This window comes from Aphelocoma coerulescens, chromosome 8 (genome assembly GCF_041296385.1).
Source record: "Aphelocoma coerulescens isolate FSJ_1873_10779 chromosome 8, UR_Acoe_1.0, whole genome shotgun sequence".
Lineage (NCBI taxonomy): Eukaryota > Metazoa > Chordata > Aves > Passeriformes > Corvidae > Aphelocoma > Aphelocoma coerulescens.
The window spans coordinates 32,960,125-33,102,704 of NC_091022.1; the positions used below are offsets into that span (position 1 = coordinate 32,960,125).

The 142,580-nt window shown below is 44.5% G+C and overlaps 5 protein-coding genes across 18 annotated transcripts; 3 read left to right on the forward strand and 2 right to left on the reverse strand.

Annotated features, from left to right (window-relative positions):
- The first annotated feature begins 20,540 nt into the window (after window positions 1-20,540).
- On the forward strand, window positions 20,541-24,462 carry FPGT (fucose-1-phosphate guanylyltransferase). The gene is made up of 4 exons (XM_069023706.1): window positions 20,541-20,660; window positions 20,758-20,925; window positions 21,794-21,886; window positions 22,637-24,462. Exons 1-4 carry the CDS (start codon window positions 20,591-20,593, stop codon window positions 24,097-24,099), a joined length of 1,794 nt encoding a protein of 597 aa, XP_068879807.1. The 5' UTR covers window positions 20,541-20,590; the 3' UTR covers window positions 24,100-24,462.
- A 5,710-nt stretch (window positions 24,463-30,172) lies between these two features.
- Window positions 30,173-65,437, forward strand: TNNI3K (TNNI3 interacting kinase). Of its 2 annotated transcripts, XM_069023705.1 has the most exons (25): window positions 30,173-30,279; window positions 30,871-30,979; window positions 33,386-33,471; window positions 34,982-35,079; window positions 35,589-35,699; window positions 40,265-40,363; window positions 41,796-41,934; window positions 46,352-46,496; window positions 46,585-46,689; window positions 47,337-47,431; window positions 48,034-48,183; window positions 49,297-49,383; window positions 50,630-50,686; window positions 51,720-51,812; window positions 51,898-51,955; window positions 52,070-52,264; window positions 52,606-52,710; window positions 57,125-57,177; window positions 57,345-57,397; window positions 58,684-58,816; window positions 59,507-59,616; window positions 62,445-62,504; window positions 62,716-62,885; window positions 63,863-63,942; window positions 64,077-65,437. In XM_069023705.1, exons 1-25 carry the CDS (start codon window positions 30,240-30,242, stop codon window positions 64,151-64,153), a joined length of 2,508 nt encoding a protein of 835 aa, XP_068879806.1. In that variant the 5' UTR covers window positions 30,173-30,239; the 3' UTR covers window positions 64,154-65,437. The 2 variants fall into 2 exon arrangements, with proteins under 2 accessions (XP_068879806.1, XP_068879804.1); XM_069023703.1 differs by lacking the exon at window positions 64,077-65,437 and having other exon boundaries at window positions 63,863-64,069.
- A 3,069-nt stretch (window positions 65,438-68,506) lies between these two features.
- Window positions 68,507-91,169, reverse strand: ERICH3 (glutamate rich 3). Of its 7 annotated transcripts, none has more exons than XM_069023699.1 (17): window positions 91,110-91,169; window positions 87,371-87,464; window positions 86,634-86,759; window positions 85,950-86,021; window positions 84,047-84,175; window positions 83,330-83,410; window positions 82,713-82,862; window positions 81,181-81,384; window positions 80,384-80,558; window positions 79,443-79,629; window positions 76,760-77,055; window positions 74,772-74,993; window positions 73,242-73,709; window positions 72,790-72,936; window positions 70,795-72,023; window positions 69,931-70,154; window positions 69,393-69,499 (listed from the first exon to the last, which is right to left on the reverse strand). In XM_069023699.1, exons 1-17 carry the CDS (start codon window positions 91,127-91,129, stop codon window positions 69,478-69,480), a joined length of 3,846 nt encoding a protein of 1,281 aa, XP_068879800.1. In that variant the 5' UTR covers window positions 91,130-91,169; the 3' UTR covers window positions 69,393-69,477. The 7 variants fall into 7 exon arrangements, with proteins under 7 accessions (XP_068879798.1, XP_068879800.1, XP_068879801.1 ...); XM_069023700.1 differs by having other exon boundaries at window positions 70,918-72,023; window positions 83,327-83,410; XM_069023698.1 differs by having other exon boundaries at window positions 83,327-83,410.
- Window positions 91,170-92,590: 1,421 nt separating this feature from the next.
- On the reverse strand, window positions 92,591-100,826 carry CRYZ (crystallin zeta). 3 transcript variants are annotated; one of them, XM_069023707.1, is made up of 9 exons: window positions 100,768-100,826; window positions 100,015-100,139; window positions 99,524-99,676; window positions 98,123-98,286; window positions 97,461-97,512; window positions 96,151-96,300; window positions 95,653-95,754; window positions 95,374-95,469; window positions 92,591-95,112 (listed from the first exon to the last, which is right to left on the reverse strand). In XM_069023707.1, exons 2-9 carry the CDS (start codon window positions 100,123-100,125, stop codon window positions 94,951-94,953), a joined length of 990 nt encoding a protein of 329 aa, XP_068879808.1. In that variant the 5' UTR covers window positions 100,126-100,139; window positions 100,768-100,826; the 3' UTR covers window positions 92,591-94,950. The 3 variants fall into 3 exon arrangements, with proteins under 3 accessions (XP_068879808.1, XP_068879810.1, XP_068879809.1); XM_069023709.1 differs by lacking the exon at window positions 100,768-100,826 and adding an exon at window positions 100,357-100,513; XM_069023708.1 differs by lacking the exon at window positions 100,768-100,826 and adding an exon at window positions 100,244-100,323.
- A 45-nt stretch (window positions 100,827-100,871) lies between these two features.
- On the forward strand, window positions 100,872-109,741 carry TYW3 (tRNA-yW synthesizing protein 3 homolog). Of its 5 annotated transcripts, none has more exons than XM_069023710.1 (6): window positions 100,872-101,116; window positions 101,667-101,747; window positions 104,737-104,904; window positions 105,592-105,663; window positions 105,913-106,046; window positions 106,218-109,741. In XM_069023710.1, exons 1-6 carry the CDS (start codon window positions 100,913-100,915, stop codon window positions 106,420-106,422), a joined length of 864 nt encoding a protein of 287 aa, XP_068879811.1. In that variant the 5' UTR covers window positions 100,872-100,912; the 3' UTR covers window positions 106,423-109,741. The 5 variants fall into 5 exon arrangements, with proteins under 5 accessions (XP_068879811.1, XP_068879812.1, XP_068879813.1 ...); XM_069023711.1 differs by having other exon boundaries at window positions 100,874-101,071; XM_069023712.1 differs by having other exon boundaries at window positions 100,875-101,116; window positions 104,737-104,835.
- The last annotated feature ends 32,839 nt before the right edge of the window (window positions 109,742-142,580 follow it).

The following is a 142,580-nucleotide window of genomic DNA, read 5'->3' on the forward strand; positions in this document are numbered from 1 at the left end:
AAGTCATTAAAGAACTTGCTAATCAGTCTCTTAATTGAGGCTATCTGTTTTGCTTTACACAGAGACAAATTAAGCAGGTTAAAGCAGCTCCCAGCAAACATCTGTTGAAGCAATACAAAATTAATGACAAATAAAACTGAGTTCCCTTTGTGGTTGATTTTTCTCCCAACTGTACCAATAAACATGCTGTCATGACTTGTCAATTCAAAACAACTTTGCAGCACATTCCCATCCCCTCACAACATCTGGGAATCACAAAATTTTTTAGGTTGGAAAAGCCCTACCAGACCACCAAGTCCAATCTTTCTCCAGCACTGCCAAGGCCACCACTAACCCATATCCACAAGTGCCACATCCACGCGGCTTTTAAATCCCTGCAGGAATGCGGACTCCACCACTGCCCTGGGCATCTGTGCCAGGGCTTACCAACACTTTCCAGGAAGAAATTTTCCCAGTATCGAACCTGAAGCTTCCCCACACAGTGTGAAGCCGTTTCCTCTTCTCCTGTCCCCTGTTCCCTGAGAGCAGAGCCCGACCCCCACCTGGCCCCACCCTCCTGTCAGGGGCTTGTGGAGAGAGTGAAGGTCCCCCCATCACAGGTCAGGGCCAGAGAGAGACTTCAGGGTGCAGAGCCTTAAATCACAGTAGGTGGGGAGCTGTGTCCCAGTGCCACCAGTGCCGTGCTCCCTTTCTCCAGAGGATCCTTCCCTCTCCACCCCAGTGCTGCACACGTGTGCCATGCTGCAGATGGCTCAGCAGCCCCAGGCTGCTCCCTGTGTGGGCAGCAGCAGTCAGGCAGGTGCCACAGTTGGCACTTGCCAGCTGGAGAGCAGTAGCCAAAGGTTTTTTTGAAGGAAGGCAGTAAAATCCCAATACCAAATCCAGTAAGAAAGCACAAGGAACCATCGGCACTGCTCAAACGCTAATTGGGACCTTGGAGAGCCGGCTGCAGCACGCCATCTGGGCAGACCTTAGAGGCATTTTCCAGCAAGGTACGTTCAGCACAGCAGGTACCAGCCAAGGCTCTTGCCCGGCCTCAGCGCTCTCTCCGTGCACCATGCAGCTCACTCCGTGCGCTGGCTGCTGCTCAGCCGACAACCACAGGCCTTCTTCCCCTGGAGGCAGCTGTCTCCAGAGCTCAGTACATTAGAGAGTCTCCTTGACACTGATAGACAAGTTGTCACAGAGCTGTTTTGCTCTCGGAGCTGCAGAGAGCTCTGCCCATGTAGCTGGCTCATGACAAATGGCCCGGGGTGCTCATTTGCTTGCTTGCTGATTACTTTGCCAATTAATACCTTTGCTCTCCATACCTGCACTGCCATGGCTGCACAGCACCGAGTCCCACATGCCCCAGGGCAGCAGCTGTTCTGACAGCAAGAAACTCAGATGGGCACCAAGATCAGAGACCTTCTGCAACAGCTTCTCTGTCCAGCAGACAGCGACATGGACAACGTTTCCCAGCCCAGGAGGACCTTCTCCAGCCCCCACCAAGCCCTGGACTCCTGGCAGCGCTCCTTCCCCAGCTGGCAGCACCGCCTTTCTCCCAGCTCCAAATGCAGCGTGCAGAGTCAGCTTGGGCTTGGGGGCACGGCTGAGCCTCCAGCTGGGGATGAACGACTCACCTGAGAACTCACTCCTCTTGTCCATCATGGCTGTATTTAAAAGCCTGGCTTTTGAGGGTGTTTGGGTAAAACCCTTGCCCATAACTGCCCATAACTCCTCAGATGGATTTTCAAACTAGATAGATGCCCAGCTTAAACAGAAGTCGGTGAAAACATTTATATTAGTAAGAATTAAACATTTCCAGAAAAAGTAAGCCTTGGGAAAATCCCGGTGAGCACCTGGCTGCACCTTTAGGAGCCCATCACCTTTTACATTGTGTCTGTCAGTGACAATAACTGTCTGCCTTTCCTCGTCACACCGGTATAAAATCCCAGATAAAATTCCACAGAAGATGGTGAGGGAAAGGATGCATTCAAAGCTGACTGGTTTTAGTGAACACCAGCCAATGGACCTAGAAGGTCGCTGAGACCACCTGGCTGCCAGCCCACAGTGCTGTCTGGAGCAGTGGGGTGTGAGCAGCCCAGGCACTGAGCAGGGGGTGACCCACAGGTGCAGCCAGAGCTCCCCTCTGCCCAGTGAGGTGTCCATACCATGCACAGGCTGGTAAATTGGGAATCTTATGCTTGGTTATTGCTGAAATGAGGTCATTCGAATCTCCTGAATTCGAATTATGGAATTCTGGCATTTACATTTTAACAACAGTTTTCCCCTCCCTTCCATTTTTTACATGTGCAGATGGTTCTGACACATGCTACCAAATGCTTTTTTGTGGATGTAGGTTTTTGGGTTGTTTTTTTTTTTCCCTTTGCAAACCAGAAAGCTGCTGTAGGAATCCTAATGCATGAATTGTCTGTTCTCCAACTTAATGAAGCTGGAGCTAAGTTCCCAAGCGAGAGCCACCAGGAAGCTTTCAACCATATATGCTCAAGACAGAGCTTTTACATATGAAGTGAAACAGCAATCTCAGTGCTGTTCCAGCCCAGCAGGGAAAAGGAAGGCTGTGGCACAGCTGGCAGCACTGGCACAGCATCACCTTGCTGCTCAGCAGGGCTGTGGGCAAGAGCAGGAGTCCGAAGCCTGAGCTGCAGCAGCGCAGCAGAATGGCAGCAAGGAGAGGAGAGCTGTCCTGGGAGCACACTCAGAGCTCCCTCCAACCGCACATCCTTGAGTGAACCAGCTGGCACAGCACCATCCCAGCCTTGTTCTCAGACTGGGGATTTCTCATCAGAGACCTCTCAACAGAAGGAATTGCTTCTAGCACCTTCAAACCAGAAAGTACTGTCTTCAGTTATTGTCTTACCTCAACAAACACAGCAATTCAGAAGAGGAGGGTTCCCCAACCCAGCCTCAGCTCTTACCAACCACATCAGGAGAGTCTCCAGCAGACTCCCACAAGCATGCCCTGGTGCTCAAACAATGAGCTGAGCTCACCCTGATTTTTCCTGGGAGAAGAGAGGGTAAGTGCTGGGAAATAGGGGTTTATCCCAGTTCTATCGCTGCTCTGGGGGTTGGCTCAGAATCCATCACAGATATCTGGGTGATGGTGGGGATGGCAGTGACCAAGGGTACAGGTGATTGAGGTGTGGCTTCCTGCAGACAGGCAGAGCAAACCCCTGAGTTCTGCTGCAAAGTGCTCTGAGCACCCAAACCTCAGGCTGAAAATAGGCCAGGAAGGGTGTTCTGGAGGCACCACACACAGACAGGAGTCCAGGCAGGAAGGAGGGAAACACCTTTTCCTTTTCTTTTGTTCTACCACCAGCAGAGTGCCAGACCGAATGCATGCTGCGATTGTGTCATCTCCTCCTCCTCCTCCTCCCAGGTGCGAGCAGCTGATTCGCTGCCCTCAAACACGTCTCAGCCACATCCCAGCTCGACTGCACAGCTGAGACGCCCTTTCCTACAGCAGGAAGCTGCTTGGGCATATCAAACGGGGCTAAATAGGAAGACTGAAACACTTAGATGGTAGAAATTCCCCAGCTGGACTCTCTGCTGGGTCTTATTACAGCCTCCATGTCTGGAGAGTTTTGTGATATCATATTTTATAGAATATTGGGTAAAGGTGACAACAGGAGAAACAGTGAGGAAAATGAGAATAACCTCAGGAAAAAAATAGCAGATTATTGATCATAAAACTGAGACAGTTACAGATTTTAAATGAAAGTTTGATTTAATTTCTCACGTTTTCCAGTCTCACAGGTCTCAGACAGGGTCTCTGTTAGATTATTTGAAATATTTGATTGTTAGGTTTTCCAGAAAAATATGAAAAGTGTTAGCTCTGAATTTATCCAAGACATATTCTTTTACCTTCACAATGAAAATGCACAAGATGGAAACAGCCTGATTGAGCAGGTCCCAGCACAACACAGCAGTCATCCTGCCTCCCACAGAATGGAAAGAGGGCTTTTGCTCCTTGAGCCATCCCATTGGAAGGATGGGGCAGACATGATGTGTCTGTAACCACTACTTTTGAGGGCTAAAAAAAGTTAATTAGAACTTCTGAAACAATGAGACATCCAATTTTTCAAATATGATTCATCCTGTGTCTGCACAAGTCTCCTGAGGGTCATTTTCAAAGTAAATTAATCTCTCTAATGTCAGACTGAAGTTATCAGCAGTGGCACCATGGCCACAGTGGTGGCAGCAGCCGTGGCCGTGCTGCAGAGGTGTGGGGGTGACACTGATGATATTGAGCCTGACAACACAAAAAATTCGTTCAAAATTAAAATAGCTCAAATGACACCAAATGCAACAGAGGCTCTTTCAGCCCCTGGCCATGTCTCTGGCCACAAGCTCTGTTCCTTCATCCTTCCATCTGGAATGGATGGGGATAACACCACTGGACTGTCCTGCAACACTCCAGAGGTGCTGCTGGAAAGTGCTAGAGACCGGGACAAAATCCCTGATTCCTGCTGCTCCCAGCTGTGGAGACAGGAGCTGCAATGACTGTTCCTAGGGCCTTCTAGGGAGAGGGGGGATGAGGGAGTACCTGACCGGCAGACACGTCCCCGTTGGACGCACAGTGACCACACCGCCCTGCCTTCCCATCACTCAGCCACGGAGGAGACAGGCCCTGATGCTGCTGAATTAAACACGATTTTCTTTAGCTTGCCTTCAAGCACCGAGTATTGCAGCTGGAGGTCCTGAGCTCTGTTCAAAAGGGAGATTTCAGCAGTCACAACATGCACTGGGAGTTGGGTAAATAAAATATAGCGAGTAGCTGTTCCAGCTCCTCAGCAGCCTTTGCCTTGGAGACCACCGTTCTCTTTTATGGAGCTCTAAGCCATTCCCCGAATACATCCTGGAAGTAAATTTGTCTGCTGCCTGCTTGCAAGCAAGTCAGATAATAGTTCATATTTTTCTTGGCAAGATGAACTTAATAACTGGGTTCTAGCAAATATACTCTGGGATTTATACCCTCATTTCATATGCCATCAAAATTCTACAATATTTGACCAAATTCTTCTTTTTTGGCAAGCACTCTTGCCAGGAAGTTCATTAGCCAAGATTTGCAAAACTGGAGGAAAAAATCAACATTAGCACAGGCAGAGCAAATTCATTTGCTGATTAGTGCAGGGATTGCTGGTATTTTCTTTAGCCCCAATTGTCACTGGCAATACACAGGATGTGGCAACTCTTGAATCTCAAAGCCTTTAGCGTCACTCACAAACCAGGCTGAAATGATGGCCAGCCTGGAAATTCATTAAGCACAGGGAGGCACTTTGCTGAAGAATCCAATATTAACTCTCATTAAAAAAATGTAGCAATTAAAAAAAAAAAAACATGTGGCCTTTTTCCTCCTGCATTTTCAGTTTGGCTGGCAGCCTGGCCCCCTTCTTCCCAGTTTCCACCGCTCCCTCAGGCAGCAGCACAGGCTCCCTCCAGCACCCTCATGGTCCATCTTGGCTGGAGAGGTGGGACCTCCCTGGGCAGCTCAGCATGCCCTTGAGCTCCTGTTTCATGGGCTCAGTCACCTGTCCCGCCCCAGGACACAGACCCTGCACGGTGCCCTGGGGTCAGCACCGTGTCCTGGGGCAGTGGGGTGATATCCCTCTCAGTCCACCTGCGTGGCGTTACGAACCCAGCGCGTCGGGCAGCAGATGAGGGTGTTGGGGGGTCCAACCAGTTCCCCTTGCAGGTGTTTGTTCAACAGGCGCCTGCTGGCAAGGTTGGCAACCACATCAGAGGCTCCCTCCTCCATCACCCATCTGATTTGAAAGAGTGATGCCACTAAGGGAGGGAAGCACCAGCACCGTGATCAAACATGCAGAGATATTTCTGGCAGCCACATTCAGTGCTGGGAACCTCCTGGCAGCAAATGCCCTCCCTGTGGACAAAACATGAGCAAACCCAACCCCTCCCTGAACTAATGTGCTCACCCTCATTGTGATGCTCAGCAAAAGCTGGTCTAAATAAACAAGAGTTGTGAATCTACAGGAGATTACTGAGACTTCACAGAATCTGTGTGGGACACTCTTATTCAAAAGTAAAATTCCCATTTGCCTTAAACTTAATTCTCTTAAAAAGTGTATTATAGTAAAGTGGTATCTTTCAGCCTTCTTAGGACTGGGGCGCACTCAGAGCTGTCAGGGTGATGGAGTTGAGTGCGCAGAGCCACACACCACTGTGGGCAACCAACTTCTCTTGGATTCACTTCCAGAGCAAACCTGAAACAGAGTCTTAAAAATGCCTGGCTGAGGCAGAAAAAGCCCACATCAGTGCCAGGAAAGCTTTTGCATTAATAAATCTATGTTAACTACTAATTTGGACATTTTCCCTCTGTGTCCCACCCAGATGGGGGATCAATACCCCAAGGCTGCTTGGCTTTTAGTAGGAAATAAATAGATGTACAGATCAGTATTTTGCAAACTTCATAGAAGTCTAGCAAGTTACTTTTTATTATTTTAAAACCCCTCCCAGCCATGGACTTTCCCACTACATTCACAGAACTTACACATGAGGAGGAGGCACATTTAAATCCTGTGGATGAGAAGTGGATACACAATGTGTAGTGCCAGTACATCACATCACGCTGCCTTGGCAGCACCAGACACTGTGTCAGGAGGAAAATCCTGCCCCATCCACACTGCTGGAATGGTCCCAGCTGCACTGACAACTTAAAAACCAGTTTAAATCCTTGAGGCTGAGTGAATTGTGCACTTGGTGCGCAGGGGCTGCAGATGAGGCAGCACAGAAGGAAGCAGAATGACCAGTCCTCCTTCCGACCAGTGTCCAAGGCCAGGCTTAGAGCAACTCAGTCTGATGGAAGGTGTCCCTGCCCATGGCAAGGGGGTGGAATGAGATGAGATTTAATGTCCCTTCCAATCCAAACCAGTCTGTGATTCTATCATTCCATGAACCAGAGACATCCAAGCAGTTGTGCCAACAGTCCTTCCAGGGTGACTAAGCACTCAGTGCCATGTCAGAAACATTCACCATTCCTGAGACAGACACGCACCCACCAGAGCCCAAGAGCAGCCCTGCCAACCACCACCCTCCTCCTGTAATTACAAAACAAACTATGCAACAAAATAAATGAGGTTGGTAATTTGTTATTGTTCTGCTGCTCCAGCAGCATGCTGAGGGTTGTAAATTAGGTCCTGTATTAAAAATGACAGAATCACTGTGAGTCCTGCACGGAGAGGAGGATTTCACTGAGGTCTTTGTGCATCTCAGCATTTGCACACAGCAACAACAGAGAGGGAAACAGCAACACAGAAACACTGAGAGGCCACAATGTTGCTTAATAATTCAATTCACAGGAACAGAAATCGAAGGCGGAATTACTACATGGGTGGAGTGTGTGTTGGTGCAGGGTCCTGACAGTGGCAGCAAGGCAGGAAGATGAGGTGAGGTAGCACCAGGTCCCCAGGCAGTGGGCAGCAGGTAGTGGGCAGACAGCAGAGGGTAGTGGGCAGTGGGCATCCTGAGAAAGCCACATCCCCACAAGGATCCATCCTGAGCTCCAATGCAGCTCTTGGAGGGGCAAGTTTAAGCCATCCTCAAACAGGTGCGTCACCTCTCTGAAGGTGCTGTGTCACCCTGGACCAAGGGGCACAAGGAGCCCATAAACAGACAGAGACAGAGCCGTCACCTGTGCAGCACCCTGGGGAGCAGAGCACCCAGTGCGTGCCAAGGGCAGCAGAAGCACAGCAAAAGGGAACATAGGGACAAAATCCTGGCAGGTCGGGAGGATGCTGGGACTGCAGAGCAACACAGCCAGAACAATCTGATAAGCCTGGAAAGCAATAACTGAAATGTTGTCTGTCTGAAACACACAGAGCAGCTGCTCAGACACTGCTTGTTTACGAAGCTTTGCACTTCCCAAAGGGCTTTACTCGGGGTGATCCCACACTCTAAGGCAGGATTTCCCTCCCTCCGTTCTGCCAAGCACACAGCCCTGTGTGTATTATTGAACTCCTCATTTGCCATGCACTCTGGGTAATGGCAATCTGTGTGCTGAGAGGACAACCTGCCGATTACTCAATTTCCATGTGCATTATTAACGTGGCCCATCGAGTACACACACATCAACAGCCCACGGAAAACCCTGTTTGCTTTAGACTCACACATTATGCAAAGCAAAGAAATTATTACAAAGAGGCCTTCCCCCCATTTGTTAGCAGGTTCAATTACGGGGCCACTTAACCTGTTTTAATGTTTATCTCCTTCTTGCTCCACGTGAAAGCTTTATTGCCAGTGCTACAATCATATAACTATAAGCTAAAGCTTGAGACTGCTGAAGAGTTTTGGCTTCAGAGCTGAAGTAGAGGAGCACAGCAAGAGTTACTGAATGGGAAGGAAGCCGGTGTGCACCGTGCTGTGGGTGGATACATCTCTGATGCCATTGTAGGGGACAAATTAACTCCTCAGTTTAATTAAAGGAGAAAATTTTGGTTTAGCTCTTCTGATGCCAGCATGACGCCGTGAGGCTTAGCACGGCCCCTGTCCCCTGGCACAGCGCAGACAGCTTGGTAAGAGTCTGTCTTTGTATTTGCCTCTATCAGTCACACATATCCAGGTGTGTACAGGTTGGTAGAAAATATGGCCACATCCAATTTCTTTCCAGGAATCAAACAGAAGCTTTCAGGCACTCTGCGCTATTTCCTCAGCAAGAAGCAAAACTGCACTGAAGGTACCTACTGCCCCAGCCCTGCAGCCATAGTCCACGGCTTACAAACACCTCTGGGTACCAGGCTCACCAGGAACCCCCCCAGCCGCTGCTGGAGGTGCACACGGACAGGTCAGCCCCGGGCTGGTTTCGTTATCGGGTGTAGGTTAGAAGTTAAACTCATCAGACTTCAGCAGCTCTTTGACCACACTATTTTGGAACGGCCACTACAGCTTGGTCATACATAAAATAAATGCATGTGAAAACTTCAGGAAACTCATCAAAGTAGCACCAAAATTTCAGTCTGACTCAGTGCCTTCCATGCTGTTCCTTGACTCTCTTTTAGACTTCATTCTTCCAAAGATTTAAACAGGTGTTTAATAAAGTGCAGTCAAGGGAAGCAGTCAGGATGTGCTACAGGAGCTGCCTCAGCCTAACAAGGTACCATGGACTCAGATGAAACACAGCACACACAAAATACATGAAAACTTTTTCTTAAATTTGAAAGGGACATCCATTTAATGAGACTCAGAGATGCCATCATGATTTAGTAGAACAATTCAGATAAAATTAAAATTTTCAGTAGACTTACTCAATCACACTCTGTCTTTACATATGTAGAAGAGAAAGATCTACTTATTTGTTCAGCACTTCACTTTTCAAAGAGTAACATAAAAAGTGAATTGATAAGTAGTGAAGGCATTAACTGTCATATAAAGATTATTACTCTGGTGCTTGGTCATACAATTAAATTTAATGTTTGTTTCTCTGTCTCTGTACAAAATGATAAGATTCCCCTTGTGAATATCTAAGCAGTGACTGATAACATGAGGACAACTGCTCTGGGTGGCCAATGCAATTCATTACTAACTATGCATGTCATTAAAACTAAATTTTGCAATTACCTTAAGTGACCTCAAATGCTAAGCAAGAAGGTAATATTTAGGTGTGATTACAATAAAGATGCATAAAACCATCCCCAAACCAGGTCACTCATTAAAAAAAAGAAAAACCAACCAAAATCAGAACTCATTTGAATAATACTGAGATGTAAAGCTGCATTCATTTTTTGTTGTGTGTTCTCTCATGGACTGTAATAAAGGTGTGATTACATCCCGAGATATGAATTTATAGTTCTCATTTCTGGATAAAACAGCCAGGAAGTCATTAATAACAACTGAGGATCAACCAAAAGCAGAAATGCTTTCTGAAAAGGGGGTAATTGAGAAACAGAAAACTAGACACCTACAACAAATGGTTCTTGAGAGAGAGATATTATTTCTGAAATATGTTGACTGTTATCTAATTAAATAGAAGAAAACATCCCGGTGGTTGGACTCCCAGAACCCAGCATCACAGTTGTTGTTGAGGAGTGCTCATTAGCCAGAGGAGCCGTGTTGTGTTAGAGCAGCTGTGTGCGCGCTCCGGAGGAGCTCAGTGACTCGGTAACATTCCCCCCTCGGGAGACAGTGAGCGCCTCTCAGAGGAGCCGAGTTGGAAGAGGCCAGGGCTGCACAACCGCCCAAAGCATTTAACACAGATCTTTTCTCTCACTCACGTTGGAATGTCCGCGGAATACATTACTCGCTACTTTCTCCAGTTACTTGACCAGCCTGTGATGTCTCAGATGTCTGGATGAAACCATCAGTCTCCAGTGATGACAGCAATGATCACCCCACCCCCTACTCCCCCGTTTCACCAACTCACACAAAAACTCTGTGATAGCCCTGACCGCAGCTGGGACTAATGAGAAATCAGGGAGACCCAACAAAAGGAAGAAGCTGAACCAATTTAAGTCGGGTCAGCTGTAATTGCACTGTGCTAATGAACAGGCTTGTCCTCCCAGCAAAGTCGGGTTCCGTGGTGCTCCCCCGCATGCCTGGTTCTCAGGGCTGCTGCCACATCCTGCGGGCACCAGGTGCTGGTGTTAACACTATTTCTGTCTGGTTTTCCAGCCCAAGCTCTTCCTTTCCATTCATTTCACCACTGCATCCCTGTATACCCTGGCCTCACAGCAGCAAACTACCACTGCAGAGACAGCTCAGCGCTGCCATGCTTATTGAATCCATTGAATGCTTCCTTGATCACCTGAATTGTTGGTGATCCACACTTATTTAATATCCCCAGGAGATTCAGTTCATCAGGGTGGTACAATATGTGATCTACAGGATGTGACTGGTGCTGTTAAATTGACTACAAGATAATTAGATGCTAATGTCACCATTGTGTCAAGATGACAAGAATGTCACCCTCTACCACATCTGTGTAATTTCTGAGTGACTGCAATGTCACCTTATAGGTTGTGTATGGCACCCTGATGACATGATTGCAGGGTTGCCCCGCGCTGGGTGGGCTGTTGAGGTGTGAGCAGGCACCATGATCACTGCAGGGCTGTAACACTGTCTCACCTACCACATCACAAAGCTTGCAGCCAAGGGTGAGGACATAAATTCTGGCCTTGAACATGTTAATTAATGTCCTCCTGAAGGATGAGGACACAGCCTGGGATATTCTTCTACACCGCCTATTTAAAAGCCAAACACACATAGAATTATAGAATCACAGACTGGTTTGGGTTGAAAGGGGCCCTAAAGTTCATCCAGTTTAGCCCCCTTCCATGGGCAGGGACACCTTCTATTATCCCAGATTGCTCTAAGCCCCGTCCAACCTGGCTTTAAACACTTCCAGCCACAGCTTCTCTTGGCAACTTGTGCTGGTGCCTCACCACCATCACAGAGAAGAACTTTTTCCTGATATCTAATCTACACCTACTCACTATTAACATGAAGCAATTCCCCCTTGTCCTGTCAATCCAGGCCCTTGTCAATAGTCCCTCTCCATCTTTCTTGTCAACTCCCTTCAGGTAGTGGAAGGCCACAACAAGGTCACCCTGAAGCTTCTCTTCTCCAGGTTGAACAATCCCAATTCTCTCAGCCTTTCACAAGACAGCATATCACACCCATGAGGAAAGATCATGATGCTTTATGTTGAAATATTAAGGAAGAAATAAGAAACTGCCCTACTTGATGCAGCCCAGTCTACACATCTCTGGTCCCAGGGTTTGCTTTCTCAGCTCTCTCCTGAGCCAGACACCTGGATTTTTTCCAAGGTGGATTTGGGTGACAGCTCCTTGCATTGGAGCCTCCTCTGGGGAGACCTGTCTCCTCACACCTGCAAGTCCCCTCACCAGCTGCAGCCATGGGACCCCAAACAGCCCCTGCCAGGGCAAATGGGGAAAGCCCAGACAGCAGCAAACACCTGATGTGACAAGGAGAGGCTATTCACAAGGAATTCCATGCTGTCAGCAAGGACTTCACATGGATGATTCCATCTCAGACTCCCCAGTGAAACAGCTGCAATAAAAGGCTGCAATAGAAGATTTCAATGGCCTTTGCAGCATCTGGATCAAGACCAGCTCCCGTCCCATGTGGTCTAATGAGAGGGTAAATGAGAGTTCAGCACCCACCATGCATCCATACCTTCTGCTTTTATGAGATCCAATATGTAGAAACTGTTCTCTTCTCTACCACAAACCTGAAGTCATTTTAATCTCAGCTGGATCTTATCAGCCGTGATGTACCCATCAGCTCTTTGACACAGAAATCAAAGAAAACACTCAAAAAAAGGTAGACAGACATAATATGAGAGAGGAAGGGGTTATCTATAAAATATTATGAACTTTAAATGCACAAATATATTCCAGAATCCCTTTTTTTTTTTTTTTTTTTTTTTTTTTTAATAAAAAGTTGTTGCAGACAGATGTCCGGTTCAGAACAAAGATCATCAGGAGCAACCCCGCGGCCTACAACAAACCCATTCCTACCTCCCCTGGCCTTGAATTTAATTGGGGAGTCAGTATTGGCCTTGGTGTTTTAATTATACTCTGAAAAAGTTTCCTAATTAAGGACATGTAGAAAGGATATGGACACTTAGAAGTGCAGACAATCTCTGTTCTAACAAATCCATTTTCCTGTGGTTTGTGAGATCTGGGCACGTGCATCACCTCCAGCTCCCATCCAACACCTGCAGCTCCCGTCCAACATCTCCAGCTCCCATCCAACTCCAGCTCCTGTCCAACACCTCCAGCTCCCGTCCAACACCTCCAGCTCCCGTCCAACACCTCCAGCTCCCGTCCAACACCTCCAGCTCTCATCCAACACCTCCAGCTCCTGTCCAACACCTCCAGCTCCCGTCCAACACCTCCAGCTCCCGTCCAACACCTCCAGCTCCCGTCCAACATCTCCAGCTCCCATCCAACTCCAGCTCCTGTCCAATACCTCCAGCTCCTGTCCAACACCTCCAGCTCCCATCCAACACCTCCAGCTCTCATCCAACACCTCCAGCTCTTCTCCAACACCTTCAGCTCTTCTCCAACACCTCCAGCTCCCATCCAACACCTCCAGCTCCTGTCCATCAGCTCCAGCTCCTGTCCAACACCACTGGCTCCCATCCAACACCTCCAGCTCCTGTCCAACACCTCCAGCTCCCATCCAACACCTCCAGCTCCTGTCCAACACCTCCAACTCCTGTCCAACACCTCCAGCTCTTCTCCAACACCTCCAGCTCTTCTCCAACACCTCCAGCTCCTGTCCAACACCTCCAGCTCCTGTCCAACACCACCGGCTCCCGTCCAACACCTCTGGCTCCCATCCAACACCTCTGGCTCCCAGGGACGTGGCCTGTGCCCACCAAACACCATTTATCCATGCATGTGACCAGTTAGGTACATAATTACCACTTTATATTCACTCTCAACTGGAGCTTTTGGGTGCTGGGCATGTTCAGAGGCTTGACACTAAAACATGCAGAGCAGTGCATTAAGGCATCAAAAAGGGTAACTTAAAAGTCATTGCCATGGTTACATGACAACTTATTTTGCAGTATAATATGTTCTATGAAATATGTATGATCCTATTCAATATATATCATTTGTTTTTAGCATTTCATTTCTGATAATAGGCTTTTAATGATAATCATGGTCTTGTAATGATTGTAATAATTAGATTCTTATAAATCAACAAGTTTTATGTTAAATATGCTGAAATCCTTTAAAAATATTTATTTTTCTCTGTGCTTTACAAAGTGCTTTGCTCTTTTGCAGTGTCTGGAATCTCTTTACAGCCACATTAAAACATCTTCTGGGAGCCTCACTTCCGTCCCTGGCTGCCAAAGGCTCCTCATGTCTTTTTCTTCTTCCTTTAAGCATGTGATAAAGACAAAAAATCAAGCACCCATTTTTTTGCATCAAAAATGTAACTGAGAACATTCTTCATCTTTTTACTAACCAGAAACCATTACGGGACTAAATCTTGGCGATGAACTTGTAAACAAGGGTCTCAGAACAGCAACACAACACTGAAGTTGTTCCATAACCATCAGCTCCCAGCACTGCTGGTTCCTGAACATACATACAACCAACAATAGCTCTTTGTAGACTTTGCTTTTTTTCTTTCAGAGCCAATATTAGGCAGCTTTGAAATTTATAACTTCCCCATTCTTCAAAAAACCCACATCTTTCAGTCTTTCTTGGTAAAAAATATTGAGAGCTTTCAGTAGGGTCATATATCCAGAAGGGAAACCTCATGGTTTATTCGATCTTGCAGCACCCCAGATTATGCAGGGAGGTTTAATTATACATCTAACAGTTACTCACCCATTTCGACACAGCTTCATTAGACTTTTATTAAAGGCAGGGATCGAAAAAATAGATAATTATTTGTAATTCTTTCTACTTTTTTCTAATTTTAAATGGAAAACTAGATGCTGTGGAAGTGTTCCCACATGTCTGCCCACCAACACAGACCTGACCCATCTCCTCTGTTGGTCACGCAAGAGTCAAGATTAGTTGTTTTTCAAATAAATGGGCAATACAGCAAAAAGTTTGAAATGAACAGCACTATACCTCGTGCCTCCCCTCCTGCCTGCACCCCTGGAGCCTGCTCTGCACACTCTCGACAGCAGGATGACCAGGAGACAGAAGGCACATTTTGGCCTGGCCCAAAGCCAGCACATTTGGTCAATGTATGTTCTAACATTTTCAATTAAGAAAAACTCAGTTTAAGCAATAAGAGATCCCCTCTATATAGTAACAATGGAAGCAGAACATTGTCACAACTGCCCATGGCAACAACTTGAACAAAAATGGGTTAGAGGGGAAAAAACATAATTAGGATGAGACACACATGCCTGACTCTGAAAGAAAGAAAGAAAGATAGTTTGTGCCTAATGCATTAGAGAAATCGCTCCAGAAGAGCTCAGCGAGCCCCGGGCTTATCTGTCACACACAGGACACGGCACATGGGCTCCAGCAGTTGGAGGAGTCCCACGGGCATGAATCGGCTGCAGCAGCCAGTGGGAGCCGTGTCAGCACCGGGCTGACTCCTCCTCACAGGCACGTGAAATACACCTCACCTTTATCCATGAGGGATGCTTGGAAAAATGGAACTGGAGAAGAGCATGAGCATCACCAGGCACCCCAGCTGCCCCGGGGGGATTGCTCCACGCCACTCCCTGAGCAGACAGCAACACAGGGCAGCAGCTGCCTCCCTGGTTGACCAGGAGCACTGACCACTCCCAAAAGCAGAAGAAAACCTCTCTTCTTTCCTTGTTTCCTTCCCTTTCTTTGACGAAAAAATTCCTAAAAGACGTTTGTACAACCAATAGACAATAATATATTTATAGCTAATAAGTGCAACAGAAACAAAAGTGATGTATTAAAGGAAAAAAGTGCAGTATTGAAAAGGGAAAGTGCTGGAAATGAACAGAAAATAAGAATATTGAAACTGCTGCCAGGAGCAGTACAAAATAATCATTCTTGTCTTCCTGCATCAGCATCACTGTTCAGGGAGCACACCTGGAGAATGCAAAGCCAGTTTTTGCTACAAACCCCTCATTTCCATACAAGTACAAAGCTACAAGGTCAGACCTCAATGGGTGCCAGGAGTCAGCCCTGCTCAGGGTCCCCCCAGGCTGGGGCCAAGGTGAGCCCTGAGACTGAGCCACAGCCCAGCTGAACTGCAGCATGAAGCCATCACCCTCGCCATGGCAACCCAAGGGCAGATCTTCAGGTGGCTTAAATAGCAAAGAAAAATCCCAGACATTTAAAAACAAACAATCAAGGGAAAAAAACCATCAAAACAAAAAAACTAAACATTTCTCAGGTGCATTTGCTATCAGGGAACTTGGATTCAATCCTATCAAGCCTACTAAAAGTATCGGCACTTTCAGTGTAAAGCCTGGGTCAGAGGTTTTCACATTCCTGGAGGAACAAACCAGCCCCACACCACTGTCTTGCTCTTTTGCGTCTCAGGCCCAAAAAATACACTACAGTCAGAAACAGAGACTTTCTCCCACTCACTGAACACTCCAGTGGAGTCTTCCTACTGAACTCCTCCACTCTGCTTCTCACCAGACATTTCTCAAAGGCTGTTTTACACTAGGAGTAATAGTTGTCAAATACTTGGTGATTATATAAAAAATAGAAACTTGTACACAACATTTTAAGGATAATGCATTAGACTTCTGCAAGCATTTCCTCCATACTTTTTGAAGATTTTACTGTGGTTGGGGTAGGGTTGGTTTTTTAAAAAAAGACTGAATGTATGGTGCCATCTCCTGGACAGCGTAACCTAATCCACCAACAGTTAAGTGTTTTTCTCAAAAAACTTTGAGAGGTGATCGATTTTACTTCCCTACAGTTCATAGAATCACAGACTAGTTTGGGTTGGGAAGAACCTTAAAGCTCATCCACTCCCCTCCACTGCTTGGCAGGGACACCTTCCACTGTCCCAGGCTGCTCCAAGCCCCAATGTCCAGCCTGGCCTTGGGCACTGCCAGGGATCCAGGGGCAGCCCCAGCTGCTCTGGGCACCTTGTGCCAGGGCCTCATCACCCTCACAGAGAAGAATTTGCCCCTAATCTCCAATCTAAATCTCTTCTCTTTAGTTTAAAACCACCCCCCCTTGTCCTATCACTATCTGCCAATGTAAAAAGTCACTTTCCCTCTTTTTCATAAGTTCCTTTAGAGACTGGAAGGGGCTCTAAGGTCTCCCTGGAGCTTTCTCCTCTCCAGCTGAACACCTCCAGCTTGCCCAGCCTGGCTCCAGAGCAGAGGGACTCCAGGCTTTGGACCATCTCCGTGGCCTCCCCTGGACTTGCTCCAGCAGCTCCATGCCCTTCCTGTGGTGGGGATCCCAAACCTGGGCACAGCACTCCAGCAGTCCTGCAGTGCCAGAAAGGGGCCCAGCTTGCCCACCCCAAAGAAGGGGGAAGGCAACCTGACACCCAACCCATAATATGACAGCACAGCTTAGCTTCAGACTGTTTATATAGGGAGAGAGAGAGAGAGAGACTTCTTTTCTGGGCTTTTAAAATTTATTTCTAACAGGTATCAATGTCGTTTAATTTGAGCATACTGCCCTGTGGGACTCATTAGCAGTTTCACAAACTGTCCAGGTACAAACACACAGCAGATAAAAGACAGAATCTTAAAATATTGTATGTATGCCTACAAAAATAATCCAGGTGAATGATGAAGGTTGTCAGGGAAGTGCTCAACCACATCAAACATTGAAAACATTCCTGAGATGGGCTGTTTAATTATTAAATAAATACCCCGAACTTCTGTAAATGTCAAACAGGAGAAATGATGGAATGCTATTTTTCCTAATCTGTTTCCCACTGTAATTATGGACTCTATACTCCAGCTAAAAAGATCATTTATCTTCTGCTAAGCATTCAAATTGTTTTGTCTCCAATAAATTGCAGATATTACCTCTGACAAGTAACTAAGCCCAGCACAGACACAGCTGATGTGCCTAGAAAATATTTAACATTTTTCTTACATATGACTTTTATAAAATGTTTATAAAATGTTCTATCTCTATTTTTGTGAAAGCTTTTTTACCATATTATGTATTGCTAAAAAAAATAATTTCTTCTACACAGAAAGATTAATTTTAGGGAGGGAAAGGTTATTTACAGGCAAATGTTCTGAACTGTATCCCCTTTTCTTATAATGCCACCAGTACAACATATATATACTAGTATATAGTAGTATACAAATAACAACACATGTAAATTATTTTTCCATGAGCTGACCTGGCCACCGGCATGCAGTGGGGACATTTCCACTGTGACATGGATACACAGATAATTTATGCAAAATAAGCCCAAACCATAAGTAACTGCATGTGTGAGAACTGGGAAACTAATCAAGTAGAGACAGCGCTAATGAGGGTTGGCAGCCAGGAACAGCGGCTGTGCCAGGCGTGGGGATAGAGGGGAGGGGGGAACACATCCGTGGGAACGGAGCGGGGCCGTGCCCTGCAGATCCTGGGCACGGAGTCACAGGATCACTGAGGCTGGAAAACACCTCCAGGATCACCGAGCCCAAGCTGTGCCCGATCCCCGCCTTGTCCCAGAGCCCTGAGTGCCACCTCCAGCCCTTCCTTGGACACCTCCAGGGATGGGCACTCCAAACCTCCCTGGGCAGCCCCTGCCAAGGCCTGACCACCCTTTCAGTGAAGAAATTCTTCCTGCATGGCACAACCCAGCATCATACCTGTTTATATTTTGCCACCTGAACCATGTAGGTATTTCCTCCCATTTTATACAGCATTTAAAATCTAGTTCTAAGAAAAAGGACCAGTAAGAGCACAGATTTGCAGCACTTATCAACGTATTTAATTCACCTTGAAATACCAGATACTTACTGTTCTGGGTGGGATTACAGGAAATCTGAGCTAAATCAGAGACTATACTTTAGTCATTATTTTTCATTGCTATTTAAGCCAGGCAAAGCGGAGCAGCGGGTCTGGTGTTACAGGTCCATCACTGCTGAGAATAAATAGTTTCTCATTGTGCCTCTGCAAGAGCTTAGATTACAAAAATGACATCAAATCTCAGCACTTCCATAAATATTGAGCATATTTCATCTGAGGTGTCAGAGGGACTCAAGCTCTTCCACTGGCAGCACAGGTCACTGCTGCTCACACTGCAGGTATGGGAAACCTCTTCCTCACACAGTTTGATGGAATTTGGTGGAATAACTGAGCTCAGAATCAAATGCCTGTGCTTTTTTTATTGCTGCATTACTCCAGCAGGCGGAGTGGGAGACACCCTGGCAATGCTGGGTCCAGCTCCCCAGTGCAAGAGAGAGAGAGAGATACTGCACAGTCCAGCGAGGGGCCACAAATATGAGGGGCCTGGAGAATCTGGGCTCTGAGCAGAGGCTGGGAAAGCCGGGACTGCTGTGCTGAGGCAGAGAAGGTTCGGGGGGATCTCACCTATGTGTACAGATACCAGCAGGAGAGAGCTGAGGGGACAAAGCCAGGCTCTGCCAGTGGTGCCCAGGGCCAAGACCAGAGGCCATGGCTACACACTGACACAGAGAAGGGTCCCCTTGGACGCCAGAAGACACTTTTTCTCTGTAAGGTGGCCAAGTATAACAGGGAGATGGTGGAGTCTCTGTTGCTGAAGATACTCGGAATTCACCTGGATGTGGCTCTGGGTGGCCCTGCCCGAGCACTTTCCTGTTCCAGCCGACTGCTGCTCCCCCTCGGAGCTGTTCTGGTTTAACGGCGTGGCACAGGAAGTTTTTCCTATTGCAGACCAGAGCTTTGCTTTGACAGTTAATTCCTTCAGCCTCGCCTCTGGCATAACAGCTTTGTGGTGGAAGCTCAGGCAAAGGAGGTCTACTTTAAGAAGCAGCCCTGCGACTGTTACTGTACAGGATAACAGAAGCAGGCAGTGCTCAGAACTGGACTGAAGCACAGTTCATTCTTTCAGTGCAGCTTAAATGAAGTGAACCGACGTTGAGTAAATGTTTGTATAACATTACTGAAATATCTAGTCTGAAGTTTTAGAAGATTTTAAATAATCCATATTTAAGCTCCGCAAAGTTATTCTATACAATATTCTATACAATATATTTAATTATTTAATGTATCTCAGCTGCTGTCAGCAATGAAAGCTCAGTACAAAAGAGCAGAGGTGTAGTTCCAACAGAACAGACCATCGTCCTTACTGGAGCGAGTAGAGAGCACAAGGAAGGATCAAACGGATGTTTGTGGTGTGCATTACTGTGATTAGGACTGTTATCACCTGTATCACAGCAAAGCCTCACACTGAGAAAGCACAGTGAAGCATTTATCTTTTTTTCTTTAATCTTCTCTGTCAGCGGTTTACAATCATGAAAAACTATGGATTTGTCATACCTTTTTTTTAACTTCATAAATTCTTTTTTTTTTTTCTCAGTAGCTCCTATTGTGCTTTTACAGCTACTTTTTATTGTAAGATTTGTGTATAATGAGATCTTATCACGGCAAACCCTTCTTCCATTCCTCTCTGATTGCATTTAGTATCTGTAATCTCAACAGACTCTGAATACAGATGGAATCCGCAGATCAAAACCTACAATGCCCAAGGCAAGGAACCGCAGCGGGAAAAACCTTCAACTGGAAAAAACTTCCGCTATGTGACTCCTGCCAGTCGCTAACAGACAAAACACACGCTAACAGCCTGCAGCGAGAGCGGGTAAGTTCCGCTCACCAGTTCCCAGCCCTGCTCCGCGCTCCCAGCGCGCCCCGCAGGCTGCAGGTGCGGCCGGGAGAAGCACCAGCAGGGCGGGAATGGGCAGGGCAGGCGTAAACGGGCGAGCTCAAGCGCGATTAGGACTCTGTTTCTAACTGGATTAACAAACCGGGCACCCGACGCCAAGACCCCCTGAGCTCACGGAGCCGCCCCCGAGCCGCGCCCGCTCGGAGCGCGCAGAGCCGCCCCCGGCCCCGCCCGGCCGGGCGGTCCCGAGGGCCCCGCTCCGCCCCCGCTCCGCCCCCTCTCCGCCCCCGCTCCGCCGGCGCTTCCGGGCCGCGTTACGGCCTCGGCCTGGGCGCTGGGGCCCGGCCCGGCCGCGCCGGCGATGGGCGAGCGCAGCGCGGCGCGGCGGGAGGACACGGGCCTGCGGCTGGCGCGGTTCGCGGCGCTGCGAGGTGCGGCGGGCGGGGCGGGCGGGGGCGCGGGGCCGGCCCGCGGGGCTTCGGGGCCGGGGCGCGTCCCGGCGGAGCTGAGCGGGGCCGCTCTCCGCAGGCGCGGCCGCCCGGCCCGGCGAGTTCTGGGACGTGGTGGTGCTGACGGCGGCGGACGCGGCGCAGGCGGGCGCGTTCCGGGAGCAGCTGGCGGAGAAGCTGCGGCGGGCGGAGCTGCCCAGGGGCGTCCGGTACCTCGTGTGCGCCGACCCGGCGGGGCCCAGGATCGGTGCGTGGGGCCGGGGGCTGCGGGGGGCTCCCCGCGCCGGCCGGGCCGCTCCTCATCTCCCGCGGCTCCGGCTCGGGGGGCCCGGGCGGGGCTCGGCTCCGGGCGGGGCTCGGTGCGGCTGTAGCGGGCAGGAGGGGCGGCGTGGTGGTGCTGGTGAATGAGCTGTACAGCTCCTCAGTGTGTCCTATGGATACAGAATAGCGCTAACTCGTGTGTTACATATTCGTACTTACCTTAGCCTGGTTATAGTTTGATTATGTTTTAATACACTACCCAATGGTGATGTAAAACTCCCCGTAATACCATCCTGTAATTCTTAATTCCTGTTCACTTGGATGTACAAAGTAAGTAACCTCAATATTATCTGCAGCGTAGAGTAATATGTAGAGGCTAATTCTCAGAAATCTGGCAGTTTTAAGTTGTAGGAGCACATAAAATAACCCAGACCATTTCCTCAAATCCCAAATCTTCCTTATATCCGTACTGTAAATGTCAGAAGTACTTCTGAACACTGCCTTGAATCCATTAGTAGGCTTTTGTGTGACTTGTTTCTTACAGGAGCTGGTTTTTATGGCTGAGTTGTGGCCTATTTAACTGATTAAATGCTTCAAATGGTGGGGCTGTGTGGAGGTGACTGGGAGGGAAAATCACAGAATTTTCCCTGGAGCTGTCTGCTCAGGATGCCATCCCCTCAGAGAGCACAGACTTCCAGAGGGACTGTCCATCAGCTCCTGTGCGTGATCTTATCAACCACGATGCGGTAGAAAGACTACCCCGTCAGTGCTGGCCAGGCACCAGTACACCTCACCTGTCGGAAACAGGCATTATTGGAGCTCTTCTCACAGATACTAAAATACTTTTTCTTTAGGAAATGGTGGATCAACTCTTCATGTTCTTCGGTGCTTGGAGGAGCAGTATGGTGATCAGTGGACTTCCTTCACTGTGCTGCTAATCCATTCTGGTAAATTCAGTTTTCTGTATTTTGCTCTAAAATTATACCTTTTCTTTTTTTTCTTTCTTAAAATATTAAAATGGCAGAGGAGTCGGAGTTCCAAAATACAGTTGCCTTAGAAAAGTAACCAGTGTGTCTGATCATTTGAAATTAGGTTGGTGCTTACAAGATGTTACTGTCACTTTAGCATTTCTTTGCTCAGTCAGTGAGAAAGAGATGTGATTCACAGGTGTGATTTAAGTTTCTGCCTTGAAATATCCATTTAAGGAACACAACCCTTCTCGGGGGACCTTGGGCTCCTCATACCTCTGGGCAGGCTGAATACTTGCCTTCTTATGCACTTAGGCCACTTCCAGATCTGGAAGAACATCAGTTCTCTGCAGAGGAGAAAGAAACCGAGTGATAACAAGTGTTGCAACCAAACCTCTGCTTATTTGACTCATCTCTGGCTTAAAATTCCCATCAAGAATGTGGGGGTTCTCCTCCAAACAAAACGGGTATAATTTGCTTTTGTCACTTCAGCGACAGATAGCTCTGAAACAATTTAAAAAGGTAACAAAATCAACCACAGTTTTAGTATGAGCTGTATAAGGCAGGCTGGGTTTTGGACATGAAGTCAGATCTACTTTGGGACTTGGTATATGACCAAGCTGGGAGGTTTTTAATGCCTTTGTATACCTGTGAAACAGCTGCACATGTTTAGTTTTTTGCTTACTTACATACAGTGTCTCTGTGTAACTAAAATAGTCTTTTTTTCAGGTGGTTACAGCCAACGTTTGCCAAATGCAAGTGCCCTGGGGAAGATCTTCACAGCCCTGCCGTTTGGCGACCCCGTTTTCCAGATGCTGGAGCTGAAACTAGCCATGTACATTGACTTCCCCCGTCACATGAAACCAGGAGTCCTCATCACATGTTCGGATGACATAGAGCTGTACAGCACTGGAGTCACAGAAACCATCACATTTGATAAACCTGGATTTACTGCGTTGGCTCACCCCTCAGATTTGGCAGTCGGGACCACTCACGGCGTGTTCGTGTTAGATCTATCCAGTTTTTCGGGAGAAGGAGGACTGGAATATGTATCATGCTATCGTTTCCTGCACAAACCTGACATGGAGACAATGCAGCAGAGTGGTGCAGTGTGTGTGAGGGGAGATTGCCCTCAGTTCAGCTCCTCTGGGAGCCACGGCGACTCGGGAGTGGCCTCAGAGTGTGTGTACACGGACAGCGTATTCTACATTGATCACAGCACTGCAAAGAAGCTACTGATGTTCTATAAGCAGATGGGCACTCTTTGCTGTGAAATAGATGCATATGGTGACTTTCTGCAGGCCCTGGGGCCTGGAGCCACTCCAGATTACACCAAAAACACAAGTAACGTCTCCAAGGAGGACTCAGGGTTAGTGGAAGTGCGGCAGCAGCTGTACTCCCTCCTGCAAGGCACCGCCCTAAATGTCATAGTCCTCAACAACTCCCAGTTCTACCACATTGGAACTACTCAGGAGTATTTGTTTCATTTTACTGCTGAGAGCAAACTGAGATTCGAGCTTGACTTGCAGCCTGTGGCTTTTAGCATCTTTGCTGACGCAGCCACGACCTCGGATCAGTTAAGCATCATCCAGAGCATCCTTGAGCCTGGATGTGTGATAGGGCCTGGATCTGTCATTGAATACTCCAGAATTGGGCCTGAAGTCTCAGTAGGGAAAGGCAGCATTGTTAGTGGGTCCTACATAAATTTCAATGTAGACATACCCTCAAACTGCTTCCTGAGTTCAGTAAGTGTGAAAATTAATGAGCGAGTGGAGTATGTCACCATGGTGTTCAGTGTAGGCGACGACTTGAAAAAGAGCGTGAAATTGCTGTCGGATATACACTCCCTCCAGTTTTTTGGGGCCTGTTTACCAGAATGCCTTGAGCTCTGGAGCATAGAAGCTTCAGACCAGCTCTTCTCCAGTAAGGATACACACTTGGGGCTGTGGACTGCTAGGATTTTCCCTGTTTGTTCTACTCTAAGTGAATCGGTTAGGATGTCACTGAACATGCTGAATTCTGTGCAGCACACGTCAGCTTTCAAACTGAGTGGCTCTCAGCTTTTGTCTGTTGAAGAAATGCTCATCTACAAAGACGTGGAAGACATGCTGAAGTTTAGGAAGCAAATTTATGATGAAATTTGCCAACAAAGACAAAAAGGGAAGTCTGATTTTAGAATTAACAGTACTTGAACAAATCTCCTGTTTTCATTTGTGGATGATTGATTAATTCTTACTTGTAAGAATCCTGAGGGAAAACGACACAGATCTCTTCTCTGATCTCGTTGAAGTAGAAATAAAGAAATTGCATAACATTAATAAAGCAGCAAATGCAGATAAACTGTTCTGTTGATTAAAGCAGGGAAATATTTCAGATCTGAAAACACTAACTGGTGACTTTTTGTGGGTTGTATCTTATGTCTTGTAGTCTTTGTCAGTAACGATATGGTACAGATTAATTCATTAATTTTCTGTTTGACTGAAAGCTGCTTTAAAAGCTTTTAAAGGGTAGAATATTAGCTCCAGCAATGTGGAATAAAACAACAACTTATGTTTCTCTGTTTTCATGCTGCCATTTTGCAATACAGTTTCAACAGGGTAGAGGTAAATTACTAAAAGTGCTTTTAATTCAAGATGTCTTGGGCATTAATAATTTTTTCTCTTTTGTAATTTTTTTATCCTTTCCTGTTTTTTGTCAGAGGATAAGATTGCCATGAGAGATTATTCTTCCCCTTGTGACTCGTAATACTGAGGTCAACACCTGTCATCAAGACATACTGATTAATTTTTTTTACTGGTAGTTGTTGGAAGCTGGCAGTGCAGTTGAGAAGGTGCCAGCTCTTTGTTACCCATGGATTGACTGATGTGGGCCATGCAAAAACCAGCATTTTGCATTTCTCTAAACTGAACTGTTGTAGTCCTTGGTGTGGTGGTTCACCTTGCAGAGCGGAGCAGACACCAGAGAGGTTTGTTGTGAGCATCATCACAGTGCGTATCTTCAGAGAAAATCTCTTCCGCTTCTCCCCCCTCTGCACATACAGTTAACAATAAAGTCCCCCTGTTTCTAGTTTAGATGCCCAAGATCCAGCTCCAAATAGATAAATCTGCTGGTTTTAGGAGTGTGCTGTGCAGTACATCAGCGTGATTTGTCTGTAAATATGATGCATCTTTTTCTCTTGAATTTCTCTGTGGGTTTTCATGTTTTATTTAATGTTTCACAGTGACAGTGTTTATCTCCCTGCTGACTGAATTCCCAATTGGCACCTTTCTTATACCACCTATGAGGCAGCAGAATAACATCCCCTGAGTATTACCCACCCTTCTTTAACCTGCACTAGGTTTCTTCTTTGTTAATAAAGAAACCTTCCAAGAAGAGATACAAAGAAGCTAAACATGGAGGTTGGGAATTGCTGGAGTTGACTTCAAAGGAATAAGAATTTCTGAGCATATAGAGGGTCTAAATGTCAGTATGAAATATTAGTTAAACAATGGAAGCAGTAGGTTTGGGAATGCTCAAGTCCAAGATAAATGCTTTAAGTCACAAAGTGAAAGTAGTCATAGAGCATGGAGTTGACATTTGTATATCACCCTGTTTGCATGATTTATTCATCTGTTGTTACACAAAACATTTTAGGAGAAACGTGTCTGTTTGACACAGACTTTGCATCTTCAGTTGGAGACCAAACTTTGTTTGGCACAGACTTTCCTGAGGGTTGCTGTGCTGCCAGGTGAGTTCTCCAAGTGTTTGGTAACAGCAAAAGGCATCCTTTTAACATGGTTATCCACTTTAACTGTTACAATTGCATTTGTTCTGAATTCCCTGAGTACCATGTACTGATTTCATTAGTGAAAGCAAACTGGATAAAAATAGGAAGTGGATTTGCTTCTGGCGCATAGGTATTGGGAAAAGAGAATGAGGAAAAGCAGTGACAACAACTTGTGGAAAAGGTTGCAGTAGGTTAGGCCAGCAGCAGCTGCTGTGGTTTAGGGAGCAGTGTGAATTCAAGACAAAAAAAGGGGCAGGAGTGTCATCCTGATGGTAGCCATGGACTAACACAGCTAGCCCCCAGGCTGGATCTTGAGGCAAAGGTTTTAATGAAAAAAAATCTGTTATAATGGAATAAGTATAGATTTACCAGGTAAGAAACATTGCAGTGCCTTAAGTCTGTATGTCACCCAATGCTTTCCTCTTACACTGAATATATTTGTCTCAAAATGAGAAGGTAGATTTTGGTCACTATTAGCCCTGGATAACATCAGCAGGTTTCATGGATTTACTCCACAGGTATTGGAATATCTGGTGGTGTACCATTTTTCATTTATAAACTGCAATCAAGTTTAATGTAAAAAGTTACGAAAAACATTAAAATATGTATTTTATTTATACAGAGCAATATTAATTATTTTCCCATATTTTTTGTCTCACATAGGGCTCTGTGTGTGCAAGTTCATTCTGTAAATTCATTCTTGGATTCCACACTTGGTCATAAACACTTTTTCATACGTAGGCTTCCACTAATTTTCATTGAGCAACAGATAGTATATATTTGCCCATTAAATTTCTAATGCATCCGTCATCCTTGGTGGTCTTACTATCAATAAAGAGATCATTGTGAAGTTGGAGATTAGAAAGTTCATGGAACTATTCAGAGGAAAGGGCCTGTGCTGTAGGGAATGTCAGTGCATGGAGGTTGGTAACAGTACTGGCACTCTTAACGTGCAGCTGTCCAGGGCTGGGGGAATTTAAAAATTAGAATGCACATCCGTTGTACTTTGGTGAATTTTGTTGAAAAGACTCAGCAGACAAGAGACCTGCTTTTGTGCAGCCTCCTCTGTGAGGTTGAAATGTGGCTTTAACCCACCAGCTACAGAGAACAGCTGGTTCTGTTGAATTTCCTGTATCAGCTTCAGACCAAAAACCCAGAGCCTTCATGAATTCCGTGTTTGATGGAACTCTTTGCTGTTTCTCCCCATTCCTGGAGGGGTTTAAAAGCCATGTGGATGTCACACTTGGAGACAGAGGTTAGTGGTGGCCTTGGCAGTGCCAGGGGGAATGGTTGGACTTGATGATCTGGGAGGGCTTTTGCAGTCCAAATGCTTCTTTGATCCTACGATTCTCTCTATTGCAGCTATTTATGAAGTGTGTGCATTTTTAGCTATAACAAATTGCAGTCCTTACAGCAAGGGTTGTGTTACTGTGTGAGCACGTTATTAAAATCAAAAAGCCTGCAGACCAGACCCTTCCTGACGTTAATAATCCAAGTCTGATGTATTCAATCCATGTATGTATTTTACCTGTATTGCATTTACAACTCAAGCTACTCTTTGTATTCCACAGTCTGCTGTTAATGTAGATGACAACAATTTTCTCATGCAGCCATCTAGGATAAGTGTGTCCCAAGGAAACTGAGAGACTTGTGCAAGGCCACCCATTAAAACTTCATAGCAAGATCATAGTAATTTGGGTTTCCAGTACCAGGTTCTTAAAACAATACCATCACAGGATCCTGGCCCGTGATTTTCCTGCAGTCTGAGTGATGAAGGATGCAGTACTGAGAGTGCCAGGCATGCAAAACCTTCTGTGGATGGAAGTCATCTACTGAAACCTAGAGTTTGATTTTGGTTGAGCCTCATAGTTTCCTAGATGGGTGCAGTGTTCGTATGTCCTCTCGATCATTGCTTGGCTCCATCTATCCTGAAATGCAATTTGGGCTGGTACAATCTCAAACAAAGTCAAGATGAGCTTTTAATGATTTTTTTCATGTCAGCTTTCTTTATTTAATTAGTTTTTCTGTGTAGTGCAATAATAGGCCTCATAATGAACCTCATTGCAATGATTTTCCCTGAATGCCTTGAGCATGTGCCGTGATCAGCAGAGGTTTAGCCCTACTGTCTGTGTTATACTGAAACTTGAGAGGGCTTATTTGAGTGGCCTTTGGTGCAGGAAACTGAAATCTGAGAAACTGGGCACTTAACAAAGAGCACAAGGGAAGGCAGCTGAAATAAAAATGAGCAGCTGAGAGGAATCTGTGCCAGAAGGATTTGGGGAGCTGACGAGAGGAAGTAAGCTCCAAGGATCAGTTGGATCTGTAGAGCAATGTTCATGCCTTGTTAGGGTGTTTTTACTGGAGCTCAGAGGTTCCAGCCTCTTCTCATTCCCAAACCTCTGATGCAAGAGCTTCATTTTTTGCTCTCTGCACATGTGGAACTTGAGTTCCCATGCAAAGGCCTCTCTGGTGTTGTGAGAGCAAAAATAGCAGCACTGTTCTGCCATACACTCTGTTCATCTGCGGCCACGGGGGAGCCACTGCAAACACCTGCTCCCTTACAAGGGCCACAGAGTTCCTCTATTTTCTTCTTAAAAATACGTATTTTCTTTTAGCACCCTTTTCATTTCCTGTGACATATCTGAATATCACCAGGATGGCAATGAAATTTATGGGAGCGACTTACAGCGTCTCCAAGTAAATGATAGATGTGGATATATGTTAATTGTGGATATGTTCTAATGAATTTGAAATAAAGATAATTTCAAAAGACTTTTGTAAAGCCTCCCTGGGAAGGACATTTAAAACCAGAAATGGGAAAATAATTTTTCCCACATTTCTGCTGTAAGATTGGCCATGACAGCTGCACGTTCCAAACATAAAACTGCAACAAGACTTAAAAAAAAAAAAAAAGAAAGAAATTTGTACAGCTCAATGTTCTGTAAAATTCACATCTGAAAGAATTTACTCGCTGACAAATATTGCTCATGGTATTCCAGTTCTTCTTGTGGAGATGTTCATTCAAACTGGCCATACAGAGAGTCAACACAGTTTCTTCCCTGTTTGCTAACAGGCTCTACAATTATTATTCTTTTTTGTCTTCCTCCCCAGTTTCAATTATACTGCAGCTGCTTCTCACAACCGAGGGTGTGAATGCTCCAGGAATTCACCTGAGGCTGCTGCCAGGTGAGCAAAGCTGCTGCATTGGCATGGTGGGCTGACGGGGTCAGCCCCTGGAGCTGCCCTTCCCAGGGCTCTGCTCCCACCATCCCTGCGAATGAATCTTCACCCACACAGACGTTGGCAAGGGGTGAACAAAATATGACTCCTTTTTGGTGTATTTTCATAAAGTTGATGGTACTAGAATACAAGTACTGTGCAAAGTATTTACTTCTTGTAAAGCAGAGAATTTCATCTCTGTCTCTTCTTGGAAATCTTGTGCTCTTGATTTATACAGCTGTTGTGTTAAACTGCATTTTCTGTGCAGGATGAATAGGGCATTTCTTCGGTTCTGGGGTCTCTCTTATTCCTGTCACAGCTGGCTTGGTCTGGATGGAAGGAAAGTCCTGTTCTTCAGGAGAGGGGCTCCTGTGGAAGAAGGGGCCCTGTGGGAGAGGACACACGTGGGAAAGGTGTGAGAGAGGGAATCCCGCCTGGGAGCGTATCTCCAGCTCTCCCAGTTGTTTGGCAACTGGATGTAGGAATCAGTTGCCAGGCTGGTGCCTTTCTGCAAGTAATTGGTTGAATATCACAGAATACCTTGTCAGGGCAGTTCAAACTCTTCTGAAATAGATCCTTGGATTCATATGTAAATTTGTGCAAGTAAATTGATGAGCTAGTAGTGCCAGGAGCTGTCAAGCCAGCAAGGTTGTTACAGTGGGATGCAGCATGCAGGAGGTTTTAGAGATGTGTGTTCTATTAACATGTCTGCTTGCCTGAAATCCTTCACTGAGATGAGAACTCACACACAGAACAGCTGGCAAGGTCAATCACCACACTTTAAATACATAAATACATAAATATATAAACACATGAATATAAATATTTATGTGTGTATATTTGCATTTCACTCTGAATTATATCTTGCACTTCCTAAGTGCCATATCCAGATGCTCCCAGGGCCACCCCCTGTGTCAGGGGGTTGTGAGTTGCAATCATCCCCGACCTCTCCGAGCTGGGGACCCCCTGTGCTCCTTGGGGATCCTCACAGAACACCTGGGATTCAGTTGCTTAAATTCCATTTTCTCTACAAAATCGGTAGCAAGCTGCCAAATTACCACTTCCCACTAGTTTTAAGTGTTCAACAGATGAAGGCAAGTGTTTGTGTGAGGAAAAACCAGGAGATTTTTAAGCAAGCTGAGTGGGTGTTTCTGTGACTTTAGCTGTCTGTGGACAGCACAGGCTGTTTCGCTCCATGCTATTGTTGCATGACATTCCTCTTGGCACAGTGTTTATTTTTAGCCAGAGACTATCACAAGTATTTTTCAGCAGGACTGTCACTGCCCCTGAACAGGGAATCATATTACTGCAAGAACTTTGCTGAAACAAAGAAGATATATTGGACAAATGGGAAATTATAAATCTAGACCAACCCAGACTTGCACGGGTAACTAATGTCACTTTTTTACAGGCAATGTGCCATCCATCCATCGGCAAGGAGCAAATGGTATTTCGGGAGATAACTCATTGCTGGTTTACTCTTGAGTTCAAGGCTCAGGTATTGTTCTTGACTTAACCCAGATACAGACTGTGAAAGAAGACAAAAAAGACAAAAAAGCTACTAAACTAAATTTAGCTGGGCAATTATTTAAGATCATATTAACTTATATTACTATGTTGATTTAACTCATACTTCATGAGAAAAGCCTTTAAATCTCCAACCTTTTTCTGCTGTGTGCCTGTTTAGGAAATAAGAGCTAACAAATGCAACCTGAGCTTTAAGTTTTCTCTTAAATATTATTTAATATTAAAATATTTCTGGTAAGGATTCATACATATGCACTGTCTCTGAAATCCTTGTATATATTTCTGTATTGGCTGCAGCAGGAACACTTTAATAGCTATAATATTTTAAACTTTAATAGAAAGATATATGAAATTTTACAATTGGATGCTTAGAAATTGAGAGTTTTGGTTACAGGGACATTATGACTTTTGTGCTTTGAAGTGTTTTATCAATTGGGAGTTTTTGTTGTAGATGAATGGAAGAAGAAAGTCAGTGAATCCTATGCCACAGTCACGGAGCGGTTGGAGGACGACCTGCAAGTCAAGGAAAAGGAGCTGGCAGAGTTGAAGCATGTTTTTAGGTAAAATATTCTGGGAATCTGTTTATTGATTTTTTTCAAATGACTATTTGCTATCAAACAGTATTTTCAGTTTCAGGTGTTTTTTATGGACAGAGTTTCTCGTGTATGGAATGCATGTTCCTTATGTCTATTTTTGGGAATACGTCATCACAGTGCTGGGCAGAGCCCCACAGCAGAGTACCAAAATTAGTGGCTGCTGATTATTAATGCCAATATTTTACATCAAACACCTATATACTTTTGTAAATTAATTAGCATTAGTAGAATGTCTGATTTTGCTGTGCACTTTTCAGTTTTGCTGATGTGTTTCTGCAGCCAGGAATATTGCTGAAGTATCACACTGTAAACAAACACAAAAGTAGTGGATTCAAAATTAGGATTTACTGGTTTTCTCAGGATAGCACATGCTCCCCCGCAGGCTCACCCAACCGAGTAATGCCCTGACGTGTTTATTACCTGCAAAGCTCCAGTGCAGCAAACACCCAGCTCACAGACTGGAAATGAGTTGAGAAAATGACCAGGCAAATAATTTCAGACATCAAAATCCCTTGAAGAAACAGGGCATTCTAATCAGAAATAAATCACAAGATCAAAAAAGCCAGATATACCTGGCTGTATAAATTATTCCTCATGCTCCATTTCAGCTGCCACTGCTACCACTGTTTGAGCCACTGAGCTTTCTCTGCAGGGTGCTGACTACTTCAGTTATGCTTCAGTTAATTACTTTCCTCATTTTAATCCTGTTTAGTAGTAAAAATGATAATTTTTACAAATTGGAACCGGGGTACTCTTTATTTTAGATAATCAAGACAAGGGAGTATATGGTGGAAGTGCTAACTCCCTGCACTAAGCATAAGAAGAAATTAAAACTCCCTTCAAGGTTAGCAGGGCTCTGGCAGCTCAGCTCAGTCTGTCGTACCAGCCCAGGTAAGCTTCAGTGCTAGCGAAACTCTTCTCTTCAGCTACAGAGCCTTGCCCCTCTCTCCACAGCAGTGGGAACTGATCATCCTGAGGACAGTGCAGTGGGAAGGCTTTTCTTTGTTGGTCAGGCTTTAAGAATCAGCCAGTGATTTAGTTTCCAAAAGTTGCCCTCACTCATGGGGGAAAAGAATTCCCTTACCAAAGTGGTTTTAATATAAGACATCAAAAAATGAGCTTCCCTGGCATGTGAAACCCTTCTGAGGAATGCATATGAGAATCTAGACTGATTGTAGAATCATTCTCTCCGAAGCACACAGTTTTGGCAAATAAGTCCATTTTTTGCATAAACCAATAACAGTTATACTCTGGTTTTATCCTTTTCAAATCATGCACTGTTTCTGCACATCATAAAACGCCCAAAATGGAAACACAGGTTTTAGTCCAGCTTCAGAGTGATAACATACAATGAACAAGTAGGTTAGAGCATAGACTTAACTGACAAAACAGAAGTAAAGACAAGTCTCCATCTTTGCCTTTTAAATTCTGTTTAAAGAATAAATTATTGAAATATTTATTGAAAGAAAACCCCAAGTGTCCGCTTTCTTAACGGGTCATCCTGCTAAGGGGAGTTCAGCATAAGTTTGTATTTTAAAATTAGAGAAAAGGACTGAAACATTACTTTTTATTGTAACCTTGTTAAATATATTTAATGGTTGCTCCTCCCTCAGGGTGGGTTTATAGTTACACAAATCCTGCAAAATCAGGGTCATGGGTGTGCTGATACTGAATGGAAAATCCCAAACTTCTATGGGCAGGCCAAAATCAAGATTCTCCAAAGAAATATTAACTATAGGTCTATTTAGTTTTCAATAACTGTAATTACTTAGAGTGTTTGATGGATCAGTAACAAATCAGTCTGTGCTGAAGGAAACCTACAAGGCTTGATGACAAAAGCTAAAATGTCCAAGTACCATCTCATTTAACAACTTGTAAGAGAGCACAGTGATCACTGTCCCTGTGATCCCATTTGGGGAGTATAAACTCATTTTTTATAGGCTTTTCCCTGATTATTCTTTTCACTTAGCAAGATGGTCCCTGCTCCATGCATGCCCTACTCACCATTTTAGAATCAATACACACATTTAAAAAATACTTCTTAATTATTACTGCATTACTAGAGAAGCTGAGTTTGTATGGATTATTTATATTTTTAAAGAGTCTTTCCTCTTGTTTCCCCTAATTTAGATACGTTTTGAATGTATATATTGTGATTGCATAGCAGGATTTCTGAGAAAACGATAAATCTGGACCACTCAACCTGATAGTAGTAAAGTATTTCTAGATTTACAGACTGTAACCTGGGTATAAATTCAGCCTTGTGTCTCAAAAAAATTACATTGAGATTTTTCTTTTAAATGTTTCCCACATGCAAGAAGCTGTGCTGAAAGATGAAAGAAGTAATCATCTGTAAAATCCCCTTTTCAGCTCTGATGAAGCCTTCTGCAAAGTCAATCTGAATTACCGCACGGAGAACGGGCTCTCGCTGCTCCACCTGTGCTGTGTGTGTGGGGGTAGGTGTCTGCAACAGCGTGGTGAAACACTGGGGACAATTACTGATTTGTTCTGGCTGGAAGCTGTCAGGGGGACTGTATTTTCAGGGAACTTCTCAGATGGAGAAGCATCTCTCAGCATCACTCTAAGCTGCATTGCCACAGGGCTGTACTGAGTTACAAAGAGCTCTGTAACAGCTGATTCTTCAGTCTGACAAAAGTTCTGGTTGATGATGCAGTGTGATTTACTACAGGGGTTCAACTCATTCAAAATTGCTTCTATATGCATTCATTAATCTACACTCATTACGGAGCATGGCTCCACATTTCTGGATTCTGTCCATGGCTCAAGCTCCAGGACAGGGACATTGTTGGAGCAGCACTTTGCCATACTTAAACCACCAGTTTTTCTAGTGTAATGAAAATACCTGTATTTTATTTCACATTGATTAAAAGAAGAATAACTGAAATGCTTTAGTGACAAACATCAGCTGATAGGGCTTTGGCAGATAGGAGATCAGAATACACAAGAGAAGAGGGCAAGATGAGTTCTGGGATGCTCATAAAAACGTACTAATGGTGGGATTTTCCACTTGGATCCACACAGCTGCTCTGTTATCCACACCAAGTCATTAGTTCATGCACTTGCTTTGCTCTTGTTATACAATTTTCAGCAGAAATTGGCTGAGAGAGGCAAAGAGACTTTTACCCTGAGGTTTCAGCTCTGTGAAGTACTGACTAATGATATGCGTAAGTGATTTTATCAATCTGTGTTAGATGTTCACCATGTGCAACAACCTGATCCTGCACTGCTGAAAACTGAGTGGATCTTTACTTGCCACTTTTGAATGCGAGAGCCTATCCAAAGATGGCATCAATGCATGGAAACATTAGAGCAGTTGGGGTAGCTGAGAGGAAGAAAGCACACAGGAATTATTAGTTATGTGAACACTTAAGGAGGGAAAAGAGCTACTAGAGCTGACATTGTCCTTGGTTACTGTCACAAGTATTCAGAAAGCAGATGGATTTATTGAATTTATTTATGTATTCACTGTGCATCAAAAAGGTCAGAGCAAAGCTACTTGCCTGTGTGGACCTACATTAGCACTCCCCAAAATGACTGTCCCTGTGAGGTTGTCCTGTGTAGGGAGAGCAGTGCCAGTTGTGAGATGGCAAAGGAGCTCAGAGACTGAGGAACCAGAGGTTCCAGAAGCACCTTCTGGTTCATGGAGCTCTTTGCAGCATGGTCTGGATGTTAAAGGAGGAGTTTGCTTCTCTAGCAGTTCAGCTAAATCCTCACTAAAGTGTGAACAGAGAGCTGGTATGTGGCCAGACCTCCAATTATTCTGGCCAATGAGATATTTCCATCAGCCTCATAATTTCAAGGTTTCAAAAGATGTATTTTATTACTTGTCTCAGGTCAGCAGTCAAGATACCTATTTCTCTGCTTTCAAACTCACACAGGAGCTTCTTACCTCATCTGCATGTTCTTTCCTGTAACTTCCTTTTATTTCCACTTTTCTCTCTAAAGGCAACAAATCACACATCAGAACTCTCATGCTGAAAGGGCTGCGCCCATCCAGACTAACAAGAAATGGATTTACAGCTCTGCACTTGGCAGCTTATAAGGTAAATTATTTTAAATAGAATTGATGACAGGAAATCAGAACTGAGCAACTGATTTGTCTGGACTGTCTAGATGAGCTCTCTAGTCATTATTTCTGGTGAAAATATAAATTTCACAAATGTGGTGCATAGGAAAATGCCTTTTTAGGAGCCCATGCAGAGGAAACAGCATGTGCTTTTGCAATGTCATCCACGGGGTAGGATATTGCTTTGGAATTACTGATGCAGACGTCCAATGCAACTCAAGACAGAGGAGTTGTCCAGTGCCTCCATAAAATCAGGATAGAGACTTTTCTAACACACAGGCTTTAGCATAGCAAAAGAGAGATGTCTGGTGCCTGGGACAAACCTTCCCCCAGCCTCTCCTTGCACCCTGAGCCCCTGGACCACAGCTGGTCCCTCTCCATCAAGGCCAGTGGTGTCACAGCTGGAGAGGCCAAGGTTGGTGCTGCTCCCTTCAGCTGTGAGAGCTGTGTCCCAGGAATGATATGGGTTAAATCCATGGCTTTTAGGACAATGTGGAACTGCTCACAGCGCTGCTGCATGGTGGGGCTGACATCCAGCAGGTTGGGTACGGAGCACTGACGGCCCTGCACGTCGCCACCATCGCCGGCCACCACAAGGTATGTCTCTCTTTTGCTGCACAGGACTGAAACAGGTGAGTGCTAACACTGGCAGGTCATTCTGTTTTACACTGATGTCTTCCAAAACAAAACTCAGAACTGGTTAAGTACAGCTGGATTTTATTTGATTTTTTTCTGTATTTTGGGAAAATTAATCTGTGCATATATTTTTGCATTGAACAAACATGCACAAAGGACACAGATCAAAGGTTGGATATGATAGGTCTTGGAGGTCTTTTCCAACCTTGATGATTCTTTGATCCTAATAGTTCTGTGCAGGGTGATGGTGGAGTTGTTACCCTGAGCCCTGACTCTGCGAGGGTCTCATTCACAGGTATTTAATGTCTCCTCTGTGGACAGTGCGAACTGCTTTTTTCTGAGCACTCTGGGGTTTCAAGTAATTTTTAAAATGTCTGGGCCTTTTGCTGTAAATACCAAAGGCAGACCTGCTATTGCTCCCACGTCCCAAGACCCTGCTGAGGCTATGGGCAAATTAGGGTGCTCACAACCCAACAAGGATGAGTCCATTAACTCAATAAAAAATAAACTGTAAGTCGTTTTGAAAAGTTCCTTATATTTACCTTGGGAATGATCAGCTCTGTATCAGAAGCACCTCCATAAATGAAGTGGGACTCTATATAACTCATTTGGTTCATCTGCTGCTCTTGGAACCAAGGATTTATAGTCCAAGCTCTTGCTTTTCTTCTTTATATAGTGAAATTTTCAGTCAGCTTAGAAGTTCCTCTGCTGGATAAAGTAGCTTGTTTTGTCCACAATTTCATTAATATTCATGAAAATATGGAATAATTTTTTCAACCCCCCTTATAAGTACAATAGGTTTAAAAAAGAGGAAATTGATTTTTGGTTGTCTTCCTGATTCAAATAAGGTAAATAATTTTTTATAGCATTAAATAAATAGCAGAGGTATATATCCCTGTCTATGCAACATAGTTTTTTACTGCAGGAGATTACTGACTATATTTAGAAGAAAGGTAGAACTGAGAAAAAAATGCTTTTTTTCCCACTTCCCCAAAGAGTCAGTCTTTGGCTTTTCTGCATTACCAGACCTGAAACCACTGAACCCACTCTCTGGGATGAGGCCATCGGCATCAATGGGATGTTGCAGCTCATTTGAGCCAGTGGGCATGTTCTCTATGACTTAGGGCTGTATTTTCCTTCACCAAAAATATGCTGTTTGCTGATTTTGACTGTTAATGGAAATTGCGGTTCTCAATAAGAAAAATGAAAAATTAATGAAAAATTTAAAAATAAATTTTAAAAACCTGTAAGGTAAAAAAATTAATGAAAAATTATAAAAATAAAATTACGAACATATTAGAAACATCAGCAAATAAGTTCAAGAAATCTCTCACTAAGACTGTTATTTTGAAAACGTGAAATGTTTCCAGTCTAGGGAAGTCATTGCTGAATAAATAATGCATGGACCTCTTCCACGTTTACGTGCTGTCCAATATTAGCACCTTGGAAAGCCAGTGTCTTTCTGTCTTTTCTATTTCATGTAAATTAAAATTTTCACTCTGAGACTGCAACACCTGCAGATGCATGAGCTGGATGGAGGGTCACAGGCAGGATGAACCAGTGCCAATCAGTTTCTGTACCTGCACACCTGAGGATCTGAGCTCTGAGTGTATGTGTGCCAAGGATCTGTTGGAGAAAAGGGAATAATCTTCTTAGGGATTCTGTAGATATTTCAGTGTAAGGCTGTATGGAGGCTGGCACTGTGCAAAGGCCTTAATTGCTGAAATTGTCTTTTCATTTAAATTTTGCCTGCTAAAAAATCAATAATCACTGATCTAGTTTTCTTAGACAAGTTTTTATCCCTTGCCCTTGTCCAAAACATAAGGTCCTTATGTCTGTCTCATGGGGTTTTTTGTTGGCTCCTTCTAAACTTCAGAGTGACTTAAATAATTGTCTTTGAAGTGAACATCATTTGACTTGAGTGTTCAAAAATTTCTGAATAAAACTTTTTAAAAGAGACTTTTAAGAGAAATTACAAAGTAAGACTATTGTACAAATAATTCAAAGTATTGTTTTGAAATAAAAATTGGTTGTACAAGGAAAAGGGAAGTATTAGTTCCCCTTGCTTTTCAGGAACCTCAGTGGGATGCTGCTGGCTGCCTTTGACCAGCCCATCCAGCTTCTTTCTCTGCAGCTTGGGAATGTCCCCTGGGTTACGAGCTTCACCTTCACTCACAGTCTGTCTCCTGAGGATAATTTTTTTTTTTTTCTCCTTGGTTTCTGAAGTATTTCTATCCTTGCACATCCCTCCAGCATACCCTCCTACTTGTGATGCCTATGACAGCTTTCAGTGCTTTCTAAGACTCCTTTTTTCTTTCCTAGAAAGATGTCTTGTCTGAGAAATTATCAAGCCTGTCTCTGTACCCCTCTCATAATTTACACTTGAGTGGAGTTTGCTTAGTACAGCACACAGAATTCTATTTATCAGGAGATCACAAAGCAGCGAGCACGGCTGCCATTGCTACAGCCTGGAAAATGTGTCAAAACCCATCTAATTTTATGTTCATCATCAGAGATGGATTCACATCACTCAACACAGTTTTTTCATCTTGAATATCCACCTTGAAAGCTTCTAGATTAATCTAAATTTTGAATTTCAGCTCCCAAAGAGATTAAGGAGAATTGGAGTTGTGGTCACATCTCTGAATGTGTTACGGCCTCACAGTTCATGGCTAAATTAAAATCAAGCTGATCCAAAGACATTTCAGTCATATTCATGTAAAGGCTACAGGCCCGAACATCTCTTTTCAGAGAAAACAGCTACAACTTCATAATGGTTTTATCATGGAAGTTTGCTGAAAAATGTCTTAGATTAATCACTTCAAAGCCATTTTAAATCCCTGGCTAGCTGGCTCTATGTTTCCACCTCTGACCCACCAAGATATTGAAAATTGGCCAAACACGGGAAACACAGTGGAGGGAATCAGTTGTTTGTTAACCAGCCAGCTGTGTTAACTAAATAGCTGAGTGTGTTCTTTATTTACTACCTGAACACGTTCCCACCCATCCAGTGAGTGCCTGTTGCTGAGCTGTCCTTTGGTTGATCGAAGAGCCAGCAGCTTCTCCAGAGATCTCAGGGGATCTTTCTTAAGATTTTTATTATGTAGTCAAATGCTTTTTTGAGATCTGCAGCAAAAGGATTCACAGCAAAAGGATGTCAACACATGTGACATTTAGCAAGGGAAATTCTGACTGTATATAAAGGGGATGAGGGGATCACAATGAGAGTGATGCAGCACTGAGAGCATTCCACGGATGATGCAGAACCTCCACCCATGGGAATAGTCAGACCTGGCCCTGCAGTGCTGCCTCCAAGGGAAGTTGCAGCTGATGCCATAGAAAAATTGTTAAAACTAATGGGAAATGGACACATTTACATATGTCAGGCATAAACTTTATGCAGAAAATATCTTCAGGCCATCACATGGAAAAAAATAATTCAAACTGTGTAAAGAAACAATCCCTGTACACTGATGTTGCTTGGGAACAATTTGTGTTCTCAGAGCACTTGGGAGTGACATGGATTGAACTGATTGCCCTTGTTGTTGCACGTGTGACATGATTTGGGGGGTCTCAGCCTAGAGGGCAGGTGACAGACTTCTGCATCGCTACAGCTGACACTGGCTGGCGTCCTCCAGGGGCCGTCACGGGAAGGCACCGGTGTGAACGGTGTAGTACAGGAGCTGGCCACTTCCACACCCTTGTTAGTCCTTCAGTCCCAGTTCTTCACTGTACTGCAGTGATTCATGGTCCAGTGTCTTTCATCATCATGACATGCAAAAATTTGCATCCATCAAAAGGATGTGTAGAACTTCTGAAGTAATCCCCAGCCCAAGCCTTTCATGTGCTCAAAGACTCCCTCATGCTTCAGAAAAACGAGCAGCCCTCAGGCTTCAGTGTAGAACCCAAAGTGGTTTCATTCAGGCTTCTATTTTGACAGCTGTGCAGCAAGACTTTTCTTGAGAGTTCATAGCTTTCCAGAAATACACGGGCCTCCTGAAGGACCAAAAAAAGTAGAAATTTGAAAGAAAACACTTAGGGTTATTTACTGAAGCCAAAGAACTATTATCTTCTAAAATACAAAGAAATGCTTCCATGTTTGAGGATTTACCTTCACACATTTAAATTTAAAAGGATCTTTCATTCTGTGTCCCTTTTTCACTTCTAAAAACTGTGATATGTTTACAGCTCTTTGTTCATAATGGCTAAAAGAAAATTAAAGGTTGTTCTGAGAACATCCACATAGCCATTTCTGTGCCTCTTACTTCGTACATCAGTTTTTTTACCAGCACACTGATTTTCAGGCTTATTTATAAAGCATCAGTGACATTCAGTGTTCAGTTCAAGTACTGTAAGTTAATCAGTTTTACATGCTGTACACAGCTCTGCACCTTTATAACTTGTTTGTTTGGGGCTGACTTTTTTAAACTGGAGGCATGAGGTTTCAAAGTCCTGTTTTATCAGCTGAGCACATATAATATATATATAGTGCTTCTAACTGGAATGTCGTGTTGGTTTCCTTGCAGGCTGTGGATATTCTGCTGCAGCACGGAGCCTATGTGAACGTGCAGGATGCAGTGTTCTTCACCCCGCTGCATATTGCTGCATATTATGGCCATGAGCAGGTAACTGAGGGCAGATTCAGACCCCTGGGCACGGGAACCAAGTCACCTGTAGGTGTAGTGTTAGATGGTTCTGCTTTACATTCCAGAGTGTCCTTCCATGCAAAAACCTCATATACTGAAATTACACTCAGAGATGTGTATAGCTACACATCTCTGCTTGCCCTAAGACTCTGAAAATTAACAGGAAATTTCTACACTTCTATCCTCTGTACTAGACCCCAGCAAAACACGGAGTTTTCCCCTTGAGACCTCTTGAAACAAAGGGTTCTTTAGTGGGCTTTGATAAGCAGGCTTGGGCCTAGAGGCACTTTTCATCTGCTGTTCATTCATCCCATGTCAGAGATTGCCTGGGGAATGTGTATGTGCTTTCCAAACCTCTCAAGGAAGTGAACATCACTTTCCAGTAATAATTTAATGGCAATTCTATTGGCTTTCCTTGGAATCCACAAACTTTTCATTTAGTGGGAAAAAATGATCATTCAGAGAGCAGGATTTTCCCTGAAGTGCTGTGCACATGATCGGTGCAGCTGAGCTTTCTCCATTCGCACAGATCACAGACTGACTGAAACACAGTCTGGAGTTCTGACCAAAGCTGACACTGAGCCCCTCAACTCTCTTTCTATATATTTGGACAGTACAATTGACACATGGCTAATCCACAGCCCAGTACTAGTCCTGAGCAGCCCTTTTATTATGTGAACTGTGATAATGGGCCTGTTTGGTTTATGCAAGTATTCTCTGTGTCTTTCTCTGGGTAAAGCCTTGTGTTCTGGGGTGTTCAAAGTTTCAAAGGATGACTTTGAACAGTGTCTTTTCCACTCCAGTGACGTGTTACTTCTAGTGCATGGAGGAGCTGTCTAGGGAGAGCTTTTGAAAGCAGCAAGTCCAGATGATTGGAGTGCTTTGCCCTGCAGCTGGGTGAGAGCAGGGGTGTGAGTGAGCCAGGGACCTGAGGTGCTGCTTTCATGACTGTGCACCTCATCATCCAGAAGAAACTGCTGCTGTGGGGGCTGAGAGATTAGCTCGCTCATTTGCCACAAGCCACTTCAGAACAAGCAGTCACAGTCCTGTGAGATGATGCTGAAAGCTCCCGTGGGGCTCTGGGAGAAGAGACCTATCAGACAGGAGCCACAGCTCTGGCTTGTGGGGACTCTGAGGGTGTTGCTTTATTATGCTGCTTGGTCATTCAAACGTGTCTGGTGACCCTTCACCATAGAGAACGTTTTTGAGAACGAATGTGAGCTTGCTTTTGAGAACTTTAATATTTTTATAGACATGTAACTTAAAAATTAGTTTTCTATTGAATCTCTTCTCCCTGTTTTAACTTTACAGAGATGCTCACATATAGTATTACCCAATGCAATACTGGATCTGATGTTCTCAAAGTTTTCTTTTCATGTGATATTTTAATTAACCTTAATTAAATATTTAGGTAACCCACCTCTTACTGAAGTTCGGAGCTGATGTGAATGCAAGTGGTGAAGTTGGGGACAGACCTCTCCATCTGGCTGCTGCCAAAGGCTTTCTCAACATCACAAAGCTTTTGATGGAAGAGGGAAGCAAAGCTGATGGTAAGAAAAGATATTTAAAAATCATCCTTAGCATTGTGTTTTATAGACAGAATCTTAGCTTCCTAACACATACTCTTTGTGTATGTGCATGTATCATCTTTGGACAACTGAAACAAGAAAATGGCAGCTGGAGACTTTTCCTCACTTAAGTATGCTGGTTTGTCATCTCACATTTACTCTATTTTCAGTAATAAGTTAGAGGTGAAAAACATCTAACAGATATTAGATAGGGCAGAAAACAAAATTAAGTTTCATATACAGAGGTGGCTCATTATTTAGACATTTATCCAGGCAGAGAACTTGTGGCCATGTGGTGAGTATTTGTAGTCAAAGTGACTTAAATGCACAGAGAACTAGAGAATGAGGTACAGGAGAAGGGTTTTAAGTTGAAATTATGCAGCAAGTAATTTAAAATAATTCATACGGAAGTCGAAATTCCACAGAAAAGGAGATTTTTTAGCACATGATTTATTACGTTCCACAAGCTTCCTACTCTTCACTGTGGGCCATTTTCTGTCAGAGAAAGTGCCTGTGTGAAAACGTGGTGGGCTGCACAGGTACAAAGGTCTCTCAGCACACTCTGGGTGTTCTGTGAGTTGGTGTGGTCCTTGTCCAGCTGGCCTCACAGCGATGTCACTCGGCTGTGACATTGCACTTCATTGCTTATACCGCCTGTGTCGCAACTCAAAATAGTTTCTCCTGTGACTAATATCAGTGTGCAGCTGGTGGTTCTGCTGGGTTCTTACTCTTGCTCTGTTCCCTCTCCTTTTGCTGTTTCAGTAACGCTGAAGGCACAAAATGTGCCACGCTCCAGCCTTACTCTTGCTTTGCTGTGACACCTGTGTCAGTGTGGCCATGCTGACACATCTGCTGACACATCCCACAAGGGCACACAAATGTTGTAACTTAAAGGTCACATTTTATGCATATTGTGATTATTAATGCAGAGATTCTTACCTGTACCTGAAGGTAGCCCTAAAGGAAGATGGAGAGAGACTATTTACAAGGGTCTGGAGTGCCAGGACAAGGGGAATGGCTTCACGCTGACAGAGGGCAGTGTTAGATTAAACACTGGGAAAAAATTCTTCCCTGTGTAGGTAGTGAGACCCTGGCACAGGGTGCCCAGAGAATCTGTGGCTGCCCCATCCTTGGAAGTGTCCAAGGCCAGATTGGACAGGGTTTGAAGCAGCCTGGGACAGTGGAAGGTGTCCCTGCCCATGGGGATGGACCTTAAAGGTCAAGGTCCCTTCCAACCCAGGGCATTATATGATTCTGTGAAATACTGAGCAAAGTTCAAATTATTTAGAAATTAATTTCTTATCCTCAGAGTAAGGGACAGAGATGGTTTTTGGAAAGGAACAGTACATTGCTTGGAAATGTACTGATCTTTAATACATCAATTTACCATGTTGTCTGTGAGTCTTGCCTGCAATCACCCATCCTCCTCATGCAGGAAAAAAGCATGGAGGGAAGCAGCACGGTCAGGTCTGTGCATGCTGTTTTCAGTAGCGAGCTCAGGGTGTTTCAGCCTCAATGTGTGTGCACTGAGCTGATATAATTATAATAAAGGTGAGAAAAAAGAGACATTCTCTCATCATGACAAGGCAGTGGGAGGTTTGCTCTCCATTAGAGACTTTATTCCAAAAGGAAAGAATCTGGGGCACCATTTCAGGTCCTTTTCTTTAAACTCAGAATCTTCAACATAGAAAAAAGAAAAGGGAGACTGGAAGCGGGAAGCCTTTTGCTCTTAAAGTAGCACACTTTGAAACTTGCTATAAATGCAGCAGTGGAGGAACAAGTCTTTAGAGCCCAGGAATGAAAGGAATTGGGGAAAGAACCTGAATAAATTTGGCACTGTTCAGTGCAGATCAGTAATTGGGGTCACAAACTTGAACTATTTCTTTTAACATAATGTGACTCGCTAGTCAGCCCGAAACCACAGTGACTGAAAACAAGCAGTGACCACTGAATCAGGCTGAAAAGGTCAGAATGCTGCTGAAAGTAAGAATATTTGCAGCCTAACAATCGCCAAAGTCCTTCTCCAGCCCAACCACAAATTATAAGAAAAGCATGTAAAAGAAATGTGCTGCTTATATATGTGTCATCACAAAGGTTCATGTTCTACATGTGGCCCATGTATAAACCCAGTGTTACAAGTGTAGCTGGTTCTCCAGATGCCAATCCCATAATTTCTTTTAGCATAAACACTCTGGGGAAGGACTAAGTAACCTCTGTATTTTCAGAAATCCCATAAGCTCTTTCAAGCACTTTCCTGCACTGTCCTTTTTTCCATTTATTCATTTACAGTGATGGTTTCACCTGTTACTTTCTACCAATGTCATGTCTCAGTGCTAAGAATGATTTCTACAGAATTCTTTTTTTTTTCCAGACAAGAATTTGGCATTTGTTCAGTTTTCCTGCTTACTTGTAAGGCAACCTCAGTTTTCAGTCCCTGACTGCCCCGACAGTTGCACTCTATGTTCTCAATTTAATATAAATGTACTTTAAAAATTTCAATTTGAAGAACTCTTCTGTACTCCTCTTGAGTAAATCCTGAATCAATAGGATGTATTTTTTCTCCACAACACTCTTCTAAGATGTTTTGACTGATTTTCTGCTGTATTGAATATGAACTTCTCCTTCTTTTTAAGACAATATTCTCCTTCTTTTTAAGACAAAGGGTATCTGGTGTGCTTCATTTAGAAAGCAAAAAGCTACCAATTGAAACACAACCCATTATCCCATGGTCTAGTTATAGATCCTTCTAGAGGCAAAGGAAATGGTTTGCAGGCATTTCTGACTGGATAAGTAAATGAGTGTTCCTTCCTTGCTCCACCTTGCACCTTGTTGTGTTGTAGACTGAGGCCCCTGATGTCCTTCAGGCCATTCTGTGGGAACATGTTCTAAATTGCTGATATTTATCATTATAAAATTTTGACATTTATTCCACTCTTACTTATTGCACTTCACAATGGATCTGGTAAAATGGTACCAGAATGTCAGGTCATAATAAAAACAAAAGGCCAACATGTCACATGACACCATAAAGTGAAGAATTATTTTAGAATAGAGAGGGAAAAGAGTCTACTTTTCTTTACTTCTTATATACAAGACTGCTGGGAAGGTTAATGGGAGCAGTTAATGAAGTTTGTGGATTTCAGTAACAGAACACACCGTGGGAGCTCTCTGTCACTAGACACAAGGGAAGTTGTAAGTTCCACACATTTCAGAGGACTGTCCATTTCTGTGAGCATTCAGCATCATTTCAAAAAGGTTTTAAAATAGGAATCTATTTTCATTTTCATTGTTTGTTATACTCACAGAAAATCAAAGAGAAGACAGACCCTCAGAATGTGATTGGGTTGGCCTCTGTCCTGAGGAGGCTGAGCTGTAGGAGATGTTCCTGAGGGATGTTTGTCAGAGTTGCATGGAAAAGCCTGGCAGTACAGGTTTGGACATCTCCAATGGACAGATATTCCCTTGTAGTCTATTCATTTATGTAAACTGCCTCAAAGACCTGGTGCCAGGCTAGAACTAAATATTGCACAAAGGAGCCTAGGTTTGTCATTTCTATCAGTTACAAAATCAACTGGTTATGGTTGTTCTGGAAGGACATACATACCTTCCAGAAGGTTGTTCTGGAAGAACATAGGAAGAAATACACCAAGAGTCAAATAAACACATTTAAAACTGACTAAAGACTTATTTTGGATAATGAAAACAGTACTTGTAGGTGTCTGTACCAACAAAGAACTCTGCCTAGAGCCTTGTCCAATCTCTTCTTACTCCCTACAGGATAGATGAAGGAAGAACCATGTAAGGTACCTCCACTCCCATTTCTGGTGCTGGAATGCAATTGCCCATCCCATAAACAGGCAGAAGGCCCCCTGGCATGGATGTGGTCCATGATAGCTGGCAGTCTCAAACAATTGCCATCTGCAGATCAAGGATACTCCAGGGACACTCCATGCAATTGCCCTTAGAATAGTTTGCTACTACTGGTAGATACCAGCAGTTCTGTGCTGCCTGGACATTTCCAGTTCTATTGATGTTGTTATAATCTTACTTTTGCTTCAAAATTGGTATTTCTAAGGGTCACTTATAACTCATGATTGCTTCATGGAAAGCTGCATCAAAGTACTCAATAAGTTTGCAGCTGGAAGAAAGCAGTTATGCCCCAAGTTCATAAAATCACCGTGACAGTGCACTGCAGATGGCACAGAGCAATGTGGGTTCGATATACGAAAGATCGCAGACATTTCAATTTTAAACAAATATGCCCACAAATATTTTTCCAGGAGGTTTCAAAATGCATGGGTACAACACATAAAATTCTACTAAATATCCCAAACAATCCCAGACATACTGTGTTAAGGATAAAATCCTTTCTGTTGTCTTTTTCTGGGTCAACCGGCAGTGAATGCTCAGGACAACGAAGATCATGTGCCTCTGCACTTCTGCTCTCGATTTGGGCACCATGATATTGTGAAGTTCTTACTGCAGAGCAGCTTCGAAGTGCAGCCCCACGTGGTGAATATCTATGGAGACACACCTCTACACCTGTGAGTGCCCCGGAGCAGCTGTTTGACAGGTTTGGGGCTCGTGGGAAGGCTGGGTTTGCTAACACCTCTGTACTGGCTTCCTCTTCAGTGCCTGTTACAATGGGAAGTTTGAAGTTGTCAAGGAAATAATTCAGCTCTCAGGAACAGAAAGTCTCACTAAAGAAAATATATTCAGTGAAACAGCTTTCCACAGGTGAGGTGTTCAAATGCCATTATCAATAGAGCTCCACTTACACGCGCGTGTAGCACAACACCCAAAATTACAAATGTCTCACCAGCAGCCAGGTGAGGGACAGAGCCAGCACGGAGCTACACGGGGAGGGTGAGTTTGTGTCATGAGATGCATGACAGGGCATGAAGTAAGAGGCAGAACCAGGCAGTGAATGAGAAGAGAGAGAGAGAGAGAGGGAGAGAAGAAGTGAGAGCAAGGAAGGTAAGAAAATCAGGTTCACCAACACCTGGTTGGACAATGGTTCCTTTCCTTGTCCAGTTTGGGAACTGAGATCAGAGCTTGTTCCATCTGGATGTCTGCTGGAGCCAGGTACTCTGAATGAGAAACCAGAACATGGTTTGGTTGGGATGCTGGAAATTTGTAAAGGGCTATTTAAGAGGCACTTTGCAACACAGACTGTTTGCACAACTGTGTAAAATTAGGTGACTCAGCAATAATTAGAATGTTTCTGAAACAATAAAAATGAATATGCTTTGGTGCATTTGCACATTTCTAAAGATCCTTTATTACTGCATTTTTATCTCTGTGTAATTCTTTGTAAATTTTTGGCTAGCCAAAGTACTTCTTTTATGGACTATAAGCACTCACCACTCCCTTTGCTTCTGCAGTGCTTGCACCTATGGAAAGAACATAGAACTTGTCAAGTTTCTTCTTGACCAGAATGTTGTAAGCATCAATCATCAGGGGAGAGATGGGCACACAGGTAACATCATCATACTTACTGTGTATGAGGGTATATACCAGCACCAAAATATTGGGAAGCCATATATCATCATGATTTCCAGGGTAATTCCAGCACTCAAGTACCTTTCAGACAGAGCACAGCTTTCTTGAAATATTTTTACAGGAGGCATAGAAGTGATAAGACTTCAGTGAGGATGTATCAGGCTCATCAGGGTGTATATGAGTAACAAAACCTGGTGTAAACTGTTCCTCCCATAGTGAGGCTTCTAAGTAGCGTTAGAAATTTTTCTGCAAAGATATAGGCTCCTGGGATATAGTGTCTGAAGGGCTGCACACTTTCCTGTCCCCACTACAAAGAGCTGTCTTTGTTTCCACTTGCTTTTTCTCACATACAGAGTCGTTAGATGTGGTTTTCAGGTGGCAGAATAAATGGTGGCACATTGGGCAGAGGAATAGATTGGTTCTTGCAGCCTTAATGTTTAATTTTCACCTCTCGCCTCAGGTATTTTTTTGACAATATATTTGTTTATCAAGGAAATCAATTTGCACTTTACAGTTGTTGCTGCAGTTGTTTTGCCATGTTCTGACAGTTGTACTCCCCACACATCTCTGATGTTCCAGGATTGCACTGTGCTTGTTACCATGGCCATATTCGCCTTGTGCAGTTCTTGCTGGATAACGGAGCTGATATGAATCTCGTAGCTTGTGATCCCAGCAGGTCCAGTGGAGAAAAGGATGAGCAGACCTGTTTGATGTGGGCTTATGAGAAAGGTATTTCAATTTTCTAGTTTCTGCTACAAAATCCACAGAAGCTGTGCAGGAAGGAGAGGGCGGCATGGGAAGGAGATAATACGGCAAAATAACCTGCCAATGCCTGCAGACAGAGCTCTCACCATCTGCTCCCCAGGGAATGGCACAAAGGGTTATAAACCCCAGCACTTCAATTTGTCATCTCAGATCTCTGTTAAACACCAGTTTAATCCAGCACAAACTCAAGAAGAGGAGTGTTTCTGTACTGCTAAAACAAGAGACACGAAGCCTGCGCAGCAAGGGCTGTTCCTCCTCTGGCATGTGCATGAGTTCTCATTTTATTGCTGACCATTGTGAGGAAGGATGAATCAGTCAGTAATCTTGAATTCTTGCAAATGTGGATCAAAGTGAGGCATTTTCCATGGTTCCTGTTATACTGTCTTGCATGTACAGACAGGTAGAAGCTTCCATCTTTCTGAGTCTGCAGCTTCTGGGACATTCCCCTGCAGTGCCTTTTATTGTGAGAGTGACTGTAATATATTAAAACTATGAGTTTGCAAGGCTTTTCAAAACCTGATTATTGGCAAAATAATACATATGAAATTACTGAGGGAAAACTCATCTTGGAAAGGTTTAGGAAAGAATTTTAAATGCTGCCAGGCAGAGTTTTGTGTATCAAACACCTGAGCAGGTGGTCCCACTGCCAGCTGGTGCCTCTCAAGGGACAGGGGCAAGTGTAGCTTCCATCTGCAGCAATAGGTGTACAAATTTCTCCAGTTAGGACTACAAAAAGAATGATTACAGGCTCTGGTTTTCCTTGTCAGGTCCACTGAAGACTATTGTCAACTTCCATTGCAGAAATTCTGCAATGCAGGTTTTTCCTTTGCCGTATCTTGCATTTTAGGAGTAGGTGGACTCATGAAAATAACATGCTTGTTTTTACTGGCAGAAATTTCCCACATTTCCACAATTAAGAATCACAGTAGGTTTAGATTAGCATCACCACATCTTTGCATATTTTATAGGCATCTTGTAGATTTTTTTTAAAAATCCCCTGATTTTGTATAAATTAATTTTAAAAAAAAAGTCTTTTGAGTTACCTGCAAATCCATGTATTTCCTCTTTCTTTCCTAGGTCATGATGCAATTGTGACCCTCCTGAAGCATTACAAGAGACCTCAGGATGAATCCCCCTGCAACGAATACTCCCAGCCTGGAGGAGGTATGGCTGAGCAATCATTTTATTCTCTAGCCAAAGGGCTTGATCTAAAGACTGCTGAAATCTCTGGAAAAGCTCCACCCATGTCAGAGAGCTTTGGGTCAGTTCTGTCTGCCACAAATAAAATCACTGTCATGGGACTCACCATTTTCTGGGTCCACTTAATTTAATGTTCCATTATTTAAATTAAAGTTGTCAGTTGGTTTTATTCCTAGAAAGGAGAGCCCAAACCTGTGAGTTGAAGATCAGTCCCTGTCAATCATTGCTCACACCTTTTCATGTCCTGGGCAGTCTTCCATCACTGTTCTTTGTGTGCTCTTTAGTCCTGATGTTTCTTTGACTATTGACATTTTCTCTTTCTCTACTCAGTCCCCTTCATACTTTTTAATATCTTTGGATAGCTAATGCCCCCTTTGGAAAAATTAATTACACATTTTGCTACAAAAATACTCATTTGTATTGGTGACTAAATGACAAGAGCCAGGAAGTGAGCTAGATTAAACAAAACCTTTGGCCATGCGTTAGAGCGCTGCCTCAGAGAGGATGAGGATGCTGTACCCTGTGGTTTGTCTGGGACATGTTCTGCTCCACGTGTGGAAGCCAGAGGAGCCTACAGCCAGCAGCAGCATCAGCCTGCTCCCTGAGTCATTTGGCATGTTCCAGGTTTAGCTGTAGTATAGCTCAAGTGTATGTAAATCTGTAGGGGACTAAGGTCACAGGTGTACTGGAAATTATTTTGGCAAGTGATTAGCCCATGCAGGGATATTTTGTAATTCTGATTTCTAAAAGGACTTGGCTTCCACTTGAGCAGAAAAAAGGGGATGAAATTTCTGGTATAGGGAGAAAGCTGAGGCCTTTGGGAAAGTCTCATCAGTGAACTAAAAAGTGCAGTATGTTCACAGTCCAGTTTGGGAATCTGGCCAGAGCTCCTTTACAAAATCTAGTGGATCTAAAGGCTACATTGGCTCCCTTAATACCTGTGAGTCGATACCATTCTGCAGCAATCAGTAAAGCCATACACAGATTCCTTTCAAGGCTGAGGGGATACAACATCCCACTGCCTGGTACAGTGAAGAAAATGAGCTATATCCCAGCCCAAACCAGCTCCCATCAGCTGTGTTTGTGTGTTCATCTGAATTCTCACCCTTTATTATTAATTCTTTCAGCCATCATTGACTCATTAATTTATCAGCACTATCACTTATGCTGTTGTTGAACTCCATAAATTTCATGCTGTTCTTTATTTCAGATGGTTCCTACGTGTCAGTGCCATCCCCTCTAGGGAAGATTAAAAGCATGACAAAAGGTATTTGCAATAGCAAGGGAAAACTTGAACTTTTGTGGTCTTTTTATCCAATGTGTTTGTCAGCTTGAACATCCTACGCAGGATTCATTATTCCTGGATTTTTATGGTTCATTGTTCCATTTCCCTGGCATAATTTTAGGAAACAATATACTTTGTTTTGTTACTCAGGACAATGACAATTCCTGTATTTGCCTTGTTTTCATTCACTTTAAAATATATATATATTTCTTTTTATTTCTTTGAGAAAAGGCTGTGATGTGAAATAGCACTAATGAAATACCCACTTCTCCATGAATGCAAATAAATATCATTTAAATCACACCATAAAATGCCTGAATTATCCTTATAAGAAAAATTCTGTCCAAAAATAATTTGTGTTACTGTGAAACAAATACAACTGAAACATTCAGATAAATATTTTAAGGTATTTTAAGATATTTCCTCTTTTTTTTTTTTTTTTTGTGGTACTTTCAATTTTCCCCTTTAAATGTTCACTCTGGATATAATCAAATCCTTACATCTTTTACATAGCAGCATCAAAATGCTCTGTTTAAAAATATTCTGATAAACTCTATAGTAATAAACTAACGAGATCAACAAGATAGAGACATTTGACAACTAGTTGACAAATTCAGTTGCAAAGTTTAGATTCCACAAGTCACTAAGAGCCAGCCAGCTCTGGAATAGCATCCCTAGCAGCAGCAATGAGCACTGGCTACACAGAAAAATGAATTAATTCTCCATGTAAGGAATTTTGTGCTACCATCCCATGGTACAGGCAGAGTTTGGGAACATGGGACAGTGCTCATGGCTGATACAGTGCTAGAGCCAGGAATGCCCAAGGCAACCTGTGGCATTGCAAGTGTCTGTCACTGGGGTTTGCTATAGCAGGGAGCAGGACTAGCAGTCAATTTTCAGGGAAAAACCTGTAAAAAACAGCTCTCCCCATGCAAGAGTTCTGAAGTTCAGAGCTTTTATGCTTGGTCCTCCCCTGACCCATGTTTTACAAATGGGATGAGTGTTTCTCTTGCAGAAAAGGCCGATGTCCTCCTCCTCCGCGCTGGTTTGCCATCACACTTCCACCTTCAGCTCTCTGAGATAGAGTTCCATGAGATTATTGGCTCAGGTACCAGAAATTAAAGTGCATTGACTTTAAATGTTTGATGTTCATAACAAACATATTTGAGCTTATTTATTTTAAACTGTTTTAGGGTCTTTTGGAAAAGTCTATAAGGGACGATGTAGAAATAAAATTGTTGCAATCAAACGGTAAGTTTGTCAGGCTTTTCCATCCTACTTGGTCAGTGACCTAGTTTGAAGTATTTAAAAAGCCCATATTTTATGATACTTCTGCCTTCTGCTTCCTCTCATGTAAATTCTAAGTTATCGAGCCAACACTTACTGCTCCAAATCCGATGTGGACATGTTCTGCCGTGAGGTTTCCATTCTCTGCCGACTGAACCATCCCTGTGTCATCCAGTTCGTGGGAGCCTGCCTGGATGACCCCAGCCAGTTTGCCATTGTCACCCAGTACATCTCTGGGGGATCACTCTTCTCCCTGCTCCATGAGCAGAAGAGGTACTATCCTCATCCCCCACAGGGGCCTGCCGAACAGAATTTGGAAGTGTAGGGAATCTATGCTGATGTAAATACTCATTTCAGTATAAGACAACAGAGGAAGGAACACAGTAGAAAATATTGAGCTTTGGTTCACTTTAATGGGGTGTACGAGGTAAATTGATGAGTAATCACAAAGTTGTTATTGCCATTATTTTACAATATATAGGTTTACTTTATATAGATTACATAACATTGTTTTGTATGTAAAACAATTTTAAACGTCCCATGATTTACAGATAAGAATAATTTTCAACTGTTTATTACCTTCAAGTAATTTTAAATTTTTTTACAAAATACAGAATTCTTGATCTGCAGTCTAAATTAATCATTGCTGTAGATGTGGCCAAAGGCATGGAGTACCTCCACAATCTCACACAGCCCATCATACATCGGGATTTGAACAGGTCAGTTTCAGTCTTTAACCTAAAAATTTAGGCAACATGAAAGCTCAAAGCCACAGGGACACCCTGCGGTCTCCTGCAACCCCACAGTGTCTCATTAGCACTCAACTGAAAATAATCTCAGAGGTTTCATACAAACCTCTGTGAGTCACAACTGCTGAACTCTGATTGTCCTGGAAGGCTGCAGTCGCTGATGGTGTTTCCCTACATCTGTTTGTTTTTCTGAATCTCCATTTTCCAATGCTCAATTTCAGCCTAACACCTGCTGGCAAAGGGCACTTGGTCACGTTCCCTCATCACTTCATCTCCTCTCCTTTGCTTTGTCTCTAAATATTTCCTGGTAGTCACTGAGTTTGTGTGTTTCTCTGTTTGCTTGGCTTGTTTGTTACAGCTAACAGCAGCTCTGATTGCTTCCCTCTGGGAGCTGAGATCTTCACAGGACAGGGCACTCACCCATCTCTGGTGGTATCCAAATGGGAGCACTGAGTCCTTGGTGGCTGCAGGGAAAAGCCTGTTCTTGCTGTTCCAGCTGTGAAAAGAGTCTTGAGCATGTTTCACCAACAGGAGGTGAAATACCTGAACGGCATTGATTGCGGGATTGGAGATGAAAGTGATCCTTTTGCTAAAGCCAAAGCATGGTCCTTAGCTCTGTCAGCCCTCGAGAGCAGCAGGCACGCTGAATGGTGTCCTCCACTATCCTCTGAGTCTCCTTCACATACCTGCATCCCTGCCCAGATTCCTTCCAGACCACAAACCTGTGTTGTTCCAAGGGAGAGCCTTGCTTTTGAGGCAGTGGCACGAGCCAAGAGCCCCAGGCCTGACTGCTGCAGCCTGTGGAACTGCTCTAGGGGAGCCAAGGCTCAGACCAGGGCAGCCAAGACTCAGACCTCACAGTTCAGCTTCATGCCTTGGTGGCTCTTAGAAGAACAGTTCTGCACTGAAGCTTTTAAATAATGATTTCCACAAAAGAAAACCCAAACCAGTATCTTCCTAGAGATCCAGAAAGCATGTAACTGCCCCACAGAACTCATACAGATCGTATTTGTGAGGGTCAGAAGATAATGTGCTGTAGGGAATGTTGGAGCCATTGATGTGTGCTGCTGAGAGAGCTCAACTTCTGAAAGTTTAGTGCAAGAGCAGGAGTCGTGTTTGCAGCATGAGTCCCAGCCAAACCACAGGCACAATTACCAGATGAAAAACTTTGCAACAACTTAAGAGAAAGGCTAAGAGTAAAAATCCGTGTTAAGTTTTGCCAGTGGCTTCACAGGAGTCTCATATTTTTTACCTTAAATTTTCACATAACTCATAATCACTTTTGTGAGTTCTGAAATCTAATGCACTACACGTAATGCATTAAATAAACCTGCAATATGGCTTGACAGAATAGAGAAGAAAATTAATCTTTCATGTCTCTACCCTGAAAAAGGGGTTATCCTTCCATTTGAAGAATAATTGGGAGTTTTATTTTGCTTTTCACTTCTGACAGCCATCAGTAATGGTGACATGCATCACCTTATTACTACTTACACCATGGTGAGGGATGGAAGCCACAAAGATTATAGCACTTTAATAAAAGAGAGACCATTTTAGTATCCATTTAATTTAAGCCATGACAGCTGAACATGGCTGGAGCAGGCCTTTGAGCAACTGACCTGCTTTTGATGGCTCTAACTATCTGTGAACACTTCTGAGAGCTGCTTGGTGAGGGAGATGAAAGAGAGGATGGCAGCCTGGTGGTAATGGGCATGGAGTCTGCAACTCTTTGTTGAAATGTCCCTTGTGAAATCTTAAAATATCCATTGCTTTTTATTACACCCACAGCGTGTTAAAGGCAGAAGGATCTTTTAATGGCCCAAGTCCTTAGGAAAGGGACATGCTGTGCCTGTCACTTGACATGGGAAGAGAAGCCTCCACGCCTGGCAGACCCCAGAACCATGTCCTTTCACAAAGCCAGGATGATTGCACACTCCCTGTTCTTATCTCGTTTTCTTCCTTCCATGGTTTCATGAAGAGAACAATGCCTACTCTCACTATTGCAATCCCTGTGTGACCTTAACAGAAGAAAATTAATTTCTGATTCTGCTGAACTCTGTATTAGTCTTCTGCCAGCTCAGTTCAATTTGGATTTTTCTTGCTATATTTCTCAAAACACAGACTGAAGAGCACCCGTTTCACCTGAGGTTTTCAAATTTTCAAGTGCCAATGAGTCAATTACAGCATTTTTAAGCTGTTACCTTCCAAGCCTTATTTCTGTGGGGTGTATTTGTTTACTTTAAAAAATAAAAATCAGTATTTGTAGTGTTCCCTGGAGGTGCCAGACTGACAAAACCCTCCCAGAGCCTGCTTCCTGCCCTCAGATATGTCCATCAATGCACTCAGCACCAAGATGAGCATTTCAGCATTGTTTGTCAGATCCTGGGCCAGGGGAGGTTCCAGGTGGACATCAGGGAGAATTCCATCACTGAAAATGTGGTCAGGCATTGGAAGAGGCTGCCCAGGGCAGTGGTGGAGTCACCATCCCTGGAGGTGTCCAAGGAACAACTGGACATGGCACTCAGTGCTGTGGGCTGGGTGACAAGGTGGGGATTGGTCACAGGTTGGACTCCATGATCTTGGAGGTCTTGGAGACTTCCAGTCTCAAAGATTCTGTGATTCTGTGAAAGGCTGATGCATGCCATGAGGAGAAAGGGAATTTCAATTGATTTCTCTGCTTCTCCATAAAAACTGCCAGCCTAGGTCTTGATTATGTCTTGACTTGTCAAGTTGGATTTATTCAAGTCTACACAATCCTGGAATAGACTGAAGTTGAAGCTAGGGCTCAATGCAGTTGAGACATGATGATAATTTTTGTCCCTACTGACAGAGGCCAAATTTGAGCGAAGACCACAGCAAAGTCTGTAGCTCTGTGTGGGTTGTGTACCTACACTCAGCCTGGGGTGCAGCCTCCAAGAGTCTCTCTAGTTCCACCTTGTGTTTGACTCATATTTTCATTTGGCATATGGTGTGGGTCTCAAAACAATTCCACATGTGATACTAAAATAATTTAAATATTTTGATGGAAAGTACATATGAGAGCTAAAATCAGATTGAATATAAATCAAGAGAGTCATAGTTACATTTTTATGATTAAATTTATCATCCCTTTTTATGATTAAATTTATCATCCCAAGGGTTCGGTTTAGGTGAAGGTGGAAACCTTGAAGACAGTGATTTGTGGGAGTCCTGCTTGGGAGAGCTTAAATTTTCTTCTGTCCTAAAACTGTTAACTAGTAAAATTTGTGTTCCTCACTTGACTGTTCTTGTTTCTATCTGCAGCTCTAATATGAGCAGGTTGTGCTTTTTGTTGAGATCATCAATATTACTTCCATTTTCCCTCCTCATGTAAACTCTTGCCAACTTTTTCATTTCTATTTTTCATACACTTTTCACTCTTCTGAATTTTCTTGACTCAGTCAACATTTGATAAATACCCTGACATCATCATTGTGTCCACATTCCTGCACTTTTATGTTTTGATTTGCTCAGCCCTTCCAAAGCCCTGTGCCCTGAAGGTATAGTGACTGGGGTAGGGAAGCCTTTATTTCCAGAGGTACTGGAAGGTTGTGACCTAGCTAAAGCATTTTGTGCATCTTTCCCCAAGCTTCCATTCTCTTTGGAACCCTGTATTTGTGTTGCCGATTTCTAAAAGTCTCTCTCTGGATTTGTTGCATGCAAATCAGTCAAAGGTTGGATTAGCAGTCAAAGGTTTGACTCTGTGATCTTGGAGTTTTTTCCAACCTTGATGATTCTATGATTATACTGTTTTATGAAGTGCTCTTTTTTTTGCTTCATCTTGTGTGTTCTTTGCTGAAAATTAAATCAGTTGCTGTAACTTCCATGAATCAGTAAATAAATTCTCAATAGATTCTATATACACTTTTCCTGCTAAATGACATTTTGCAATAGGCAAATATATTTTGCCTGTATGATCCATCCTATACAGACTCTTCAGATCTGCTCCTTCTCTTCTATACACCGGCGTAAATTAGGGATTGTCACCTACATAAGCCTTAGAAGGAAACAGAATCAGTCCGCGCAATTTTATTTTAAGATCATGGCTATGTTTATATTCCAATATCATGATCTTTGACACTTCATCACTGAGATTCAGTGCACATATTAAATAAAGCTCTTAGACTTGGTCTCTAACTAATTACAGAAGGTGTTTTGCTCTGATATTGATAAGAAGCTGGTTTGCCCTCTCAGGGGTAAGGTGCACTTTCTAACAATAAATATTAGATGTACCTACAGACATTTAGCTACCCAAGGAGGTGATTTGAACTCAAACATTTAGCTATGACCCAAAAATGATAACATTTTCACCATCTTTAAGGCACTAGCAAACAATTACCTATAGGATTTGTTTTTTTTCCCCCAGTCACAATATTCTCCTGTATGAGGATGGTCATGCGGTAGTTGCTGATTTTGGAGGTAAGGAGATTTTATGAAACACTTATAAATTAACCCCAAATTCTCTAAAACTAAACATGTGCTGACTGAGAGGGTCCTGTGTAATTGTACTTAAGGTGGGATTTTTGTATAATAAGGTGTGTGTCTGTATTGGCCTGAGAGTAATTCTTTTTCTTGCTCTGTTTCAGAATCTCGATTTCTGCAATCCCTGGATGAAGACAACATGACAAAACAACCTGGGGTTTGTTTCTTGTTTTATTCCACATAATTAATATCAAACATACAGGTAAGCACAGTTTAGGAGAAGAAGACATTGGAAATATGTTTGTTGGAAGCGATGAACTGGTGTAGTATTTCATCTCTCTCAATGTTTCTCTGTCTTGGTTTAATTTTTTTCCTCTAACTGTCTTTAATAGCAGAGATGAGAGAATATATAACATCTGCAGCAGAAAACAGTGCTTTATAAGGTTGTCTTTGGAACTCTATTGCCCCAATTCCTTACTAAAGAGTTTTTTTTAATCCACTCTTCCCCACTCACACACACATGCTGTTGGCAGGTGGTTCCTTTTTCTAACAGGGAATTAGTTACTCAGCACTGATTCCCTTATTTCACAGTTCTTTTCTTCACAATAGCCCATTGCTCACTGTCAGATTTACAAGACAGTTGTTGTCTTCATGGGTTGGGGTCCAGATATGTCCTGCGTGTCACTCCATGGCCAGGAACGTTCACATCATCCTAACTATTAATGTGGGGTGGGATGGATGATGGGATGGAGTGGGCAGTGCCAGAGGATGGGTGGTGCTACACCCGGCCTTGGCAACCAGCTCTTTAACACTCTGCAGTGGTACTCGCTGTGTGGGGAGCGGGGCTGCTGCTCAGACATAAGTCTTGCTGGGGCTTGTGCTGTTCTGCTGAGAAAGGCTGTTCTATGAAAACTGACCTGATGGGGGCTGTCCTGCCCTGTAGAGGATGCAGAGTAAGGAGCACAAGGAATCTAAAAATCCACCCTGAACCCATCACCCCAGGGAGAGATTGGTTGCTTGTGAAGCAGCCTCAGAACTGGGGCTCTGCAGGGAGCAGCAAGACCCCAAGAGAGCAGGCCCCAGTCCAATGCAGCTATTGTCACCTTTTACTTCTGCCAGCTGGAGCAGTAGTTAATTCTTATTATGTGGCATATATGCATATATGCATATATCTCTCAGACCATATGATGTGGTCTCCAGACCTTGAGCCTGGGCTTCTGTTTTTATTCTCATCCTACTGTCACAGTTAAAACCTGCTCAGCCTGGCTCTATGGAGCTGAGATAGCACCAAGATAATGCAGTTACATATCATACACAGTAACACACTGACTAGATTTTGCAAGTCAGGTGAAAATGTTTCCTGGCAGATTACCAATTATTTTATGGAGTGATGGAGGCAGGAAATACAGAAACAAAGGAAATCAAACATACAAATACAGGAATAGGTGCTTATATGAGGAAGCAAACACTGCTAACATGTGATTGCTGTTTCCTGGTGCGCAGAACCTGCGCTGGATGGCCCCTGAGGTGTTCACCCAGTGCACAAGGTACACCATCAAAGCCGATGTCTTCAGCTACGCTCTGTGTCTCTGGGAGCTGTTAACAGGGGAAATTCCATTTGCTCACCTGAAACCAGGTAACATGCTCAATTAATTAATATTTTAAATTTCTCTAAACTAGAGAAGTGGCTACACCATGTAATTTTAACCAATATCTTACTGAAGTGTGTTATTAAGTGCTAAGAGATTGCATTCGGTGAAAAGCACAGACCTATCCTATCTAGGTCTAGGACTAGGAACAAGACACCCTGACTACAGGCTCTTTTGTCTCTCACACGGGTGCTGGGATTGCAAAGCCATTCCTTGGTACATCTCCTTGTGTACCTCAGGACAGCACCCACAAACCGGTGGGCAGGGGGGTGTACAACAGCAGAGCAACATTTCCAGGGCTGCACTTTGCACTCCTGAGATTCTGACCCCTGGATGTCTGACAGGAGTTGTTCGAGGTCATGAGCACTGCAGGACATGGTCAGAGCCAGCATGGGTAAGGAGCAAGGGTTCAGCCCCCTCTGCCAATGAGACCCTCACTGCTGTCTGACCTGTGACCAGAGGTGGGCCTGTGGCCATGGTGATGGGCATCTCACTCTGCTCTCGGTCTGATTGGAAAAGCCTCCTTTAACCTCCAGCCTCCATGCAACCTCCTTTATTCGTGGGTGGGATGGCTCAGCGTTTCCACACCTACTGGGTGTCTCAGCAGTGGGTAGGTGTGTTCCCAGGATCCCTGTGACCGCCGGTGCTAACAGGTGTCTCTGGGCTGTCCCTTGCAGCGGCGGCGGCGGCGGACATGGCATATCATCACATCCGCCCGCCCATCGGCTACTCCATCCCCAAGCCCATCTCCGCCTTGCTGATGAGGGGCTGGAATGCCTGTCCTGAGGTGAGTGCCCCTGGCAGCAGGAAAATGGGCACATTGCTCCGGCTGACACCCCCAAAATCCCAGTTCCTTGGGAAGGGTCACTGCAGAAAGTGCCCCGGCAGATCATGGGGTGTGTCAGGAAATACAGGAGAGATGGTGAATTGAGGAGGAAATTAAATTAACATTTAGCCTTTCAACAAAACTTAATTAATCATGTAATTCTGATTAAGAATTGCGCTGTTACAGATGAGTAGAAAATTCCTTGCTGCTCTCAGATTTTTGTTAGGAACAGGTAGTGGCAGCATGTAACACACATTCATTTTAAATTTATTGATATTAAAGTGTTGACTTAAGCAAGCACTGAGATGGGTGCAGTCCCTGTGTTTTGTCAGCATTCCCACAGCCACTTAGCCGCTAAAAGGAGAAACCATCTTTTCAGAGTCCCAGCACAGTTTGTTACCCATCAGTGCAACTCCAATGTCACTTCATCCTGCCAGTGTTTTAGAGCTTCAGGACAGAACTATAAAACAACTGATACCTCAATCAGCCCATGGATGGACAGAACTTTGCACAAGATGTGAGAAAAAACTTGTCAAAATTATTTTTATTAAAGGTTTTTTGCTACTGTTCTTTATTAGGCTTTATTTAGCTTTACTAAAGGTCTTTTGTTGTCATTTGTTAGGGAAAATAGTGAGTTTTGGGGCTCAACAAGTGTTCACAGGTCAAAATACTCCACAAGGTCTGCTCAGTTTAAAGAAAAAAAATGACAGAAAATGGAGTATACCTGGAGGGGTTTTTCTGGATGGCCATGAAATGCCTCCAAATTAGAAAATGTATCCTTTTATTTGTCTTTAATTTCATTCAAGGCTCATCCCAGCTGAAAACAAGTTCCCATGTGCCATGTCCCTGTTTCTATTTATCAGGTACTTGAACATCTGTTTCCCAGAAACTTTTGAAAGCAGCTGTTTCCAAAGGCAAACTGGTGATTAGAAGATTACCAGCATCTCCTGAGAAGCCTTTTTCATTGGCTAATTGGATTTGTGAGCTTTAATTAGAGCCAGAGAATTTGCCATAAGGCCTAGGGCTGAGCTCTGTAAAGAAGTAAACATTTTAGTTTTATTAAATGCAACTCTGAATTTATGTCCGTTCTTCCATTAGCTCCAGTGGGCAAATCTGATGGATTCTGATCAAGTTCCACTGGCAGTGACAGGGCTTGTCACATGCAGTAAATGAGTATGAACACTTTGTAAATTGGAGCTCAGGGACATACTACTGTTTTTTTTAACCTCTTTTATAGAAGGAACCACTGAGATCATCTCACAGTCAGGTTTGTGCCCAGTCATCCAATGGGATCTCCCTTCTTCCCACCAGTCTTCCCTCAGCTAACAGGAGGAGCCAGCTTGGAGGACTGCGTGTCTCTGGGAAGGGCTCCGAGTCCAGAGGGTGGGTTTTGCCAAGGTTGTTTTTCACACTGCTCTCCTAGGAGTAAGTTACTCATAGCAGGGCTTATGGAGCCCAAGGTTCTGGTAGGACCAGTGTCGTCCCAGTGTGTTTTTCCAAGTGAAGGGTCTCAGTGCAGTGGCAGCAGAGCAACTGGATCAGTCAGAAGAGCAGAAGGCTTTAAAGACTAGCTGAGGATGGAATCACCCAAGGGACTGACACATGTCCCTGGGGAAATCCTGTCCCTGCCCCAGCTTGTCCCACCCGTGGAATGGCTGGTTGGAGGCACCAGGAGGAACCCACAAGTTCTGCACCCTGGCTCTCAGACCAGCTCCTGCTGCTCCCCTGGTCAGCCACCAGCATGGAGAGCACACACTCTTCTCCCTCCCTTTCCTGTGGACACAAACAAGTCTGTCGGAGTGAAAATGGACACATCATGTTCTTCTTACCCTTCTGAGAAAGCAAAGCATTTAGTGCCCAGTTTGTTACTATGCTTTCTCGCAAAGGGATAAAACTTGGAGCCTCATTTGTGTGTCCCTCATCTGATGTCCCTCATGGATGAGAGGGCTGCTGTCACTCCTGGACTAGAGGACTTCCGGGACAGCTATAGGGCTTTGTCCCAAAGCCCTTAAATCACACCTACCTCTTGCAGGCAGTTCTGTTGAGAATTATGTGATGGGAATGTGGAGCTTGTTTAGCAGTTACCTCATTAAGGTATTCTCAGCCCTTCCCTATCAAACAGTGCTGTATGTACTGCTTCAGTCACACCTGAGTTTCCTGGGAAGGCTGAACTGTGAGCTGGGACAGGACATTGATAGGCAATAAGAGATGGAGGGCTACTTGTCATTCCTCTCAGTTTCCCAATCCTGTCCCAAGCATAGCCTCCAGAAATCCTTCTGCCACATGAGGCATGCAGATAGAGACACCTGCCCAGGAGTGGGCTGGGCAGGCAGTGTGGAGCAGCCATGGAGAGATGCAGGTACATGGACGAGGGACGGAGGAGGATGGCCATATAGACAGGTTGGCCAGGAACTTGTCCGCTGCTCATCACTGCTGTTGCTGTGTCCAAAGTCCTGTTCATGGGCAAAGAGAAAGTCAACATGAAGAGCAGAGCCAATAAGTTATTGATAGTACTTTTTTGATCTCGTAATTATTAGCTCAAACTTAATTGTTACAGAAAAATAGATGATTTGCAGTTAAAGTTCATATGCACACTCATCTGCATGTTGTAGCTCAGCACTGAACTTGCAGTTTTCATCAGATTCCCAAACAGACTGACAGCTATGGCATGAAATTCAGAGAGGGGAAATGCTGGGGACTGTGACTCATCCCTTCCCTGTGTGTCAATCTAATCAGATCTGCCCCCTTCCATTTTTAACCCAGCTCTGGTTTTCCTGTTGTCTTCACAGGGGAGACCAGAGTTTTCAGAAGTTGTCACAAAGTTAGAGGAGTGTCTGTGCAATATTGAGGTAAGGACCTGGCTCCCAGCGGGAAAGGTCTGTGTGTGTACAAGCAGACAGGAGTGCAACTGGGGACAGGGACAGCGGCAGCAGCTGAGGACAGCAGTGGCTTTGGAGCGGCTGGAAAAGTCCAAGGAAAAGTGGGATACAACTTATGAGAGAGAGATGAGAAAGGACTTGTAAATATGCCATAACGGTACCTTTATTTTTTTTAACCCAGTTAATGTCTCCAGCCTCCAGCAATAGCAGCGGGTCCCTGTCTCCCTCCTCCTCCTCGGACTGCCTGGTGGCCCGGGGCGGTCCTGGGCGCAGCCACGTCGCCGCACTGCGCAGTCGATTTGAGCTGGAATATGCCTTGAACACACGAGCGTATGCTGCCTGGTCACAGGGGTGCGTACGAGTCACCACGGGGCCCAAGGGAGGCAGAGGGGCTCTGGAAGGCTCCCACTGAGATGACTGAAGGAAAGAAGTAGGCCGTGCTGCTGGGAGGTGGTGTGGCAGGACCAGGAGAGAGCACCACCAGACCTGTGCCATCACCTGTGTCCATCACAGAACCCAGGCTGCCATTGGGAGGGCAGCGGGGAAAGGTGAAAGTGTCCCTGCTGAGAAGGGAAGGGACAGATGGACAGACAGAAAGACAGAATCCAAAGCCTTCCAGCAGGTACAGAGGCAGGAGACAACTATGTAAGGAAGAGCCTCACAGAGGTTTGTGGGAGTCAGCATTGCTGTGACTGTTCCTACCAGGGTGCATCCTAAAAACTGTGTATCATTCATTTCATGCCCACAGAATGGTAAGAACTCCTGGTGTTTTTTAAGGCAGGGACACACATGGGTTCTCTATATTATTGTACCATTAAGTAAATACCTGAGGTATTATACCCTACCAGTGGGAGAACTGATTTCAAGGGCAAACATAGCAACTCTTACCTCTAGGATCAGGGATGAACAACATGTTGGCTGGACAGTGGGTTTGGTCCATGACTGGAAGATAATTCCACAATCTTCCTTGCCTAAGAAATGTATCTGCAAATGTATCACCTTTTAGCAGTGACCCATAAAATACATGACAATGACCCTGGATTGATGCCTGGAATTGCTTCCAAGATGGCAATCCAGAGACAGTTGCAAAGCCCCAAAATGGGGTATTTGAGGGCAGTTACTCTGAGAAGGGTAACTGAGTGCCAGTGTGCCTGGGGGTCATGGTCTCGCTTCATGATTTATTCTTGCTGTGAACTGCTGTGGCTGGGCCCCAGGCTGATGTCTCATGGTACTGTTCTTTCCTTCCACTCTGGAAAAAATGTTCTCATGGTCTGGAGATGTGTCGTCTTCAGTCTTACCTAAACTGATGCCTCCTGTTTAAATTGCAGCACTGGGCAACCCCCTTCTCAGGGCCTGTCTCTGGATGACATGAGAAGGAACTTCCAGTACCCACCCGTGGACAAAAACGGTGAGCTACTGCTGAGTGCTCCTCCGAGCTCACGGAGCAGTACCACTGGTTATTCTGCTGGCACTGCAGGGAGGGGGCTGGGGAGCACCGCTGCTGTGCCAAGCTGCACGTGACTCTCTCTCTGCACCTGGCAGGGTATGTGTCGGACCCCTTGAGCACCATGAGGTTCCACTGCTGTGGCAGCAGCAGCAGCTTTGAGGACAGCAGCTGAGGGAGGGACCATCCACCTGGCACCAGCCCAGCCATCGACCTGCAGCTCCCTCTGAGTGTCACGCTGATTCCTGGACTGAACAGCTTTAGTGTTGATGACAAATGTCCCTGCCTTGCATTCTGCTTTTGCATCTCCCTCAGCTGACCTGCCCAAGGGCTGGGTTTGGTGCTGTGCTGCTGTTCTGCATCATGGGAATGTTGCATTTTCATCCTGGGCACTGATAATGCAATGAGATGAAAGAGACATCAGTTATATTCTAGAGCTCTGAGGTAGGATGCCCTTAGCTTGGACAGCCCTGAGGCAGGGGGCAGTCAGCCCACCCTTGCTGGGAGGTACCTGGGAACCACCAGCCCCATCCCCAATAAGACAAGGAACACCTTGTAAGCCTCACCTCCATCCATCCACTGTGGAAGCTCAGTTGTTCCTGCTCATGGGTTCTGAACCAGACCTGGTTTGTTTTTGAGTTCCCCACAGGCCCAGACACATCCTGTGTCCCATTTCCTGCTCTGTGGGTTGGTGCAGCTCCCCAGCACAGCAGCCCCAGCCACAGCTCATCAGGGCCCTGACCCCTGATGCTGAGAACACAGACATATCTGGATGCCCACCTTCCCTGAACTCCTCCAGACATCTGTGTTTTCTTATCCACTTGGTTTGGTTTGAGGGATTGTTTCTCCCAAAGAGTGTAAGCTTTCCTTCAGTTGTTTGCTTACAAAAGGCAACACAGGAACTTCAAAACAAACTTTTAACCAGAAGGAAATTGTGTAAAATTATGTCACAAACATTAACACAGTGCAAAGTGGCATTTTTGACTTGAAGTAAACCTGTGTCAGGATGCCATCATGCTGGGTGCCCAGTGCCACCAATAGGCCCTGCAGCAGCAACTCTGACCATGGGGCATTAAAAAAGAGAACAGAGGCAGGGTAGCAGAAGTTGAATTCTTCCTCTCAAAGTGATTACAGAGTTAATTGCACTGTTATTTTCTGGGATCTTTTTTCAAATTAACAAAATTTATCTGTAATACCGTATGTGTGGACAAGGCAGAGCTGCCTTCCTGGCTGAGTGGGAATCAGTACTTACCATTGCTGGGCAGGGTGCTGTGGATGTTATGGAGGATGTTGTTTTTCTACAGCCATGATCCCCGACGCAGGTCTGCAATGAGGCCTCAAGCACTGTGATAGACATGAACTATGACTGTATGGTGAGCTCTGACAATGCTTCTGACACACCTGCTGTTACTTCTTTAGTCCTAAAGCAATAAAAATGGAGAAGATTTCACTAAATAAAGCTTAGAGGTCATTTTCCATTTGTTTTGTTTCACTTGCTGAGAAGTTGAATGGGGAGAAGCTGTAAGTGCAGCTCTGTCACAGCTCTCCCCCCACCAGCCCCTGGTACCAGTCAGTGGTTACCGCTGCTCCCCTGGGCTCATGTCTCAGGTGTAGTTCCATTTACACCAGCAGCTGCTGGGGCAATGGAAATGTCAGAATGAATACATAGGAAAGCCTGGCACGGGGCTCACAAGGTGATCTGCTGGACCCTGTCCGCAATCTCCTGGCCCAAGAAGTCACAAGATTTCCATGGAAGGGGCTGAACAAGAGGAAATATAAAGCTCCAGCAAACCAGAACAAAACAACATCCAGATTTATCTACAGCTGGAGGAAATCTGTTGTACTCTTTCTAGAAGTACAAGCAAGGCTGGCAGTTTGCATGCTGTGATGGAAGATGGGCAGAGCAGAAGGGAGAACATGCATCTGGGATGCTGATGAAAATTCCCTACCTGATTAATTGGCCAGATGATAATCTGCTCCCCATGGCACAGCTACAGAAGCACAGGCAGGGAATAGGCTGATGAAAGAGGATGGACAGAGATTAGGTCTCATTCCTTGGTCTTGCATAGGCCAGAAACACCAATGGTACAGAAAGGATTGATTGTCATATCTGAAAAATCAGCTCTAGCACTAAGATTCTTTTTCAACAGGAATTTTTTTCTTACAAATACCTCTGCATTCTGTCTGTAATTCCCTTGCTTAAAGTAACCATGCAGTGACTCTGCATTTAATGACTGGGCCTGAAAACCAGAAACTAAACTGGATTAGAGAAACAAAAACGGAGCAAGGAAGCAGACTTTATGTGCATTAATACCTCTGTGTACTCACTGATACCTGAGCTGCTGGTGTCATCCCTCAGCACCTTCTCAGAATACGTCAGAGGGGAACACATGGGAACGACAGCAAAAAAATCAGAATGCAAAACTTTTTTAGTTTAAAAGGCTCTTTACTAAGACAAGTGCTTGCAAATAATTTTAATACAAATTAAAATTACTGGTTCCTTGAAGGAAACAATGTCTTAGTTAATTGCTCTCTATAGAAGAAAATCGGGCTCGGGGGGAAAACGTGTTTCGTAGGAGTGATCAGTTAGTAAAACAAACAAAAACTCTGAAAAATGTAAATGAGTAGAACATGTTCCAAAGCAGTTTGTGGGAGTGAAAGTAGCCTGTGCTGTTCCCAGAGAAGCCTGAGGAGCCCAGCACACTGAAATATTTACCAAGAATGAGATGCTAAGAGGATTCTTACGTTGCTTTGGAGACCTGCCAGTGCCTGGCAGCTGTAGTGATATTTTAAATGGTTTAACATTATCAGCAACAGGTGATCTAGATTAAAATAATCTGGTGTCTAACCAGACAAGGATTTGGACAGCAGCCAGAAGTGAGCCCAGCATCCCTGCAGCAGGTCCCAACATCCCTTGGCACGCCACAGCATAGGACAGCTAGCACAGCACAGGAGTGTTGGCACAGCATGGCATAGGACAGCCAGCATGGCACGGCATGGCATGGCACAGGAGTGCTGGCATGGCATGGCACAGCAAAGGACAGGACAGGACAGCTCAGAACATCCAGGACAGTACAGGAGATCCAGGACAGCACAGGAGAGCATAGGACAGCCAGGACAGAAGAGCTGGCTCAGCACAGAAGGGCCGCCTCAGAAGCTCAGCCCCAATGGGCAGGCAGAGGGTTCAGTCATGCTTGGTTTGTACAGCTGAGCCCCAAAACCACTCATGCAATTCCCAGCCAGGAAACCCACCTTGCAGACCTTGTTTTGGACAGATGGATGAGCTGCCCATGCTGTCCACACCCAGTGTCCTAGGTGGTGTCTGTGACTCACCATTCCTCATCTCTGCCAGCAATGGCAGGGCTTGGTGCCCAGTTCCAGGATCTGGACTTTAAACTTTTCCCATCCTATGTCCGCAGTGCACAGCCGGCATGGTTTTGAACTGATTAAATGCACCTCTTCAGCTGTGGAAAGTCACCAGGTTCCAGCTGTGTGAGACACATCTGAGGCACAACCATCAGCAGCCAGCGACAGGCAACTGAAAATACCTGACACTTCAGGGAGTTAAAAAAGCCTTCCTGATGAGCAAAGAATGAGTTTTGCCCATGGCAACACTGTTGGATAGTTTGCTTTGCTCACATATGCTCACTTTAATAATTAGTCTTTTTTTCTTTTTGCTGCACATCTTGTTTTTCCCTAAATGCAACGTACTTTTCACTTTGAAGTTAATTACTAATTAGCACCATACAGGAGAGCAGAAAGGACCATGGGAAGCATTTCCAAATCTATACAATTACCCATTTCCATGGTTTGGCTTATTACCAAACTTCTGCCTGCTCAAATGACAGGGACACTAATGTTTTGGAATTCCACATATGTGTTCCTAACCACAGGATACTTCCCCCCAGCTGTTACAATCACACACATAACTGTCACTTATAAGTATTTCAAGAATGTTAAATAATGAACTATCAGCATTCTAGTTCCTTATAATCACACTGCTCTGTTCATCAGGGCCTTCTCTGATGCCCTGGGTCTCCTGCAGCCCGAAAGTGGCTCCCAGGGAATCCCCGCAAAGGCAAATCCGTGCATCCCTCTCTGTCTTTGCTCATCTGTAACCCTGGAATTGTCACCCGTGTGTCCAAATGCCCAGGTGCAGCCATGCCCGCAGCCCTGGGCATGAGCTTTACAGGCGTACCTGCACAAGGCAGCTTTAGTGGCACAAACACTCAGCCCAACATCAGTCAGCCCACGGGCAAACAGAGACAGACACTGAAGCCCAAGCCCTGCTGCACGGGCAGAGGTTATTCCTACAGTTAAACCATTGGCACAAACTGAAGGAGCTGCACAGACTGGTACAGGTATTTAATAGACCTGAGTGAACGTGCAGGTGTGGGTATGTACACAGAAAACACAGCCCTCTGAGACGGTCCTTAGCACGAATGTGGGCAGACTAAACATACAAATGCAGCCATCTCTAGTACAGGAACATCTCTAGGAGGAAACACACGGCAACCACTTGATCACATTTGAGTTTCCAGTTCCATGTATATTGATCTAAAGTGACTCACAGCACCAATCCACTCAAAATTCCACTAATTTCAGTGTCTTTTCCCTACTTGAAAACGCAGCTGCAGCCCCCTGCTGTGTGGGGCTGAGTCTGCTGCATCCACCAAGCTTAGAGTGCCTAGAGGCTGCTGCACACCCAGCCCCAGATGCCCAGCCCAAAAGGATCTTAAGGGGCCCCAGTGTTGCCAGAGGTGGAGCAGAGCTAGGAAGAGCCTTGGGCAGCAGAGATGGGCAGCCAGTACCAGCCTGAGACAACTCTAAACTGACCACCCTCCTGGCAGCCTCAACTGAGGTGCTGTGGACCATTCCGGAGTGATTCCAGCAAAAGCAGAAGGCCAGGCTTTATGCATTTACAAATACTTGCTAGAATTGTTCTGATTTGACAACTTTCAACAGCATTTCAAATGCCCTGAAGTGTGGCCAGCAGCAAACCTGGACCCCCAAGGAGAGGGAAGCCCCCCACATGCCTCCTGGCACAGGGGGCACTGCACATGCAAGAAGGCTCCCTTCCCCTAACAGGGGGCGGGGAAGTTCCCAGGCTAAAAGCCCTGCCCGCCTGCAGGAGCAAGTGGTGCCTGGGGGAGGAGGGGAAGTTCAGTCAGTCCAGTATTTCTCTGGTTTTCAAGAAAAACAAGCGAGATAGCTGTGGAACAATCCTTGTGATGAGCGTCTTCCTCATTCCAAAGGAGTGCTGTTTCCTGGGCTGGCAAACACAAGCTTGTTTGAGTTGTCTGCTGCACGCTGAGGAGCTGCTCCAAGGAAACGTGACAGTGGTTGTGGTACTCAGAGTGAACAGAGGAGTGACATCCCAACCGGCACAAACACACAGCAGGCTGAGTGCATGTTGCAGGACACAACACTGAGGAGCTGCAGAAAAAGCTCAGAGCAGAGTTTCTTCCCCATCCTGAGGCTGTTCTGAGGACACGATGACTAGGTCTGGGTTTGCGCCGTCCTACGAAACAATGACCAAACGTCACAGAAAACGTGCTGAACTCGGAGCTACTGAGGTACTGCTGTGACATCTCCTACGAGGCGAGGCCAGAGTAACAGGGAAGCCGAGTGCTCCCAGGGCTCACCCAGTGCCACCAGAACTGCGACACGCTGGGTACGGGGAGCTGCTCTGCACGGCCGGAGGGGAGAGAGGGCGGAGGGGCTGTGAGAATTAGTGCCACAGCAAAGAGATTTGCACGGGATTTTGGGAACAGGAATGTTCCCAAAATGCAGAAGCCGCCACCCAAAAGGATTTATCATCGCTTGACCCAGCTACCATCAGCAGATATTTAAGTAATGGATAAGGAATAGGACGAGGTGGTGCAACCTCTGTTTCTGACGCGAATCAGCCTCGGGACTGCTGGGACAGAGGCTGAGCCACGCAGGACTCACCTGACGGGGACTGCGGCTCCTGTCGCCCACGTCGGCGGCTCCCAGGACACCTGGGCTCCCTCCGACGGGACTGTCCTTCCTCTGCTCCCCGGCTCCAGCGGCACTCCCTGCACTCGCCGAGACATCCGCCACCTCGCTCTCTCTCGTGTTTTCACAGGGGCTTGCCTGCTCCATCCCCTCCTCCTGCCGCCCGTCCTTGACCCGCGCTGTCCCTGTCTCTGGAGCTGCCAGGAGCTGTGGCTGGGTGCCCAGGCACAGTCCCTCGCCTCCTGTGAACCCTCTCCCCCTCGGTTCCCCTCCCCCATCCCCATGGGCAGGGGTGCTCGGGGAGGTTTCTGCAGTCGGCTCTTCCCTCAGCGACATTCCAAGCACTTCTCCGTGCCGTGGGGACACGAGCCGCACTGCGCCCCACTCCCGCTCCGCCTCGCACTGGCCCTCGACTGCCGCCGGCATTGGTCCCCTTCCCTCACACCCCACTGCTGCCTTCTGGTTCACCTCTCGCCCACCAGCCACAGATCCATCGACCACCCCTTCCCCGTCTCTCCCAGACTCCCCGACTTCCCCTCTTCCCTTGGCTGACACCTCCTCTGCCACTGCCGCGCCTGTCCCGCTCTGTGCCCCCAGCACTGCTCCTATCACCCCCTCCTGTGTCATCGCCCCTGCGCCCACCCCGCCACCCCCAGCCACTGCTGAACCCCTGGCCAGCGCCGGCTCCCCGGCCAGGGCTCCTCGCCCGGCCTGGCCGCCCACCACAGCGATGGCCACCAGCCCGGGCTCCCCTGCCCGGGTCACGCATAGCCCCGGGGGCGGCAGCGCCGCCTCGCCCAGCACCCCCTCCCCGGGAGACCTCCCCTTCGCTCTCACTTTTCCACACCTCAGCCACCCCTCTGTCTCAGCTGCCGGCTCCTTTGAACCTGCTGCTCCATCTGTGGCCTCCTCTTCACCTTCCGGACCCGCTCCCGCCGCGCCTGCAGACCCTCCCACTACCTCTCCTTCGGGTTTTCCTTCCACTGCTATCTCTGTCTCCGCTTTGCTGCCCGCAGACGGGTTTCCACTCCGAAGTGCTTCTGCTGCACCCTCCTCCACCTGTGATGACCCTTCAGTGACAGGATACTCCCGAGCATCCCGCAGTGCCCCTAACCCAGGTGCCACTTCCAGCACAGGACCCTTGTCAGGCTCCTCCATCGTGTCCTCCACTCGCCGGAGAGTGTTCCCTCCCACCTCCCATGCCTGAGCACTCTCAAGTGCTGGTGCTCCTGCGACAGCTTTCCCCATCTCCATCCACTCTTCCCCTGACACTTTCAGCTGGGAAAACTCACTTGCCTTTACAAACCCTTCCTCTCCAGGCATTGCTTCTCCTTGTTGCATATCCCCTAGTGCTTCCCACAGAGCCCCACACTTTCCCACAGCCTCTTCCCCTTCAGGGCCGAGAACTCTGGCAATCCCATCTGCTGCCATGTCGGCATCCCCCAGAGCCTCCTTTCCCTCTGACACAGCACCCACCACAGTGCCCTTCCTTGCAGACCCTCTCTCTCCTAGGGACTCCCCTGCCTCAGACACGGGCTCACCTATGTCCTCCTCTGCTGGCAGCCCTACCACTCCTTTGAGGCCTTCCTCTGCAGCCTCCTCCGCCTCAGTGATCCCTCCAGCCCCCTCCTGCCCCTGGGACACAGCTGTGTCTGTCTCCCATCCTGGCAGTGCCCCAGCTGGCCCCTCTCCCCCAGGTGCCAGCTTTCCCAGTGCCACCTCGCTCTCCAACCCCTCCACCAGCACCTCCTGCCCCCCAGGTGACCCTTCTGTGCCCAACTTCACTGCTTCCCCTGTCCCCTTTCCTTTGGGATGTTCCTCTGCCACGGCGCCTTCCTCAGGTGCGGATTCCTCCAGCGCAGCCCCCGTGTCTGCCCAGGGCAGCAAATCCCCCGCCTGTGCAGCTTTTCCTCCGGCCTCTCCGCTGCCAACATCTCCCTCAGCAGCACCGTCCTGCTCCAGGGCTTGTCTCTGCCCTGTCACCTGCCCTTCTCGTGCCGCTTGTCCTGCTGCCTCCTGCACATCAAGACTTCTCCTCCCGTCTGCCAAGAAATTTCCATCTGGTGCTATTAGGAAATAATCAAACATTGGTTTACTCAGCACCATGTCAGTGTTACATGCTTTACAGGGTTAGTGTTAAAGGTGCCATTTCTGCCAAACAATGAGGGACATCAGCCTGGGCCCCCAAAGAGAACTTGCTATGCTGCTTCTCATCACGTCCCTGGGCTCTGATTATGTCTTTAGTACTGTTGTTCTGGCATCTGGCATAAAGAATTTAAGGAAAAATGTTGATGCAAGGCCAGTCATGCCTGCTCTGCCTCCCTCCCTCCTGCAGGGAGCTCAGGTGTGTGTGTGAACACCTGTAAGCTTGACAGTGACACTCAGAAAGTCAGAAATAGGTGGCAAATTGCTCATCTGAAGTATGCACACAAAGGAGGAAGAACACTCAGCTTCCTGTGGATTCTGTAATTACACCAGCGAATAATACAGGGTTGATTCCTGTTCCTGGGAACCAAGGCATTTCCCAAGGAGGCTGCACACTACCTGGAAGCACATGGAACCTCACTACATTCCTGCTTTCCACAGCTATTTTCCTGACTCACAGTTTTTTCATGGCATGGATTCTTCTCCCAGAACCATTTAACTGCCAAAAAATCATTAATTATACATGACTACAGATGCCAACTAGTCATCACCTGGTTTTAGTTAGGAAAGAAAACAAGCACAAGGAGACTTTGATAGCCAAAGGAGAAGGAAAGGGCAAACACTTCTGTTAAAAGACTTCAGCTGAGTAAGATTTAATCCTTGTCCCTGACTGACAGCCAATCATACCTCCACTGGCATCACACTCTGTACTTGTTGCATTCTTTTCTTCCTCACTGGCACACGAATCACCAGGTTCAGGGTCAGAATTCACAGGATGATCATTTCCAGTTGCTTTTGCTATTTCCTCCTGGACTGGTTTGCAATCTTCAGAAACTATCACAAAGGAAACAGGAAGCAAGAAGGAGAAACCATTAAAGAGCAAAAAGGGAGTAGAAGCCATTCAGCCATCTCAGCTTTAAAATGGTTTAAAATTCATTTTTGAACAAATCCTTACACTTGAAACACCAGCAGAGAAACACCGAGCCACTGTTACATTCTGAGTGGATATTGAGCTCACAGCACAGAGTGTTCCAGCAGCCTGAAGAAGTCCAGCAACTCCCCATGCTGCACCAAGAATGAGTACAAAGGCAAATACAGCAGCACAGGCATGGAGAGCTATGCAGAGGGACTGTACTCACCACCTCCTTCTTCACACCAAGGAGGCTCTTCATTGCCATCCTCCATGTTCAATGCCCTGCTTTCCCAAGGCACTGGAAGGCATTTCTCCTCCTCATCTATGTTACTTTCTCCTGACCCAGTCTGTTTGGATTCCTCATTAACCTCAGGATTTTGAGGCTGCATTGCCATTATGTTTTCATGAGAAATTCTATTATCTTCCCTTGCTTCTAGATCTTCTGGTTTTATCTTTTCTGCTTCATCTATTCCTTTCTTTTCCAGTGCAGAAGTCTCCTGATTTTCCTCCATTCTGAGCAGTTTCTTCTCCCCACTCTCACTTCCATAGTGTACATGTGCTGCGCTATGAGCTGTACTTTTGATATTGCACTCCTCTTTGCCATTCATATTGTCTGTCATCATGTCAGCATGAGAGTCAGTCTCAGTGCTGCACTGAGTGCTCATGGATGAGAGAGAGTCTGCAGGCCTCCTCTCTGAAAACAGCAAACAACACTTTAATTTAGTATTTGTCACTAAACATCTGCGTTCACTGGGCACTCACAAAGGGACACAATCCCATCCAATAGCATTCTCTGAATTACACCATCTGAGGATATCATGACAAAATTCCAGTAAGTGTAAATAGACGAACATTGCCCAGATGTATGAAGTATTAAAATGAAAGCCATTTAACATGGAGGTTTTTTTCTGATAATGGAAATAAACCAGAGTAGTTCTATCAATCACACAGAAATACACCTTCAAATGCACCTCTAAATATAGCTCAGACAAGGTTTAGCATAGACTCTTGAGCTTCATTTGATGAAAGACTTCAACCACAACAACAATCCCTCAGTGCCCTTCTGTTAACTTTTTCAATATTAGAAAGATCTCCAAAACCCTGTGTAAACCCTTCAGGTTGAACTGGAGATGAAGTTCACTGTCTCCTCTAAAAAAACATACAGACATCATCATATTAAATTCATAAAAGGAAAATTTGAGGGGAAAAAAGGCAGTAATCCTTCATCTAACAGTGAGCTGAACAGCAGAGCTGACTGCTGCACAGCCTTGCTGCTGTCCACAATCTGCATGGATTCAAGAAGAGATTGGTCTAACTCAAGGCAGAAAAATCCAGTCAGGCTTAGGAAAAAGTGTCAGAACTATAATCCATGCAGAAGTGCATGTTCTGAAAAACATGTTGCACCAAGAAACCTGGGACCCCTCAGAAGGTGTAAGGGGTCATAGCTTCTCACATGTGAGTGCCCACTGACATGGAGGGTTGTCCTGCTTAGATTCTTAGAGCCAACCTGCAGCCTGGCTCCATCTCCATCTCCATCTCCATCTCAGCACCTAAATAGCTCAGCAAAGGCCCATGCTCTCACTGCCAGCATTTCAGTGGCACATGTAAAATTAGTAATAGATAAAACAGCTGTCTTTTACCATTTCAGAAGGATTGGCATAGGTTTCCCTATGCAGACTCAGCATATATACTGGACACAAACCGTAAAACATGCATCAGGTCAGCTTCTCTAAGCCTTGTTATGAACAAAACTAACCTTGTTGATCATGCTCAGAGTCCCTGTCAGAATATCCATCACTTTCATCTTTCTCGCTGCCAGAGGCCTGCAGTGCCTTCTGGGATGAGGTTTCACTCTCCTTTCCATAGTCTAAACTATGGTTTTTATCATCTGAGGATGACTCTGACATTCCATTCATTTGATCACAAGTCTGTCCTTCTTCATCAGCTTCTTCATCTGCTTCAAAATCTTCATCATATTCTAAAATAGAAGAATTGTACTTTGAGACAGGAAAGAGAAATCACAATTAATAAAATTCTTTTTAAGCAGACAGAAGTTAACTTCATTAATCTCCTTTTGCCCTTGAATTTGCTCAGTCTTTTTAAAGCCATGAGAGCATCTAAGACCATAGATAGGAATTGTAACAGCACGTTATCATAAAAAAGCAGTGTTCTTCATAGAGTAGCAAAAATGCAGCAAAACTACTGATTGGTGCACCAAGTATGATTAATATATTAAAACAAAAATAAACAAAATTACTAGCCATGGCAAGTACTAGAAAAATTTAGAGCTGGGAAAACTCAGAAATTAAATGTAAGAATCTCTTATTACAGGAGAAAAACTGGTTGTGATGAAAAAAATATTACAAGCAATTGAGAAAGCGGGAGAAAGGTAATATATTGCAGTGCAAAGTACGATAAATGTGTATTGACATGCCTAAATCGCAAAGAAGTGTCATATAAGCTTAATTAATTTAATGAACTCCAGCCAAAGGGCACTGCAGAGGCACTTTGTTATCACACTGCTCTGACCTGCTCCTTCAGGGCCCAGGGGAAAACCCAGTACAAAGCAAGCCTGCACAGAATTACCACTGTTATATCCACATTCTGGATTTCAGCCAGGCACTAGCGTGACAAGCTACAACATCTGATAGATCATAGAATAAGCTGAGTTGGAAGGGATCCACAAGGATCATTGAGTCCAGCTCCCAGCCCTTTGCTCAGCTCTGGAGGTAAAGACCCTCTTCATGCAGATGCATCAAAGAAGAACCCCCTTCCCCACCAAAGCTGTGCTGTGCACATCCCAGGCGCCAGCACATAGGGGTGCCGGTGATTCCCACCTAAAATCCAGACGCTCCACTGCTACCGCAGGCTCCCTGTGCACACAGTGGCAAGGGAACACACCTGCACCATGCAGGCGAGCTGTCACTGCTGCCATACCAGCTGTCCCTTGTGGCCATCATTCCTCACCTCACAGATTTTACTGTTGCCCTCCTTTCCTTCCGTCAGGGCTTTTAACATACTGACTGAAGTGACAGTACACCAAAGACAGAAATTAAGAGTTCCTGATGCAGAACCAGTTAGGCAAATAAACAATTACCAAGACAATGAGAACTAAGGGAATAAGGAGATTTATTTTTCTGTATTAAAAATCAATTGAGATTCCAATTGCATTGTTGGCAGTCAAGCCTCCTTAGGTAATTGTCAGAAGGGCAGTTCCTCCTGAAGGAAAAAGGCTTCATTAATCCCAAACACACATCCGGAGGGACTAACAAGTCATCTGAGCAGTAACACTGCAGAACTGTGAAAGCAAAAACAGGAATAGGAAGTAGGGATTAAAATCTCTCTGTAAATGTGATTGCCTCTAAAGACTGTGATAAGGAGTAAGTAAAGGCAGAGACTGAGCTCGACGCCTCTTCCGTAGAGGAGTACACCTTCCAGTAGACCAGGTTGCTCCAAGCCCCATCTAACTTGGACTTGAACACTTCCAGGGATGGGGCAGGCACAGCTGCTCTGAGGAACCTGTGTCATTGCCTTACCACCCTTCCTTACTCACTTTCTTGGCTCTTGCAAACCATCTCATCCTGCTGCATGGCTGAAAGGAGCCCCTCTAATTCTATTGCCCAGATACAGACATCACCACATTTCTCATGCCCCAGTCAAAGCTGGAGGCCCACAATCCCATACCTTCTCCAGAATCATCCTCTCCCATTTCTCACTCCCTGCTCATGTTTGGGAATACTATACCATTTTTACTGGTGTCTTCCTGACTCTCTTCGCTCTCCTGACTAGATTGGTTTTTCATTTCTTCTCTTCTGTACTCCTCTCCAGTCTCCAGTGTTTCATCAACAGTTTCCACACTTGCTTCATGACCCGGTAAGATGACTAACTCTGAATTTTTGCTTGATTTCTGCTCAACACTGCTGTTACTTGGCTCACTGTGCACAGTATGCTCCCAGGAACACACATGCCTCTCCTCATGGTATTCAGTCTTCCTCTTGGGAGTGGATAGTTTTTTGTCCAGACCCATCGCAATAATGCACCTATAAAATAACACAAATTGGGAAGTATCACATTTTTTTTCCTTTGAACAATGAAGGACAGCAGACATAGTAAGTTCAGCAAGTACCCTTTTGCCTCTGCACTGCCACAATGGAGAACTCCCATGGAGAAGCACCCTGAAATCCCTGGGAGCTCCCCTAATACAGATGCAGTTCTTCCTTGAAGGAGAGTAACGCTGCCTACACTTACAGGTGGCAACTGACATACAAGCAGAATCAAAATTATTACAAGTGCCCATTAATTTGAAGCTGCACCAAGCATTGGCTGTGAAGACAGAACGACTGAGAAAGGCAAATGAGTTTTGAGTCAGATATGTTCTGGATCCAGATCCTGCTGTAACATCCAGTAGAGTGATAACTGAGGGTTTGTAGGTAAGACTGGGGGTTTCTGAATTTATCTGCTGGGTCTAAGAACTGTGGGGGAAGAAGACTGAAAGTTAATAATTTTCAGTTTCTGTTCTGTTTGCCTACCTAAAAGAAACCCACACAGATGGAAAACAAAGCATTTTGAATGAGTTGTTGAGACTGCTCCTCTTTTATAAAATGGAGTGATGTGTCCTCTCTCTCTCTTACAGTCAGGATGCCCAGACAAGAGACAAGAACTCCTAATCCTGATGGAGCTTAACTGGAGACATGAAAAGCCACCCTACACCACCCTACACCCTCCATGAGGGCCAAGACACCATGCTGTGTGTAGTACATGGAGTCAAATCTGCAAGCAGAGGGTGAAACTGAAACTTTCACTTTAGCTAATCCCAAATCTCTCTGGGAAACCATATTTTCTTCACAGATGACTATGTTTTAAAATATCTTCCTCCCTCAAAACTGCTTTTTTAATCTAAGGTTTGATTGCAATTCCCCTCACATTCTAGCTGACTCCAAACTACTGTGAAATATGTCACGGTCATTCAGGCCAGAAATCTTTTTGTTTTGTGGGCACAAAACATAAACACGACCATTTCTGAAGAGTCCTACCTCTTAATGCATTGTTCCTGGTGTTTTTTTCCAGGGACCTTGGGAATACTGAAGCACTTCTGCTGTACAGAAATGCTGGACCTTGGCCAGCAGAAAACTCACAGAACAAGGCTTATATGGTACGGAAATCATGACAGTATCACCTCTTTGTGAGCGAAAGCCCTGACCCACCAGGGAAAGTCAACTGGGACTTTTACTGGGAACCAGAGTGGGCATTCAATGTGTGTCATAGAGCAGAAAACAAACACAAGTCCACTTGGCCTGAAGAGATGTGAAAATAGTTGTCATTTATGGGGAAAATCAGGTTAATGGAGGTGGTTTTTAGTCATCAGATAAGGTTGGCTGGATTGGTAAGAGGCAGGAAGAGAGAGATATCACTAAGATGGGAAGGGGGACACAAAGAGGGAGTAACTCAGGAAGGAATTAATCCAATTTTTTGATACTATATTAAATTCAGAAAATTCACTTCAAATCTTTCTAGAAATCACAAAAAGCTGAGATTTGGGCATTTCCTAAAATCTATAGCCACTATATCCATTCTGAATTCAGATGCTTTTCAGTCCTTTGAACATGCATTTACATAAATCATGTTCATTGTTAGACTGGAGTAAAAAAATATGGTACAATAAAATGGCACTTTTTTTCTTAGAATTCAGTCCTTATCTGAAGGAACAGAGTACACCTATGTGGAGAGTCTCTTGTTCCAACTGCTTGCTGCTCGTTTAAAAATTATTTATTAAAAGAACATAAAAGATTTTATATTATGCACATGTCCATAAGTTTACTCGTCTAGCCTGAATGAACAATTACAGAAAAGGAAGATTTTATGAAAATTAAAGCCTCTTGGCAGAATCACAGCTGTTTGTCACAGCACTGACTTTTGCCCAAGCCCAAAACCTTTCTGCACAGATTTGGTTTCTGAACCATGGCAAACATTCAGTGCTGCCTTATTTTGGAGCCGGGGCTCTTACAACAGAATCTCACTTCAGAGGCAGAGCTGTTTAAAAATAAGTTATCACAAAAAAAAGCCTCTGTAAACCACAGCTAACTGAGCAGCATGCTCGGTATTTATTTCACTGCCACTTTGGCCACAGACACAGGGGTAGCACATGTACCCCACTGCCACTGCCCTGTGCTCAGCCACCTCCGACACAAACACTGTCCCTGCTGTGCACACACCACAAGGAGGCTGAGGAGGCACAGAAAACTGGCTGTGCTCATGCTCTTAAGTGTGAGACCCTGATAGGTAACCTCCATCCTGCACATTCCATGGGGCACTGAGAAACAGAGCAGGCTCTACAGAGCTGTGTGGAGCCAGAGAGATGAAAGAAGAGAAACAAGTTAGAAACTCTCTCAAAAATAAGTCCTTGTGAGCAAAGTGTACTTGTCTGTACCTGTAGCAAGGAAATGCTCCCTCCACATTGAGAACCCTGAAGTATCTGTGTCTGCCTCGCAGCCGGGAACGCCTCTGATGTTTGTACTCACAGCAACAGCTCAGCCTGTCAACTTGAATCCCGTTGAGAAAAAAGGTGAGGCTGAACGGGAAACCTTGGTGCCTCTTGGAGGTGAACTGGAAGGTATCTGCAATCACAGAAAGAAAGGGTTCAAAGACAAATATTACACTTCACTGTCAGCCTGTTTCAGTTGCTGTATCTCAACTGCATCACCACAGCACCCAGCCCTCTGTGGGCAGGCACTGGAGTTCTCAGGTCTGTTCAACAGTTTGTTAAACTCTACCCCTCCACACACATAGCCCTGGCTCTTGCCAGCCCCAGAATCCTAAGGTGGGACAGCTAGGACAAGTGTCACACTGTCAGTTTGGCCACTCCCTGGTTCAGCAGAAAAAAGGCCAGAGCCTCCCAGCCATTTCCTGTGTCCAGGTTCCCAGAACACAATTCATCTTTTACTGGTTTGATGGAATTGCACTCACATAAAAAGAGATGGGAACTCAGCTCCCACCATGTACTTTTCCTTCTGGAATAAAAAGCATCATTCACTGATGTATTTTAGTAACTCAGATAACCCCTTTTTAAGGACAATTTATTGCTATGACTACTCTATTAACCATGTATCTCTATAGAAAATTAATCTAAGCCACAAGTATTTTGTTAAATCAATTCTCTAAATTCCTTCTACCATCATTGCAAAAGTAATTGTAACCTCACTTTCAATCATGGGACAGTAGATCCAGATTTAATACGGAGGAGGATGGTATAAACATCCCTGGATGCATATATCTTGACCAAGCTGAGCTGAAATCATTCTGATGTCAGGGCAAAGTTTTAGCCAAAAAAGATGTTGCCAGAATCAACATGAACTCTCTGACTATCCTTACCTCCTTCCAACAGCTTGCCTTTATAGACACAAATGTTTTCTGATCCACAATGTTGCTGATAGACTTTGATTTCCTCCTTGTAATAACTGAGACACACGTTCTTACTCCTTCCTAGGTAGACCATGGTGACGAAGGCGTTGCTGCATAATGGGGACTTGGGGAACCCTCTAGTATTCTGCAGCAGAAAATGCACAGAAATGCCTTCAGTTTCCAGCTTCAACAAGGGGTGAAAACAAAGCTCACATCTATGTAGCGCACACTTGAGGCTTCCATGCTTTTATGACAAGTACTGAGCTGATTAAATTGGGAAATGTTTGTAACATGCAAAGGGTCTGGGATATATTTCCAACTGAAAACCCAATGCATTGAATAGGCCCAAATTGCCAGGGACCAGGTTTAATGACCCACATCATCCCTCCTAGTCCTGGGTTCCTACAACTTCTTTTACAGGAGTTAAAACTGGCCGGAGACAGTGTAACTGATGCAGTGTTCATACACTCAAGGCATTTCACAAATCCCTGACATTCAAGTGCCAGCTATAGCCAGGGACAGGATCAGATTGACTGAAGTGGAAGGCTTTGAGTAACAGTTGCCATAGGTTGTTGTTCAGTACCTTTTTTTCTTCCCAACTGATGAAAAACACCAAATGTTTTAGTTTACAGAGACATGCATAGCAATTATGTATTTTAATAGTTACACATTTTCTTTATGCAAACTAGGTATGCACATCTTTCAGCATTAAGCAAAGACACCAGTGAGGAAGGTAATACACCTGTACATAGACAGAGACTACTTACGTTTATTAAAAGTTGTTCATTGAATGCAGTGGTGGGACGAAACCGTCTCCCCCCAGCTCTGACTGCAGCGGCACGCCTGTCCCCTCTGTGCAGGCGGGGTGGTGGCACTGGCACCACACAAGGGTTAATGACAGGTAGCTGATACGGTGATACACCAGTCACGTACTCCACTGAATTCATAAGCCTTAACTCACTCCTCTCCCCCTGAAAAAACATTTTAACCAAGTGACACAGGTTTTGAAAAAACAGCTCCCGAGCACACGGAACTGGCCATGGTCTGACTGCTTGGTACATTTAGAAACACGCATCCTTCTGAAATAGTTCCTTAACCCAGGGCCTGAAATTTTGCTCACTAAAATATTTCTGTGCTAAACCCCTTTATTTTAATTTGCAAGGCAACATTCATATTGCTTGAAAATGTCACCCTCAGAGATACAGACAGCACTGTAAACCAAGCCCTGGCTACAGCCCTGCAGAGGTCCCATCTCAGACAGAACCCTGCACAGCCCTGCAGCACTGCTGCTCCCTTGCAGCTGGAAAGCACATCCCCAGAGCAGCCAGTCGTCCAACAGAAACATCACTTGGCATCAGTTATACAAGATGGGATTCAAAATGCTGCTTCCTCATCTGAGTAGAGATTTAGTCCTCTTGCAGAATGAAATGGAGAGGACCAGGGCCCTGAAGAGCAAGACATCACTAGGGAACAAGTTCTGTAAATGCTGCATGCTGTGGCTCTGAGTTCTGCATCACATTCTCAGAACTCACATCTGATTTAGCTGTTTTGTCAGTTGTGAGCACTAAAGAAACCATTAAATCACCCATAATTTAAGTAGACATAAACAGGACCAGCAAATTCTCGGAGAAAGACTCGTGACCATCCCAATACACAGCAAATGCAGAGCAGAAGGGAGCTATTTACACAGTGTCTGGCAGCCAGTGGTGGATCACAGTCCCACTCCAAAACCCTCCCACCCCATGGAATGCATATCACAAAGCCAATTATATTATATTTTTCTAGAGCAGAAGACAAGTCCAAATATTACTTGAAAGTAACTGTGTATATATCAAGACCATGTTTGACTCTCATTCTCCAAGCCCACTAGTGTGACTTAGTAGAAGGAATGATCAAAAAAGGAGTTTTTTGCTACTTTGCAGTTGTAGATGAAGATGAAAACTTGTAGGACTTGCAAGTGAAAACATTCCTGAGTTACTGGAGTTAACCAGGTGTCTGACTCTCTCTATATAACAGAAAATCTACCTAGAGGGAGAAAATTTTGTATGCAGAGAGATTTTATACTGTAAAAGGTAAGTCACCACATTTTTCCTCACTCTGATCAAGAACCAGGCATTAGATCAGTAAGACAGTGTCTTGAAAATTGAGGGGAAGTGGAAAAGGATAGTTTAAATAAAAGCTGATGCCATTTGAAAGGCATGCTCCCTGTCGTATACAGTTCTGGGAACTACAGTATTTAAACAATATTATAAAACTGTCCCTAAAATTATATTATTTTCAGAATGAAATACAGCCTCACCCCATGGGCAAACTGCTGATCATGTTCCAGTGCATGGCACTTCTGTTTGGAAGCCTTTGGTACAAACCCTGCTGCAGCCCAGCCATGAAGGGGCTGAAGGCGAGGGGGCTGCTGCATATTTCCTGGAGCTGTATTTGGTCGCAAGGAACTCTACAAAAGGAGAAAGAAAACAATGACAAAATCTCAGTGTGCAGCTTCCAGTGCAGAGCAACACTACAAAGAAAAAAATAGCACTGATGAAGATATCTGGAAGTGATGAGTTATTTCAGGTACCTACAGGACATGACATTTTCTAGTCTGTCTCCAAAGAGCCAGACCCCTTTAGGCACCTCTAACTGACCATCCAAAACAACTCTTGGTCATAAATACAAGGTTTGCTACTGTCTCTTCACCACACCTTGGAGCAAACACAATTAACTCACAGAAACTGCAGCAGTGGACATCACATGGACATCACATGGACACAGAGAGAATGCACAACAAAATGTACCTATTTTTGTTCAATACTCAGCTTTTTTCTAACTGCTCTATTTAATGTTTTCCTGGTATACCCTTCAGAATACCAAGTTAAAATGTTAAAGCCTAACAGCACTGTGTAACTGAGGTTAACTCACCACCTTAGAGGGGGCAGGCTCCTTGGTTCGGTGCTGATGAGGAGAATGTCCACCACCATAATCAACTCCAAGTCCAGGTGCCCTCTATATGAAGAGAAGGTCATTCAGGACTTGAAAGCTTCTTTTCAATCTACACCAATTATCATTATTGATATAGAGAACCAGTTAAAACTGAGCTATATATTTGACCTTTGATTTTAGGCTTTAGAACCATTATATTTCAAGAGCATATTAATGTTCCTTCTTTGCTGTTAACAAAGAGCAAAAGCCAGAGCTCCCAGACCACAGCCCTCTGAAATGAGCTCCATTCTGATTTCACCCCTTCAACTCTGTTTTCTAAAAGACCCCCACCATTTTCAGGCCCTTACAACATGTGTAACCTTGTCTATAGTCCCTGTGTCCACTGACAATGCTCAACACACTGATACCAACCTACCTGAGGCCACGAGGCAGCTAAAAGGGAAAGATTGAAGCAGATTTACCAGAGAGCAAAGTTTTTTGGGTTTTTTCTAGGTTCTAATGTGCCATTCCTGCAACACTAGCTTCTGGAGATGCCTCTTTAACACAACCCAGCAAACAGGAAATCAGCCTCAAGTAATCAAGGATGAGGCCCTAACCCAGAATGATCCAGGCAGTGAATGCTCTGTACCAAGGTCCATGTGCACACTTCCAGCTGTCTGTGCTTCCATGACAGCCCAAGGAGAAGTTGATGAAACTCACCCATTGTGAGCGACCAGCTCGTTCTCCAGCCACTGAAGGACTGAGCCCATTAAGGTTCCTTGGACCAAGTGGTGGATGCGGGGAGTGCATAGGGATGACACCTTCCAGTGATCCTCTGAATTGCTCCACCTGAAAGAAAAGGAATTTATGTCTCTGATGCACTAAATCCAAAAACAGCGATGTCTGTCTCATTATGTCTTTCACTGAACAGCTGTGGCAATCAGCTGGCCTGGACCCAATGGAACAGCTGGTTAAGGAAGGAAAGGAAATCATGGGAGAATGCGAGGGACAAGCAAAAAGACTTGTCTCCACCTCTGATTCATTTCCCTGCAGCTGCATTCAGCTGCTGACCCACCATATTCAATTCATCTGCTTGTTTCTGTGTATCTCACAATTCTTGGTTTGTTTGAAGGTCTCTTTCTTTTTTAAACTTGAGTGCACCTGCCACTTCCCTGCTCTGACTGCAGCCTCTCCCCCACCTTCTCTTCTCACCAACCCAATGCTGGGATGACTGCCCCACTGGAAAGAGAGAGCTCTCTCTCTCACCCTCCCTTGCCCAGCCATCTGCCTTTCTCCTTTCAGACAAGCAACTCAGATGAATTTACTGAATGTATGAGGTGAGAATTAAATTACACCGCTGGCTCCAGCCAGGCTCCTGCATCCCAGCACAGCAGCACAGCACATACAGATCAGGTATCTGCACGTGTTTTACAGAAGGAAGCAGTTCTGGTTTACGTTCCAAAATTATCCAAGCCCAGGATCCCTTGATAGGGTGCCAGAATCACTGCTTCCATGGGGTGGCTTCCTACCACAGGAGTTCCATCAGCAAACAACGCCTTTGCAATTTCCATAGTGACCAGTGTCTTTCAGGAAAATCTCCTCCTCTCTTTACCCGATGAGTTGCTCATAGATGTTATTATTTACAATTTAACAGATCTGACATTGTTTAGCAGCTGCTCAATGAAGCAGCAACCTTCTCAAGGCACTCCTCGCAAAGCATTCAGGTTCCTAATACAGAAATAAAATACTGAGCATGTTTCTGTCAAAATGAGGATGACTTTTCCCATATGAATTCAGGTGATTGCATGGGGAGAAGAACCATTGACTTCTATGGGATTTCCATGACTCTAACTACAGAATCAAGTTTGACCTACATGACACCTAAATGAAGGCTCCTAAAACTTCTTTTCGTTATTCACATGCCAGTTCTGCCCAAATCCTGTGGAGAGGCAAACAACCAAACACGTGAGCTCAGTGCTCAGCAGCAGTCAAAAGCAGAGAGGGTCTAGAATTACTGGGAAGAAAACTATCTTGAATTATTCATTCTGTTATGGTTCCCCATTTCAAAACAGAAACAGTAGAATGAGAAAAGGTGAAAAAATAGCAACAGTAATGAGAAGCCTGGAATGGCTCAGGTAAGAAAAATTCAGACTGAGGGACCTTCAGCTTGGAAAACTTGGAAAAAAGACAGAATATGAAGAAGGTACGTAAAACCACAGATGCCTTGGAAAAGGAGAACATTTAATAACTTTTGTCATACCAAGAACAATGGAGCATTGAACAGACATATCAGACAGCAGATACATTAATTACCATACAGAAATGCATGGAGGTACCATTTCATGCAACTCATGATTAAATCACCCAACCAAGAACACTGCAGAAGTAGAATAACAACTATATTCAGAAGGAATTAAATGAAAGCTCCTGAACTTCTGGACAAAGGAAGAAGGAGACGTAACTTGGGGCAGGATCATCCTCTACTTGCCTGTTTCTTGTACTTTCCATAAGTGTCAGAGGCAGAGCACTTGTCTCAATGAATCACTGGACAGGCTCATGGGTATTACTCAACACAGGCAAAACTGCCAGGTCCCATCAGCACCCAACAGTGCTCAAGCCTTACCTTGATTTTCTGCATCCCCTCTTTCCTCACAGAATATTCAAGTTTCCTTTTTATCTCCAGCTGATGATGACGCTATCAATATAAGAGGAAGAGAAATCTCATTACTGGGCATGATGAGATGTCAGTGTATGTGAGAACACTTGCTTCTGTCCTGCTTGTCCCATGTCTTCTCCCTGGCCACTACCCTCATTGAGCCCTGTAATAAAACTACTATGGATTGAATCTATTTGCATTTCACCTGCATATATTCACACAGCCAAGGGAACAACTGAGCACTGGTAAAGTTGTAGGAACCAACTCCATTCTTGATACGCCACAAGAACATGCACAAATTTTGTACTCAGACAATATATATGAACATGTTCAAACTGGTTTGGTTTTATTAGGATTTTTTAAGCAAACTAGCCCTGTGAATATCATCTCATAATCTAAGGGCCGTCAGAAAGCAATAAGGAAGCCAGGACAGTGCCTGTTCTCACAATAGCATGGTTTGACAATGAGAAGCCCATGGAGGTTTCATGTGGAGAATGTCAAGCACAAAGACTGTCCTTTTTCCCAGCAGAAAAGAGCCTTCCAGGGGAGCATGAGGGCACATATGGAAAACAATCCAGCACAATTTAGCAGCCCCTTGCTGTCAGCAAGGAAGCACCTGAGAAGGCTCACACATCCTCAGTAAGGGCATACCTCCATGTCAAGGACCTTACGAAATATGGCATCAGCCAAGCACTCCTGGACGTATCTCTGGTGGTCCTTCCTCATGGCATTGAGACGGTATTCTTTCTCAGGTATTATTCTTCCACTCTTTGAGATCTGCCATACACAAATATAATGTTACTAAAAAGGAGAAGATGAAATAAAGTATGTTTTGAAACAGTACAATTTCCCAGAAGACCACTTCCTCCTCCTGGTTAGCTACCACTTCTGCCCCTGCCATGGTGCTGGAACTCACCTTCCAGCACGGTATTGTCTTTGACCCCATGAGCTCCACCAGCCAAGTGGAAGGAGCAGCAGCCACATTTCTAATAGCCTAGGGCTCAGCCTTACTCTTCACAGGCCACTGCCCAATGGGATGGAAAGGATTAAACACTTGCCTCCCTACTGCACCTGCCTATGCAAAAGAGAGTCACACCTAGGAGTGCACCAGTGTTTTTTAAAAAATAATCAGCATATTCACCTTTACCAAATCCTTCAGTTTTCCATTAAACACTTTTGAAAAATAACACTGAAGCTATTTAAACAACAAATCAAAGATGCTTACGTTTCACAGTGTAAAAACCCTGAGTGAATCAATATGATGCTGTATATCTGCAAACTGAAACACTTTGCAGAGGGAAATTCCAATGAGCAAAAGGAAATACGGAAAAAAAGCATAAAAATATTCTGAATTGAATGTAGAATTGAGGAAAACTTTTCAGTCTCACCAGTCCTGATTTCTGAAGATGTCGTCTTATCCTGGCATTGCTGAAATATCCAGCCAGATGTTTGTCTGTAAGACTGTTATAGGTTGCAAGAGATCTGCAATAAAATCAATGGAGATGTTTATAATGCCCTCAACTGACAAATTATTACAGTTTAAGTTAAACAGAGCTACCCAATAGTTTGCTACACAAAAAGCTGCCTTAGTAAATCATCCTGCATTTGGTCAGATATATGCCCATTAGATTGTGTAAAAGCAGTATCTTGTGACCTCCTGGAAATTCGTATCAGTGACTTGTACATAAGGCCAAAAGCTCAGTGTGTAACAGCACTGCCACCACCACAGCAAGGGACTGACAGGCCAGCCCTGACAGCCTCCTCCACAACCAGCTCCCACAGCAGCTCCTGGCATGATAAGCCCTGACCATGGGCAGGACAGTGGTGTGCCTGGAGCTGGATTCCAGCTGCACAGATCCAGCTCCCCGACCACTCTGCCAGGGGCCCTGTTGGTGGCAATCTGGTGGCTACCTGTCCCAGGTTGCTCCAAGCCCCATCCAACCTGACCTTGAGCACTTGCAGGGATGGGGCAGCCACAGCTCCTCTGGGCAACCTGTGCCAAGGCCTCACTACAATTATCACAGTTACCAAAGATCAGAGCTTCAAAAAACTGAACCTCAGATGTGAAAGTTGAACAGAAAAATGGAAGCATCCATAATTAGCAGTTATATTTTTAAACTGTTCTTAGCACAACTGTATCTTACTTGAGCCTCTGGAAAACAGAGTCAGAGACAGTAGGACACAGATTTTAATACTCTAAATCCTTTCACATTTGTACAGTTTACAAACTCAGGTACATGTTGCATAATATGTTCAGCTTAACCTTTAGGGTCTCTGGGCAGGATGTGTTTTAGTAACACAAGAGACTAATCTCTTGTTTTCTTTGGCTGTAGATTTAAATGCCACTGTGCCTCTATTACATCCCATTCAGCTGGATAATTCAGTTATATGTGTATTGCTACACTGATGTGCCACACACAAAAGCATAGTCAAGGAAAGACAGGACAATTATTTTTAAAGTAAAGAGATCATGGATTTACTGGAATTTTATGTGGAGTTTCACAATAACCTCAAAGGTATCTGCCAACAATAAGTTAAGCTTTAAACAAACAATGTAGCTTACCCTTTTATGCCTGTTGGTTAATGTTATAAATAAAGTATGTAATTCGTGCTATTATGTATAAAACTGGAATGTAATCAGACCATGTAGAGACAGAGTTTCAAAATCCCTCCACCAGCCTGGCTGAGAGAAAAATTTCACAACACTAAAAGAAGTTCTCTCACAATAAGTGAGGATTCCACCTAGGTGGGGTTGGATCTTATCACCGAGACATTGACACCATGACGACTTGATCACCACACTCTGATATCTACATCTCATCTGATAAGGAATCGGTCATTCCGGGAACTAAAAATAACTGTTCCAGGAACCAGAGATGGCCCATCCATCAGCAGAAATGGCCCACTCATCACCCAGGATGGACAATTCATCAGACCCAGGAAAGGCTTTGTGCAGCCCAACTCCGGGACAAGAAAACATCATGAATATGCTAAAATTACGAGAAGAATAGAATTAATTCGGACTCTGCCCAAAAACTGTATAAGAAAGGACCAGCCGGAGCAGCATGAACTTGGGAGGTCTGGTGCGATAGAGATCAGATCTATGCGTGTTCACCCAGCTCCGACCCCGGGCTCAGGGCTGCTTTTCTCAATCGTGGCTTTCTGTGTGACCGCGGAATAAAATCTATTTCTTTATTAAATTTAATTTGGCTGAATTTCTTTATTTCAGTTAAACACTGGTATGATAGTAACTGTTCTACATTACTTTTTTAATACAGAGTTTGCATTTGAAACCACCAGATTCCACCAATTGTGCTAAACACTCATTAATGGTATCACCTGGCAACTGCGTGTTGTGGCAGAGGAGAAACTCAATCCAACTCCTTTTCATTCACTTTTTTCCATCTAAGATTTCCTGCACCATGTAACTAGTTAAAATGCAGCTCCCACCTGAACACAGTGCTGTGGCAATTTCTGTTTCACCAAAGACTCAGAACATGTATTTTCTCATTTAAATTATGAACAGTCTGGCCCTCAATAATGTTGAATTAAATTCAGAGTTCAAAAGGGTATTAGAGGAAATAAGGAAATGTGTTGGGCCTGAACCAAAACCCATTAAATCAAAGAAAGAATGCAAGCGGTCCCACTGGGGGGTTTGGCTGTGCTGTCCCGCCCAGAGCAGCCGCACTCCAGCCCTGGAACCCCCTGCGGCTATAAATGCTGGCATGGACCAGTGCCTCGGAGATGGCTAGGAACACTCCAGTAAAGCAGACACTGGCCCCGTTTAATCTGCACATAGTATCAACAAAAGGATAAGAGAAGTACTTGTCTGAGCTGTTTTGTTCAAGATTCCAGCATTTAAGAACCACACACAAACATCACTTTTAAAACCTCTGCAACAGGCAGAAGTGCAGAACTGACAAAATCCATGTCAAGGAAAAACACAGCAAAGGGAAAGCACCAGCCTCAGATAGCTCTCTACAGCCCATGTGTCAAAGTAATCACATCCCTTTTCTGGGTATTCCTGGGACTCCTTTTTCTCTGCCCATTTATCCTGTTCATTCTTCTCTCTAAAAATGCTAGAGTTTTGTTAGAATAGCGGACAATGTTCCTGGCACAGAACCTAAACTGACTGATCTGTAGTTTCCTGGAGTACATCTGAAGCTCTTCTCAAGATGAATGTCATGTTTGTTTCTCTGGCATCGCAGCCAGTGACAGCATGTCACTCTTAGGTCAGTAATTTTATATTTGGGATTTTTTAGAATTCTATGATCCTATCATCATTGACACTATTATTTATTAGTATATTTGTTCTCAGCTGGCAGCTTACCCAAAGCACTACACTCAGAGCCAGAGCTGTGTACCATGGTAAATTTTAAGACCACTCTCACTCGTTTGGAAGAACATCAAGACAAAGCCACAGCAGGCATCCTACGTGGTTTCACAGATAATATTTCACAGTGAAATTAAATCAGTGATCACCAAATAAATGATGTGAGAGAGCACCAAGCTGCAGTTATTAATTGGCAGAGTCCCAGGGGATCATGGTGCCTGTGCTCTACCTGGCACCTGTCTGCCATTTTCCCCCGGAGGAAGCCTTAAGCCACACAACCAGACATGGAACTGCGAGCCAAAGGACTGTTCGGCCACTGATTTCTTGTGTTGCCCAGGAGCAACTTGCTTCCTTACTCAGAGCACTGCCCACTAAACCAGGATGTGCCATATTTTGTCATGGAGACCTGCAAGGATTCTCTGTTTCTCACTGTTTGTCTGTGACATCTGCCCGGGGAAGTCCGGATTCTCTGAACTCAAAACCTGCAGGTCTGAAGGCAGATAACTAGGGAATCACCTGCAGCCAGCAGCCCCATGCCCCACGGCTCCATTATCCCTGCGCAGAGGAAGGCCTTACCTGGACGGGAGACCTCGGGGTCCCGGGCGCTCGCCCGCAGCCGGGCAGATTCTCCCGGGATCCCTCGAGGCAGGTCGGGACACCCACAGCCCCTCTCCCCCAGCCCCAGCGCGGGCTGCAGGGAGGCGCCGCTGGTGGCCCCGACCCTGTCACTATTCCCGCAGGGCTGAAAGGCCGACAGCGACCGGACCCCCGGACCCCGGCCCCGCGCCACTCACCGGGGCTGCGGGACGCTCATGGTGGCGGCGGCCTCGGCGGGCCCAGCGCTGCCCGCGGCACCGGCGCTGCCGCCGCGTCCCGGGCGTCGCCAGGAGACGGCGGGAGGGAGGGAAGGGAGAGAGGGAGGGAGAGACGCACAGGAGGGAGGGAGAGACGGGAGGGAGCCGGTGCTCCGCCCGCCGCCCCCGCTACCCTGAGGCGTCACAGAATCATAGAATCCCAGAACTGCTGGGGTTGGAAGGCACCTCTGGAGAGTCCAAGTCCAAGCCCCTGCCACGGCAGGGTCACCTGGAACAGGTGACACAGGAACGCATACAGGTGGGTTTGGAATGCCTCCAGAGAGGGAGACTCCACACCCTCCCCAGGCAGCTCTTCCAGAGCTCTGCCACCCTCCATGGAAAGTTCTTCCTCATGTTGCGGTAGAACTTCTTCTGCTTTAGTTCATGGACATGCTCCTCATCCTGTCGCTGCGCACCACTGAACAGAGCCTGTCACCACTCTCTGAAACCCCGTGGAAATATTTGTATGGATTGGTGAGATCCCCTCTCAGTTGTCTCTTTTCCACACTAACCACGCCCACCCTCGGCAGTCTCTCGTCGTTAGAGAGGTGTTTCAGACACCTCATCTTTATGACCCTCTGCTGGACCCGCTCCAGTAGCTTCTTGTCCTTCTTGTACTGAGGAGCCCAGAACTAGCCACAACACCCCAGATGGGTAGGGCTGGCGTGGGGGCTGCAGGACGCTGGTGCTGCAGCAGCTCCGGACTGTGAGGGGAAAGGAAAAATGGAAAAAGGAAAAGAATAAAAAAAAAAGGGGGGGGGGGGGGAAGCGGCGGGGGGGAAGCGGCGGGGGGGAGGGGAATATAAGAAGCAAAAAAGGAAAAAAAAGGGGGGGAAAAAAGAAAAACAAAGGGGGGGTAAGAAAAGTTAAAAATAGAAGTATGGAGAAGGCATTTTCAAACAACACAGACCCAGGATATTAAAAACATAGCATGAGGTGACAATGCATTTCCAATATCAATCCTGATTTCCATCTCTCAGTCCAGACACCAGGAAGCACCAAAGTGTGCATGGCAATGGACACCTGATTTACTGAAATAAAGGAGATACAACCACCCTTCCGTGCTTGTTTTTCCCTTCTTCCTGCAGTTCTTGTGAGTCCCAGTTAAGTACAAACTCACAGGTAATGCTTCCAGGGTCCACAGAGCAACTGATCTGAGCAGAGATCCCTGCAGCAAGGAGGAGCAGGGACAACCTTCCCTCCTGATGCATCTGCTCCAAGTTAGACTTCATCATCCTCAAGTTTTCTGTGGCATGATCATCCACATGCAATATTGATCTGCCTTCTGTAAAGGTAGCAATTATTAAGAACATCAATATTCTCTTGATATTTTATCTTCCCAACCCTGTAATTAAAGTCTCAAACTACCTTATTGTATCATCCTGCAGCACAGGAAGAAGTCAGGAACAGACACAGGACAATTACAATAGAGAGGAGATGACACGTTTAATGACTAGAAAATGTAGGCAGCACAAATTATTTGGGGCACAATGAGATTAACCAAGAGCAGCTGCTTTTTAGAACAATTCCACTCTTTTCTGTTTCAGAAACACATAGAACAGCCATTTCCAGACCCTTGCATTGTACACAACTCCTCGCTTTGAACCCCAAACCTCTCCTGCAGATGCCAAAGTCGGCACAAACACAAGAGCCTGTTCGACCCTTCCAACCACCCATGGCAGCACCAAGCAGGCTGCCACTGGGAGCCACTGCCTCTGAAATCCCATCCAGTCAAATCTGGAGAAGATTCTCTACAAACTGATGGAATTATTCTGCCAAATTCAATGCTCTGTGACCCCCACTCTCTTCCTCCATCCTTTTCTGCACTGCCAAGGGGCAGCATGTCCCAAAAAGAGAGCCAAACCAAGGACTGTCCAGGTCTACACATTCTCTAGATGGGCGGCGTGCACAGATCAGACACACCGCAGTCCTACCTCAGTAGTTCCATTCACACTACTTCCAAAATTAAAAGAAATTCTTGCATTTAATACAATACATTGGAAACAGAAGAATAAACGTTATATGATATTCCCAACAAGTCAGTCCCACTCCTGCTGTGCCATTCTGCCAGGTCACCTGGCAGAGAGCAGCGGCAATGTGATAACACAGAACTGTTCTGACACCTTCTGGTGACAAACCCCATTACAATCACGGCCCTTAGGACAACAACGATGAGGACAGACCACACACTTGCTCTGAATTTCACCTCTAAACATCATCCACGATGCAGTGGCAGCACTAAGCAAGAAAGGAGCCACTGCAAACCATCAGCCTCTCGTTCATTCAGTAGACCCGTACTAAATTAAAACTGAATTCAAAATAATTTAATATTTAAACACCAACATAGAGAAAAGGTATATACTTTTATATGCACATCATCTCCACAATCACATTCATTATTAACCATTACTTTTAACCTCTGTTTAGCACTTTAAGAGATGTTTTACTTTCTCTAGCAGCATTGTCAAGAGGAATAGCAGGCTCCCAACACAGCACCACTGCTCAGGCTGCATTCTGCTTGAGTGAACAGGAACAGTCAGCACCTTTCACCTGGATAATCAGCTGACACACTACCTACACACATCACTTACACCAGGTGAATCGCTTAAATCTTCACATAAAAACACAGCTCCCTACTCCTGTGGGACATGCAACAAACAAGGAAACCAGCTTCATTCCCCTGGGGCAGCCTGGAGGGAGGAAGGACCCCACTGCACCTTGGTGGACAGAGTCCCTGCCTTCCCACAGCTGAGCTGGCCTCATCCTTCTCTCCCCAAGCAGCTTTCTAAAAGCCCTCACTGAAACACTAAACTGAAATTATTAAATCTAGAAACATTCCGTTGTCTTTCCTGGCAACGCCATCTGTTGTGCAAGGGCTTTAAGGTTTATGAGAACAAGACACAATTAAATGACCCAGTGTAATGGCAAAGTGACCCCACACTGACACCGGAACACAAGCCCTAGTGCTAAGGCTGTGCTCTGCCCACTTCAGGGGATGGAGCTCAGGAATTTCACAGGAATTCTTCATGCCACATAAGCCATGCAGTCTCTGCTCTCCATGTAGCCAGGGATCCAGGAGACTTTAATAAAGGTCATAGGAAGAACTGAAATCTTCACAGCCAGCCAGGAGTCAGCTGCTTCGGTCATGATCACCAGTTCCAAAGAGACAAATCCCAGCATGCAGCTCCAGAGTTACAGTCCCTATGGATGAGCCAAGACACAGTCACCTCACACCTAGAGGCAGGCACAGACAAGTAGAACTGCCTCTGCTCCAAAGAGTTGATGTTTGAGAGATTCTGCCCATCTTTTGAGCTGGAAAGTGAACTATTTTGTCAGTAAAAGCTTTTATTTCAAGTAAAATGTGACAAAATTTGAGTACAAATTTTGTGGGTAAAAGAATTTACAGTTCTAATTAACGCACATAGTGAGTTAATTAATTTTGTGTATCTGTAAAAAGCAGCTTCATTCTGTGTTACCTAGAGTGGCCTCACTCTACCTTCACACAGACCATGATACCAAACCCTACCATCCCCTGCAGCACAAAGCACACTAGCAGAGAAAGTGTATTATTTCCATATAAATCAAAAAAGCTACCAAAATTACTTTACAGTAAATGCAACCCTGCTCATTACAAAAAGAAAACATTAATTAATTCATCTAAGTGAGCATTTTCTGCTACTGTCAAACCTGATCAAAGGTATGTTTATAATATACATTCAGTGAACCACGTAGCAAAGGTGCAGTTAGAACACCTACAAAATAAATGGAAAAAGGTGCTCCTTTACAGAAGGAGCACCATCTTCCCTCGGGCACCACTGCTATAAATAATGTCTTCATGAGCCTTGGCTACTTTCTCCAGGGGATATTCCAAGCCCACAACGGGTTTCAGCCAGCCAGCTTCTATGCCATCAAGGACTGCTGTGGCACATTCATGCCTCTCCTCCTGCATGTAACAAACATAGCGTTTATGACAAGGTCTTTGCATTTTAGAATAGTATTGACAATTTATGCAAGGGTTAAACCAAATTCCACAACCTGAAAATATTTTATGATGTTCTGAGATTTAAGCAAGACATAAAGGAATGAACTAACAAGTTTGTTACAGTGAAATTATTCTTTCATTCCTACAAATAATTTTAACTGTAAATAGAAGGGTGATGGAACAAGCCAATAAAGCATACTTTAAAATAGAAATGTTTCTTACCTCAGTTGCAAGAAACAGACTCACTCCAATTATGCTGGACTCCTTGCTCATTGTGTCTCTTGGGTTTATCTCAATGCGTCCTCTGCAGCCCACAACCTGCCCAAAGGAGTCCAAAGCATTGAGTCAGAGCTGTTCAGTGTGATGCTGAACGCACAGAATCAGTGACATAAGCACCCACCATCACCTCCCTGCTCAGGGACACAAACACTCACTGTCACCCTCTGGACAAGAACACAAACATTCACTGCCACCCTCCCGGCCCAGGACACAAACACTCACCATCACCCTCCCTGTGCAGGACAGCAGCTGCAAGTCAGCATCCAGGTTGATATTAGACAGCATTTCTATGATTATATCGACTCCCCCTGGCCCTGTGCATGCCTGTACAGGACATAGGATGTTATTTTAGTGCTTGGGTACCACCATTTATTTTATACACTACAGAAAGTATCCATTCTACAGCTTATTATTTAAATTTTCAATACAGCCTTTGTGCTACAGCTGACAGCTAATGAGCTGAATTGTAGCACGTTTTGCTGTGCTAACTTATGATGTGATCCCACACTGGAATTTGCTGAATGTAAGAAGTTCTAAATGCGACTGCCTGTGAGGAAAGCTGGCTTTTCCAGACTGAGAAAGTTTTTCCTTGTGTTGAAATGAAAAAGGCAGGACACTATTGCTCCTACACAAATCTGCTTTAAAGTCTTCTGCAAACAACTATTCACATTTTGTTAAGAACAACACAACCTGCATTCCTGAGTCCTGCCACATGCCTACCTTAATTCTCTCAGTGTAATTAGGGTCTCTGTGATTAAAGGCTTGGTGAGCGCCGTTTCTCAGGATCACATTCATGCCCTCCTCAGTTCCTGCTGTACCCAGAACCTTCAAACCAAAAGCTCTGGCAATCTGACATGCTGCTAGTCCCACCTGAGAGGAGAAAAAAACAAAATAGAAAATTATTTTACCTTTGTCTTTCTTAGAACTTGAAATTTTAAATATTGTACCAGTGACTTCCCCATTTAAAAAGCTAGTCTGGTAATGGTTTTTTTAGCCAGTAATTTGGATCTTAAAGACAGCCAAATAGTCTTTAAAAAAGAAAATGTATTTACAGAGGCATGGTAAATTTTTGAGGTGTTTTTAATAGCTATCAGCATTTGATATACATTGATGTAGAGTGCCGTGTATCTGTCAAAGCTGGGCCATATATTTTTGATGCAAATCCGAGGAAATTCTTCTCTTCATGGAATCACCTGCTATTAATACCAGCATTATACATTGCAAAGACAACCTGCAGGCACAAATTTTATTCATACTACTTCTTTAGAAAGTAAATTCTCGGTGCCTCCTACCAGCTTTGCACTCCAGTAAGAACAGAAGCACTACATTTAGTTTATGAAAATTTAAAAAAAAGAGTTATGATGCTAAATGCCATTCTAGTATCTCAGAATAAGATATGAATTCATCTTTTTGTTGTCTAACAAATAATTACCGAAACCTGGCCTGTTCATAGCAGCTGTTTGGTGCATCGCCAGAAACTGAGCAATAAAGTGCAGTGTGGGAGATAAATTAAACTAGAATGTTGTGTGATAAAGATCTAAAATAAGTTTGTCATGAAAACCCAAAGAAAACTAGAAGTGCGATTTCATATAGTATTCAGTCGCAGATTTATATATTCCAGTACCTTTCCTTGTGTAGCTATCTGTTGGTTCATAGGTAAGAACAACCCAAAAATGCACAGTCGCCCTGCACCAGTGACTTATTCTCAGAGGACTGAGAACAACTCCTACATATTGAAAAAGTACAGCCTTCTGCTATCAATTATAAAACTTCCAGACCAACTACCACCTGCAGCAAACACCTGTTCAGTGTGTGACCCTCTGACTGGGCAGCTCACACCAGCACTCATGCAATCTCACAGCTATTGGGAATAACAGTGTTCTAAGCAAATGTATCCTAGAGTATCTGAAATAAAAACCCAATCTGCTAATCTACTGATACAAATATGACCATAACTCATATCCCAGTAAGAAGCAGATGCAAAGACAGAGAGCATTATTCTCTATTACTTGCCTCCTTGGAATACTTACCCCGCCACTAGCACCATGAACCAGCACACTTTCCCCTGCTTTGGCACAGCCTCTAAGTGAAGAACACAAGAAATATTGGCACTGTGATTGCAGTATGTACTGACTATGGGGTTGCAGACACTGACATCAAATCTCATTTTTCACACAGCATAGTTTCCAATTTATGTTCCAATTATATTCCAATTTATGGCTAAACAGATATTATTAGCCTTTCTGGGAGAATAAGGAGACAAAATAAATCCTGTGATTGATGTCTTGAAACAACATGCAGCCAGCGACAACCTGGTACTGAGCCTCAGTTCAGGACTTTCACCTGTCACAGGAAAGGAGTGGTTCTACTCCACAGCACCTGTGTGCTTACCAAGGAAATCAGAACTATTACTGGTTTTCTTCCCTGGCTAAAATACCAGTGAGTACTGAAAGGAAGTCACACATTTTATTCCATGAAGCCTTTCCAGGTATGTTCTCTCAAGAAAAAAGACTTAACAGGAAAACACAGTCTCATGCTTCTAGGTCACAATTATCTGAAAATTCCTTCAGTGTAACATTTTTAAACATGTCCCACTCATCAATCTCCCCATTTTACAGGACAGTGAAAAGATGGACTTCAGTATTTTAAATATAGAAGATTAATGTACACAAACATGGATTTGGTGCCTTACTTCTGGAAAAGGGCCCGGTAGGCAGTGAAGTAGGGCACTCCAATCGCTGCTCCCTGCCTGAAGTCCAGTTTGTCTGGCAAAGGAAAGACTCTGTTGGCTGCAGCAATTGCATACTCTGCATATCCTCCAGAAACTGTTTCAAGGGTGAAAACTCTGTCACCTTTCTAGAATGGAGGGAGAGAACACAGAGAAATCAATAATTTACCTTACATTTTCCTTAATAAACATTAAGAACCCATTTACAGAGTCTAGGCTATTGTTAACAGTTCTCCTATCAAAAATAACTAGTTATGTTTGTCACAGAAATTTTTATAAATGCTGATACATACCATCAATGCAACACAAACTGTATAATTTCTTATATTTAAATCTAAGTATCATAATTATAACCCCACCCTGCAGTGCAACACACAAACCTACTGCCTCATTAACATGAACCCTAATGAACTTGGATTGAAGTCAGGAATTCCATCCACAGATTCCAAGTGCAAAACCTCAAAAGCTTTTACAATCACAAAGGAAACATTTCTAAATTATTTAAATGTGGAAATATATATACTCTTAATATACCCTAAAACATCTCTCTCTCATTCAAGCCAAGAACATCACAATTGTCAGAGGAGGCAAAAAGTCACATAGCACATAGCAGATACAGCAAACTGCTGGTAGGAAAATATGAATACAGATCATTCTTCTTTCTTGATAACCCAATCTCTCAGGTCTCCCAAAATTGTTACATAAATTCAAAATCAGAAAATTCCAAGCCAATTTTAACTACAATTTTTATCTTTGTTTGGGACCAAACATCTAGTAATTTAAATGGGAGAACCGATTTAAAAACTAAATAGATGTCATAGATATGTTTTAGCAAATTGACATTTGCCTTCTCCTGTCTCAAGACTTTCCCACTGAGAACTTCAAGTAAAATTACTAGATGGGAGTAATAGAGTATTTGAACAGTTTTAGCAACAAATAACAGAATTTATGGAGCTTTAGAAGTAAGCAATTTCCATTTCCCAAATACTTTACAGAAAAAAATTCAGCTCTGCCTGAAATTACTACCCCCAGCAAGAAGCATCCAATCTCAAGTACTTCTGCATTGCCAGAAAAATAGCTCTAAATACCAACTTTTGTACACCAGATATCACTGCTTTAAGCAGACAGACTGCAGTGCCTCTTCTGAGATCTTTGAACTTCAGGAGGGCACAGCATTCCTCAAGTCCCACCAGCAGACTGGTTTGCCAATGGGATCCCACTGTGTGCTTTTACCAGTCCATGAAAGGGATTCCCCCCTTGAATAGATTACATTATTCTAAGGAACAAAACCAGGTACAGTAGCACAGCAATCAGCCAAAGAGGACACATTAAACAACACTGAATTACAGCCCAGTGTGTAAATACCTTGAATGCAGTCACATGTTCCCCAACACTTTCGACCACCCCAGCCACATCCGAGCCAGGAGTGTAGGGTAAAGCCGGTTTCCTGGCATAAGTCCCAGAACGAATGTATGTCTCGACAGGATTTACCCCACAGGCATGGACTTTAATTAATACCTAAAAGAAAAGACGTTTCTTAAGCAATAACTAAAAAGATTTAGCTCTTGAATTCACAGCACGGCATTGTAGCACTTTTACTGAACTCTCAAACAGCCTCTGTGACAACCCAGTGTCAAACTGAAGCTAATTTCAGGAAAATCTTGGTGTGGAATATATGACCCATCAAAGAGTAAAGAGCCCACATTTGTTAAGCATGATATCTCAAGTAGTGTCAACACACTGATCAAAACTCACGTACTCTAGGTGGAGTGTTCTGGGGTGTATTCCTCATACTGTCCTGCAGGCACCTGTTAACATTCATTATCGCTATATCCCTTCACAGAGCTCACATATACCTGGTTTTCTTTTGGAACAGGAACTAACACATCTGACTGGAGTTTAAGCACTTCAGGGCCACCAAATTCAAACACTCGGACCGCCCTCATCACACTCCTGGTGGCTGCCATGGCGACCAGAGAATCTGGGAAAAAAAAACCATTGTGATCCCTGGTAGCTGTTCAGGTCACGGGGAGCCTGAGCCACCAGGACATGCCCTGCGGACACCGCCTGGAACACGGCACACACCGCGGGGCCGAAGTGCGGGTCGATCTTGTGATAAGGAGCCGAACCAGAGGGAGGGGAGGGAGCCGGGGCAACGGAAGGCCCCGAGGTGCCCTGGGCTTCCCCGCTCGGAGCACCTTCCGGGATCCTGGGCACGAGGAGGACGGGAAACACAGCCAGGGACTCGTGGCCAGCGGGGCTACTGCCGGGTAAGAAGCGCCCGGCCGCAGCCGTCACGACGCGGCCCCGACACGACGAGCCTCGGTGGGCGCGCCCCGTGATCCGCTCGAGCCGCCAGGCCCCGCCCACGAACTCAGCCCGCGTCCCGGAAGCGCTCCTTGCGATCAGGCCCCGCCCCTTTGAGCCGCCCCAGTGGCCGTCGCCGCCTGAGGACTGGCCGTGTCTGCCGTGGCTGTGGAGTCCGGCACAGGCAGCGCAGAGCTGCCGCCTTGCCTTGCCTTGCCTTCCCTTCCCTTCCCTTGCCTTGCCTTCCCGTCCCGTCCCGTCCCCCCGGGGGAGCGCCGAGAAGCTCCGTACCCCCCGCCTACCTGCGGAGCGCCGCGGCCCCCGCGGCGGAGGGCGGAGGTGGACCCGGGCGGGGCCGTGCTCCGCCCCGCCGTGCCCCGCCCCGCCCCGCCCCGCCGCTCGGCAGCGCGCGGAGGTTTGGCCCTCGTGGATCGCCGTCCGCCGGCGATGGCGGCGTTCGCGCGGCGCAAGGCGCAGCGGCTCGCGCGGCCCGATTCTAGCCGGAAGCGCGCGCTAGACGCCCGCGCCGCGGGGCTCGTACGGCTCCTGAACGCTCGCGAGCGGTTCTGCACCACGAGCTCGTGCGACGGGAGGGTCGTCCTGGCGGTGGGTCCGGGACCCCGGATGGGGGCCGGGATGGGCGTCCTGGCGGTGGGTCCGGGACCCCGGGATGGGGGCCGGGATGGGCGTCCTGGCGGTGGGTCCGGGACCCCGGGATGGGGGCCGGGATGGGCGTCCTGGCGGTGGGTCCGGGACCCCGGGATGGGGGCCGGGATGGGCGTCCTGGCGGTGGGTCCGGGATCCCGGGATGGGGGCCGGGATGGGCGTCCTGGCGGTGGGTCCGGGATCCCGGGATGGGGGCCGGGATGGGCGTCCTGGGGGATGGTTGCCGGGGTGCCGGGATGGGGGTCCCGCCACTCCCGCGGATTTTGCTGTCACGGGGCTGCGGTTCCGGAGCTCCCGCTGTTCCCGATGCTTCCTTGGCCATAGCCCAGTTCTTGAGTGAGTTGCTGAGACTCCAGCCCGCTGCTGCCGGAGCTCAGCCGGACTGAGCGCACGGGCGGGCACAGATCAGTCGCGGTGTGAATGGATTCTTGGTTCAAGGTGACGCTCTTTATTTTCAAGGACCGGTTTTGTAGCAGCACCAGATCAAACCTCATCGACCTGCGGAGCCATTTTAATGGTTTCTGTCCATCACTAGGACACGGACGGCACGGGGATCCAGAAGAAGAACTGCACGTGGCTCCTGGTAACGCATGACCCGTGTGTCAAAGGCGATGTGGTAAGGGCACAATGTAATACAGCTTTTATATTTATTTATTGAAATGTTCCTGGTATCATGCAAAACACATCATGTGAAAGGATTTTTATTCCTGCTACTGAGATGAATTGATACTCTACTCTCAAAATTAACTTTTCTTTAGATGTGTTGCTTAATAAATTCTTCAGACCCGTTTTGAAGAGAATGCTTTTACGCTCAATATCAAATTCTCTGCATAGTTATAATTTCAGCTGATATAATTGCACCAGAAACTTAAATAATTTCTTACTGTCTGGAGTCATTTTTAAAACTCTTGATTTAAAAAAAGCCTTGAGCCTGGCTTGCTGTGCTAGCAGACAGACACCTGAAAGTGGGGTAGCAGGGAATCTCTTATACTGCATTGTTAATTTAGTAACATTAAATCCCCTGAAATTAAAAGCATCTATAGTGCGATGTTTTTCATTTTTAGTGTGCTTTCAAAATAATCTACTCTTTGCGTATATTGCTTTGTCCCACAGAAGAAGCAGTTGCAAGGTCAACATTTTCTCACTCAATTCATAGTTCACTTTACCATACATATACATTCTCACACATGCACAAAAGTCTCCTCTGGAATATTTGTTTTCATTAGTATTTGTTCCAGCAAAGCAAAGCTTGCTGAAATTTTCATCAGAAAATTTCAGACCAAGAAGGATGCAGTAGGGTGTTGTTAACTCATGCAAGACGAAATATACTGATTTTTCCTGTTCCCTTTAACAGGTAGATGGGATTTTTTTTAAATGCATGAATTGCAAGTGCAAAAAAATCTTTGTTAAATTTTTAAACTGCTGTAACTTACGATAAAGCTTTGCTAGTATTTGCAGTATTCAGGAAATGAGAAGGGAAGTCAGGATCCTGTGTGCTCTGTGTTGTGCTTTTCAGCTTCCTGTGTAACTTCAACCATACAAACACAGGATGTTTTCTTTGTAATTGATTATTTTCCCTTTATGCTCCCACTGCTAGGAGAAAAACCTCGTGTATTGCACTTGATCACCAGTCCAGCGTATCTTATGAGTGAGGTGTTATCTCCACCTAATAGAAAATTGCTTTCAGTATTAGATTGAGTTAGCAGGAAATTAATTATTTAGCTTCAGTAAGACAATTAAAAAACTGTTACTGACAGTATTTTTTTCATTAATAAGCTTTTTGAGGACTCAGGTGAGACAGGTTCCCAGCAGGGTTAACACATGTGGATGATTTCAGTCAGAGTGATGTTCATAACTGGTTGTGTCCTTGATGAAAGGCTGCCTCAGGGTATGTGCTGGATTCCTGAGCCTTCCCAGAGACACACAAACCCCTTGGAATACCCTTCCTGATCCCCCAGGGTGGGTCGCAGCTCATGTGTGCTCTGGCACAGCACCTGCCGAATTCAGCTCCACAGCATGTGCCAGCTGAGGGGTAGAGCAGGACAGTGTGGCTCAGAGGTGGGGAAGTGTCTGGAAGGGGTCACAGAAACACACCTGAGAAGGAAACACATGTCTGTGGCCAGCCCCAGTGTGGCTGCTGCCTGTGTGTGTCCCTGCTGCCAGGGGGGCCAGGGAGCACATGGTGTCCTCATGCTCAGAGCTGGGGGACACTGTGAGCCCCGGGCATGCTAGACAGGGCAGCACTGGGTCAGCACAGCCCGTTCTCTGACCCAGGGGAACCCTAAATAAGTCAGCTCAGGTGTTCCGGTACAACACTGCATTGTGCCACATCAGCACTCCTGTTCCTCACCAGTTGAGGTTCCCTGGGAATGTTTTATATCTGTCGCACACAGTGCAGACCTAGCCAGACAGAAAGCCTGCTTCTAGCTGGGAACAGGAACACTGACAGGGGAGATGCTGCATAAATGCAACTAAATACTTCTCAGTAAAGGAGAGACCTTTACCGCTGTGTAAAAGAAAGACCAGAGTGTTACTTTGGCAGTTTTATGTTATCATGTATTAAAAAAGCCTTTGAATTTTATTATTTCCTGAAGATTTTATTGTCTATTTTTATCCTACGAGAAGGATGAGAAGGGCTAGACAAAACAACAGAGTATGGAAAAACAGCTGAAATTTAAGAAGTTATCACAGCAAAATTTTTAGTGCTGTGAATTAAGCAGATGAAGGCAAACAAGAAGGGGGGCAAATAGTGCTTATGACAAAACAGTCATACAATGAGATAAGTAGTGTAACTGCCTCAAAGTGACCTTTCTGAATGGAAGAAAGTATTCCCAGCCCTTAAGGTTTCTCTTTTTGAAGATAGCACCGAAAAGCAGATAAACTGTCCTCATAAGCTGTGCACGATGTCAGACAGCTATCTGCACACTCACAGATCCAGGAAAAACTGCCACTACCATCTCAGTGTTCTGGCAGAAGTGATGGGTCTGAAAGGGATTGCTTCAAATTTTATAATTATAGTTACTTCTGTTTTTCTTGTCTTGTGGGTTTACGCCTCTGATTTCAACCTCTGAATTTATAACTCTCATATAGTAGGCTATGCATTGGTATTTAAACAAGGACTAAAGTATGGTCAAGTATGTTAGGGTGTGGATTTAATCTGCTGAACCACAGGAAGTTTTCTGAAGTTGAGGGATGTACTTCAGCAACTAAATGCCTTTGATTCTAAAAAACAGTTTAAGGAAAAAAACAAACCTCAAATTTCACCTGATTGAAGCAGAACAATAATCATCCCTCGCTGGACTTACAGTGTCACTTGGTTTGGATGTATGAAGGAAAAACAGGGAAGGATGAAACACAGTTTTTAATGTCTGTCTTGCCATAAATTTTTATCAAACCCAGTTTAGCAAACAGAATCGGAAATCCACATCATGAGCAAAGAAAACTCAAGAGCAATTGATCAAACCTGGCTGCTTGGGACTTGTTTGCTCCATTTTTTATGTGTATTTCACACATAGACTAGCTCCTTTTGGGGTTTTTGGGGTTTTTTTTTGCAATAACAGTGCGTACTTACAGTGGTAATATAAATATTTTGGTGTATTTTCCAGATGACAGCACTAGAGAAAGCCACTGGTGATGTTGTGTTCAAGTTTGAACCATTTGTTCTTCATGTGCTGTGTCAGGAACTGCAGGATGCACAGATGCTGGTAAAATGTCAAGTACAAAATGTGGCGTTGTTCTGTTACAATCCTGCCTGTAAAAGTATTGGCTCCTGGGTAAGCAGTTGCACTTAGAAACAGTCCCAGGTGTGCTGTGTGTTTAATAATTAGGGTAGTAAAGTAAGCTGATGAAAAAACACAGCTTTAAAGGTGGTGAGGATTTTACTGTACTTAGAAAGGAAAATTACTTGCCTGCAATTCAGCATTCGATCTGAAGCAGACTGCCCTGTGAAACACTACCTAAGGGGCCTGGGCTGCTCTCACTGGCTGAAAGGGATGGATTTTAGATGTTACCAGCCATGAATTGAATTATGCCTTTGCCTTCTGCTTTTCCAGCATGACTGCAGAGAGCAATGAATGCAGTGCTGGGCTTGTTTCATCATTAGTGCAGAAGAGCTGAGGAGCTCACTGCAGAGTGCAGCTGCACTCATAGCTATAAACGTGTGGCACGACTGTCTGTGAAGTTCCAGCTCATTGGGATAAAATAGTTCAGTGCCTGGAGAGATGTTACATCCCTTTTGCACTGATGGATTCAGACAACCAGGATCCACCGTGGGTCTTTGAAAACCACCCACAATTTGTGGGTTTGATCTTAAAAAATGTTTTACTGTAATAAATCTGCGTAGATAGTTTTGAGTAAGTTTTTTGCAAAACTGAGATTGTATGTTGCATCGCAACCCATCCATAAATATTTTTTGCTGTGGAACTGTACAAGACCTGTTTAAGCTTTTATTTTTTCTGCAGCATTCAGTGGCTGTTGATTCTGGGTTCAGGAACTCTGGTATTACAGTTGGCAGAGGAGGAAAAATTACAATGGTAAGGACTCTGCTACTTTAAAGAGTCTCATTGTTAACCTTGATTTTTGTATGAGCCAAAACCTGACTGGTGCTTAACAGCTGTCACAGGGTGTGCTATAGCAAAGAAATAGCTGGCTGCTTTAGGTGACAGCAACCTAACTAATCGTATGGATAAGCAGGTTTTTTGCTATAATGAACTCTGTACATTATTTAAATAACCTTCATAAACTAAGAAGCTTCAGTCCAGGTAAATCGTGTGTGTTTTCAGGCTGTACGGAGCACTCACTGCTTAGAAGTTCCATTGAGCCACAAAGGGAGATTGATGGTCTCTGAAGAATATATTGAATTTCTGGTACATGTAGCCAATCAGAAAATGGAAGAAAACATAAGGAGGATTGACAGGTTTGTAAGAATACACCAGTCCTGTTTGTGACATCTAATTTTTCTTCAGTATCAGTTAGTAACCACTTTTCTCCCCTTGCATGTTTTGATTACATTCTAAAAGCAGTTTCTCAGTCTGCAGATCCTGAGCAAATCTATAAAAATAGTAACTACAGAATTGTTTCTGTCTAGATTCCACAAAGGCTTGGAGTTGGCTCTGGAAGCTGCTGTCCCTGCAGACACCTTGTTTCCCGAGGGGCCAGAGAAGAGCCACTCTGTGTACGTGCACAGAAGAAAGAGACGGACTGCTCAGGAACAGGCCAATCTCAGTGGAGAGCTAAAACCCCAGGATGATACTGAAAGCAGTCTTGATCTGTTTGCTGAAATCATGATATAGACTAAGACATTTGAAAGCAAATGGCAAACTGAAAAATTATTTTAATGCTCTTTTTAAGAGATTTATGTCCTCCTGTGCTCCAAGTAGCAATATTCTCATGGACATTGACCAGAATAAAGGTAATTAACAGAATAGCAAGCAGGTGTAGCTACAGGACACCGAGAACAGAGCCGTAGAATGTTCTGGGATTTTTTTAACTGTACTCTTGAATTAACAAAGTGGTACTCCATCAGTTACCCCAGAAATAACTGGTTTGCTGCAGCCTTTTGCTGTGTTCTCTGTGGCAGCATTTCACTTCCAACTTCCTGGGTTTTGCAGAGCAGAGAAATCTCAAATTTGAGTTTTTATTCCTGCGGATTGTTATTCCCTGGAGGACCTCTGTAGACCAGCATGCACCAACACAGCTAGACCTTCCCAACAGCACAGGGCTGGCTGTTAGTCACTTGCAGAGCATACCTAGAGAAGAGGTTAGGACAGAACAGCAGGAGTTGGGTACTTCTCTGTGCCAGTCTCAGCTGGGCACATCCAGATCTCTCCTGGCTGCTGCACCAGCAGCTGCTGTTTCCCTTCTCTTTGCTGTGTTTTGGGCTCCAGCCTCACTGTTGTTTGTGTGCTCCAATTCCCATGCAACTGGTCACTCAGTGCCATTCTTCCTTGCCCCTGTAGACATCTCTGTGTTCCAGTGCCCATTTTTCTCACACACCCCTCACGCTCTGCAGCCAGCACCCTGCTCTGCTCCGGCTGCCAGCACAAAGTCATCTCAAGGGCTGAGCTGGGCTGTGAACCACCTGACTAATAGCTGTTAAATACAAACAGTGCAGCACTGTGTGCATTCCTCGTTATGCAAAGGCAACTCCATGCTTATGCATTTTTCAGAAAAATGCTGGTTTTAAACCTTAGCAACAATGAATTCCAAACTGCAGGTTTCTCCTTCAGGGAGGGGAAGAGGTGCTGGGGACAAATATTGAAGACTGAAGACCATCCAGTTGTGAGACAGCCAATACATGAGGTGGAAATTCCACAGAAACCTTCCAAAGTAGCACTGTGTGCACTGGTCAGACCTTGTGTGCATTGGGCGGACCAGCTAAAGTATGACTCAGTGTGGGGGCATAATTTCTAGCAGTGCAGAGCTATTGGCCAGGAGCTATGTGAACAAAACTGGAGTCCCACAGCCCATGGGGCAGCAGGCAGGTGGTGGGAGCAGCCACGGGTCCCACAGCAGGGCAAGGCACAGCAGCTCCTCAGGTGTGGGGACATGGCTTCTGCCACAAGCATTCCTGGAGCCTTGTCGGGATGGGGGCTTGTGTCAGACCTTTGCAGTCACCATTTTTCACAGACCTTCCTCCACCTGGGCTGAACTGAAATCCCAGGGCTTCTTCCATCAACAAAAAGCGACATCTGCCTCCATGCAGAGGGTCCTGCCCAGCCTGCTGCCTCAGCAAAGCCCTGGGAAGCCCCTGTTGCTATCCCTACTGCTGGGAGTCCCACTATTCCTGCAGATCCCTCCTCACCACCTGGAGGGCAGGTCTTGCACACAGAGGAGGTAGTTGTTGCTTGTGGATTTCAGGAAGTTCGTTCAGAATAGTCTGAACCCTCATTTGCATGTGACATTTCTTAAAACATCTGTTGCTGGTCTGTTGGACATGGCTCAAGGGACTGACGACACCAGCACCGACCACAAGTGGTGCCCAGACACTAACAGCCCAGATCCTCACAGTGTGTAAAAGCACGACAGTGTTTACATTCTGAGAAATACAGTTTGTCAGAAACTGATGTGTGATATGATCCCACATTCCTCTGAACAATAATACAAAATTCAGGAAGACTTTCTGGCATCTTAACACAAAAATGTTACCCTAACTGTTGGCATCTTGTTACTTTATTCCCATCATCTCCAATGGTTGAAGACTGTTGGGGGCCTCATACTAAAAAAAACTAAACAAGACCCTACAACAAGAAAAATAAACAGAGAAAGATCAGGGAAACATGTTACTTCAGTGCTTAAAATGTAGAACAGTTTTTGCAAGGTTTTTCTGAGGTTTTTTTTGTACCCCATCCAAGGCTGCAGAGGGTGATGCTGAGGTGGTTTCACCACCTTACCGTTCTGGGAAGAGGCAGAGCCCCAGTGATGCCTTCCTCCATGCACCACTGCACTTACACTGGGGGATCACCACACCTTGCCCCAGGCTCACCCAAGTTCTACTAGGTCGTTTTGAAGTGAATTTTGTCAAGCTGTGTTTCATTTCCAGCTGCTGTATGCAATTGTGTTGGGCAGTAAGTGTGCAGAGCACAGGCAGCCATTGGGCAGAGCATCCACAGGCAGCTGGAGGCAGCACCCCTGAAAGGGGATTCTTGGGGTTGTGGGTGAAGGGAAATTCACCAATAAGCAGCAAGACTCCTAAAACTGTCGAATCTTTACCATTTGTAACAGTGCTTAAGCAGTTAATTAACCTAAAAGGTATTTTTATACTTGCTCTCTCTGTGTTAATTTTTTTTAAATTACAATTTTGCTCCCTGTGCACTCAGTTGTTTCAGGGGAGGCAGATGGGTTCATTCACTCCAGGAACTGATTGTCATTTCTCACCCCATAGCATTTTGCAGCCACACCAGGAAACTGCTCAAATCAATGCTGCAGCATTCCCAGCTGGTTGTGCCACAGGTTCCGAGCCAGTTGTGCTCCCCAGCACATCCATGCACTTGGGCACAAAGTCACTTGACAGATTCACTGGGATAATTCTGTACATGCAAATCACAGATGTCAGGAGCACAAGTATTTGCTTGAAATAGCTTCTTCCTCTGAAATTCAGGTACTTAAACTGGTTTACAAGAGCAGGGCGGTGACAGCTACAGAGTGCAGTGAAAATCAGTGTTTTCACATGGGGTTAAACCTCTCCAGACTGGGGCAGTTTTGCAGCTCTTAGCCTCCACTCCTGCCAGGGCTTCACTTGATTTTAACCAAGTCTCAATTTAACTTGAATTTAATCAGTCTCAAGTTTTTTGAATTTAACATATTAAATGTGTCGTGCACTGGAGGCTTTTGCAGCTCTTCAATAATTTGGGTTACTGAAAATACACAATTACTTTGCAATATCTTGTCAATTCAATTTTACATAGTGGGACATTATGGGAAATGTTTTTTCACTTCTGATCTACCCATAGTTGAAACTACCCCAGTGGAACATGCTGGGGTGTTTTGTGAGAGAACCTTTGAAAAGTAATTTGAGTCTTTAAAAAATTGCATAAATGCTTACGTTTCCTGAGCTGCTGACTTCACTTCTTCACACCAAGAGAAAATAAAGCCTGTAAGAATTGTTGTCAAGTGTGCCGTGCTGGCAGTGGTGTGACAGCAGGCAGCTGCCTGGGATCAAGGTCAAAGAATTCTTAGATTTTTTTTTTTTTTTTTTCCTCAGAGAGTGACACCCAAATTCCATACAGGGATCACATGAAAGATTTTTTGCTGCTTTCTGGATGCAGTTTATTTATGGTACCTGAGCAGATACACTATTTTGGTGAATTTTATACTGGAGAGAAAAAGCTTGTTTACTTTTTCTGCAGGATCCCGACAAAAGAGAAATATTTCTCTCAAAATGAGGCTTTATAGTAATCATAATTGCGATTTTTCCAGAGTAATTCTGACAGCTCAGACCCCGGTTGTTGGGTGCTTGGCCCAGCTGGCAGAGGACGCCTGCTCTTCCCCAGCCCGCACCGCCCGGCTCTGCCCGAGCCCGCACCCGTCGGTGGGCGCGATGCTGCGCGGGCAAAGACCCGCTGTTCTCGGGATATGCTCGGCGCATCCCCTCGGTGCGCAGGTGACACCTTCCCTCTGTCTCGGGGACTCGGGCAGAGGTGGAAAGTATCGCCACGACCCGCGCTAACAGCGGGTGAAGATTCCTACAGGCACCGCAGTTCGCTCCGTGTGTAACAGAACAGGATTTTTCCTTCTCTAAATAAGCACCTACTAAGTTCTGTTTTATCGGTTTTTAGCACTGCACAGGGAGCGTAGCTCTCCGCGCCTGCCCTGCTCCGCCGGTCCCTCCTTGGCTTCATGCCCCGGTGGGTGCCTGGCGGCAGCGGGACCGAGGGGGATCGGGACCCGGCGCGGGGGTCGAGGCTCAGCGTGGGCACCGAGCGGCGGAACCGAACGAGCGGCTGAGCCCCGCGGCCGCCGGTGCCGCTCCCCGCGCCGGTGAGCTCGCCCGGTGTCCGTGCGGGGAGAAATCAGCAGGAGCCATTTAAGCTCCCGAAATACCGAACAGCTGGCAAGGAAAAACCTGCTTTTCTTGGGAAGATCAGTAATTCTCTGCTAATGGAGATATAAATGGTCCCATTGCTTCCCAGCTGCCAGTCCCCGACAGATTCTGTATCCGTATTACATGGGCAGCACTGCTCTCTTATCATATGCTCATTTAAATTTTTGCATAACGTTGCTAGCAAAAATCAAGGAATACTTACAGGTGAAATGCACCCAGAGCTTATGCATATAATCCACTTTTTTATTTTATTTTGCGACCCTTAATGCCTTATTTCAGAGTTTTTTTTTGCTTGCACTGAGCCTGAGCCTTGTTTTGTTTTCTCTCACTGGAAACACTCACCTTGAAAATACTGCAGAGAGTGATGGGAAAGTTAAATCTAGCAAGATTTTACTTAGAGCTCTGTGCAGGGTCTGCTTGTTCTTCCTGTAACATATTCACCTCATAGTGACATACAGGACCCAGGGACACACTAGTTTTGGAAACACGCAGGAATGCTGTGGGTAGTTCTATATGGGATCAGAATTTGACCAAAAATGTGCAATATTAAAAATGACCATTTTCCCTTCATTTCTATTACCTAGATATGAAAGTTCAAATTCAAGAATGTGTTTTCACATCCACAGCACTCTGGGGTAATATTAAATGAACTCTGTTTAATAAAACACATTCCAAGTTGCTATTTTGATTGAAGCATTATAGTTGTCTTCCTATAAGTAGTTCCGATTTCACTGGGTCATTGAAAATTTTTGAATCAGTCTCTTTTCCAATCATATTTAAAATACAGACATAAATAACTGTGACACAGATCCCTTCAGAGCACAAACCAGGAGTAAGGGACTCAGTGCTGCACAGACAGTACTGCAGTTACCTCTCATGATAGGAAGGAAATTTTGTCATTCTCCAAACACTCTGATCGTACCTTTCATAAAACATTTCACATTCATCCAGGGAGACAATGGCATCCCATTTTGTCCTTGAATCATTGAAATAAGAAGTATTTTGATCACAAATGTCTGCTACTATCAAAACACCATCATGATTTCCACAGGATTAGAATAGATAACCCAGGTGAAGCTGTGCACAGGTCTCCCCCTGCACAGGTCCCCCCTGGTTCTTTTTTTCTGCATCGAGTTTTATCTGTTTTTAAACACTGTCATTGAGAACAGCAGCACCAAAGAAAGTCCCTAGTTCTGTCCAGGGCAGCTGTGGCACTCACAGGTGATGGCTGGAAGGAAAATTGTCCAAGTCTTCTGTTTCGATGATTTCTCCCTAGAAAACCCTAGAATCATAGAATTGCTTTGGTTGGAATAACCTCTAAGATCAACTCTGATGTGTATGTGAAAATCACAACAGACTTACAGAAGACTTGTTGGAAAAAATATTCACATAAATACTGAAATATTTACAGATGCAGTTCTCCCTGCTTGAACCAGGAAAACAAATGCAATAAATGCAGCTCAGGTACCAGGGTTCCAGACCTGGTACTTCCCATCAGGTTAAACTATGGGTTAAATGGTTAATGTCTTCCGCCTACTCCAGACAGTCCAGGCAGGACTGGGACAGCAGAGCACCAGCTCCATCCAACTGGGTGGCCCACGGCTGGAGGAGGCCAAGGGCCAGGGTGGCTCCATTGAGGTGTCGGGTGGGCAGCAGACTCTTGCTGCACCAGCACCCCAAAATCACCCATCTGCCTGCATGGGTGGTCCTCATCCTTTCCTTTGAGAAGTTCCTAATGCAGAAGGTTTCCCACTCCAGTGAACTCATGCAGGAGCCCCTGGGTTGGGAACAATGTCTCTGCTCAGTGCAGCTGCTGATCCCTGCATGAATCTCTGGGCACTGTACAGTAGCAAAGGGACAAGCCATTTCACCTCTCTGTGCTTCATGTAAACTTCTACATGTCAGAGTCCCACGGTCAGAGGATCCCTCTGGACTTTTCTTTCTTACATATTTTCACTGTACATCACTTCCCTTCCAGTATGAGATCAAAGAGAAAAGGGGTGGTGGAAGCAGGAGAGCAGTAGCAGGAAAAAAATATCTGACAAACAGCAACAGCTCCCCAACACCCCTTTAAAGTAATGACGATTTACCAAATGGTTGGGAAGTTGTTATAATTCCTTTTCCAAATTATTACTCGCCCTTTAGATTAGAAATGAGGCCAGGGTTAGCAATCAGCCATAAATGGTAGGATTTCTGAAGTAGAAGCACTTGTCTGATTGTGAAGTGGAGGCCATTATTGCCTTGATTGAGTCTTTTTTTTTTCTGGTTTTTTTTTTTTTTTTTTAAGCTTGCTTGATTTGTGGCTGAGAGCACACATTCACCACAGTACTGGGAGCAATCAGAGCCTTCCCTGCTCTTTTTTGCTCAGCGATTTAGGGTCCACTACTTTGGCACAGCTGCCACCTTTTAGCCTCCATCAAGCAGAGATATTTTTAAGTGAACTGCATTTTGTGTTTGTCTTTTATCCTCCCATTGCCTTCCTCATGCTTTTTCTTTTCTTCGTTTTTTCTTTTTTTTTTTTTCTTTTCTTTTTTTTTTTTTGGAGGGGATGGTGGTGCATTAACGCCACCAGTGCATGTCTGTGAAAATATTGTGTGAACTTCAGTTCCAAGTATGAAGTTGAAAGAAGGCAGCTGAAGCTGGCTGGTTGTCATCTGACTCCATGTATATATCAGATCTGCAATTACATGAGAAATAGGGTTGAAGTAATTTGCTCAAGGACTGAAGTAAGCCAGAAGCACTGGTGGGTGTTTGGGTGCTGGAGTTGAGTTTAGTTTGCCTAAAACTCAGATTTCAGCCAAGAATTTGTATTTATACCATTTATTTCCAGAAATTATCTGTTTTGCTAGCATATTGTATTTTAGAGCTCCTCCCAAGCTATCTCTAGAGGTGTGAAGCACAGCTGAGGGGGCTGGTGCCTGGCAGACCCCAGGGTTCACAGTGGCTCCCAGCCCATACCTGGTGGCAGCCAGTGAAGCCAGTGAAGAAAAGGCAGCAGACCCACACCAGGGCCACCCTGCTCCAGCCCAACCATAGAACCCACCAGCACTTTGGGCTCAGGAACACATCAGCACATCTGCAGGAAGCCACAGGCATTGACCTCATTCATTTAATTGCTGTTGCTCTGAAATAGCTGAATTTTGCCTCATAGTCCATTTGCAGGGAGGAACTCTATGTCAGCTAACCCAGTAAAACACACTTCCATTGGCCATTGGCACATCCCTACAATCACGGTGAATGGAAATGCACCAAATCCCCAATTACAATGGTGTGATAGGCCCTGGGAGCACAGACGCCAGGTTGTGGCATGTAATGCCATGTAAATTGATGTAACAAATACCATGTAATGTGATGTGATGTATTGTGATGCAGTGTGATGTGATGCTGCCTTAGAAGGCTAGTGCTGGTGACTGTGTGCAAAAACAGGCAGTGGAAAAATAGCAGAACTAATACTTCCTGGTGCTGGAAACTGCAGCAGAACAGGTATTTAGTGCAGGTCTGTAACCCACCTTTTTCTCAGACATGTTTTCCAAAGTGTAAATTTGGAGGGTCTAGTGCATCAAGAACATCAGCCACACCAGCAGTTCGTCTCCCAAGCCAATTAGGAAGCTGGTGTGAATAAGGTAATGGGAGACTCTCAAAGAGATATTACTGTAGAAAAGGGAAGAATCTATTTCATCATTAACCAGGAAAACCCCACTTTAGGCAGACTCAGGGGGAATGCACAGTGAAGCCAAAATGCAATGACAGATGCTATTTGTTTTATTAAACCTGTATTTGTGGTATATTCAGAGCAACTACATTCACTGTTCTCTGAAGCTGGTGCCAGGACATGGGGCAGAGAGATGCGACCAGTGTTCAGAAACAAACAGGAGAACCAGCTCTGGAAAAGGGGGCATGGCCTACCAGTGATGACAAAAGGCACATTTTCGCTCTGACATCACAAGCAATTAAGAAACCATCCATAAATCCAGGACACAGACTCAGAAAATGTGCTGCACTGTATTTACATTTTTAATAAGCACAAAGAGTCCAAAGCAACTGCACGGGGCTGTTGTGCAAAGCTGTGGCAGGGCAAAGACAGAAGAGAGCCTTTGGCTTTAATTCATCATTTATGCTGGCTGTTACTAACATCACTGTCCATCTGAGAAACATTTTATTCCCATTGATCCCAGTGCTGCGAGCCAAACCATCCACCTACTTTCCTTCTACTTAGACAAATGTGCCTCATTGCACTTGTCCATTCAAGCAGCTCACCTGACATGTAACAGGAGCATTTGCATAATTAATTACCTCTATTCTGAGGTGCCCCAGTTTCTAGGCAGGATGGAGCGAGGAGTTTGACCTCATCCTCATGCCCACACTTACTGTGAGGTGTTTGTGCCCACAAAGCTGACGGAGCAATTGGGCCCCACAGGACCTCTGGGAATGGAGAGCCAGACCCCATGCAGCTCATCACCTCCACGGGTGAGAGCTCAGGAAACTGGCAATGACCTCTGACTATACACTACCAGCTCTGTAAATTGTGCTAATGCAGCCATTACAACCAGGCCAATAGAACTGAAGAGACAAAGATACAAAACGATACAAAATGTGACCCAGAAGGATTGTCCTTTTCCATCTCTCCTGTCTGAGCTAAGGGAAAGTAAAGCAAATTTGGTGTGACAAAAGTCACACAAGAGCAATCCAAACATTGAAATGTAGCCAGCAACTGCCCTTTTGCCTGCACCATCCCACTATCTTCCCAACCTATGTCTCATACCCTTTCATCTCCTCAGCCACTCTGGGGTCAGTATTCAGTGCTTTGCCCACGTGTGTATTTTTTCTCTCCCCATGCAACTTATCTCCTCAGTTGGTCTGGCTCAGTTTCAGCAAGTCTCTGATGGAATTAGCTGGTTTATTTGTAAGTAAATCTTAAAGATCTTAAGGAATTATGTTGGCCACCCTAAGTAAGTCCATATATGACCCCATAATGTTGCTTGCCACAGAAAACCTGCTTCAGGATGGATTAGGCTTGGCCTGAGGAAAAATCAGATCCAAAGAGCCAGATAAAAGAAAATAGACAAACATTTAAGAGACTTAATCATGTGGGGTATCATAAGGGTCCACAGAGAGAAATAGAGTGAAATTTCTATCTTCCAAAAAACACAGTTTTCACTTATCTGCCCTTTTTCCCCTGGTGGAAAGGCCAGCAAGGGGATGAGACAATGTTTGGGAAGAGACACATTCCTCCCAGCACGTGCTGGAGCCTGGCACATGGCTGGAATTTCCCCTCACTGGCCCCATCCAAGTGTGGCTTCAGAGGAATGTGTTCTGGGTGGGACACAGAAGAAATTGCTCCAACAGGTTATGTCTCTTTCTAAGAACAGCCCATTTGGAGCCAGAGAGGGGATGGGTGACAAAACCATCCCAGAGGGGAAACAGGGGCAGAGAGCAGCAATGGTCACAGGGCCAGCTTGCCCCTGATTTTGCAACGTTCCTGCAGGGTGTATCTGCTCATCTGACAAGAACCTTCCATCAACCAAAAAAATGTTATATTTTGAACAATCCTTAGTTAACGTTTCAGCCCACTTGAAATCTTGGGGTAGATGCTGTGGTTATTTGTCTGGAACAACTATCTAGTCTTTTTCCAGAGATTTTTTTTCTAAATTTATCTTCCAGGAGAGGTTCTGTTAAAAACAAACACTGAAAAATGTTGGCCAGTTGCTGTTGCCCATCAGACCACTCAGAGATCTCTCCAGTTGTATTTGGTCAGCTCTGAGGATTTTGCCAGTGGGGTGACTTGTCAGATCAACATATCTTGTGTGTTGGCTAGTTTTATGAATTGAAGGGTGTTGCTCTGCAAGGACGATGGGATCAAAAGGAAATGGTCCCTTTTCCACATGTACCCCTTTTCCGAGATCATACCCCTCCTTTTCCTTACATCAAGTTGCTGTGGTTCCAGTCACCACAGTGGGCTGGTCGGCCGAGGACATGCAAAATTCTCTTGGTCGGCCATGAGGTCCAGCATCAGGAAGGAATGTATGTCTCACTTCCTCCGTGCAGCCTGAAGCTGAGCACATTCAGAGTGCAGTGGTTCAGAGCTGTCATTTAACATTATCAGCTACGTCTACTGTACGCCCCGGCAGCCCCCCAAAGCAGAGACTGTGCTGCAGGGTGGTAGCCTGTCACCAGTGGTTCGAGGGAGAGGGATAACCATCTTGGTACAAACTTGACATCTATAAATTGATTACATAAGTGGGCAGTGGTGGTCCTTTCAAGTATGCTCCTTTTGTTTCAGCTTTACAGTAAAATTACCAGCAGCAGTTTACAATTAAGGGAAATAATAATAACTGTATATGCTTTCATCTACACATACAATTACAATAAACTGCTTGCTTTAATAGGATTGTGAAAAATCTATGTTTGACCCCTACAAAAAAGTAAACATTCTTGTTCTGGATACTATATCATTATCACAACAAAGGAAAACTCCTGAAATCTGATGATTTAAACATCTGGAGAATGTTAATCACTTCAAAATGACGGATGTTTTTTATTTCAGCTTTTGACAGACACACTCCTTTCATAGATAGATGATTATTTACATAAATTACATCACCAATGGGAAAAAAAAATCCAGAATAACTTCAAAGGATAAAGACCTTAATTAAAAGGAGGTTTTTACATTTCTTCTGTTGTAGAACACAGAAGAAATACAAGCATTTGCAAAGGGAAAGTGTAACGCCACCATTTTAAACGTTATGCAGTTTGGCTGTAGGCATTTTCCCTCCGTGCATGGGCTATGGGGGTGCACTTTGGAGGGGGCTGAGGTGCAGTAACATCACCGCAAGAGTGGTCCACACTGCTCCTGCCCCAGGGAACAGGGTATGTTGTGAGATGGGCAGGGGGCCTAGGAGCAGCTCAACTTCTCAAGTGTCTCTGCAAAGGCTCTACAAAGGTTTTGATGCCCTTCTGACCAGTGCCTGCAGCATCCACTGCTCTCTTACCACCAATTCCATACAATATAAAGCCACTGACTTCAGCAGAACTACTCCCCACTGACTCAGATATTTTTCGGTTCACATGTATAAGTAAAATAAATGATGTCAAATTTATAACAAATACCTAATGTGTTCTGTATAACATAACATAACATGTTGTATATAACATAATGTGTTCTATTATAACATACAGATCTACACAGAACAGCACCAAGGTATTCATCAAGAGTAGGATTATGGGATCTCCATCCAATCCTTCAGTCCTGTGCCTCAATGTCACTCATCAGGAAACAAATTCAGCATCCTCCCCCCTGCCATTGTGAATGATGAGGACAGTGTCAGCTGCAAGCTTTCAGCTTCCAGCTACTTGTAAGACAACAGTTTCAAAGAAGGTTACAGGAATGAGTAGGAGGAACATGCAGGAAAATCGCACCGTGTGACATCTGCAGAGACCCTCGAGCACTTTGGGTACAGCTGAGTAATGCTGCGTTTAATACCAGGAGTCTGAAAGACCACTGCACACATCCATGTAAAGCCAAAAGGATTACTGTGCTGATCCAATTCACAGTCACTGCTCCAGCTGAATTCCTTAGACTCCAGAATGGCTGGAATTGGCCACACTGCAGCATGACCCTGATGGAGAGCCGCTGGGCTGTGGGGGGCTGTGCCCCTCAGTGCCGGCACAGGCGGAGTCACACTGCCCAACGCTGTCAGCCAGACCCATCGCAATTTAGCTGATCCGCTACAATTTCCTCCTACACGCTGAGCTGATCTGCATGCTGACCTTAGCCAATTTGTCTTCTTTCTGGCAGAAATGTCATCCAAAAGGAAGTTATTAAGTCAAGGAGGTAATTCTGCAAGAGCAGACCACTGTATAAACAGAACTTGACCCAGGGTAATTTATTTCTGGTCCTGCACAAAGGTACGATCAATACATTTCAGGATCTAAATATGCCAGTGAAGGCAAAAACGTAAGAATTTTAGACAATATTTGTGAGGAATTTTCTCTAGTACTAAAAACTGAGAAACAAGTGTAAAATAGCCTTTAGAATCTGAAGAGATTTGGTATCTATATTTAGGAGGATAAACATCTGCAGACAGTACAGGTTGGTCTAAAGTTTTGCTAACCAACTCTTATTTAATTCACTTCCTAATGTGTTAAACTACATTGATGCCCCCACACTTAACAACGTTACAAAGGAGACCATTTATTGTCTTTTTTCTTTACCAACTTGAAAGACTGCTTAACAATAATTTTTAGAAGGAGACAGTGAAAAAAATACAAATTCCTGCTTTCCAATGTAGAAAAAAAAATAATTTGGAATGCAGTAGGAGGCCTGTCTTCCTTACTAATATTAATGTTTTGCTTAGCCTAAAACAATTTCTTTACCCAAGTCCATTTCTCAACACATACATGAACAGAAACCATCAGCTTTTCTTACACTGGGTGCACACACAGACACCTAGCAGCTGGTGGGAATCTGCTGCTCCCAGCCCCTGCAGTGACCAGTCCTCCCCAGGCACAAGCCCCTGGGTCCTGGCCAGGACCCCTCCATCCTGGGCAGGATGGCAGCCACGTTTTCCCTCAGACATGCCGTGGGCTGGACACCCGCCTAGGCTGGTTCTAGGAAAGAGCCCAGGGGTGTGAAGGTAGGAAAATCACCAAGATGAGTTCTGCAAAAAGCAGCTGGGAACAGCCCCTGAATTGGGGCAGGAGGTGTGGGCTGTTTTGCAGGCAGAAGAGAGCTCAAGTCTAGGTTTGGCAAAACTATAGACAATGCTGTCACAGTTTCAAGTATCAACAGAGTATAGAGGGCTAATGTCACAGTTTCTGCATCATCAAAACCCTTTTCTGGCGTGCAAAGGTATGAAATGGTGAATTGTATTTATATTGAGAAAGCACATGACTTCCCAAGCTATGAAAAGCAGCTCCCTTTCTTGCCTGGTATTTACACTTACACCAAATAACTCACTTTCTAAAAATACCAGCATTTGAAGTTTAAGGAACTTCACAGTATCAAATGTTTCTGTTATGGCTACACCTGGACCCAGATGAGATCATTGTATACAACTACAGCCCCACTCAAATGCACTGCCTGCTCTGTTTGTTTTCATCAGTGAAACATGGATGTATGTGTCCGACAAACACAGAATCTGCTTTTTGTTCTTGCTCGTCACCCAAAAGGGATTTCACACCACATTGTTTATTATTGACTTACTTGAAAATTACTTATACTAACAGGAATAAAAAGACAACTCAGTTTATTCACTTTTGATCACCACATTGCATTTGGGTCCCCCACCACCAGCTGGAGAGTCTTCTTCATATTTTGTGTGTGAGAAGTGAGTCTGTTTCTTGGCATTATTTGTGCATTTTTCCCTCCTTCCACATTTTCCACTTGAAATTTCAAATTCTTTTCACAAGGGGTTCATTTTGTCTGCTGAAGCAAAAAAAAAATCCTGTTTCCTGTCCAAACTTTATTCCTGACACAATGCAATGAGCTGTTGGTCATTTGGGGTCTGCTTCTGCTGGGATGACTCACATCACACAGACGTTTAGCAGTCTGGCACAGAGAACAAACCTTCGTAACACACAACACACTACTAACACACTGCACAGGACACAGCCCCAGGAAGGGCAAGGCAGGTCCTGTGAACTCTGACTTCAGGGAAAACCTCACATCTTTGCTTCATGGGTCTGGCTGCAAGAAAACTTTTATATTCTGCATGAGGCAGCATAAGGGAGCAGTGTGGGACACTGAGAACAGATCCCTAGACAGATTTCTGCTCCCAAAGAGATGCCCAGAAAAGTGCCCATCAGAGAGGACTCCGTTTGCATCAATACAGCCTAGAGGAGGGGGAAAAAAGTGTCACCCCAAAACCTCTCTATGAAAGGTATTATATATATGTTATCTGATTTTTATCAGTTTTCCATGGTTTAAACAAGTTGAGTAAAGCTGTAGGATTTAAAGGCCTGCCTGCAACATGAACCAGAGCATTGCCTCCAGCCCATCAGACAGTCAGAGTAGTGGTCGTCTCTTGGTTTGTCCTCGAGCTGTTTTCAACTAATCTTAAGCAAGACTAGAGTTTAGTCCCCTGTTTTGTACCATTGAATGTATTGGTCACTTCTAGTTTCAATAAGTAATCTCTGAAAACAGCTAATAAATAATATGTGAAACCAAGCACATTTCCCATTTATGTGAAAGCTTGACTTTGGCACTGCCCAGAGCTGGCAAAGCATGAGACTGTTGACGCTCCACTTCAAGTACCCCAAACTCTTCTGGTAGCATCTGCAATCTCAGTTGGAAAACAGGTCCCCAAATAGCCAGCAAAGTGTCAAGACACAGAACAGGTGAAAGCAATGAGCTCTTTGATGATCAATCTGTCACAACATATTTTTGTGTGGAGTTAAACAAACTTCTAACATGACAAGTAGTGGCATGCAATGCCATTTGGAGTTAACTTGAGCTTAATAAAAGAACTAGCAACTCAAAATCAGAGGAAAAGTGACTCAACAAGACAGTTCAGGGTATCAGATGAACAGCAGTTACTGATCCCAACAAACTGACCGGTCCACAGGAAGTTAAAACATAAGCAGACACCAATCTTTGCCCACTTTTGCTAATTTTCAAGGGTCTGCAAGGGTTGTCATTGTGGAGTTCTCCAACCTTTGCAAAATCAAATAGAAAACAGTATTCATTCACAGTTGTTTAGGGATAGGATGTATAACTACTCCATATCAAGGGTGTTCAGAAGGTTACCGAAATAGTTTGCACTATTTTAGAACTGGAATCAATGAAAAATTCACGATAGAAATTTCAAAGAGCCTAAAGTGCCATACATGTTCTTATATATCTCTAGAAATCTCTTGGCTAAAGTTATAATTCACTGATGGTGAACAGGTCTTTCAAGTAAGTCTATCAATAGCAGACTCACGGCAGCCTGATTCCCCACACATCTTCCATCCCTCCCTCCATTTCAATCTAATTAGGGGCTTATGTAGTGCAGGCACTGAGAGATCCTGGGAGTTCCACACTATCCAGTTGTTCATTGCCATTGAATTTAGCTATTCTGGGAAAGAAGCAGAAGGTTTCAGCCCCCTGACTCTGGAGTTATCATCTACCACTGATTGATGAGGATCCAGGTTGGCTGATCAGGGCACATGGTAAACCCTGCTTCCTCAGCCCCTTTCCAAGAAGAAATCTTTGGACTGAGCTTGACCTTTCAGTCGTGCACAATTTCTAACATACGTTTTCTGTGGTCAGAAAGTGATAAGGTGAAAACTTTTTTTAAAATCAAGAGGCAAACAATAAAGCTAAATCAATCAAAGTGGCATATGGAGATATGAAACACATCTCCAAATCTGAGCTAAAGAAGAGCGAACACCCTGGCTATGCCCAAAACATGCCAGGCAGTTCTACCACTGCATAGAAAAGGGATCTTAGTGCCAAGACACAAGTTCTTAATATTGACAGAAATCAATGGTTAGAAAGAAAGAAAACCAGCTTGATGACTAATTCTCTGTCTTCACTATCTGCAGCTGACTTATTGGACTTTAATTAATAACTAAAGCAGTTGTGTAAGCATCCCTCAATTTTGTCCACAGTTTTGTCCATGGTAGCTTCAGAAACATGCTCTAAGGAAGCGTGGAAAAGACAAGCAAATTGGTTTTCAAGGAAGGCAACACAAGAGAGATCTGAGCAGAAGTAGAGGCAGAGGGAGTAATTTGGGTTCTGGTAACGGCAGCTCATGCCACAGAAGTGAAACAGCCAAGGCTGTTGACACTAATTCAGATACTCAAGTCCCAGTGCACTCTGAGAATGCTCTTAGTAGTTTTCAACACAAAAAAGGTGCAATATTATTAACCTTGGGTAGCTATTATGTCAAGGAAATCAGTGGCCCTGGCAGCAGCACAGTGCTGTGACTCTGGGAATTCCACATTAAAAAAACAAGAAGGGAGAGGGAGAGGTAGCGGCTGAGAACTCCCCGGGGCTGGAAGCATCACTCCCAAACCCACACCATTTCTCCTGTGCTTGGAGCAGCAGCGCAAGACACAGGGATGGGCAGGACAACTGCCTTGGTGAACTGATGCTCAGCCCTGGTGGGCAGAAAACAATGATAAAACAAAAAAACTCCACTGCCCTTGAAGCTTGAAGTGAATTAAAAATAGACACTGATCAGTCCCCAGGCAGACTCAAACCCCTCCTGGGACCCTTCCCTCCACTGACAGCACAGTCTGGGACCTGGAGGAACACCCAAGTGAAAAACTGATCTCCTGCAGAGTTAAATAGCAAAAAAGAAGTAGCAAGGCTGAAAATAAAATAATGAAATAATTTTTGACAAGGCAAATGTAAAATGAGATGTATGAAAATTAAAAATTACAAGAAATTGAACACAGGTTCCTACTTAAACAGCTGAATCCCAAGTCCCCTTTTTTAATTTGGTTATCACATAAAGTCGTGTTATTTTCAGTGAGTTTCATATCAGACATGCCTTAGATTCTTACTACAGCTGATAATACCCATTAGCTCTTCATACTGTTATTATAATAATTGTTTGGAATTATCATTACTATTATGTATGCAGAGAATAGAAAATTAAAGTAGCACACAAATCGACTGGAAAAATGCATTTTAAAAGACCAGAATTCAAATCTAAAGTGACAGGCACAACACTACCTCTCTGTGGAAAAGATGTGGGTATTCTTCACAGCTATGGATGAGGCACTCCAGAAGATTGTTCATCAGTTTGCATTTTAATACAAGTTTAAAATATTAAAATTAGAGCTGGGTGCAAAGTGCTCAGCCAAATAATTTCAGTTCTATCCATTTCAGAGCACAAGCCCTTCTACCCCCTTTCTGCTACCCCAGACAAGGTGACAATGGTGTCATCCAGTGAGAGCCCAGGGTGTCCCAGGGAGCTTCTCCATCTGCATCTGCATCCTTCTCCAGCTGCAACATGGCTGGAGGACTTACCACTGCAGCACAGCTGGAGAGGAGAGCTGGGGACATAGGATCTCCTGGCACCAGCTGGTACCAACCCTGGACCTAGGTCAGAAAAAGGATTAAGGGCAAAACCAAAGGATGAAATTTCACAAACAAATATTTCTTTCTTTTCCAAACCTTAGTGATCTTTTGTCTGACAGTAACAAGGACGGCTCTGAATTCTTCTGCTGCATTAGGAGCTGAAATACATGTGCCACAAACAATCAACACACAAACATGACACACCTGTCCAAGTTACCGGGTCACAGTCTTAAATCCGGAGAAAGATATGCTTCCATGAGTCAGAGTCTGGCATCGACATCAAAACACTCCTGCTTAGGTCAGTCTTTGAGCAAGTTGGGGAGATATGGTAGTTTCCAGTGGGATACCAAGATTTAGTAATTTGATGGAGAATGTACAATTGGAGCAAGCAAAAGTAAACTGCAAGAAGAGTTTCCTGGGTATGTTAATAAACATACGTACTAACATGAGCAATTTTATCATGTCAAGTGTGGCAGGCAATGAGCATTGAGACCTCTAGGGATTTAACAAAATAAGCTCCTGATGACAGTGCAAGTAAACGAGAGTAAAACAGGTTTGTAATTGTTGCTGAGGCCCCCGACTTTAGAGAATTGATCTCTGTCTTCTGCTTTCCAGTAGATTCTTTGTGTGACTTAAATATATGCCCCATTTTGCCTCTCTTTCCACAAGCAAACGACAGTTGCCCTTTTAACATGAGCTTTAGCCTCAGAGAGTGACTGTAGTATGCCCAAAGCAGCAGGTAAAGCACCTGCTGTTAACTCACAGTACCAAACAACTTTGCCTCACACATTTCTCTTGCATTGCCCAATGGTCTGTGAAGGAACATCCAGAGGAGAGCCTCAGGCAGCTGCCCTGCAAGCATCAGCCACTGAAACTTTTCAAGGGGGTCTTTGAGGCAGGCTGAGCTCTTACAAAGCCTGCCCAAATTACAGTCTTGTTTGAGGGTGGCTCAGCCTGTGCTGTGGGTCCCTGGTGCCAGCAGTGTGATGGAGCCCTGTGGGTGCCAGCTTGGAGCCTCTGGGCACAGACCTGTGCATCTGTATGCAGAACCAACCCCAGAGAAACCCCCAGGCAGACACGCAAAGACTGGGTTTGAGCTGCAAAGGCAGCTGATACTCAAACCAAATACTGCAATCCATTATTACTCACTGCAGATGGGAACAGTCTAAGCTTACACTTTTCACACCACATTTTGACTCAATACCAGCCGAAGACCAGAGCCAAAATTCTGTCAAAACTCTGTTCTTTTCAGTTTTGATTCCTTGAGAAAGAATCTGAGGGAAAAACATGACTAGGATTCCTTTAACCTAATTAAAAACTTACGCCCTCTTACAAATGAATAGAAGAGATATAGACAGTGAAAGGAAATGTCATCAAAATCCCAGGATTCCAACAGTCACAGGGATGTGAGCAATCCTCTGGTAACCCTATAGCTGCATCAAAAGCAGCCAGTGAGCCCCAGGCAGTATCGCCAAGATGATTACTCAGTTCCTCTTGGAAGTTTACATCCAGCTCATGTCTTACGTGCCTCACACTCCACATTCTGCAACAGGTAAAAGGAAACTAAGCCATGTGTTCCTGTTTTAATTACAAATCCAACCCTTTCAACTCATTCCTGGATGACTTAATCACGCGGGGAAACTGAGCAAAGCTGACAGGTGAATGTGAGTATAAGGAATACACGGTTGTTAACCTAAACCTTTGCTCTGCACTGGGGGACCATGGACTCCCACCACAACTGGCAGAAGTGAAACACTCAAGGAACCCAGGGAGGACTGGTGTCGTTGCAAGGCTGAGGCAGGGGTTGCACAACTCCCCGCCTCTGGTATATTTTCCTTTGTAAAACCCCTAAGAAATGCGGTTGTGCACCACTTTGCAGAAAATGAGTGGAGGTACACCAAGTGACTGAGCAATTTACCCAAGGGCACACAGATGTCATGCCACAGGAGGAGCATTCAGCAGGAGACTGAATTTTCATGTCCAGAGTCTTTGGCTTCTTTGCCAAACAAGTGTGCTCTCCACACCCAATCTGTGCCCAAAGGCATGTGCCATTCAGCAAGAACCAACAGAGCAGCAGAGGCATGGAGTGTTTAGAGTCACTTTCTAGCTGTAACCACACATGGCTCAGCATAGACTGCCCTCTTGCCCAGTATGGTATCATGGTTAGTGAGCAGAGCTCCCTCTGATGCAGGACTGTGGCAAGAAAAGCAAAGGGAGGTTTGACCTTATTCGGGATTTTCCTTCTAACATCCACATGCACCATAACACTCAGTATCAAAAAGAGATCTCCTAGCAGACTGATGATGGAGCATTCTAGACCCTTCTCAACCCTTGGGATGATAGCAGATGGCTCTCTATTTCACCACTCAAATGAAAGCCCATGGGTTCAGAGGTATTTCATCTCTCTGCAGCATGTCAGCTTTTTCTTTACCAATGATGATTATTCAACAAAAGCTTGTAACTGCAACTTCATATCCACAATATAAATCAGTTTTAACTGAACAGTCTAAGTACGTGAGTGTTCTGGCAACCAATTGAAAACAGATAAGTTCCTGCTCACAGCTCCATGGCAGTGAAAACCATGACAAGCTGAGGAAGGTATGTTCAGAAAGGAAAATCTCACACCAATGCTCATATGGAAATGATTCTTTCAAAACACTGTGGTATTACAAACCCAGCCGAATAAACAACAAGGTCACAGTAGCATTGTTCATCATGGCATCTCCTGTAAAATTCAACTTATTCAGCATTTTTGACTGTCAAGGCCCTATTTGCTCTTCAGTGTTGAAAGTTAACAGCTGAATAAAAGAGTCATCTTCATCATTACTAATTATTTCTAAAGGTTCTAGAAACCAGGAATTAGGCTATACAGTCCTGAATGCTGAAACCTTACCCATAATATAGTTGCCTATGTACCAACATGGAATGTTGCATATTTGCTACTTACAGTAACAAAAAATAACAACTTCATTAATTAGCCCCAATCCTGCCAGTGCTTAAGAACTCTTTGGACAAAGCTCTCAGATATATGGTTTAACTTTCCAGTTGCTCTGTGTGGAGTCAGAAGTTGGACTCAAGGGTTCTCATGGGTCTGTTTCAGCTCAGGATATTCCATGTTTCTGTGCATGTTGTTGGGCAAAGATCAAAGTACCCATGACAATATGTTCAAAAATCATGCAAACGTGTCAGTTTACAGGGATCTTCTTGAGAACCTGTGCAGGCTGCACTGGATATGTCAGTGGCTGGAGACAAAGCCATGATCAAACACATACATTTAACTTGAAAGGCAGGAACAATTACACAAAAAATTCCTGAGTGAAGGCACCCATTCACCCTGCTCTGAGTAAGGGCTGACCACCTTTGAGTGGCCGGGAGGATCCAGATGTTGGCTGGTCTTCCCAGCAGTCATCAGATAGACAAGCAAAGGGGGGACAAGCATTCCTCTGCTCAGGGTACTCTAGCTTCTTGCACAGGGGAAGTTTCTCAGCTGTTGCCAGGCCAACCATCATTTTGGTTTGCATACTCTTATACAAGACACTTTATCTGTTTTCAGTGGTTCCTAATCCAAGAGAGGAATTAAACATGTGCTTAACTTTAAACACATACTGAAGTCCCATGGAAGCAAAGAGAGAAGCCTAGGAATCAGTGCCAAAGCAAGGAGAATGATTTCAGTGGTTTGGGAAAGTGCTGCAGTTTTGCTCATCCCTCCCTTGCTCCAAGCTGTCTGCTCTCATCCCAGCACCTGGCCACACTCTGGGCTAGCAAGGTTATGTGTCACTGCCAGAACAACACAGGACTAAAACCCACCTCACGGTCCTTCACAAGCAGCACCACAGGTGTCACTTTGGTGCTTCACTGTGGTTTTACCACAAACTACATCAGCCCAGGAAACCTTGAGTGGAGCTCAAAAATGCTCAAGGGACAAGGATCACATACTGCTTGAAGACTGGGACCGTATTATTCCCAATGAACCCTAACCTGCAAGAACCATTGACAGGATGAGAGGAGATGACCTCAAGTTGCACCATGAGAGGTTTAGATTAGATATTTGGAAAAAATTCTTCATGGAAAGGGTTGCAAAGCCCTGGCACAGCTGTCCAGGGCAGTGGGGGAGTTGCCATTCTTGGAAGTGTTCAAAAAGCAGGTGGCTGTGGTACTTAAGGACATGGGTTGGTGGTGAACATGGGGTTGATGCTGGGTTGATGGTTGGACTTGGTGATCTTAGAGGTTTTTTCCAGCCTTAACAATTCTATAATTCTGTGATTGGAGTTTCTTCTCTGTTATTTGGAAAAACTATGTTTTTACTATATTTTTCATTCAGGCAGCCCATTGCAGACTGTCACGATAGTGTCACACAGGGAGGGGCAAAAAGCAGCTCCAGGAGCAAGAGGGGCTGGCTGTGTCTAGTGAGAAGGAAATCAGCTTCGTCTGTAGCAGAAAGGTAAAGTATTGCTGCTACCAAAAAAAACCACAGGTGTGACTGAGCAGCAGGTTCTCAGAGAGGTCTGAGCAGGCATAGAACTGGCTACAGTGACAGTCAGCCTTTCACAGAGGTGCTTGCACGTCACAGACACAACCAGCAGAATTCTGCCTGCTACAGCCCTGCTGGTCCTGGATACGCATTTTTTCCTAAAATGTACCTCTGCCATCTAATTGCTTATCAAATAATTAGCCTAAATTTGGTCTTCAAATGATTGCTGCTTTTTGGGGCAAGTAAGTGTTTCTAACAGCTCATTCCTGTCCTCTCACTGACACGCATAATGAAACATGGGCGAAAACAGGGAATAAGCCAGGGACCTACAGCATTGGGGTGGGCCACAGCTGAGCACCCTCCAGAGACAAACCCACACACTGCTATGGACACTCAGGGATCAATCAGTTCTTCCCCATATGTTCTAGCAAGCACTTACACGTCCCATGAAGGGGCTGTGTTCACTGATAAATACCAGATTGCCTCAACATGGCTGTTCTGGGACTCAAGTTTCTTGAAAAATGCAGCTTTTATTAAAGGTAATTAAGCATTGTTTTCTTTGGTGTGAGTCACTGAACTGCATCATGTTCTGCTTTTGCATTTTGGATGATCAGTACGGTAATACTGGGAAAATATAATAATTTTGATTACCACAGCAAGAGCAAGGGCAACAAGTTCTGGTCTTAAATTTCACAATGCACATTTATTACTACTCACATATTAACAAAGCAGGGCCCTGAACATGTTCATTTTTTACCCATGCTCCTTGGGAATATTGGAATAGCTATTGTTCCATCCCAGTTCTTAGATACTACAGCTCTGCAGTTTACCAGCTCAAGCCAAATTCATACTGACTTCAGGAAACTATTAGAACATTTCAGCCAATTTTCCTCTAGGAAGAAATAATCACTTGGGAACAGAAAGGATTAAACTCCATCTTCAATGGGGTCTAAGAGGTTTTTTAGGCACTTTTTCAGGAACACCACATTGGAGAAGCCAAGATTCATAACCAATTTGTAAAAGAAGATTTTGCATCACCAGTAAAAGCCTATTGAAGTGAACCAAGACTTCGCTGTCATTTAGTCAATGGAGCCAAATCTTCTTCACCTGTGCAGCAGTGGGGGCAGGATTCACCTCCAGCCACTCACAGGGAGCAGACACTGTGAATTTAGGGCACATCCACCTCATACACAAAGGCAGTGCTCCAGGGTTCTAGTTTGCATCAGAAATGCTTCTGGCACAGTGATGTGGAGGCGTTATGCCAAAGCTGTTGCATAAATGATTTGGCTTTCTTTTCTGTTAAGACTGCTGGCTAACTCCCGGGCAAAAGGGGGCACTCTGGATTGTAGGCACACTAGAGTCCACCTCTCTCCCCTCAAGAGCTGCCAAAAAGTCAATTTTTACTTGGTGGAATTTCTATTCATTTCAAGGTCTTGTGCCTATTGCAAAGGTAAAAGTCTGCTTATTAAGAATAAAAAAGTGTTAGGCATCAGAATTTATCAAGCAATCTTTCAGAGCCTCAGAGGCTCTGCTGAAGCATTTTCTTGTGATTTGTTAACACGTGTTTCATTCCCTGAGAGGAAAGGCTTTCACTTTGGTTGCTAAATATAGCTCAGACCTATAAAACCTATACAAAATACACTAAATCCAAAATAATAAAGAAGTAGATTTGATTCCAGTTCCACCCAGATTTTCTGAAATTTCTGTGGTCTGGTCTCCAGGTGATAAAAGAGGACCATGACCACCTCTGTGAGAAGAATCTACTCCACGATGGGAAAATCAGCTGTAGCTAAGAAAAGAATGAACCTCAGGACTGTTATTCTGTTTTGCAGCACAGGTAACAGCTCACAGCTTACAGCAGTACAAGACTTGTGAGCATCCCTGCTCCCAGCTGAGGCAGCTGTCAGAGGACCATTGGTGGGAAGCTTCAGTCTTAGTTCCTTTGTCTTGCATGTTCAGATTTCAGAAGGCTTCAGGGCTTAACAAGTCCTTGAAACACTTGGCCAATTGTTTTTGGGGTTTTTCTTTCATGTAGCTAGAAAATGGAGACAGAAAGGGGGAAGAATCTTCCAGAAAAAATAATTATAGTTATTCTTAATGATTATAAAAATACGAAGATATACAGAAGAGTTAGATTTCTTATGGAAAATTATTAATTCTCTCTAAAACTTGATTACCTACAAAATACATCTCTGTGGCAAAGCTTTCCAAAGGAGTCCAATTAGTTTCTACAAGACAAAATCACAAGAATTACTCAAGGGGTCTGTTTCTAAAGCTCATTTTTATTGCTAATACCTGCAGTAAGCTATTTTTACCACTTTCTGAGTTACAGGCTGCCACAAAATGACCAAGCCACACTACTGGAGTAAAACACTTTAAAGCTTACCATTCCTATGAAGTATTTTGATTATGTTATTCAACTGAATTAAAGATTAAAAAAAAAAAACCACAAGGGAAATTCTTGTGTGGTTCAAAGCCATAATCACCTGGTTTCAACATTTGTTTTTGTCTTGAGTTAAAGCTATACTCATTAACTCGAAACAATACACTCAAACTTTTAACATATGCCAGTTGAATTTGACTCAATGTCCTGGCAGCATCCCTGGTAGGGTGTTACCCAGTACCTTACTTTGCTTTCACAGATGTACAACAATCTAGAGCTCCATAGACAATTCTGGTGCCTCCAAGGTAGCCCAGATATGTTTCAATTTACATTAAAACACAAAATATTAGGCTGCCATAGCCTTGTTACAAAGGGTGTCCCAATAGTGCCAGCACTTACACTGAAACTCCAGAGTAAACACTGGGATGTTCTTCTGTGATGAAGAAAGGTGCAAAAAGAAAGGACAAATGGGTCATCAGTTGCTCAATAAGATGCTGGATTTTCTTTAAGATGGGTGACTGTGCAAAGGCCACTTGTCAGTAGGAGGGATTTTGCAAAAGCTACCTTCTTACTACCATCTAGTTTGAGTGTGAACTTTGAAGATTACAGGGTATGGTGCACAGCCTCTGCCAGGGGAGAAAATGAATCCCCACAGTATTCTGGACACCCCTCTGCCTCCCCAGTCTGTAAACCACAAGCCAGGATTACATTCCTGGCTCAGTGGTGCCTGGTGTTACCTTGGTCACACACAGTTCACTGTCATAGAAGTGCTTACTAACAGCAATGTCCAAAAGAGTCCCACAGTCCCCTGAATTTAAAGCAGGAGACGATTTTTGAAGTGTTGGGGCATCTCACAAAAGCAATTCATTGTTGTTAGCATTGGCTATTCTATTGTATTCTCCAAACCTTGAAAAGAGCTCCAATAGTTTCAGTGAAAATTCCCTGAAGTACATATCTGATGGCAGAGAAATGCAGTTTAAACACTATTAGCTGATCACACATCATTCGTGAGAACTCTAGATTGATAGTGCACTCCTTGCTAAATGAAAGCCAACTTCTGCCAATAACCATAAAATATGATTGTGCAAGTGTTTAGTGCAGATCCCAGTAGCTAAAGTAGAAAAACAAGCAAGGGCCAGAATTCCCCACAGACTCCCCTTGCAGGGGCACCAGCACCTCACCTTCCTCTGGCTGTGCTCTCACGTCAACGTTCCACCAACGCACTGTGCCATTCCACACCAGCCAGGAGCACAGACATAGCATAGCACCTTTAGTGCTAGCATTAGGCCAGGATCACAGCACCCAGCATCTGAACCTGCACACAAAATTCTCACTCCAAAATGCTCATTTCAGTTTTTGTTGACATGGTAAAAAAACACAATATAATGCAACACACTAAGGCAGCCAAAAGAAGTATCTACAGAAAAGATTTGCAAGATAATTTTCACTCATGGCGAAATTGAAGAAAATCCCAACTCCCACAGTACACATAGCAAGTCCAGAAATAAATTTCTATCTCTGCACACATGCTCTCTATACTTACATTGCCTGCCAAATGTTTTTAGAGAAACGTTTATATTTAAAAATGTGCTGATTCATCAATATTTTGTATGTAATTTTGTATGTAGGCAAAAAGGTCAGTTTTGAGAAACTGACAGTTTCAATATCCAATCCAAAATCCAGTTTTAAAAGTCTACATTAAAAGTTCTGAGTTTTTATTCAAAGTCAGTTATTTACTATGAAAAACTGATCACTTTTTCATAAATTCAAAAATATAATATGAAACAAAAAAAAATGCAATTCAGAACAAAATATTTTAAAATATTCTAAGCAAGCAGTTACAATCAACTCCCTTAATTTTTGTATTTTCAGTCCTTCCTCACATCTTAATGGTACATCCAGTAATATGGATAGGGGTCGTAAGTCTTTTCCCATTATTTTTCCCTGCAGCATCCCTCTATGTACTATCCAGAGACATCAGAGCTTCCTATCAGCATGATTCAGACCGACACAGAGAGCTCACGTTGCAGGGAGTCAAGTCCAACACACTGAGGCAGCTACAGCCCTGTGAGTAACAAGTCTGACAAACTTGTCTGCTCTGACAAACATTTCTCATTACAACGCTCCTTACTCACCCTCTGCTAATGCTCCATCACAGCGTGGCATGCCAGGGCAGCCTTCTGAAACTACCTTTGGTTCTACAATTCATTTAGGAGCTTATTTTACTTGCCCCAAGCACTCATTTTGTTCACTTAGTAACCACCTCATGCCAACCATCATTAATAAATACTGTCTCCTTTCTTGCTTTCCTCTATCATTTCTCTCCTTCCCACAGGGAGCATGGAGGGCCAGCCAGGCTTCCCAGGAAGCCTCTCTGTCCTGGGGTGACCCCTGCAGTGGCCGTGGCCACTGAGAGCCGGCAGCAGGGCTGGAAAGAGACTCTTGCCATCACAGTGCTCCCTGGGATGAAGGTGGTGGGCACCCAGCCCCTGTTAGCCTGCCCCATCAGCACAGCCTTTTGCTGTCCTTCTGGGCTCACTAGTAGGGAGATAGGCACCTCTGGGACATTCATCACGGAGCTGATCATACAAAGTAATTTATAGCTCTGTAAAATTACAGCAAGTTATTAAACACTGTGTGGTGCATATTGTTCTGAACCACTAGCAATAGCAGCAACCCAAGGACAGAAGCCTAGACTAGACTACAATTTGCTTTTACATTTTAATCAAGGACTAACTCCTAATCAGACTTTCTTGTAACTCCCACTAAAACAGCACCATGGAGGGTCTAACAGCATTTTCCAAAGTCTCTTTCTACAATTTTATTTTAAACAAAACAAAACAAAAATTAAGGTTGCATGGGATATATGTTGCAGGTCCAGTTTTCAAGGCAATTAACTCCTTCTGCTTTAAAATCCCTAGGTTTCTTTACTCAGCAGAGCAGGGAAAATCTCTCTGTTCACGGGGAAAGTGGCGACTGGGATTTACTTATTTGTTCTCATTGTGCGGCAACCCACTGCCAAAGCACTCCTCCCACCCTGACCACTCACCTGGGAAGGGCTCTCCCACCCTCCACGTACTGAAACATGCCCTTGGCTTCCCACAACCATCAGTACCAAATGTTAGAAAAAAACATGTGGAGGAATTAAATTAAACAAAGGCAGTACTATAGAAAGGGTTCCTAATCCACAAGATACGCTTTCACGCTTTAGCAAACATTTTACTTCCAAAGGACAGCAATCTGGGTAGCCCAGAATATTATGTAAGGGACATCCACAACAGAAGAATCATAAAGTTTAAAAGTCTCTCTTAATCAATGACAAATTTAGTACTTGTTGCTACAATTACAAAGATAATAGTTCCTTTATGTCAGTGCCTTTGGTTTTGCAGCTGTAAAATAGCTTTGAATTCAGCATTTCAAGTAACAGAAATTAATAGGAGGTCATTTCTACCAGAGAAATTTTAGGGGCCCATCCTCTCTAATCATCATTAAAAACTAAATCCACAGGAGAAGAGGCACTTTACTGATTGTCAAGTGGAAGCTATTATTCATTTGATGAAGCTCTTGGCACTGTGCCATTTATTCTGCTGTAGAGCCTGCTGGTTGCTCTACTTCATCTCATGCAATCAAGGTTGTTTCTGCCTGCCAAGAGTTATTTATAGAGTGGGGGAAAAAAATAGCAATATGTTCTCTTGCTTCAAAAGCAAATTTCAAACTTTCTAAGTGAACAACTGCCTCCCTTCTCCCTAGTGACATTCTTCTTTTTGATCCCCACTTGCACAAAAACAAAAGCACTTTCCTAGATTTCATCTTTCTTGAAACGTGAAAACAATTCCCATGCCATGGACATTTTCATTGAGAAATCATCTGATTTTCTCCAGTTAAGATTCTGCATAGCCACACAGTTATGGCAGCAGGCAGCCAGCTTCCCCACATGCCACCCCTTTCAGCCCTCCAGTGCCAAAGGGGACGTGCAGAAAGCACCTTCTTCGAGTGTCACCTTCACTGGTGCAACTCACTTGTACCCACAGAGTAGGGAAATTTTGTTGGTGACGGGGACACTTTTCCTGTCTTCACTAAGCTGCCAGGTTGAGGAGGTGGCCGAGGCATTTGGGATGAGGGAGGATGGATTTCTATCCCAAAGCTTGATTCTCCAAGTCCAGACCACGTACAGTCCTTAGACCCAGGCAGAGTTGTCTGCTGTGCTGTGGAATGTCTTTATATCCACTTCGATGTGCAAATGACCATAAATTCCTAAACAAAAGCTTGAAGTCTGTTTTTGACCTCAAGGACAGTTTAAATTAGGAATCCTGACATTCTTGAACTGGAATATATAAAATCAGAAACAGTCTTTAAAGCGAATGTAGCAAAACACCACTAGTGTTGAGTTTGTGCATGAAACCAGTACCAACCCTTTATGGTTTTTTGCAGTTTTAAGAGTGGCCCCAAATAAAGCTCAGACTAAACATCTGAAAAGGGGAAAAAGTAAATTTCCTGCACGGTAAGACTAGAAGTCTCACAAATTCTCAGGAAGCAAAACCATCAAAGTGCAATTGAGTAATATTCAGGTCTGGTTTATTCATTTCTGTGAGAGCAAACCATGGTCATCTCCACTCCAGAAAATATTGTTAGCCCTCCATTTCCAGAGCCATTAACCAGTTAATTTAAACAGACATGGTTATTTCAAGTTTACTCATTGCAGTTCTGATCCCTTTGCTCACACAAAATAGTACTCTATACCATGGGTGTTTTCCCTAATATCACACAATTATTTCCTGAACTATCACTGGTATGCCCTTCCCACTCCACCTTAGGACTTCAAACATAATAAATAAAGCATAATCCCTGCACCAGTCTCCTTCACCCATAGACCAAACTCTAACTATTCCCCAGTAAAGTGCATAATAAAGTCTCTCTGGTGTCTGGCTTAGGGATGTGTGGGTAACAGAGCAATGGCTGGGGCAGGCGTGTGCAAACAGCAAGGGATGCATGCAGCAGCTCTGCCGGTAATCACAGAATCATTTGGGCTGGAAAAGCCCTCCAAGACCACTGAGTCCAAGCATTTCCCAGCACTGCCAAGGCCACTAACTCATGTCCCCAAGTGCCACATCCACATGGTTTTTAAATTCCTCTGAGAATGGGGACTCCTCAACTGCCCATGGCTGACGAATTTCTTGTTTGGTTTGCAAACTTTGTCTGGAGACTAACAAAGATGATTAAACTAACCCTGTTTCTAAGCTTTTTAAATTATTATTATCATCTTTTAATGAACCTCATAGACAAAAAAAAAAGCAGAAATTTGACTTCAGATCATAATTTCCTAAATAAAGTCCCAATCAATTGCAGAAATGCTGTTTTCTGATGGGTTCTATTCCCTTCCTTCTGACCAATATAAAATTTGCTATAGTTTAGTGGACCATTAGTTAAACAGAATTCATAAGACATACAAAGAGCTACTTATATACAACTGCTATGGAGAGACTGCCAGGAAATCTCTTCAGTAAAGAAAATGTTGAGCAATTGTTAGCCAGTTTCCTAGGGATTTTATACATAATAAGTGAAGTACATTAGGAGCTCTTGATTTAACAAAAACCCTGAATTATGCATTTTTGTAAGGACAAGTATTGTAGGCAACATTTCACAGGTATGCAAATTTTATGTAAAATATAGCTTGCATATGGTATAATATCCATCCCCCAAATAAAACATGGTATAATTTCAAGGAAGAATTTTCAGCACAGTCAGTTTTATCAAGAAAACACAGTTTTCTAAAATAACCAGTAAAGCTATTGTTAAAACTGATATGTGGGGAAAAAAAAAAAAAAAAGCATAAATCAGTGGAAAATCATGTGTGCTTTGAGGATTATGTCTTGGAGCTGGTTTTCCCATTGGATGACATGCCAAACCCCAGACACCAAAATGGGTTATGCTGAAGAACAAATACCAGTCATTAACTTTCCTGTGGTTTAATAATTACACCTCTTCCTGGGGATGTGATTAAACCACACACAGCATTAGAAAACAGAGGGAATTAAGTCAATATGCCTCAGAGCTGATGAGTAAGTGAATGTGTAGAGTCAAGAAAAAGCTGGATCAGATGGCTGGCTGTATGTTTCCAAGGTCCATACAGCAGTGCAACACACGAATGCAATAAGAATAACATCATTACCAGATGTAGCAGCATTCCCCCCTCCACAAGGGAAATGCAGCATTGCATTACAGATCAGTATGAGGAGTTCCATGGTCAGCAGAGACCTGACCCCCCACCATGAGCCCTGGCTCTCCCAAGGGAAGGATGACTCCTTGACACAACATTTTGGTTCACTATTTATTTCGTCACCGATGGTGTGGATTTATATTCCTTCCTGGAATACAGGGAAAAAGCACCTGAAATGCCTGGCATGGAACTGCAGCCTCTTAAATCATAAATGTAATCAAACTGAAGCCTGTGGAGAGGAGCATTCAGCTCAAAGACAAACACTCCCATTCCATACGTGCCTGGCCAAAGACAAACTGAGAGTCCAGACATTTGTGTTCTCTTCCCCTTCACTATGACTTTAGCACTGCAGTGTTGGAAACATTCCCAACCAATGAAGTACTACAGCATTGCCATGATCCATGCGGCACTGTGAGGTGACATAAGCCACAGGAAACATCATTTCTGAAGAACTGTTTTAAGCAAAGACTCTCCCATTTCTCCATTTTTTAACTGGAGTAATTCCAGGAAATTCACTCAAGTTACTTCTGGGTGGGAAGCAAGAAAGGGAGGAAACAGAGTTTTTGTGCTCCTGCCTCTGCCTGTAACACTGCACAGCACACTGTCCATGGGAAACAGTATCAAAGCATCTACAAGGAAATAGTAAACTCAAAATGTGACACTGGCAGGGAGAGTTTCCAGCCTTACTCTGACATGTCTCGCCCTCCCCACATTTTTCTCAGCCGACTTGCTTTCCAACCCACGACCTCACCTTTGTGGTTGAAGACCAGTGTAGCAGCAGGGGAGGCTGGAGGAGGGAGGACTACTCATTCTCCAACAACCCTTGACTTACATTGGGCAGCTCCATCACATGCCCCCAGGGAGAGCAACTGGAGGTTATCAACCTGCTCTGGATCTGAACTAATGACCAGGAAAGAAAGGACCTTGTCAAGCTTTTGTCTGCTGAGCCAACACGGTGCTTCTTAAGCTGAGCAGCAGCTTAGCTGCCAAGTGTTTGTGGACTCCAGTGAGTGAGATTTTTAGTCTTTACATTGTATTATTTTACATTCTCTGGAGAAGAGAGCATTTGTAACAGCTGACAGAATTTGATGCAAGCAATAAATAACAAATTCTAAAAACCTTCCAGCTTTATTAGATCCACGGTTAATACATAATACACAATCTCTTCAGTTCAAGTGCAAATCCATAGGCAGGGGACAGCTCTTTCCCTAGTAACACACCTTTGCCCACTGACCATGCTCTTTAACTGTGGGATGGGAAGAGGACTTGTTCTAAAACCATTTGCAAGCAACAGGAACAAGCCAGAGAGGTTTGGCAAAGTTCAGAAGGATGCTGGCTGAGGAGGCCAACATAATTGGCTTTGATGGAGCAACATCAGGGAGGAATTTAGGACTAAAGCATTTCAGTTGTGAGTAATTTCGGCTCCAATGTCACCATCTGGTTTTGGGCAATTCTGTAACTGTGCTGCTCAAGGCTATGCTCCTGGGAAGAGCTGGCAGCTTTGTGCCAGGGCAGGGACCCATAGCTACCCAGATGCTGTTTGCAGTCCCCGAGGAGGAGGAAATGACAAAAGTGACAATGTTTTCATTGTTTTTGAACATTTTTCCTCAACAGTTTTGCAATTCTTTTTGAAATATGCAGGGAGAAGGCATTGCATCTTTCAATCATTTGAGAAATCGTTTTCCACTCAGTGGTAACATCCCCAGAACGTAATTTTAAGTGACTGTCCCTCTGCAAATTTGCATTTCAACAGAGAAAAAAATGGAAGAAAGAAATTTCCCTCCCAAAAAAATTTTGATCTCTCTTCACTTCAAAATCCATCCCTGAGTGACTACAGTAGATACTTGGCACTATCTCACTAAAGCCCCTTGTACTACCATCCTTTCTCAAAATTATTTCAGCTCAAATTAGCCCTGTACATGAGCCATTGTGGCCAGGCCATTTGTGTGCAGCCTGTCCCCCTAAGCACATGCATACACACTCCCAGGGGAAGGGAACCTGCTACGCATCATCCCACGGCTCCTGCATGCTGCTCCCAGGCTTCTGCATTCATCTTCTGCTCTCCCGACCACTGGAAACTACTGACTTCAAGACCACGCTCCAGGAAAGAATATAAGGAGTGGATGAACAGGAGCGTCCCTTGCCCAGGATGATACTTTCCACCAGCTGGCATTGCAACACCAGTGCTGGCCAAATCACACCTGTGCAAAACACTCAAGGTCCCTATTTATGGGGCCTGTGAGCACGGTTGGGATCTCTTCAGTGTTTAGCAGAGGTTTTCTGCCTGCCTTATCTCTACTTACAAAGTTCCCCTATTATGGAAATATTCTATTTTTTGCAGACAGGAGCCCTAAAATCATAATATAGACATGGAAGAAAATGCTGACGGTGAAAGCACTGGAGATATGCATTGTTTCATTGGCAGCAAACAGAAATATTTTGGACCACATGTATCCAATGCATCATTTATTTAAATTGTAGGGGTTGCATCAGGAGTGAAATGTGTCTCATCCCCAGAGCCATTGATGTGATATTTTATACTGCAATATAAAAAACACACTAGTTTACTTGATAGATTGGTTTATTATTAAAAAGTTACAAAGATAATAGAAGTAAATAAAAATTATAAATATAAATTGTAAATAAATATATCTCTTTGATAGAGAGGTAATAAATACGTAATTTTTAATGAAGATGCATGCCTCTGAAATTCCTCTGACCACTGAAGCAGAAATGCAATTTATCCCATCTTGATAGTCTAATCAGGAGCCTTTAAAAAAACAACTGTTTCACTGAATAAAAGAGTCATTTCGCAGCCCTTATTATCTAAATCATATGGATTTACAGCATAAGCAGGGGACCCAGGAAGGGTATGGAGCTCAAATGCTTTGACTATAATGAGTGAGCTGATTCTGTGTTTTCTTAATGTGAAAGAGACTGAAGAACTAAATTAAAGGCATGGTTCATGTTCTAAGCTTCTTGCAAGAATCAGACTCTTCTAAAATTCAGTTGCTCTTTCCATTGTCAGTATCTCATTTACCTGGACTGCCTCACTATTTGCTTTAAGGTATTAAATCTACTATCTATCATAGTAAAGGAGACCACTCAGGGAACTGCAGTTTATTAGAGGATGTCACTTTCAGCCAGCTATCAGGCCACACTTCCTCAGTTACACTTAACCACATATACGGCACATAATCATTTTCTCCCGAGCCTTAAGGAAGTACACAGCATGTGTGCATGTACTACTCTCACTTTGAGAGAAGCCATGTTATTCATACAGACCCACAAATGCTAAGCTTAAATATTGACATTCACAAAGTTCTACTGTGAACCCCATTTAAACAAAACAGATTTACAATGTATGCTCTACAAAAAGGGATTTTTCTAGCAAATTCTGGGATTATCCTAAAGGAAGGGTGAGACAATAGATTTTAACATTTTAATAAACATGTGATTCCCTGGGGAAATAAAAAATTCAAAAAGAGAGGAGTCATTGGGGTCTGCATGCCAGATTGTTTCTGTGCTTCCCCTGTTATTCCATCTCACCATTCCCACAGCATTTGCTGGAATAAATGGGCAGCTCTTCTGTCCCTTTCTGCAGCTGAATGCCATGTCTCCTGCTGGCCTCAACAGTTCCCACAGAGGCAGTAGCCACAGAATCACCTGGGGAGAACACCAGGCGCTGCTTGGTGGGGACAGCTGAGCCCAACGGGCTGCCCATGGGGTGCCCCCCACCCAGACAGCGCAGCCAAGGGCACACAGAGCAGCAGGCACCCCAGCCCTCCCATTGCCACTGCTCAATGCCAGGGCCAGCTCGGGCAGGTGCCCCTGCCATGGCTAAGCAGGGTAGTGGGCCAGGGCTGAGAGCCAGGGTGGGCTCTGCCCCAGCAGCCCCTGCACACCAGGCAGGGCTTGACAACAGTGCAGGAACAGCTGCCACAGAGAGAGCATCCCAAGCCCTACACACTCTCGGCTCCTGCTCACCTGCACTCACTGTTTGGCTTCATCTTGCGCTTCCCTTTGATGCAAGTGCATGCTGGCTGGTTCCCTTGGAGTCCAGTAGAAGCTCAAGGATTCTTTTTCTCCTCTGTAATTTCACCCACAGCTACCCAGGGAATTGGGTTGTATAAATATTGACAGAGAAATATAGGTAACAAAAATATTTATCACTTCTGTTCCACTCAGCACTAAAATTTTGCTTCAGGACATGAGGTGCCTGTTTCAGTGAATCTGCTCATTAGTAGACAAAACAAACAGGATTAGAAGATATGTTTTTAAACAGGATCAGTGATGCACACCCTGATTTAGAAACTGTCAGGCTGACGCCCAGGCCCAAGGAGTCCCTGTGCAGAACACAGTCCCTGCCTGAGGGGAACACAGGCAGTGCCCCCAGCTCTCTGCTCCCAGCAGCACAGCACTGGAGGAAACGACAGCTCTGTTGACTGAATGAAGCTTGGTGGGAGCTTATTGGGGCAGGTGCAGGGCAATAAATGCATTCCTAAGAATCTTATTCTGACTATATTTAAGCAAAAAGCCATTTTTCCTGGCCTGTCCTTCCTCAGAGATTTCACACAAACTGGAGTGTGAGTAAATATTGAAACACACGCTGGGATTCTCAGCATAGCATCACAGCAGAATCATTCCCAATCCAGTCAGAGGAATTTCACTGCTAACAGCACAACATACAGAGGAGCCACAGTGCCCAAGTCAGAGTAACTGGAGCCCTAAGCAAAATGTCTGTCTCGGCCCCATAACTGGCTGCAGCCAAAATGAGAGCAAGTACAGCAGAACAGCTGTGATCTCCAGTACCTGCCGCTCCATTCCTGTCAGTGCCAGTTTACATTCACCAGGAACCCAGTGAACAGAGCTGGGAGCAGACTGAGGGTCCTGTTCTTGAGAACCTCAAACAGCAGTGTGGTTTATTGAGTCAGGTTTGTACCATCTGCCATAAGAAAATAATGGGAGATATGCTGTATTTGTATGAGTGGCTCAATTCCTATGTCATCTAGGCAAAACAGGAGCCATGTTATTTCTGTCATTAGTTATAATTAGAGAACTCTAATCAACCCCCTGCCTGCTTCAGTACTCAAGTGTTTGAATCTGCAATTTTACTTGTGTTCTTCATTAAGAAGATGGAAAAAGGAAAAGAAATTCATTCATGAAATTTCCATCCATATCAAAGACTTATTTTAGGATTTACTTCCAACTTATGTATCTTCAGACCTTTTAAACAGGAATACAGTTTTCTTCCTCTACCATTCTCTGTATGTATAAATTCATGTAATGTCTATTAAATATAGGATTTTGGTGCAGAGATGGAGAAGAAACGTGAAGAGAACATAAAGATCTTTAAGACAACAGGAGGTATTTCTTGCATGTACTTTCTGGTGCAGAAGGACAAATTGCTCAAAAATCTTCAGCATCTTAAGTCTCAACTATTTCCAATAGATGGAGCTGATGACATAATTACTACTAGTGATTAAATTTTAACATTTATTAGTGAAGGAGTTTTAAAGGCACAGGTTAGCAGCATCAAGTCCAGAGTGAGATCTTCACTGGGACTGCCCAGATGCCATGACACCAAATTTCACCTCCACCCACTCCACTGCTTTGACACTGGATGTCATAGATTTCACAGGTTGCTGGATTTCAGAGGTTCCTAAAGATCAGAGACAGAGTGATAAATAATCATCCTTTTACTCCATCATATGCTTGCCCAAAAACATACCATCTCTGTGAGCTACAACATCAACCAAGGCTTCTTTAAAGCCATGTGTTTCTCTCTTTTTTCACAAGCAGAACCACATGCTATTAAGACAGAGTCA

Excerpts from the sequence above, each read along its gene's own strand:
- FPGT (XM_069023706.1), top strand. The coding sequence starts at position 20,591 with ATGGGCGAGCGCAGCGCGGCGCGGCGGGAGGACACGGGCCTGCGGCTG. Across the intron at positions 20,661-20,757 it reads GCGGTTCGCGGCGCTGCGAG|GCGCGGCCGCCCGGCCCGGC; the intron begins GTGCGGCGGGCG and ends CGCTCTCCGCAG. Across the intron at positions 20,926-21,793 it reads CCCGGCGGGGCCCAGGATCG|GAAATGGTGGATCAACTCTT; the intron begins GTGCGTGGGGCC and ends CTTTTTCTTTAG.
- TNNI3K (XM_069023703.1), top strand. The coding sequence starts at position 30,240 with ATGGGAAATTATAAATCTAGACCAACCCAGACTTGCACGG. Across the intron at positions 41,935-46,351 it reads AGAGGGAAGCAAAGCTGATG|TGAATGCTCAGGACAACGAA; the intron begins GTAAGAAAAGAT and ends GTCAACCGGCAG. Across the intron at positions 52,711-57,124 it reads ATACATCGGGATTTGAACAG|TCACAATATTCTCCTGTATG; the intron begins GTCAGTTTCAGT and ends TTTTTCCCCCAG.
- ERICH3 (XM_069023696.1), bottom strand. The coding sequence starts at position 91,129 with ATGAGCGTCCCGCAGCCCCG. Across the intron at positions 80,559-81,180 it reads ATGAACAACTTTTAATAAAC|AATACTAGAGGGTTCCCCAA; the intron begins GTAAGTAGTCTC and ends TTTCTGCTGCAG. Across the intron at positions 72,024-72,789 it reads AGAGTGTGATGCCAGTGGAG|CACCAGATGGAAATTTCTTG; the intron begins GTATGATTGGCT and ends ATTTCCTAATAG.
- CRYZ (XM_069023707.1), bottom strand. The coding sequence starts at position 100,125 with ATGGCAGCCACCAGGAGTGTGATGAGGGCGGTCCGAGTGTTTGAATTT. Across the intron at positions 99,677-100,014 it reads CTGTTCCAAAAGAAAACCAG|GTATTAATTAAAGTCCATGC; the intron begins GTATATGTGAGC and ends CTTTTCTTTTAG. Across the intron at positions 98,287-99,523 it reads AACATGTGACTGCATTCAAG|AAAGGTGACAGAGTTTTCAC; the intron begins GTATTTACACAC and ends CCTCCATTCTAG.
- TYW3 (XM_069023710.1), top strand. The coding sequence starts at position 100,913 with ATGGCGGCGTTCGCGCGGCGCAAGGCGCAGCGGCTCGCGCGGCCCGAT. Across the intron at positions 104,905-105,591 it reads GTAAAAGTATTGGCTCCTGG|CATTCAGTGGCTGTTGATTC; the intron begins GTAAGCAGTTGC and ends TTTTTTCTGCAG. Across the intron at positions 105,664-105,912 it reads GAGGAGGAAAAATTACAATG|GCTGTACGGAGCACTCACTG; the intron begins GTAAGGACTCTG and ends GTGTGTTTTCAG.